The sequence below is a fragment of the Esox lucius genome, chromosome 14 (genome assembly GCF_011004845.1).
Source record: "Esox lucius isolate fEsoLuc1 chromosome 14, fEsoLuc1.pri, whole genome shotgun sequence".
Classification (NCBI taxonomy): Eukaryota; Metazoa; Chordata; class Actinopteri; order Esociformes; family Esocidae; genus Esox; species Esox lucius.
Genome location: NC_047582.1, coordinates 13,444,666 through 13,561,286, shown reverse-complemented (window position 1 = coordinate 13,561,286; position 116,621 = coordinate 13,444,666). Strand labels below are relative to the sequence as shown.

Sequence of the window (116,621 nt, the reverse complement as noted above, 5' to 3'; positions counted from 1 at the left end):
CCGGAGACCTTACGGCCACAGCTCCGAGCGGCTGCTTCGACAATGGCGGTGGAGAACATGGTCCACTCGGACTCAATATCTCCAACCTCCCTCGGGATCCAGTCGAAGCTCTGCCGGAGGTGGGAGTTAAAGATCTCTCTGACAGGAGACTCGGCCAGACGTTCCCAGCAGACCCTTACAGTACGCTTGGGCCTGCCGAGTCTGTCCAGCTTCCTCCCCCGCCATCGGATCCAACTCACCACCAGGTGGTGATCAGTTGACAGCTCCGCCCCTCTCTTCACCCGAGTGTCCAAGACATACGGCCGCAGGTCAGATGAGACGACAACAAAGTCAATCATCGACCTGCGGCCTAGGGTGTCCTGGTGCCACGTGCACTGATGGACACCCTTATGCTTGAACATGGTGTTCGTTATGGACAAACTGTGACTAGCACAGAAGTCCAATAACTGAACACCACTCGGGTTCAGATCAGGGGGGCCGTTCCTCCCAATCACGCCCCTCCAGGTGTCACTGTCGTTGCCCACGTGGGCGTTGAAGTCCCCTAGTAGAACAATAGAGTCCCCAGTCGGAGCACTTTCCAGCACCCCTCCCAGAGACTCCAAGGACGTCGGGTACTCTGCACTGCCGTTCGGCCCGTAGGCACAAACAACAGTGAGAGACCTATCCCCGACCCGTAGGCGCAGGGAAACGACCCTCTCGTTCACCGGGGTAAACTCCAACACATGGCGGCAGAGCTGGGGAGCTATGAGCAAACCCACACCAGCCCGCCGCCTCTCACCATGGGCAACTCCAGAGTGGTGAAGAGTCCATCCTCTCTCAAGGAGTGTGGTTCCAGAGCCCAAGCCGTGCGTAGAGGTGATCCCGACTACCTCTAATCGGAACCTCTCAACCTCACGCACTAACTCAGGCTCCTTCCCCGCCAGCGAGGTGACATTCCACGTCCCTAGAGCCAGTTTCCGTGTCCAGAGATCGGGTTGTCTAGGCCCCTGCCTTCGACTGCTGCCCGATCCTCTTTGCACCGGCCCCTTATGGTCCCTCCTGTGGGTGGTGAGCCCACGGGAGGGGCATTCATGATTCCTAAAAATAAATTCAAATGTTGATTTGTCAGACCACAAGACAGTTTTCCACTTCACCTCAGTCCATCTTAAATGAGCTTGGGCCCAGAGGACGTGGCAGTGTTTCTGGATCTTTTTTTTATATTGTTTCTTCTTTGGTAGAGTTTTAACTTACATTTTTGGATGCAACGACGTATTGTGTTCACAGACAATGGTTTTCAGAACTGTTCCTGAACCCATGCAGCGATGTCCACTACAGAATCGTGTCTGTTTTTAATGCGGTGCCACCTGAGGGCCCAAAGATCACAGCCATCCAGTATAAGTATTTAATGATATTATGTACCGTTCAGTGGATATAAAACATCTACTCACCCCTGTTAAAATGCCAGGTTCTTGTGATGTAAAAGAACGAGACAAAGATAAATCATGTCAGAACGTTTTCCACTTTTTATGTGACCCATTACTTAGACAAGTCAGTTGAAAAACAAACTGAAATCTTTGAGGGGAAATATAAAAACCTTTTATAAACTTTTAAATTGTTGCACTATTTGCCCAGTGTGATGAACCACTATTGATTAACCCTATTCTCACTTCTGACAGACCCATTCTCTCTGGAATGATCTTTAATGCCCAGACATGTTACTGACCTTTTGCAAATTGACCTAATTAGTTGTATGATATTCCATCAGGTTTAGTCTTCTAGCATTACACAACTTTTTTTTGCCTCTGTCCGAATTTTTTTGAAACGTGTTGCTGGCATCAAATTCCAAGTGGGCATATATTTTTTAAGAAACAATAAAATGTCTCAGTTTCAACATTTGATATGTTGTCTTTTTTACTATTTCATATTGAAAATAGGGTTTTAATGATTTGCACATCTTTGCATTCATTTACATTTTATGCAGCATCCCAATTCTTTGGGAAACAAGGTTGTATAACATTTTTATGAAGCTTTTAAAATGAACACACACACACTCACATTGTGGGCAAACACTTTTTTTAAATCTCACAGACCCACTCCTGAGGTTATGATCATATAAACTTCAGTACCCTATGTGACTCTGCAGTGTTCACCCAGAGATGTGTACTACAGAGCTTTAGTGTCAGCTGAGCCTTTCTAATCCTCAGAGTCATTATTCTGATTGTTAAAAAGAAGCCAGATAGTCTACAGTACCACAGCACTGTGAGTCTCAGTCGTGGAGTCATGGCGTCGTCTCTTTTCTCTGCTGGCCCACTGGAACATACAGGGCTGCCCTAAATCGACTGGCAGATTCATTTTGGGTGTCTGCCAAGATGAGGTGAGACTTTGAAGCTTTTGAATTGGGAAATGTTTGTGTGAGAAGCCTTCTTTGAATATTCTGGGATTTCCTAGCAGATAAGCTGCTTTCCATTAGCCCCACTCTCAAAGCCTGTTCTCCCAGACAGACCTAAATGTCCTTTTCCTCAAAACACTTTCACAATGTGCAGTGTAAACAAACACACACATTTGTTTATCTATCCTTGTGGGGACCTAAACTAATATGCTGAAAAACATGTTCCCTATCGGCTAACTTGAACCTAGATAACATTTATGCATAAACAACAAACAGAAAGGGGCTATTGTTCTATATAACTGCACTATTGTCTCAAAAACATTTATATTGTTCTGTATCACAGTACCATTGTAATCTCTAACTGTTCTATTGTTCTGTATCACAGTACCATTGTAATCTCTAATTGTTCTATTGTTCTGTGTCACAGTTCTATTGTGCTCTATCACCATTCGGTTGCTCTTTATCACAGTACCATTGTTCTTTAAACATTTCTATTGTTCTGCATCACAGTTCAATTGTTCTTTATCACAGTACCATTGTTATCCATCACAGTTCTGTTGTTCTCTATAACAGTACTATTGTTCTATAATTATTTTCATAGTTCTTGTCTATGTTTTTCATTTTATTTGTTTGAGATCATTAAACACAATGTTCTACTCCGACAACTGAGGGAGACATAATTGATATGTATAAATGAAAATAATGCTCATGACACCAATAATAAGATGAGGGTTATGATAAACACCAGATGGCAGTCACAGTTCCTGGACATTGTAATGAATCAGGGCCAGAAGCAGGGCTCAGGCCCTCAGCCTTCCAGCCCTCAACCACAAAAGCTTGCAGATGGGGAGTTGACATCCATGTTTATAAACCCAAGTTGTCCCAATATTAACCAGTTCCAGTTTACAGAAGATATTACGACGTAGTGAAATATGAAAATATCTGGATTGTTGTTATAAAAGCTGTACTGTTTGCGCATAATATTAAGAATTATGAACAGTCCCACTGAATGTTCTGTGTGTGACAATCAAAAACCTTGTCTCTTTTGTCAGGTTGCTCATTTTATTTTTCTCACACCATTATATATTCTCCACAACCTAAACAAAAGACCTTTGAAAGCATTATCTCTCTGAAAATATACTCTTCTTTTTTTCTCAAACATGTACATTGCTACACAAAACAGGGAGATTGAGAAACAGATCATTTTAATATCAGTTGGAGCTTGGGGATATGGAAGGATGGATATCATACCACACCAAGTGATCCTGAGCCAGATGGTTAGGACACATTCATAGACATTCTTTTAACTTAGGAAAACAATCATACTGTACATTGCAGATTTACTCTTGCTTTGGTTTTACATTTAGTCTGTACATACAGTGTTGATATGAGTCTGTAAAGCACTTTTTGGGGTAAGACAGACTGTTAGGGAGTTAGACTACAGTAGCCCCTGACTCCATAGTATATAAGCTGTTCAATAGATTGTGCCCCTCTACACACCCATTTGCAGTCTTTTCATTTTACCGCCTTATATTGCTCATTTTCCAAGTATATATCCACATTTTCAAAGTGATAGAATTTTAAAGTACAAAGTAATGAAAAAAATTTAACTATATTATATTATTTTCAACAAAGATGAATTGATTATATCTTTACATCCCAGTGTTCATCTTCAGTAGAAGCACCTTTGATAGCCATTGCTGCTGTTAATTTTTAGCACAGTCAAGAAAACATCCATTGTTCTTGTCAAATTGTTCAAGCTCAGTAAATTTGTTTAGGAATCATTGAAAGATGACACTTTTCTAATTTGGTCTCAGGCCTGAAACTGAATCTCTCAGTAAACATCAGTACCTTTTTCAAAGACATTATAGTTTGTCTTTGGCATAAATATTTATGTAACTGTCTCAGTGAAGAGAAATCCATACAAGCATCAGATTTCCAGTTTTCTTGTTGTCTTGCAGTATTACCTAACAGCCTTGTTGCAAACAAATCATTGTCCTTCATCCTGGGATACAAATATAATTTAGATGGGACTCTCTCATATATATGGCCTTGGTTGAAGGGTGGTCCAGCACTGCTTCTGGTACACATATACTGTGGCAGCATGGGTTTGAATGCAAACCACAATTCCTTCAGCAAAAAAATAAAATGAAATAAAATAATATCTTATATTATATATATATATAGAATATTACTCCATATTATCTCAATAATGGCTGTCAAAGATGATTCCACCAAAAATGATTTCTAGGGTGTGATGAAGACATACGCAGTCAATACATTCTGTTTTCATTTCTTTGTAATTTTTCTTTCACTTAAAAGATGTGCAGTGGGTTATATAGATCTCCATTTAATAGGTTAATTTTAATTTAATTTTAAGGCAGCAGAATGTGAAGACGGTGCAACTTCACAGCGACTGCATCTCTGTCTGAAGTCACGGATAATTAGATTAAGAAACACAGACAACTGACTGACTACCACGTGGAATGTTGCAAACTACAAGTAACATAAAGCACTGCTTTTATGAGCGCCGTGACAGTGTGGGGTCAGATCATTAAAATAAACGACCATATCAGCTCACTGTTCCCTCATCGTGGTTTTTACTGGCTTCGTTTCAACAGTCTTCTCTCAGTGTCTGTGTATCCCTCAAGACTCCATGGGACCCTCATAAGCCTGTCTCCCCAGACTTGCCTGGTAACCTCCCCCCTGTGGGGGGGACCTGAGCTGGACTGTGCTCCCCCAGGATGGCGGCGATCAGAGCCTCTGGAGCTGAGACCCCACTGCCGGGGGACAAAGGGCTGCGGGGGGTGAGCGGGCTGATGGGAGAAGTCAGGGTGTCCTGCGGTGAGACCAGGCGCTCCTTCTTAGCAACCGAGCAGGGCAGGCGGCTGCTTTGGAGCCCGTCTAGAGAACGAGGGTGCAGGCTGAGTCCCTGCAGGGAGGGGATGGGGGTGTTGGGGTGAGCAGGGCTACGGCTGCGGCGGTGGCGCCGTTTGCTTTTTCCCGGGCTTGGGCTTCGGGAGCTGGCTGGGGCCAGCAGGACCAACGTGCTGTCGTCCTCTGAGCTGACGTCGGAGCTGTCCCCGGCCTCACCGCAGGCTGTGGAGGCCATCGGGCTGCGCGCAGGGACACGGATCTATGGGAGACAGGCGACGGTTCGACAGGAGTAGGTGAGAAGGGTTGGGAGGGCACACGATGAGGAGAAAAGGAGGTGACCCAGTAGAACTACATGAAAGACAGCCATTGCTTTCCTCTCTGTTCATCGAATGAAGGAGAACAGCAGAAAAGGTCCTGACCTGAAAGGGTGATGTCACTCCAATGATAGTGTTCATGTTGTTGCTGTAGAAACCCAGAATGTATTCCCCGGCTTCCCGGGGTAAATCCTCCTCTGCAAATGTCACCTGAGGAGAAACGTGGAACAGAGTGAATAGAAAGATATTTCACACCTTATGGGATATCTGAGGTTGATGTAGTGTGTGTTTTTCAGGCCTTGCATCGTACCTGGGACCCGTGATCTACCTTGGCCCACAAATATGCTACATAGTCCTTGTAATGTTTGAACCCAACCTGTAAAGACAACCCAGAGACTGGTTTGAAATGGGACACAGACACTGGGACACAATAGAACCGATATAACCTAGTTATGCTGTGAGAGATACCAAATCTCTCTTACTGGAGGTTGACCGGTTACCTTGTATATTGCAACCCAGTCCCATGAGCTGCGCTGGAAGCTGGACCTCACAGTGAATCTGACTGTGGCGTCAGAAACTTTGGTCCACTCCTTCTCATAGTCCAAGGTAACAAGGGGAAGGTCCACTTTAAATGGGAACTGGGGTGAGGGCATGAGAGACATGTTTGAGTCATACAATTTCAGAGGGCGTCAGGTGTCCCAATGAGATGGACTTACATGTAATGAGAAGACAGCAGAGACAGGCTTGTGATCGCTACAGGTGTATCCCATGTGACTGCGGTAAGACTGTTGCACCACTTTGGTTGCCCCACCCAGCCACGATGTCAGGCCGCGTTGCAGAGCGGCATTGTGGGTTGGAACAGGGGAGCCCGTACAGCGCAGACGCCACAGGATTCGGTCTGTCCACGCTGGCTTTCGCTTTTTACTGCTGTAAGTGCGACCGAAAGAGAGAGGGACTAGTTGTAGACAGAGGTCAGTTAGTTAAAAGAAATGTTATCATACCAATAACTAGTCTGATATGTCGTCTCAGGAGTTTAGGCCTATCTATGGCCAGGGAACGTATATGCTGTGTGTATAAACGTTAGAAGAAAGTTGTACACAGCCAGGTGTTTAATGCATTTACCCAGGGCCAACTCAGTCATGACTCCCATGGTCGGCCAGTACAAGATCAGTACTTGTTCAAAATGGTGACCCAAAATATGAATACAGTACATAGGAGTACATATGAGTAAGCTACAAAGATTAATCTTTAACTAACATAAAAAATGAGAATACCCATCATCCTGATTGTTCAGACCTGTCTTCTTATCCATGCTGAGCCCAGACATTTGGGCTGGTTGGTTCTCCCCCCTGGAGTTCCAATGTGGAAGTGTGTGCTGGTAGTGCTTTGTCTAACTGCTAATGCTAACGTACAGATATCATAACAGATGTCTAATGTTTCTGCACAAAGAAGACAATTCATCCAACCCAACATGTATTGTTCTACATACAGTTACATACCTGGTGTCGTATGTGTGGGTTCCAACATCAAACTTATATGTGGGGGGGAATTTGAGAGGGCCTTCTAAGAAGCCATCTAAGATGGACTCACTGTTTTTGGCTATGTTGAGCTGTAAAACAAACATGTGGGAATAAAAAGAGAGAGAGGAACAGAGAGATAGAGTGATGAAAGTTGACCACTTGACCTGATGAGACTGCATAAGTGAATATTTTTGGCCTATAGTTTTTGTGGTGCTATGGCTCTGTTGGTATTGGATGGTCGTTGGTTCCAAAGATAACAGGAGATAACGGGTCTTCCGGAAAATTCCATTTGGACTCTTCTCCATGTCAAATGAATATATCCTACAGCTTTCTCACCTGGTCTCTCTCCCAGAGCAAAGGGAGCTTATTGCTGTCAATAGCACTCTTAACCACATGAATGTCATAATCCTCGATGCGGAAGTTAAGATCCCCAAACCAGAAGACCACGCTAGGGGAAGAACACAGGCGCATCATCAACCAATCAGAGCACAGAATTAGTACCATGAGTATTTCCTGATCACATGGCATAACCATATGACCTCAGCATCCCTCCCCCCTTGACCCACTCATGATCCAGAACGCCAGAAGCGGTCACGCCCTCAAACTGCTGTTGCTGCAGGATGCTCTCGAAGTCCTCCATTCGCTGCTCGAGGTTCCGCATGTGAGCCGGCAGGTGGCAGTTGAGGAAACACACCGGATGGCCGAACAACATCATTCTGGCACTTACGCCCCCTTTATTACCCTGGGGAGGGAAGAGAGATACGCACTGTGAACAAGTAACACACTGATGGATGAACAATGGACGCTATCCGAGCCTCTGGACGGAAACAACCGCTGGGACGAGGATGAAGGGACAAGTAGCATTTCGGTATCATCAGCAACTGAGAGCCAGACATTCCTGCAACACTGACCTCACAGAGTAGAACCGCTGACATCAACACGCCAAAGAAGGTCACCCACATAAAACTGTGACACGCACAAACCTTTTCCTCCCTATTTATGGCATTTTATATTTTTCTGGAATCAGAAAGCTATTTGTGAAGGTGAACAAGGGTTTTAGTACTCCGCATTTAAACAAGCTACTATTCTGGAGCAGAGGTTGCCAGGGGTAACACTCACCCAGTAGCCCCCGAGACCCGTGCGGGTTTTTTCTGTCTGCACCTCCCGCAGGAATGGAAGATGGCAGAATTTAGAAAACACCAACAACAGGACCCCCTGCATACGCTGAGAAGCCACCTGCAGCGGTGCAGACAGAGACACAGAGAGATAAAGACAGATCGACCTTGAACAGACAAAACCTGTATTAAATAAAGATGCATTTTCGGATGCGATTGTCACAGTGTACTCTGTCATGAGTGTGGAGAGTAACTATAACCATAGAGATTAAATCAGTGACCTGCACATCACAGAGAGTTAACTCCTTACTGACCAACACATATCCAAAACGACTGAGCGTGTCCATGCAGAGCTCACTCCACTGGTCAGTGAAGAGAGCATCCTTCAGCCGCTTGTTCAGCATGGAGTTCACTTCCTGTAGCCTGCGTGGGGTGGTGGGGGACAAACAGCTAAACATGGTGGTAGAGGTCAAGGCCGTGAATAGAGGTAAGATGGAGGAGACATTCAGCACTGTCTTCCTGGCACTGTTGCGTTGTGATTGGACCAGAAGCTCACCCAATGATAAACATGTCTATGCTCCCATCTCCAGCATGCGGCCCAAACAGAGAGGTGATGTCATCAGGGGGAACAGCAGAGCCCACATTCCATGTCACAATGTGCACCCTGTTAGACGACAACAGAGAAGTGGTGGGAAGGCACACCTTATGTTATCGCTAGTGACGTAAACCCCTACATTATAAGTAGTTAAAAAACTATCCCTTCTTTTATTGATAAGTATGTGGAAACCGATATAAGGACTAGTTATATAAACACAGACATTATCAGTAGTTACGTAAATGCTACATAACTGTTCGGTAACATTGTAATTATGATGTAATAATGTAGAACTAAAGTTGAATCCATACTTTACACCTACTTGACTCAAAATGTCAAGTGCCCAATGAACATGTCATAGCCGAAGCCCTTGACCCTATGGTGCAAATGAAAACTTCACACTGCACCTACGGGAACAATCCAATCTAATATCAGTACCAGAGCTTTTAGTTACTCTGAAGGAACAGAAAGAGAAAAAAAGGGCAAGAGAAAGAAAGGACTGCCATGGACCTCTGAGAAGTTAATTTGTAGCCTGTATCCAGTTTGTTCAGGTCTGACTGCTTTCCCTGAGATATGTGGTATTTCATTAATGTAACACACTGACGCACATCCAACCATCATATTCCAAACCAGTTCTACATATCATAGAAGATGACTTCTGTCAAGCTGGTTTCCCATTCCAAGGGGAGAGAACTGTCTTCATGGAACCTGGCAACAAGGTGCCAGAACAACAACCTTTCTCTCAACGTCTGTAAGACTAAAGAGATGATCATGGACTTCAGGAAGCAGCAGAGGGGGGGTCATGCCCCCATACACATCAATGGAGCTGAAGCGGAGAGTCTCCAAATTCAAGTTTCTCAGTTTGTTCATCAAGGATGACCTCACTTGGTCCAGACAAGCAAACTCGTCAGTGAAAACTGCCCAAACATGTACATTCCAGATGCTCTGATGCCCTATTAGTCAATTTAATGGACATTAGGATATTTAAAATCAAAGCTAGTTTACATTTTCTTTTTACATCTACATTACCGCCATACTTGCCATTTCTACAATATCCAATACTACTACCAATATTGCTGCTAATCTACAGTACTCATTTTAGACTGCTGCTATGTACAGTGTTATGTACATGATCGCATTATCCTCTTGATACATTTAAAGCTGTGTACATTTTCTTCATAATTATCACTACATAATTGTAGTGTGCTATGCCACCATTCATAAGCTTATTGCACTTATATGTATCTAATATTTCAATAACTATCAATTGCTGCTAGGTCACACTGTTATGTATATTACTGCCATACATGGCATATCTAAACGTTCGACAATACTACCCAGACTGCTGCTCTATCAAAATACTTCCCAGATTGCTGCCAGTTTACAGTATTATTTTTTATACTGTAGTGTACATTGTTGTGAATTGTGGCTTTATTTTATTATTATTTTCTATCTAGATATATTTTTGCTTTTTAACTCTAACTACGTAGTTTGTTGGGTGCCATGTAATTACAATGTCATTGTACAGGATGATGCTGTGTTGTTCGGTGCATTTGACAAATAAACCTTGAACGGAGACAACATGTTACTACTGTATGTCGTCATAGAAGGAAGCTCAGAACATGTCATATACAGTGGTCACGCTATTGAAACAGAACTGAAACATGTGCAATCTGTCTCACCTGAACCCGTCATCCGTTTCACCTTCAGTCCTGTCAGTAAATATGTAGCCTGTATCCAGTTTGTTCAGGTCTGACTGCTTTCTCTGAGATATGTGGTATTTCATTAATGTAACACACTGGCGCACATCCAACCATCATACTCCAAACCAGTTCTACATATCATAGAAGATGACTTCTGTCAAGCTGGTTTCCCATTCCAAGGGGGGAAAGAGAACTGTCTTCATGGAACCTGGTAACAAGGTGCCAGGACAACAACCTTTCTCTCAACGTCTGTAAGACTAAAGAGATGATCATGGACTTCAGGAAGCAGCAGAGGGGGGGTCATGCCCCATACACATCGATGGAGCTGAAGCGGAGAGTCTCCGAATTCAAGTTTCTCAGTTTGTTCATCAAGGATGACCTCACTTGGTCCAGACAAGCAAACTCGTCAGTGAAAACTGCCCAAAAATGTACATTCCAGATGCTCTGATGCCCTATTAGGCCATTTAATGGACACTAGGATATTTAAAAACAATTCTAGTTTACATTTTCTTTTTACATCTACATTACCGCCATACTTGCCATTTCTACAATATCCAATACTACTACCAATATTGCTGCTAATCTACAGTACTCTTTTTACACTGCTGCTATGTACAGTGTTATGTACATGATCGCATTATCCTCTTGATATATTTAAAGCTGTGTACATTTTCTTCATAATTATCACTACATAATTGTAGTGTGCTATTCCACCATTCATAAGCTTATTGCACTTATATGTATCTAATATTTCAATAACTATCAGTTGCTGCTAGGTCACACTGTTATGTATATTACTGCCATACATGGCATATCTAAACGTTCGACAATACTACCCAGACTGCTGCTCTATCAAAATACTTCCCAGATTGCTGCCAGTTTACAGTATTCTTTTTTATACTGTAGTGTACATTGTTGTGAATTGTAGCTTTATTTTATTATTATTTTCTATCTAGATATATTTTTGCTTTTTAACTCTAACTACGTAGTTTGTTGGGTGCCATGTAATAACAATTTCATTGTGCAGGATGATGCTGTGTTGTTCGGTGCATTTGACAAATAAACCTTGAACGGAGACATCATGTTACTACTGTATGTCGTCATAGAAGGAAGCTCAGAACATGTCATATACAGTGGTCACGCTACTGAAACAGAACTGAAACATGTGCAATCTGTCTCACCTGAACCCGTCATCCGTTTCACCTTCAGTCCTGTCAGCCTGTGGCTGGTTCTCCATAGCGCCCCCTGGACAGCCAGTCCTCCGTGGACTGGCTCCCAACCCAGGTGTGGCGCTTGGTTTGGGGCTGAGGCTGGATGGTGGGGTGAGGCTGGGCTGGGGCAGGCTGGGCTGGGGCAGGCTGGGCTGGGGCAGGCTGGGCTGGGGAATGAGGTACGGCTGAGGGCTGTGAGGACTCTGAGGGCTGCGGGTCAACTGGGGCGAATCGGTGGGGGACTGGGACAGGCAGATCGGGCTGTGTGGTCCCGGGATGCGATTTGGTATAGAGGCCTTCTCCTTCATGTCAGCCTCGGAACATCTGGAGGAGCCCAGCGGGGTGGGTCTGGGACGGCTGATATTAAATGGAACTGCAGGCTGTGTCTGCTCGGGCTTCACTTGGTCTGGCATGTCACGAAACCCAGAGACCTGACCCGTACCCGGTCCTGGGAATTTTCCCGACCCCCCAATGGGACTAGTGATAGTGGTGTCCCGGGCTGTAGTTCCTGGAAAAGCATTTTGCCCAGGTTGTCCAGAGGCTCTTGCTGGTACTGTGCTGCTTTGTTTCTCCTGCAATTGATCCATCGACCTGATTAATATGCACAAACCACAGGGAAGGAATGGGAGAGGAATGTACAGTCTGCTATAGAGTTTAAAAAAAATAAAATCATGTTATTTCACATGAACCTGATAAAGAATAGACAGAACAATGACATTTATATAGAGATATATCATCTATTCACTTGCATATAAATTGGGTGTTAATTGATTAAACGTTTAACCAGGTCACTTGAGCCTAAGGCCTCATGTTATTATTTTTGTGATCAGTCTGTCTGTCTTTGATTCTTCCACATTTGACTGCTGAGAAAGAGAGACTGATGAACAATAAGGTGTGTGTGTGTCAAGGACAGCAAGCATCTTCTTATGTGTCCTCTTGCTCCAGCGCCACTACTGTTCCCATGATCAGTACAATGAGTGGTTGTTGTTTTTATCTCATATGGAGGACAGAAGAACCTATGGCTTGTCCTGGACTCTCTTGGGAGAATGTGACAAAAACACACTACCATCACGCCACCAATATTTCCTAAGTGTATTGTGGGGCGGATCCCAGAGGGCTGTGAAACATTGGTGGAAGATTGGGGAAGGGTCCGCCCAGAGATTTGCATAATGGGAAGGCCTAATATCATTTTATAACCATACTGTATAAAAGTGTCCGACGCTTGGAAGCCGGTTGTTCTGTAGACCAACAAGGGTCGGTTGCACTGCAGACCAGCACGGCTTTATTACCTTAATAAAGTCCACTATTGAAACAACTACGTTTTTTGAGCTTTTTGCTGGGAAAAAGGGGAGGATTCTCAACAACACTGCCACGCCGGGCGTGTGACTGATACATCACTGTAGAAGGAGAGGCGTGGCCTTCTGTTTGTTTGTCCTTCACAACACCCTCCCACGTCCTCCCCCTGGCCACAGACTGTCTCCACCTATCACAGAGCTTTCTAGCTCTATTGGCATGGAGCCAGAGGTGGGTAGAGGGAGCTGGCTTGCACTGAGCACCTGTTCACCTCCTTCCCCCCTGCCCCCAGACATCAACACCGTACACAACCCCAGGCAGTCAGTGGGGACCCAACTTTCTACCCCAGCCCGGTCTACGTTCCTGTTGCTTAGCAACACATTTCAGTCCCCCAACCCCCTTTCCATCCGGTTACTTCCTGCCCCACACTCCATTTTCAACCGCTGTGACGGTCTAACCCTCAGCAATACAGAGCTGCGTCCCTCTACTACACTGTAACACACACATATCGGGGCAAGAGACAGCATCAGACTGTGGGAGAGGGAATCTTACAAGCCTCTGCAGCAGCAGTGCAAAAACATTTGGGGTCACAGATGGTAACGCAAAATTGAGTGGGGTCACATAGTCCCAGTGACACAAAGGACAGCTCAGTTACTAGACACATTGTTTGTCCGTTGGTCTGAAGAAATGAAATACTCCCATGATTTATGTATTCGCCTCAGAGTGGCTCTGCACATGTTACGTCTTAAATGAGTAATGTTAGTCTGCACATAATACATTGTTTGTGAGCACAGGTGTGTCAATGTTTGTAAAACGCGACCAAAAATACTGTTGTTAATGGCGGTATATAGGCTGTTCAGATAAGGAGTTATGTAGGTGGACTATTGAACTACAGATTATACAGATTCTACTCATGTCACACTTCAACTATTATATTACATAGAGGCTAACATCCCTTGATACAAGTCTCCTCAGCTATGCACTGCACGGGCACACACATTTCTCTGAACTACGCAAGATAATAAAAACAACAATGTGTGATCATCAATCAACATACATAAGAAATCACATAATGACATGCCGTGAGGTTGCGCCCACTCCCGGGGCAACTTACCTTTCATCTGCAAGGTGAAATGCTTCGCCAGAGAATTGGTCTCAAACTATCGCAAGGTAGGGCATGGTGCAATATATTAATCCCAATTTAAGTGATATGTTCAAATATATATATTGTACTGTAATAGTCAAAATGACACCCTTTTCGTAAACGGCTTCTAAGACACTGCTGAAATACAGCCTTCTCGTGGATCCCGGTACGCAAGTTTAGTGTCCTACAACATATAAAAACGGTCGCCTATGTACCTGATATCCAGACAGTAAACACATCATCGTTGAAATGTTAGTTACAGTGTCTACATGCCAGAGCGTCTCCGGGAGATGAAGACCGTCCAGTTAACGGACTGCTTCGGGCGCCTGGTTCCTGCTACCTGCTGTTTGATCCGTGCAACTGTTTTTTCTAAGGGAGGAACACACAGCACACTCAGTCATGAGGCTGTCTGATTAAGTCTTAGTCAGAGACCGAAATAAATGCACGCAAAAATAATGTTAACCTCCAAATCCATCCAAAGTTATGCCCAGGTTAGGCCTAAATTAACCGGGCATCTGTCGTGCCTGTGACGTACAAATTAATCCGCGAGTTAGCCGAACACCGGCATGCCGAGAATTAAAATGTCAAGCTATAGGATACCTTAATGCACAGCACAGTCGGGTAAAGATTTCGTTACTGAACACTGCGCAGGAGCGCCCAGCGCTGGTGCCCCTCGTGACCACTTTATTCGTCCGAGCGCATTTAAAGCAATACTTTGAAAAGTAGGCCTAGCTAAAATCACTCTGACAGGATCCGCATAGATTACATAATTGAACCGTTATGTACGTGAACAATGATGGCAGCGTAAAATGTAGGCTAAATGGCATGGATCAGATGGATGTCCCCGGACTGGTTAAAAAAAAAAAAAAAAAAGAGCAAAAGAATGCCATCTGTCAATCACGTATGTTAACACTGGGGTGTCAAGACAACACCCCAGTGCGTCAGAGGTGCAAACGATTCAATTTTATGGTGAAATCTAGGAACAACGTCAACAAATATAAATGCAAAAATATATAAAAAAGAGACACAGTGCAGTCTGTCTGAATAATAGACTAGAGGCATTATTTACCTACCAGAGCAGTAGACAGTGTAACTGTTTACCAATCAACCCATACGCAAAAATTATATATTGGAATATTCCTCAGTAAAACGGAAACAGATTTACATATATTGGTTAAACGTATTTATAATATACATTTAAAAATAATAAGTAAAACAGTAAATACACCCCATTACTTTCACTATCCTGATTGACATGTGAAGTCTCCTCCTATTGGCATATTTCAAGGAATCAAGTCACTGGATAGTCTTCTAGTATAAATAACACATTGGAAAAGTCTGTTGGATTCTTTACATAGTACACTATAGAAGGTCTGGGCAGGGCAGACAGGGTACCAACTCCTATTAAAAAGCATTTCCTTACCATACCTTTAAATATACACTCACCTAAAGGATTATTAGGAACACCATACTAATACTGTGTTTGACCCCGTTTCACCTTCAGAACTGCCTTAATTCTACGTGGCATTGATTCAACAAGGTGCTGAAAGCATTCTTTAGAAATGTTGGCCCATATTGATAGGATAGCATCTTGCAGTTGATGGAGATTTGTGGGATGCACATCCAGGGCACGAAGCTCCCGTTCCACCACATCCTAAAGATGCTCTATTGGGTTGAGATCTGGTGACTGTGGGGGCCATTTCAGTACAGTGAACTCATTGTCATGTTCAAGAAACCAATTTGAAATGATTCGAGCTTTGTGACATGGTGCATAATCCTGCTGGAAGTAGCCATCAGAGGATGGGTACATGGTGGTCATAAAGGGATGGACATGGTCAGAAACAATGCTCAGGTAGGCCGTGGCATTTAAACGATGCCCAATTGGCACTAAGGGGCCTAAAGTGTGCCAAGAAAACATCCCCCACACAATTACACCACCACCACCAGCCTGCACAGTGGTAACAAGGCATGATGGATCCATGTTCTCATTCTGTTTACGCCAAATTCTGACTCTACCATCTGAATGTCTCAACGGAAATCGAGACTCATCAGACCAGGCAACATTCTTACAGTCTTCAACTGTCCAATTTTGGTGGGCTCGTGCAAATTGTAGCCTCTTTTTCCTATTTGTAGTGGAGATGAGTGGTACCCGGTGGGGTCTTCTGCTGTTGTAGCCCATCCGCCTCAAGGTTGTGCGTGTTGTGGCTTCACAAATGCTTTGCTGCATACCTCGGTTTTAACAAGTGGTTATTTCAGTCAAAGTTGCTCTTCTATCAGCTTGAATCAGTCGGCCCATTCTCCTCTGACCTCTAGCATCAACAATGCATTTTCGCCCACAGGACTGCCGCATACTGGATGTTTTTCCCTTTTCACACCATTCTTTGTTAACCCTAGAAATGGTTGTGCATGAAAATCCCAGTAACTGAGCAGATTGTGAAATACTCAGACCGGCCCGTCTGGCACCAACAACCATGCCACGCTCAAAATTGCTTAAATCACCTTTCTTTCCCATTCTGACATTCAGTTTGGAGTTCAGGAGATTGTCTTGACCAGGACCACACCCCTAAATGCATTGAAGCAACTGCCATGTGATTGGTTGATTAGATAATTGCATTAATGAGAAATTGAACAGGTGTTCCTAATAATCCTTTAGGTGAATGTATAAACATACAGCTCTGGAAAAAAAATAAAAGAACACTGCACTTTTTCGTTCCTTTCCAAAACTGTTGAAAAGGAAAGTTCTGAGTGATGAACAGAAGCTCAATTTGCAGTGGTATCCTAATTTTAACCCTTTTGTTCCTCAGTTTATCCTTCCTTTTCGACTTTTTTGGAAAGCAAAGAAAAAGGTGCAGTGGTCTCTTTTTTCCAGAGTTGTATATATGGAAACGTAAATGCTCCTAAAACTGTAATATTTCAATAAATGTTCATACATGTATTTGAATATATGTACATATAAGTATATATTTCGATGTCTGACATTTAAATATATTTAAATACACAGACATTTTGTAACAATGTTCCAATATTTTACTTCCATATAAAATGATAAGAAATATTTCATATAATAAAATAACGATTCATATAGAAGAGCAACAGACCATGTTAATTTACCTATCATAGCAGTAGTGATGGGCATTCCAAATCACTACAGTCAACTAAATCATTCAATATAGTTATTTTAAAGATTCAGATCCTTTGAATTACTCACTACTGAATTTATCTTTTTGTCCAATTCCATCTCTATCTCATGATGGCAGTTTGTCTTCTGCAAGAGCACTCGTTTTTAATACACTGCTCTAAAAAGGAAAACACGGGTCTCGTGGAAAAAATTTTTTTTCTTTACTGTACATTGTGGAATTTCTTGAGTACAAAATGACATAACAATAGTAAATGAAGCCAAAATCACCAACCGATTGAAAGCTGGATTCAAACCCACATTGAAAATCAAAATAAACTATTAAAATCTCAGGCTGTTCCAACTTGCGTGAATTTCATCACAGCAACTCATAATGTGACTCAGTAATGTGTATGCACTCTAGACACATCGTGGCATGCTCCTGATGAGACAACGGATGGTGTCCTGTGGGATCTCCTCCCAGACCTGGATCAGGACAGTGGCGCTATTTAGTGGCATCGGATGCACCGATACATAACGTCCCAGAGGTTCTCAATTGGATTCAGGTCTGGGGAACGTGAGGGCCAGTCAATGACATCAATGTCTTCGTCATCCAGAAACGTCTTACACACTCTGACTACATGAGCCCAAGCATTGTTCCGCACCTGGAGGAACCCAGGGCCCACTGCACCAGTGTAAGGTCTGACGATGGGTCTGAAGATTTCATCCCAGTACCTAACAGCTGTCAGGGTACTGTTGGCTAGCACCTGGAGGTCTGTGTAACCCTTCAAGTATATGCCTTTCCAGACCATCACTGATCCACCGCCAAACTGGTTATGCTGGATGACATTGCAGGCAGCATAACATTCACCATGGCATCTCCAGACTCTTTCACGTCCGTCCATGCTTTTGAGACTGTACTGAGAGACACAGCAAACCTTCTTGCGATGACACGTATGGATGTGCCATTCTGGAGCTGGAATACCTATACAACCTGAATGGTTACCAGAGAGGAATCAGTCAGGAAGGATAAGGAGAGAGCAATTGTCTATGGCCACCAGCTGCAAAACAATTCCCTTTTGGGTGGTTGTCTTGCTGTTGCCTCTCCAGTGCACCTGTTGTCACTTTCATTTGCATCAAAACAGGTGACATTGATTATTACATCATAACGATTCATACTTGTTTCCTGCAGAGCAGGAGGCACGTCTTACCTCTGGAACACCACAGGTTCAGGATTGGATAAAGTTGTAGTTGTGGTTGAAGCTGTAACTGAGGTTATTGTTGTAGCTGTGGCGGTTGGGGTCGAGGATGTGGAGGAGGCTGTGGCGGTTGGGGTCGTGGATGTGGAGGAGGCTGTGGCGGTTGGGGTCGTGGATGTGGAGGAGGCTGTGGCGATTGGGGTCGTGGATGTGGAGGAGGCTGTGGCGGTTGGGGTCGTGGATGTGGAGGAGGCTGTGGCGGTTGGGGTCGTGGATGTGGAGGAGGCTGTGGCGGTTGGGGTCGAGGATGTGGAGGAGGCTGTGGCGGTTGGGGTCGTGGATGTGGAGGAGGCTGTGGCGATTGGGGTCGTGGATGTGGAGGAGGCTGTGGCGGTTGGGGTCGTGGATGTGGAGGAGGCTGTGGCGGTTGGGGTCGTGGATGTGGAGGAGGCTGTGGCGGTTGGGGTCGTGGATGTGGAGGAGGCTGTGGCGGTTGGGGTCGAGGATGTGGAGGAGGCTGTGGCGGTTGGGGTCGTGGATGTGGAGGAGGCTGTGGCGATTGGGGTCGTGGATGTGGAGGAGGCTGTGGCGGTTGGGGTCGTGGATGTGGAGGAGGCTGTGGCGGTTGGGGTCGAGGATGTGGAGGAGGCTGTGGCGGTTGGGGTCGAGGATGTGGAGGAGGCTGTGGCGATTGGGGTCGTGGATGTGGAGGAGGCTGTGGCGGTTGGGGTCGTGGATGTGGAGGAGGCTGTGGCGGTTGGGGTCGTGGATGTGGAGGAGGCTGTGGCGGTTGGGGTCGTGGATGTGGAGGAGGCTGTGGCGGTTGGGGTCGTGGATGTGGAGGAGGCTGTGGCGATTGGGGTCGTGGATGTGGAGGAGGCTGTGGCGATTGGGGTCGTGGATGTGGAGGAGGCTGTGGCGGTTGGGGTCGTGGATGTGGAGGAGGCTGTGGCGGTTGGGGTCGTGGATGTGGAGGAGGCTGTGGCGGTTGGGGTCGTGGATGGGGAGGAGGCTGTGGTGATTGGGGTCGTTTAACTGTCAATCCTTATGCATGTCTATCAGAAACTGGTAACTATCAGAGAAGTAGACTATGTTAAACTGTTCAACTATCAGAGTAATAGTCTCGGCATGTTAAACTGTCTATCAGATTTGTAGAATGGACAAGTTAAAATGTTTATCTGTTAAATTAGTAGACTAGACATGTTAAACTGTTTAACATTCAGACTAGTAGATGAGGCATGTTAAACCGTTTAACTAACTTTCAGAGTAGTTATCTAGGCATAATAAACTGTTTTACTGTCTATCAGAGTAGTAGGCTCTGCATGTTAAACTTTACATTCATATAGGCTACTGTTTGGTGAGCTAGAAGTGTAGTGAGCCACACTGTATTTATTTAGGCCACCTAATGTGACATAGTGACCTGGAGGTTGAAATCCCCGAAAACTATTTAGAACAGGCCTAAAAATAAAAAGACCTAAGTACTGGCACTTTGTTATTAGGATTACAGAATGTCCCTGAGCACAGTGGTCCTACGTAGATGACAATAAACCAGTTTTACCACCACAGCTTTTATTATCCAAAGATGCCAGTAGTGAAATTTGATACAACAGAGTTCAAGGATATTTGCAATATTATGACAGTGACCAAATACGGGAGGGATTTGGCAACTATCCTCTTTCTGGACAAAAATGGTATGGGTAACCCGTAATAGAAATGTAGACAAGGCCCACTCTAAAATGTGATCACAACAAAACACATGTTCACATTTTAAATCACAACATTGTTTTACATTTAACCTTGTATATTTTTAACCCAGACGTAGCCTACTTACAAAAATTAATTGTAATCAGGGCACAACGCCATCAAAAGCAATTTGGAGATTTTCAATGGCCCCGATTGAGATTAATGCAGATGTGTAATCTCAGTGGAATGTACTTCTGTGCCAGCTGTCCTCTCAAAACATACACAGATAAGCGTAAGCACACACAACATTAAGAGACTCACAGGTCATTTAAATCCCATGTGCTCACAACCCGCCACAGCAAACAGCAAATCTCCCTATGGCAGGTGTCCACCACGCGTGTTTAGTATGTTTTGTGAAACCTCTTTCCTTCTAGAGTTTCTTTTTAGTTTTAACAAGGCCTTTTTGCACCAGGCATCGGTAGAACTCCTGAATGTACGTGTACACACACTTCCAGTCAGGCTCATGCATCCTCAGTAAGTCTTCAGTGTCCAGCAGAGGGGGGCAATCCGCTAGCCTCCTGCAGCCAAAAAAAAGAGGAGGGAAACAGGCCTGAGCAATCACAGTCGATAACCAAAGTCCCCAGGCAGCGTCCACTAGCAGCTGACCTAGACAACACAGGGAGAATTTTTTTTTCACGCAGCATGTTTGTCAAATTCAATCAATCACTGCACAGCCCCTGGGGGCCCCTGTGCATACAGTCGCTAGTACAAGTCTACACGCCCTTTGAAAAGTCTTCACTTTTTGCTGCCCTATAATTTAATTACGTTATTTTTCCCCCAAAGACCTACATAACCCACACATTTTTTTTTTTTTTATGTTTGCGGCCATTAGAACCTAGTTTTAAAAAGCAAAGCAATTTTTTGCCCGTTAAAATAACATCACATTGATCAGAAATACAGTGTAGACATTGTTAATGTTGTAAAGGACTATTGTGGCTGGAAATGGCTGATTTGTAATGGAATATCTACGTAGGCATAGAGGCCCATTATCAGACACATTATTATCATTATTGTGTTTGCTAATCCAGGTTTATCATTTTAAAAACCTAATTAATCATTAGAAAACCCTTTTGCAATTATGTTAGCACAGCTGAATATTGTTGTGCTGATTAAAGAAGCAATAAAACAATCCAACTTCTGGGATGTGCTTTAGCAAGCATGGGGTAAAATCTCTTCACATTACCTCAAGAAACTGACAAGTAGAATACTGCAAGGATCTAATTGCTGCAAATGGAGGATTCTTTAACGAAAGCGACGTTTGAAGGACACAATTAATATTTCAGTTAAAAATCATTATTTCTAACCTTGTCAATTTCCTATTCATTTTGCTATATGTCCTACTTAAACTCTTTTCATCTATGTTTTCATTGAAAACAAGGACATTTCTAAGTGACCCCAAACTTTTGAACGGTAGTGTACATATTCAGATGCCTCATACATTTCCCCATTTCATTGCATTACACAGTATGATTGAAATTGATTTAATTTAAACGCTTGTTTAAATGGATTTATGCAAACTATTATATAATGACATACTGAAAATATTTATTTATTTTAATAATTAAGATAAATTAATAACTAAAATATGATTGTCACATAAAATAGTATCAAATGTCAAATGTTTAGAATCAAATGTCTCTTAACAAATCACATAAATTACAAGTGAAATAATGGGCATTAACATGTATTTACTCAGGGTGAATACCTATCTAATGAAAGTATATTATTGCTTACATTCTATTACTGGTATTAAAGAAATGTTGATGTTATAAATATTTTTTGTGCATTGTTGACAAAATCACTATTAAATAAAATGTAATCACACGTTGTAATGCAACAGAATGTGAAAAGGTTGACAGGGGTAAATACTTCTGAAGTTGACTGTATTGATTGCATCTGTTTTCACACCCCAGAGTTAATGTGGTGGAGGCACCTTTGACAGCCATTACAGATGTGTATGGATTTGAATAATATTCATCTTTCAATCAACTTTGCAAATCTCTTACAAAATTTTTATAAAATAGTTGACGCTCATAATGCCATTATACATAGCAGTGTCTGGAAGCAAATTAAGGGTAATTTCAACTACAAACCCATGTTTGTCCTACTCCACAAATTAAGTCTTACTCCACAAATTAAGTCTTACTCCACATAATAAGTCCTATTCCAGATAGTAAGAAACCCTCCTTTACCCCCTCCTTTAACCTTGATAATACTGTTTGGTGGTAGAGAGACCTGGGGACTGATACCATAGGGTATCTTTGTATGAAAGGAGCCTTTGCCTCCTTTCATCTGCCGAGAAATACCAACAAGAATAACCTATACAGAAATATTTTTCACATGCCTACTGATTAAAGAATTTGTTAGAAAACTATCCTCCTTTCCTTGAAACCCCTAAGCCTGTTCTCTTGATAGATACTTCAAAATGGACCCCACCTCAAGCAAATGTACATCTTATAAATTTGTCACATTTCACGTCAACCCAACCTCAACAGAGGCCCTCAGGGCAAAATAGGAGGCACTGATATTTCCACAGAAGACTAGGATGAAAACTTGTAGTACATTCACACCTGTTCAATCAACATCACACTATTCTTATCAGATTCTAAATTCTACCCACTAGACTATTATAGCAGTCTATATACTTTTAGAAAAGTCACAGGAGTCAGGATAGAGACGGCATCACCCAGACACGTGCAACACATGGAAAGTGTTTCTTGTGTGTTTAAAAAATTTGTGCAATTGTCCCAGAGAAAAATGGAATGGTATCTTGTTTTTTAGTTCATGTTTATTTAGTTGGAATAAATGGAGACATCTGTGTAGATCTTTAGTATAAGTCATCAAAATGTGAATACAATGCAAGGGTTGCTGAAGCTCTGAAAGGCCCTATATAAGGGAATACAATGTGTTTTGTTAAAGTACATATGTGTGTTTGCATGTTCATTTATCATCTCCCGTATAAGAAACTCACTCAGCAGTGCTGAAGGCCAGCTCAAAGTTCTCCTTGCGTGCGTTGGGGTTGAGAATAGAGTATTCAAACGCGTCTGGGAAGAACCTGTGCACCAGGGCGCAGAACGCTATGCCATCGCTCCAACTGGAGGAGAAGTTCTGAATATTTACTCCCTGAATGGAGCAAGGACAGAGGGAACAAAGAAAAGAGGACAAGAAAAGAGAGAGTGTGGATTTTACAAGGCCAGTGTTATAGTAAACTAAGGTAATATATGGTGGGTACACTCAAGAACTTGTTGTACACGGAGAGATGAGACCTATGCTTACCTCATATGGCTCCGTTTTGGCTCTGCACCAGTCCAGTAACATCTGCTTGACATTTTTCATGTTGGGTGATGTGACGACAGAGGCACAGTGATGGGCTGGTGCCATTGCTGGTTTGGCCCTGCTGGAAAGAGAGAATAAACCTTTATTAACACAGTCCTGGTATCAGCAGGCTTTTAGACATCCCGAATGGATCAGTCACACCTGAAGCATGGCAAGCTCTCGGCGCAATGACATACCTGCCAGTATTCTTAGTCAAAGAGCTGGTGGTTGATGCAGAGAATTGGTTGGGAGCTGTGGAGAAACAGAAGGGCTCAAACCCAGAAAGCCAGCAAGTGAAGTTGAGTAAGTAAAACATTAATCGCTCACATTTCCATTTTGATTTGAAAGATTGAAGTGTCTGTGTGAGACTGTGTGTTTGCGCATTTATGTGGGAGACTGTTTGCATGTGATTTTGGTCTATATGTACATGTGGGGTCACACACACAAAGATTGTAAAACCTAACAAATTAGTCCCCAAAGGGATTTTGCCTGGTCCCTAGGAAACTGGGAATAATATGTAACTTTTTGGTTTAAGCATTACGTTTAGTTTAGGTTATTAAGTTTAGGTTGGGGACAGGTAAATTTTTATTGGGCAAGGGGTGACAGACATAAATGGGGGAGGGTGTGGGAAGTATTGTTTTTGGCAGACCGCATAAGCGGAGCCGGTCAACAAGAGCGTGCGTCAGTGAGTGAGTCAGTGAGCGACCGACCGACCAACCGAATCTGGTTTAATAGCGTAAGGGTTAGAGAAGCGGCTGTGCAAACGATAGGTCTTGCTTTCAATTCTCGTCACAGTCAAAGCAAATGATGTACTAGGATTTGTTCTGGATTGACAAAAACTTTGCCGGCTACAACGTTCAGTAGATTTGTTATAGTAAGGCTAAACTAAAACTGTTTTACAATGGTTATACAATATTGCGACTATTTCTGGTGGAAGTACGCATATGTGCATGCTTTTTGAGGTAATATAGGCTTCATCAAAACCCCTTGGGCAGTAAAAGAGGAAGGTTTTCCACAATACTCTCGTCTTTTCACTTGACGAAAAAGTCCGTTATCATTACCTATATTGATAGTTATTGTATCAATGTCATTCATGAATAAAGAAAAAAGTATTTTTTTGTGGCATGAAATGAAATAGCTTTGGCAGTGTAATGTTCAGTCTCGCTAGAAATTGCTAAATTCTTATGACTATTCAAAGTATTAAGTTAAAAGATATCAGTAAGCCTGTTATTGGCTAATAAGATGTTAAAATGGCCGGTGGCAAAAGCCATACAGTTCATAGATGCTATTTGTGGTGGAGGTAAACTTAAAAAGAAACGTTAGTCAGTTTAAAACAATACTTAATTGTGCCTAGCGAAATATTCAACTTGGCGTGATATTATCAATGATCTAATGTCGCGATGCTATACCGACACAAGGCAAACATATATCCCTCTTGCATAGTGGTTAAAGACACTACCTTTCATGTGGGAAACCTGGGTTCAAATCCAGTGAGGAAACAACTTATATCACTTTTAGTTGCTGGTTTCTTTTCTGGTTGTTCTCGGGGTGGATGTGTGTTTTTGGGAGGGCAGAGAGAAATGAAGTACAACTTGTTTTTTGGAGGTTGTTTTTTAAAATGAATTCCATCCTTCCATTGCCCTGTTTTATGGTACTTCCATAGATTGGAAAGATAATGAACATTTAAATAGAAATACGCAGATGTGTGTTTCCAAGTAGAATAGGAATCACGTCAGCTCTATTTTTGGAATTTTTATCATTCAAGAATGCTTTGCTACTGCATTCGTCTCACGCCCCAAAAACACTGTTTTCATCAACATGCTTTAAACAACATGCATGTTTTCCACATATTTAAAGCTATCTTTTTTTTCTAACCTTTACATGCATTCTTTGTTGAAATTTATTTTTGTTTGAACCCTTGCGACATGACCAAGCCATATGCAGAACATTAGAAATCATCTATGATAATAAACATTTCTGATAACATTCCTTAAGTTCAATGTAGCTAACTAGTAAAGTGCTTCACATTTATCGCTTGCTTGCTCACAAAATGGCACTAAATGGCTACTCATCTACCCATCTAAGTGTCAGGACATTTCCCAGTGTGAACACTTATCTAGAAGTACAGTAGCCACATGGCTTAGAATGCTGTAAAGAAAATTGTTTGCATGCGTTGTGGAGCTATTCTATTAACTTGACAATTTTTACTGTGCTCGTAATATTTAGAAGAGTGGAAATATTTTTTTTACAGCATTTTTTTGAGGAGAATGGTAAGTTTTTTCAGAGAGAGATTCATCCAGAAGAGAAGTGTGATACATACAGTGGGACTTCTGTTGGCTGCTGGTCTGCCCTCCTCTGTTCATTCCCATCTGTCCTGTGCCTGCATTTTTCAAAGCCTGCTGTCTCAGGTCATCCTGCCTTGACCCCCGCTCTTTCTCTCGCTTCTCTTTAGAGAAGTAGAGTTGAGGAAAAGAGCATTTTAGTGCAGAAATTGAAAAGCAAACGGGCATTCAAAGAGATTGCCAATAGTGGTACTGGAAGTATTACAAGAGATGTGCGATGAGCAGGCAAATACGTGAACACATTCCATTTGAAGCCCATTGAAGCTCTTTCTGATCCTACCTCTCTTCTTCTTGAGGAGGTCCCTCAACGCAGCGCGGATCATTCGCCTTTCATCAAAATCCACAGCCTTATCCAACTGTCAGAGACGAACACGCTTAGAAAGCAACAGACGAGAAGGCCAAGGCCAAACTCATCCCAAATACAGTACATCTCTGAACGGCTTCAGTCTCACCATATTATTCAGGACTTCTTCATCCTCAACAGCAGCTAGCTGCTGACTGGTCAGTTTGCCGGCCAGGGGCTCACCAGGGGTCATCTCCGATGTCTCCGTCACAGACACAGCACTCGCCTCCATGTCCAGTATTCTGTCAGGGACTTCCCAATAAGGTGAAGAATGGAGATACGGGGGCTCCAATTGCAAACTTCCCAACAAAAATATTTACATTCCCAGAGAGTATGACATCATCAGGTTGACTATGAGCTATCATTAATGGATCCGTGGCAGGCAGCAGTCTCATGTCCGTGGCCCTACACATAAGCTGGAAGATCCTCCTCAACCATCGTCATTTTCTCCTGAACCAAAGGGGCATTTTAAGAAAAGGCAGACTGACAGAGCAGGGCAGATTTACGAGCAGAACAGAGTTTGTCTGTACGGTATTTATGTAGATGTGTCGGGACGAAAAGGATGGACCCTCCTATATCTACATTAATCAGTACAACTATACTGTATACTAGGTCCATAATAACCTTCATAAAGCTAACTGGGTTGGGCAGCATCAGCCTTTACGTTTCAACACAGATGTGCAGACAGTTCTCACAATGTAAACACATAACGTCTGTTGGATGTCCAGCAATCTGAATATAAACAGTGAGCGTGTACACACTGAAATAAGACATGCTGCTCTAGAGCAGAGATCTGTTTGTGTTAACTTTAAAGTGGACCTTCTTATTCTCTCAGCCACCGGTCTAGAGCAGTAAAAGCCATGTACAAATATAGTAATGTAGCTCGCTCATTTTAACACTAATCATCCATCATTTACAGAAGTACAATGAAAGAGGAAAATAGATGGATAAAGACAGACAGACATAGCAATTATGGCTACATACATTAATTATAAACATTAACTATCACTACATACTTTAGACACAGGAATTATTACTGCATACAGTATCTATAGACACAGTAACTAATGCAACATACAGCAATTATAGACACTATCACTGCATACAGTAACTAAAGAAACAGTAACTATAGCTACATACAGTAATTACAGAGTAACTATCGTGACATACAGTAGCGATAGACACAGTAACTATACATACAGTATAGTTTTTTGTTTTTTTTTATCAACTCATAATGAAAGATAAAGTTTGATAAAGGAATGGACACTAGAAGAGACAGCCAGAGAGTGGTGATGTTGTGGACATACCTGTGCTCAGGGTTTTCTCTGGAGGGCAGGTAATGGAGATGTGTGTCCCACTGATGCGCTCAGTACCAGTCCCACTTTCCTCTTCCTGACACTGAAAACAGGGCAGTACTCAGCCCAACAGCACCACACCCTCTGCCTTGGGGTTGGACCACGATGGATGTTTGGGGGAAGAGAGGGGTACTGCTGAGCACTCCATCCACATACTGGATTTTTATACTGCCAGTCCCCCCCCCCTCTCGATCCTTCAACACTCCACAATTGAGTGATGGTGGGTGAAAATAGTATTCGACCATGTTGAACATTTCAGTTGGGGGGGGGGGGTACACTCACTGTTTGGAGAAACACATATTACACATATGATTTCAGAGGAAGAAAAAGGGTTAAAAAAAGAGCTGGAGGGGAAACTAAAACACTGCCTTATTCAGGCAAAGAAGTCAAAGAGTCGATCAGCAACATCTAAGAGAGCCAAGATAGCCCTGTATGGGAAAACCAAACCCCCCCCCCCCCCACACCTAAACACACACACACACACACCTAGAAGAGGATGGACACAGCACAGCCAATATATTCTCATTTACAACCTTATTTACAAGGTTGAGAGGGAAGTTAAGGTCAAACCTGTAACTAGAGAAATGGCTCCACCATGTGGTAACCTCAAGCAAATACCCCACCAACCATACAACACCACACCACACCAAGTTCAACTGTCTCTTTACTTACTGTCTAGACATTCTATTGTCCTTATTGTTAAGGTCAAATAAGACAGGAGACAAACATTTTTGAACTAGTATATTTGAGCCAGCCTTCCATGATTGTAAAATACATAAATATAATAAAATAATTATTTACATTTAACTTTTGCTGACATTAAAAACAGTATATACACAGAGTCATACCCCCATAAAGGCAGAATCTCTTCTCATCAGTGCAATATGCGTTTTGCCCTTATATTCTGTCACAGACAACACCTGTGTGAACAAGCAGCCAGCCTAGCCAAGCCCAGATTTGTCAGTTTAAAAAATTCAACCCAGCTATCAACCCACCCATTGAAAAGTCCCTTATTAGTCAGAAGTTACTAAACCAAACTTGCCTTTAGATCAATAGGCTATTTACAGATACCAGTTGCAAACCCCTGGCTTTAGGTAGACAGCTAGCTGCTTGATCACAATCTGCAAATGTACTGAAGCCATGTTTTATTTCGAGGTATTTAACTAACATCAATAACAAGGTCCTCTCAATAGAACTGTAAAATAAAAACGGCCAGCATTCATTTTGTCTTTATTTAAATGACTCATTTACTCAAGACTGGCAACAAATCGTTCTGTCTATTGCTGTAAATATGGCAACATGTTCCAGAGTCTTTACAGAAGTGAAACCATAAAGTCAAAAATGAGAAGCTTATATTTATCCTGTTCCATGTAATAGGGTGTAGGTGTGAAATGAGAACAGTTCAAAACTTTCTGCCAAACCTGAAGGTTCATTGACTGGGAAGGAATTTTAGAAACATGCTCTTTCTACACTCTTAGTGCTGGCCTGGGTTTTAGACTTCTACAAGACTTTGCATTACAGAACCAACATTATTTGCTGACCCAACTTCCTGTTACCAAGTGACCTTGGTCATACAGCATTTCAGTGCCACGTTTGAACACAGCACATGCAAATTTTAATTGCATTTCAGACTCTGATTACGGTTTATTCCGGTACAAGCTGATGTCTGTTTAGCAGTAGATGCTACAAACAATAAAAACCTCCTCTTAGCCCATTCTAGGATACAGAGGTTTTGCTTATCCAATTTAAAAGGGGATATAAAAAAAAAACAGCATCATAAATATTTCACGCAATGAAATGAGGTACAAAAACAGCATCCGGCCAGAGGTCAGTTTTAAAAAGAGACTAAATGTGAAGGTTCAAAGCAGAGCCACCCCTCCAGTGGAAACATGAGACCTGGCAGGGAAGACATTTCTGTTCAGGCCTGGAGTGGCGGTAAGGGAGCCATGAAGGGAACAAGATCCTTTTTATGACCTCCCTCATTAGGAGAGCGTACTAAAGATGTGTGGGACTCCTTAGAGAGCGGATGGGCCTAATAATAGAGGTTTGCCGCTGTGACAACAGGCCGAAGGATATTAAACTGATTATAATAGGTTATTTTTATTACATGGCAACTGAAGGGAAACTCAAAGAGGCATGGAGCAGGACAAAGTGCCATCCCTCACATCTGTGCTTTAAAATGCAATAGACCATGGCTGTCAAACCCAGTTCCTGTAGGTTCTCTCTCCAACTGTAATTTAGCACATCATTCTAATAATCAGCTGGATAAACAGCTAAAATCATGTTAGTCACAAATGGGGTAGAAGAGAAGACCTACAAGACAGTAGGTCTCCAGGAACTGGGAAGGGGAACTCTGCAGTAGATGAACAGTTGGGTTGTCTATGCGCCATTCCTAAACACCAGAAATGATATGCAGACCCTTTCAGCTTGAAATCCCTTCCCATTGTAAACGTCATATAGACAAAAAGTACAGCACTATTACAAACGTAGCACCCTCAGTTTAAGACTCCCCACACATAAAGCTGCCAGAAAAATTGTTTCCCACTGATACAAGACCAGGGGGAGGTTAGGTAAAGTAGCATGTTGGTTTAAATGTACATGTGCCCATCCACAGGAGGACGGTACCTAGTCCTTCCTGCCCAACCATCCCATTGAGTTGAGCGGTAAAAAGGTTCACAGTGGAGTAAGTGTGTGACAGTGCGCCATGCCACATGAGATCGGTTAATGAGCTAATGCATGCATATACCAGTATTTGCGCATGTATAGGTGTTAGAACAGTACAAACTCAACTGTCAGATTCATAAAGGCAACTTTTTCATTCTTTTTTTTCTCATCAGCTGACCTCGACCGACTTGTGTTCCATGAGGCAAAATAAATACATTGGCACAGTGATGAGGTAAAAATGACCCAACCAAACATGCTCTATCATTCATGTCGTCGTCAACTATGACCTTGAGATCTCCCAAACCTCAGAAACACCCGGTTTAAACGCAGAGGAAAGGGCTACTGTAAGCAGTCCAACTACTACTCTTGCCCTCCTTGTTCATTCTCAGTCTATCTTGTCCTCTCGCTTGTCGTGCGTGCCTGCCCTCTCCTGAATGTCTCGGGGGGGCGCTCGTGACGGGCCGGCAGGGTCTACCACCTTCGTTCGGCTGAGCTCCCTCGCTTTCGCTCGCCGGGTGCCCAGGTAGTCGGAAATGAACTCACAGTTCTGGTAGATCAGCATGCCGGAGAGTGTGAGAGCCACGCCGGCATAGCTGAGCGCTGACATTTCATTTCCGAACAGCAGCTGGGAGAGCAGCAGGTTGCCCACCACGCTCAGGTTGCCCAGAATGTGCAGGGTGACGGCGGAGGTCAGGGTGATGACGCAGCTGCTGGCCAGGTTATACAGAACAGAACCCAGACAGCTGAGCAGGATGAAGAGCCACAGGTTGGGGTCGTAGTGCATCGGGGACTCGAGCCCAGCCCAGTTCTCCAGGACCAGGGCGGCTACAGCCAGGATGCAGAAACTGGGGATGGACATCAGGTAGAGCAGGAATACTGAGTTGATCTTCTCTTCCTGGAGCAAGATACCTGAGTGGGGTCCACAAAGAAAACCATATGATTTTAACCTACATATGGAGAAGCTGTATGCTCACATCTACATATGGAGAAGCTGTATGCTCACAAATAAGGATAAGGTCAAAAACAAAGTAAACAATAAATATTATGATGCCACTTAACAGTTCTAGGTGCGGAGATTTAATATGCAAAAGACAGAAAGAAAAAAAACATTTGAAAACTACTGGGGAAATATGTTAGGGCTTTCTCATATGAATGTCAACATGAGGAAAAAAGATCGGTAGGAAAAGGGATGGTGGTAAAATGAGCAACATTGAGACATCAGTAATACCCCACAGACATATTCACCATGGCCATCTGAAGTTTTGATTCGTTCAATGAGGGAAATCTCCATCTTCCCACTGCGGTTTCTTAAACCGTCGCATTTAGTTCTTAAACTTTGTTTAGTTGCTTGGACTGCTAGCTCAGCGTTTTTTATGGGTGGTGTCTTAATACTGTCCTGAACCTACTCTGCGTTGATTCCCAGGACCTTTTCCAAGATGCTTTGTGAATACAATCCCAAGATTTATTGGAGGAACTTGATAGATGTTTTACCATTACAGATTTGGATTTCAAGTCTCAAAAAGACTCGGTCATTGAGCATGCCATGGCTTCTAAAAACAACAAATATTGTTTGCTTTGCCTCTGGCCGCTGTCCCCTAGTGTTAGTAATGCCACTGGGGTGTTAATGAAACGTTCTACACATCTTGTAAAGATGAGGGGTGCCTGGAACAGGAAATAAAATAAACATTTGGTGAAGAAGAATTCTGATATCCGTAACAGCCATAAAGGAGAGGACGTGATGGATAATAATATAATAATATTATTTTCCCATTTTCTTCTGGGGCTTATTAGTTAAACCTAATCTGTAGGAAGATTAGTGTTTATCAAAAGTCTGTGAACAATCGGTGAATAGTGTATTTTTCTAATGAACACCTTAAAACATACTGACTAAAAGATACACGTAGAGAGCGCTACTCCACATTCATGTAATTGTGATGTGTTCTATGTGTTATAGACTGTAATTGCGTGGACACCTTGGGAATAATGCTGTAGCAAAACTACAACACATGCACCACAGAAATGACTCATACAAATTAAACAAGTCAGAAATTTAGGAAGGGAGGTTGAAAATAGCATGTTGAAACTTGACACCATTCAACTCCATTTGCCTTTCTGAATAGAGATTGAGTAGTGAGGAAATCCAGACCAAATATTCCAATGGAGACAAACACCAGCAGGCTAATGATCCGTACTGCTCTGCACAGCAATAAACTGACAAAACAAGCAGGGTAATGAACAAGTTACTGGTCAAATAATGTACAGTAATTGGGATGGAACATATAATTTAAGGCTGACTTGAGAAATTAGAACAGTACAATCACTGTCCCTTTTGTTGTAGAATAAAAGTCTGCATTCCTTTACATTTAACAGTTTTCATAACTTTGTGAGAAGTCTGTATTTCTATGGACAGTGAGCACATTAGCAATATACTGCTGCTGTACTTCAAGACTGACTATTTTTGGGGGAAACCAGTAGTCAGACTGCTAATCCAACCAGAGACATTCCTGTGTCAAATGTTTCTTCAATGAATGTAGCTAGGACACTGGCCAGATGATTGTGGCGAGGATATCACTCAGGCTTACATAACATTGCAGCTGACACAAATTCCCGGGGGAAAAGAGAACTCCATGATTCCTTCTATATTGTTCGTATCTGGATGGACTCTGTTTTATTTAAGAGGTTAAATGGGCAGTAACAAAGTTGCAGAACTAAATCCAGTGGGAGTACTTTTCCACATAACTAAATTGAGTGCTAGGTCTGTTTAAGTGACCCAACCTGTTTACCAGTAATATAACTAGTCATATTAAAGACCTTTTTACTGAGTCAGCCCTGTCAGTATTTGTTTGGTCTCCTTGGTGACACACAACCTTAGGTGAGACTTTGAGGAGTGGTTCAGAGCACCAGAAAAAAATATAAAATATATAGAGATATACGCCCATATAGCCTTACTCACAACAGTTCCATGTGATTACAAATGTCAGTCACCATCATAAATGCAAATTAACTATCACAAAGGAAATCTAAAGATAGTAGATTTGACTTCACTTACTTTGCTGGATGGTTTTGACACCTCTCAACATTGTTGCGGCAAATACGAAGAAGCAGCCGGTCTGGTCGTACTGAACCTCGCCCATAATGCTAAACGAGGCTCCCAGACAAATCGGCATCATGGCGGTGTATTTGAGGATGTGGTGTTGCTTGCCCAGTATCAGGGTTGATATCGCCAGGGTGAAGATTGGCGTGGTGGTGTAGATCATTTGGGCAAATGACAGCTGTACATAGTTCAGACCCACGTTGCCAAAGGCGATGCTGGCACAAAATGTCAAGCTCAATAGAAACACCTTGCATTTGGCACCGGTGGTAAGGTCCTTCTGCCTGTCAACCCCATCTTTGTGCTTGAACATTCGCAGTTTAATTATCCCATAGTCCACCACTATCGCAGTGAACATGTGCAGGGCCGAAAGCAGCAAGGGGTACCTGAAGTTGTACACGGCAAAAATCCATTTGTTAACACTGGAAATGGTCGTTCCCGTCACAAGCCATATAATGACTGCAGACAGAAGGTGCAGCATCTCCGCCAGCGGCCTTTTCCCCGTCTTGCACCCGGTCGCCTCACATTTAGAGAGGCCATCGGTGCTAATCATGTTCGTTTCATCCTCGTTTCTGTAAGGTCAAACAGAAATTTACTTGCAACACCATTACAACTCAATGCCATGTTGCATCCTCTCGCAATGGCCAGATAAAGGTATGTTAACTAGCTGTAAATGTATCTGATCGTATTTATTTAATTTAATCTGCTTTAATCCAAAATACAGCTAACCTTCCTTAGTTTATATGCTTCTGTACTTTTTAGGACTATTTTACTGACTATTCATAGCTGGTGTTGTTATCCAGCTGGTGTAAACAAGGTTGTTCCTCTCCCACGGTGAGACACGTGTTACTGTTTTGCATAATTATAGATAGGCTAGCCAGAGCTAGCTAGCTAGCTGTTGCCTAGGCAAGTGCACAGTGACCGGTAGGAGATTTTTTTGTTTCATTTGAAAACAGCGGACTATCCTCCTTTACGGATGTCTATGCCTGATTACAATTTAAAATACTAAAATGATTACACAAGTTTACAAAGAAATTCTGCATTCAGCTGGCAACAATTGTCCTACCGTTGTTAGCCATGAATGACGTCGAAATTCGCCAGTCCGGAAAGCAAACCACCGCTCTGGTAGCAGCTGCAGTGCCAGATAGAAGCTTCCTTCATGCGAGAGGTCTCGTGATTCCCAGTACAACTATGACGATTCGTTTCACCCATTCAACAGCTACATGTACAATAAAAAGAGTAATGATTTACTTAACTGACCGTGGGTCATTACGATGTCCTGTAAATATATTATTTCCGTCGAATGACGACACACTGAAAAGATGGGGTCGTGCAAGTAATTACATATGAATATTATGCGCGGAGCATCATGTCCACATAATGTTTTCCTTTTCAGTTTCGCTCTGTATCATTCAGCATAAACAAAATCATGACGTTCTATCAAACGAAGTTATAACCATATAACCCATACTGCAATGAATGACAAAATTGAAATTACTTCAATGTTCCTTGCCCGCTCTACATATGCAAATGTAACATCACACACGACAGCCTAATAACGTTAACGAATATTGGTAATAATTGTAGTTACTTTTACCTCTCTCGTTGTATATCTTAGTTTTGGTAACAACACAAAACCATCCTAGGCAGACAGACGGCTGGCAGGCCGCCTCGTTATCGTCCGATCAGCTGTGCCGATCACGTCACTGCAACCCTCTCTTCACCGGGACAGGAAAAGATGACCTCTCCTAGGTCAAGAGGCAAGCGCTACAATATGATTCTACTGCGTATGGCCGTATGGTTGCTTGTCTATATAGAAATAGAACTCACCTAGAGACCTGACAACCGCTCTCCGACAGCAGAATGAAACACGCTGAACCCGACAGAGAAAGAATAAAAACATACAACACCTCTGAAGGCGTTTTTGTTTTTAATGTCGGCACACCGCACTAATGACCCAATTACAAATAATTACACAACCTTAAACAACGCTCAATACAGGGCGTACACAATGAACAAATGTTCACGGACTCTGACTGCGACAATAGCAATGCAAACATCGCACGTAAATATAACACGTGGGACGGAAACAGTGAGAGATTGTTCTCTCTCACCACAACGCTCCCACTCGACCCAAGCATATAGCCTACAGCTTCATTGAAAATAGGGAGACACCGTGCCTTGGTTTGGAACATAAGGTGTGGCTGTTGATGCAGACTACAGTGTATTTCTAGATATGCACCAGTAATATCTAGATGGAATGTTTCATGTATAGGCCTATGTATTATGCCACTCTTTAGCAGTGCACATATATATATATTTCATAAGAATACATACAGTATTATTATATTCTCTAAGGTAATCTGTTCAGTTTTACATGGTAAAGTAGGTTACGTAAATAAGAGAAAATGGACAGGATTACACGTCTGCAGTCAGACAGTTACAGGAGCTGGTCAAAATAACGGAAACAACACCTAGAAAAGGACTAACTATGACGTAAATAAATCACAAACGCAGCTGCAGAGGTCACATTAGGTTGATTGTCAATTAGCCATACATATACATAACGTCTGCTCGTTGCCACTTCAGACAATCATGATTTTTCTTTTACTGTAAATGAATATTGCATTAACACGTCAAGTATTTCAAGTTAACTAATTGTATTTTGACACAATGTACAGATTTCAAATCTTCCAAAACAATCATATTTAGATGTGTAGACTTTTTGTAATTCATTAAATAGAGGAAACATTTCATCAAACAAGTTATGTGGTGTGTGTATCCAATCCTTATAAGGCTTTGCTGTTCCATCCAATCAGATCAAATGCATTTCATATATCCTCTTGGCTTTGTCTTGAGGGCCCTGTTTATCCCAAATTATCAATTGGAATTCCCCTGATCATCTGGGATTACATGTCTATAAATGAAATGAGTTGACAAATAATTGACTTGAATGGGGACTCCTGTTCATGGCTTATTTATTCCTCTGACATGCACTGTGAAATGTGGGACGTTAGTCATGTATGTCTTTCTAAATTATGTCAGATACATTGAATCTGCCACAGGTGGAAAAGGCTCAGAATACTTATATACATGAGGTTTTCCATTTTTTATATTTAGAATAAGTTAGCTCAAATTTCTAAAAACATGACACCTTGTCATTATGGTGTACTGTGTGTAGATTGGTAGCAGCTAATATGGAAGTGATTATAAATTAAGACAAAACAACATAATGTGGAGAAACTGAATGGTTCTGAATATTGTCCAAAGCCACAATATTAAAATGACACTAACTGTTTAAAAGACCACAACAGGACAGTTTGTGTGTTTATTTAAGCTTAGACAGTATATTTTCAAGGACCTAGGGCACAATAGTTGAATTCACATGTCATTTTGTGAATTAATTAAAGAAACCATTTGATAATTAATGCTTGATTAGAATTAGGAAACAGTGTGTGAGCTCACTAAATCATGCATTAGCTACATCTGGTGCCACAAAACACACTTCAGTTCACTGATGCCCAAATGCCTGCAGTCAGACACAGAAGAGGTGTAATAATTAGTACACACCCCATCTGCACCGTGAAACCGTAAACAACGCATGTATAGTATCATTTATATGATTTCTTAATAATTCATGATTTGAAAGAAAATATGACTTTGAAAATCTCATTAAATCTAATGCTTTGCCCATTCACAATGCATGTATGACCACTTCAGAAATCAAAACATTTAAACAAAACTGACATATTGCAAATGATCTAAATTGTGGATATCTTGTCTAAGCTTTCTGCCTGGCCTCTCTATAACACCTGTATTTACATGCACTACAGAAAAGGACAGTTTGTTACAAACTTGGGTAGTGTTTATTTCCTGCATAAAAGAAAACACTGGCATTGCATCATTTATATACAGTATAAATATGGATGTTACATATAAATATGTAAAGTATACTGAAAACCCAGAAGCAGACAGCCATGGCGTTTCTGGTTACTGTGCTTATATGTGCAGCTTTTTGATAACCATTTTATAAAATCTTGGGGGAGCTTTATCTACTGACATTGCTACTGGCCAGTTAGTTGTTCTTGGCAGGCCAGTCACGTTGCCAGCCAGTTCAAAGCGCAAAAGCATATCCTAGCCTCAAAACCCCTATATTTAATAAACAGTGCTTTCATAAAATATTCAGACCGCATCACTTTTTACACAATTGGTTTTTATAGACTTCATTTATAATTGATTGAATCATGTGTTTTGCCATCAATCTGATCATAATACTCAATAATGCCAAAATGAAAATAAGTTTAAAAAAATCTTCCAATTCATTGAAAACAAAAACTGATGTTTATGTGCACAAGTATTAACACCCTTTATCAGGTTCAGTGGGGTTCGGGTGCAGGCTTTGGCTAGGCCACTCAAAGACATTTACCTACTTTTTCTGGAGCCACTCCACATGTTCAATAAATGGAATTTGTTGGTGGACTCCAATTAAGTTCTAGAGCCAAATCAATGACGATAAAAGGACACAGGATACATCTGAGCTAAATTTTGAGTGTCACGGGAAAGGTTCAGAATGCTTATACATGAGATATTCCAGTTTTTCATTTTCTATAAATTGACACAAATGTGTAAAAAAAAAATTGCTGTTATCATTATGGGCAGAATACAAACTGGGCAGTGGGTACACTATAAGTGTGTAGACTAATACAAAAAAAAAAAGAATGATATATTAATTCCACACCACAAGAAAAGGTGAAGGGGTCAGAGTACTTTTCAAAGGCACTGTACAATAAACACACTTATGGCAGATATCACCTTATTACAAGATCAATGGGGCACTAGGCACCACCAGGCATACCACCACAAATTAATACTGGTCTCACTGCAGTAGCTTCACTCTCGTCTTCTCAGTCTCTCTCACACACACGCACGCACGCACGCATTTGTCTTCTATCCTCGTATGCCTAAACTTGAAGTAGCACTAACACCTAACCTATATGCCTATACCGAAAAGTCACACCAATCCTAAAACTGTGTCTAATCAAATGCTAACCCAAACACAAAATGTTCCCTATGGTGGACTTGCCCAAAAAACTTTTAGGGACCAATCTTTCAGATTTTGCTATCTTTGTGGTGCCTTCGTGTGCCCATGAGGGTAGATCACACAGTGAGGGTATGCTTGGAAAACATACAGGTGTTTGATAGTGCACGTCTGATTAGAGAACTACATCAGGAAGCGGGGACAGGAACTGGATGTATATTTCAGTACTTGAAGTTTGGCTTTTTTTTTTTTTTTACTTCTTTTTTTTTTTTTTAACTACAGGGCTCCAACTCCCTGAAACACAAACTCCCACACACGGACAGAGAGTCGTCTACATCTCCGCGTGTCTGCAGCCTCTGGGCCCTCCCCCCTGTCTGTCCGTCAGCCCTCAGCTCTCCCAGTGATGACGACACGGTCTCAGGGGAAGATCCTCAGAAGATCTCAGGACATTGACTCCAGTCCTGTCTGTCTTTGGCCTCCCAGTATCCTCCTCTGTACACGTATGTGCTGTCCCCCGTTGCGTCATCGGTCCTCCTCTCAAACCACAGGGGCTGGAAGCCCTCAACGTCTTGGCCTGAGGAGTCCGAGACAGAAACCCACACAGACGTTCAGTACGGGTGAGATCTTTCTGAAATAGGGTCCCCCCTCTTTCCACCAACCCACCACTAGGTTTTTTTGCATACACATTGCAACAATGTCACTGGTTAGAGGGAATCCAAAAGCAGGAATCAGCAGCTGAAACAATAAGAATGCGTTGTCCCTGCCACTGTTTCTGTAAAACGCTGATGGTTGGGTCAATGTAAAAGCACGGCACAGAAATAAACCATTTATATCAAAATGGAACCATGTTTTGAGGCTATAGTGCATCGTTTTTTTGTGGTTACTTTGTTTGCAAACATTGGAGTAAAAGATGTGTTGGGTAAAACAGCTCAACTAAGCTCAGTAGGCATTTCTGAGTAATATTTCTCAAGAATATATTAATATATATTATTCAGATCAAAAAATGTATGTAACAACTCAAAATGTCCCCTTTAAATATGTAAAGAGATTTATTTTGTGAACAATTAATTCAATAGATAAGCAAATGCTTAAAGAAAAACACACTGAGAAAAAGGTAATGGTTGGCCTGGTTAGGTCATTATCTCACACAAGCAGGCCTTTTCCAAAACTTCCTTCCAAGTAACAGCTCATGAAAAGCATTAAAACACGCATTGAAAACTGCCTGAATCCCTGGTGAACCACATTCAACCTGTCCTGAGGACTGATCTGCATGTCTCACCTTCTGACACCAGAGGTAAACTGTGGCTATTGGACATAGGCCTTCTGTGGGGTAAAATATCCTCAAAAACATTTATCAAACCGTATAATCCCTAAGAAATCACACCAATTAATTTACTTTATGTGTCTAACATATAACCTAGCTCTAATGAAAGAGAATCAATGCTTTTTGATGACATCCTAAATGGATCAAACAGTGCTTAGCAGGGGAACAAGCCCTGTGGGGCTGGAATGGAGCGTTAGTCATTTAGAGTGCAAAGCGGTTTAAACAGTTTGCTTTATCAACATTCTATATCTCTGCATACCTTTTGTAGGGAAAAATATGGAGCACACATGGACAGATTTATAGAGGAATGGAAACATAGATTTTGTGTGTCCAGAAATTTGATCCAAGTTGGTGGAAGGTGAAACATTGGTAGTGAATGGGTGTCTGTTGTGAACAGACACTGTACTTCAGTAGGTGTTGTGTGAGCAGAGCAAGTAGGACCTTGGAGGGCCCAGTCCAGACACTTTCAGACACCCAAGCACTACCAACATTTCACCTTCCACCAACCTCTTCAGAAACTTAGGGGGGCTGGCAGATCTCTGGTTGCCTGTATCGCCAGGAGCCACCCTCAGGCTGGGTTGGAACTGCCGCCGAGACTCCTTAGAGTACAAACTCCGCCTGTGGAGCTCCAAAGGCACACAGTTCTTTCCTAACGTCTCCCGTAAAGCTTCGACTCCTGTCCTCACCTTCTTCCAGGGCCTGTGCGGCCTGTGCCTCCCTCTTCCTTCTCTCCAGCCTCTGTTGTTCCTCCAGGCGCTGTTTGTGGCCGTTGGCCTCGTCCCAAAGTCCCGCCTCCATCAGGCGTTGGTCAGGCCTCAGGCGGCTGTCGGTTGGGGCTACACCCTCCTCAGGCTCATTTAGGGTCAAGGCCAGGGAAGAGAAGAAATGCATGTTTTCAGCGTTTTCCCTGAGAAGTAAAGGCGAAAAGACACAGAGGTGTGACAGGATGGACAAAGAGGGATAGGAGTGCTAGGCAGAGAGGTGGGAGTAAGAGGTACAGTCATTGCAATGATCTGTATAGGTTTGACTGCATTACGCGCTGACTTCATTACAAGCAGGCAAGCTGATCTTACGGAAGTGGGTATTTCTTCCACAGCACTTTGGGCTGGAGGGTCTGGTAGACGGTCTTCTGTTTGCCCTCTGACCCACCACATCCCCGGCTGCTCTCCACTATCTTGGAGCTCTCCATCTTGTCGTCCCAGGTACCAGACAGGATATAGTGGGCTGTGCCTTCGCTGTCTGCAACCACACCTGTCACCTGAAGACGACAACAGATGGGGAAGACTTTGAGGTTGGGAAGGACTGTAGACATTTTCTACACCAGCTGTGTCGAATGGTGTGCATGCAACACAGATGCAGAGGGGGAAAGGGCAAACCATGAACATACCTTGCGTGGGAGGTCTCTGGAAAAGTAACTGTAAGGGACAAACTTCAGGTGGCAGGTGTCCTTTGTCCTGTGGTTGACTATTTCAATGTCACCAGACTGCAGAGAAAAAAACTGACTATTCATCCAAAGCCTAACATTGAACATTTTTCTTGGGGAATTAGCTTTGGCTTTATCTACATAATTCCTCCAAACATTCTTCAGGTTTTAGTGTTAGCAATATATCAAAATAATAGATGTCATTACTCATGATGAAGTGTTAGGAGCATGGAAATCAGAGCAGGACAGAGATGCATGGAGGAAAATGGGAGAAAGACTGTGTTTTTGGCTAGATCATGCAGAAATAATGAAAGAGCTCAGACTGAGGGCCTCAGATGGCACCGCAGTCTTATCGTAGCACTAAGCTGACCACTAAAGTCTTGGTTTGAGCACGATGATGATGAGCGGCTAGGAAGCCCCATGGGAAATGCAAATTGTCCAGTGTCGTCCAGGGAGTGGGGAGGCATTGTCAGCAGGGATTTCCAACCCAGGACTGCCTTTGGTGCCTGCAATCTAATCGAGGTTGTCATGTGAGTAAGCGAGACCTCACGTGTTGACCCTTAACTGACCATTGTTTCAGAACCTGTTTGTATAGCCTTGCTATACCTGCAACATTGTTTGCAATCTTGTGAACACTATAACTGTGAAACAGGGATGGAACACACATATACAAAGACACATCAAATATGTGACTCAATCACCTGGTCGATCCACAGTTTGCCTACGATGATGTTGTGCACCGTGGAGGTGACTTTGCCCCAAACATAGCGATTCCCACTGGAGTGGAACTGCAGGTGAATGCAACCTAGACACAATGACACCGCTACAATAATCAGCATATCACATTATCATTAAAAAAGAACTCAAAAAGAGACACTTTTCAGGACATTTTTAATATGAACATCCACCACAATATAAAAGAAATCCTGAAGCCATGAACACTTACAACTACATTGAGGTGGGTGTTTTTAATTAAGAAATAATTAAAATAGCTATTTGACATGCTTCTGCGTGTAACAATTATTTTTCCCTTTTAGATTTGGTTGTTTTCTGAATATTTTTGAATTAATTTAATCAAAATGTACTTCAATGTACATTAAATTAAAATGTAATTAAATTACTGAACCAACATTTGTATACTTATTTATTTCATGAAAAAAGTTATACAACTGCCATTTACTGGCAATGACTGCAACCAAATGCTTCTTTTAGTGGTTGATCAGTCTCTCACGTCGTCGTAATCCTGGCCTACTCTGCAAGGCTGCTTTAACTCAGCATAGTTCATCCAGAACAAACTGGAATATTGAATTGTGCTCTCCATCAGAGAATTCTGAAATCGGTAAGATGAAGTGGACCTGAACGGAGATCTGAGAACTGTTGCAGAACTTATAAAAAGCAGCTCATGAGCGATAACGCTGAAATGTCGCTGAACTGATATAGCTGTTGTGACAACCATTTATTGAGCATAAAGGGGTAATCACAATTACTTTACATAATTTTCTTCATAAAATAAATGAAAAAAACAGTGTGTTATTTGTTGACTCATGTTATCTTAATTTACAACTGGGTTTTGGATGAAGAGCAGAAAACATCCTTTATCACACAGGGCTCACCTAACGGCATGATAGAAATGTATTTCCCTCTGAACTTGCTGTCGATGGTGATCTCCTGCCACAGGGTCCAGCCCCGCTGTGATGTCACGTGGTGGGCGGCGGCCGGGGGGTGGTGACTGACCTGAGAGAGGAGGACCATGTCACACGTAGCGCGCGTGGGGGGGGCTGCGTCCGACATTACTCGGTGCGTTTCAGTGAGAGTGTCTGCGCGTGTTCTGGTGCTTGGGCGTGTATTGCGTCTAACCTGCTCGCAGATGGAGCGGTAGCCAAAGTCGTCCAGCCGGTCGAGCTCGTAGGTCTCCCCCAGCAGGGGGTTGAAGGGCTTGGCCGTGCGGTGGACGGTGGTGGAGTAGGAGGACACGGAGAAGGCCGCCACCAGGCACAGCTGCTCCAGGGACGACTCGCAGCGCGCCGCCCGGTCCAGCAGCTCGCTGTACTCCAGGTCCTCGGTCAGCCGCTGCAGCATGGACAGGGGCTCGTTGAAGTTCACCTGAGGTGGCACGTACAGAGTTAGAAACGGCGCCTCGCACCCTCACTGCGGACACAAAGGCGTTAGAACCAGAAACCGGGGGTTTAGTCTCTTACTGGCATGGGGATCTTGGACAGCTCCTTGCCGATGCAGTTCTTCATGATGCTCCACAGGTTGAGGGAGTAGTTGGGCTTGTCGGGGATGCGGCTGCGTCGGACCCGGCGTTGCTGCACGTCGTTACAGCCGGAGTCCTGTCAAACAAGGGAGTCAGGTAGCATGAGGTGGGACAGACCTGGACACGTCCTGTTGCAGCCTGACGCAGTCTGTCAGACACTAATGGGGCAGAATAGGGGACTGGGGACAGGAGGCCAGGGACTGGTGACTGGGGACAGGAGGCTGGGGACATGGGACAGGAGACTGGCGACAGGAGGCCAGGGACTGGAGGCCGGGGACTGGAGTCTGGGGACAGGGGACTGGAGGCTGGGGGCTGGAGTCTGGGGACTGGAGGCTGGGGACAGGAGGCTGGGGGAGTGGCTAGCATACGTCTTCACACTCACATTATCAGCGTGGCTCCAGTCATTACTGGGTAATCCTCCACTCATGACACTCTGGTTGCTCCCTGAGCGTCTGAAACACACACACACTATGACTACCACATACACACAACACAGCACAGTCAATTCAATCCAGCGAAGAAAAACAAGCACAGACGAATGCCACTAGCGTCATTACACCGCAGAGCTCTGAAGAAACTACTCGCTCCCATAATGCAGAGAAAAGCCCCTGCCTCTCCCACGGCTGTTGTTATGGTACATAACCAGGGTTTGACCAGCCGGCTTCCTCCCGGTGAGGCTGACTGACCTGTGCTGGGTGTGGCAAGCGGCGGTCACCGTGATGAAGGCAGGGGAGTCCTCCATGGCGTCAAAGAACTCTGCATCCTCGTTCTCATCGCTGGCGTCTCCCTCCTGCGTCCGTTCACCCCCGTCTGCCGGGCGGCGCGGGATAAAACATGGTTTGAGATCGGACAGTGCTTCCCTTGGTCTAGGTGGGATTTTCTAACCTGTGTGCATGTGTGCTGGGATGAATTACATTCTGAACGACGAAGCAGATACATTACACGGTTTCATACAGGGTCCGCTGTGACTGCAATATCACAGAGGGCTGTTTCTAGTCAGATTCTGACCAATAACAACCTGCCCCAAACTACCATTACAGAGCTCAAACTATTAGCGCTTCATCAACAGTCGCACTATCAAATATGAGAGCAGACAGCTAGTGTGGGTGTCTGACCTGGGTGTGTGCTGGGAGACTCTCTCCAGGCCCTCTCCAGGCTGTTATGCTGCTTGGCTAGCTGTTCAATGGTCTCCTCCAGGTGGTGGCGCTGTTCTCTCTCATACTGCAGGGCCCTCTGCCACCTCCGGCTGTGTGTCTCTGCTAGGTCCAGGAAGTCCCGACACGCCTGCATCCACGGATGGGACAGTACGTCAACAACACAGCCCTCCAACACGAGTGCACGCACGCACACACACACGTGCACACACACTGAAAAGGAGTAATCACTTTGACCAATCTTCTGTGTGCATCAAACAAGGAATTAAGAGAACTACTAGCATTTGTCGACCTGAAAGCTTCCTTGTGGCGACTGGCAGCCAGTAGGTCCAGGGTTCGGTCCTTACTTTGATCATAGCATTGGAGGTGATGCGGAAGAGGGTGGCACGCTCGTTGACGGTCTTGAGTCTGTCACTCCCGTCTGCGGCCGGGCGCAGGTCCTCAAGCTCGCTGAGGGATCGCTGCAGGGCGGCACCGTGCTTGCCGATGAGCTCGTTGCAGGTGCTCAAGTCATCCAGCTTACTGGCCAGGGTCTTCAAAGCCCCCTGGGTCAGGAGTCGGTCCGGCTGGGGCACAAGGCTCTCGTCCCCAGAGTCATCTGAAAATCAGACGGGAAAGCAGGGTCACAGGGAGCCGCCCCCCCCCCCCGGCTTACCACACGCTAAGGTGTTCGCCTGCGAAGCCGCACTCACTAAAGAGTATTTCTAGACTGATTCAGTTTGTCAGTGGAAGACATTACTTCTTGTCGTACCCACAGGCAGTCACACTTTCCATTATGTACCAAGAACATGAGGCAGAGACACTATGAGCACAGAGACAACACCACCCATTCTCACCCATGGAGGGAGGGAGGGATAGGGAGGACATGTATGGGCATAGCATGAGGGAGGGGGATGGAAGACAGAAAGAGAGATTAACTCTACACACCCTGTCATTGGCCTACCTCACCCCCAACCCCCACCACCACCTCTACTTCCTCCACCACTACCACCTTCTCCTCCAGCAACACCTCCTCCTCCTCCACCACCACCTCCTCCTCACCTACGCCAGTAGAAAGCTGTGAATGAAAGGTCCATGGTTGCCACGGAAACACAGGCACAATCAGTTGCAGGGCTGGGTTATTTTTAGCAGCAGAAGGAGGAAAGAAAGATGACGCACTTCACTTCCCTCATCTCCTTCCTGTGTTGGCATGAATTCTTTTTTTAAACCTATATTTAACCAGGAAAGGCTCACTGAGATTAAACATCTCTTTACCAAGAGTGTCCAGGCCAAAATAGGCAGCAGCAATCTAAACATATACAGGTACTCTAATAATAAGAAAAAGAAATTCACAATAATTATTTACAATCATATAAACAGCGAATTAAAAACAAGAATGGGACCATCTGTCACAGGCAGCCAAAAGGGCAATCAGAGGAAACAAGTGAAACAGACATACCTGGCGAGGGAAAGCTCACTATGTCAACATAGCGGTGGAACAGACAGCCTGTGGGAAAGAGAGAGAGGGACAAAGGCGGAACAGACACCCTCTCAGTGGGAGAGCAGCAGTGTAACAGACATCTCCGAGCTGTGGGAGTCTGGAGTCCTGTGTCTGAGCCACAGCCAGTAACCTAAAAGCTCCTCAAGTCTGTGGTCCAGCATTCTAAGTCAGAGCAAACACTGAATCAAGTACACCACTGTTTGAGCAAAAACTCTCTTCTCTGTCTTTCACCACATTCCTGACAAACAAAGCATAAAGATCACCTGTGGGAAAAAGGCTGATGGCAGGGTTGGGTGACACCTGGTTCTTCTCTAGGTTTCTTTCTAGGTTCATGCCTTTCTAGGGTGTTCTTCCAGCCACTGCGTTTCTACATCTGCATTTGCTTCTGGGTTTTAGGCTCTAACCACTTCTTACAATAAAGATTATATTGGAAACTTTATACAACCATGAAATTGAAATTAAATAGCTGAAATGCAGATTGCAGAAACTGCAGATCTGTTTGATGATGCCAAATCCATAATGCCCCTTTTTCATGAGCCGGTTCCACCTTCCCTCATACATACATCACACATGTTAGAAATCGGCGGTTTCGTATAGTGGTCAAATAATGTAGAACCCGTATCAAATCGAGGGAGAAGTTTGTTCACGTTTATTGGAAAAATTGCAGCACAGATGTCATTCAGTGAACGTTTCATTACCTTCTCACTGCAATGTTGGTTACCAGCTAGCCTATACATTAAGGGCGTTTCTAACTAAGACCATGTCTTTAGAAGTCAACCCCCCATGCCATATGGCCATCGTAAACATTCCTACAGAGAGATGTCTGTTACAGAGAGATAATCTAAACAGAGAGGTTTCTGTTGTTCTCATCATCTAGACACATGCACCTTCAATGAAACGTACATTCATATGGGAATTATCAATACTCAGATTCTACACACATATACAGTTCAGGTTCCTAATCTCCCAACCAGGTTGTCTGGATCTAGGCCAGTGTCAGGCACAGCAGTGAGCACCTCCCATGCTTGATATAAAAGAAAAAAACGATCATGAAAAACTAGACCAGTGAGCTCATGGGGGTCCAAAATTAAAATGATTTTCAGGCATCCGCAGTGGTCCCCATGACCCATATAAAGACCAGTGAGGGAGACAGACAGGACCAGGGAAGGAGACAGACAGGACCAGGGAGACAGGACCAAGGAGAGAGACAGGAGAACACAGAGGACGTCCCTCCCACTTGCAGAGTGACAGCTACTCTGCATGGTGTTGCTATGACACTACATAGAAAACACCAGCGTCTACACGGTCACCAGGATGTGTGTATGAAGAGCTGTTAAGACACTGAGTCATAGCCGCAGTACCCCAGGGCACGAAGAGAGGCTGTGCATTGCAAATGGTTAGGTAGACATCATTACATCTGCCATGTGTGGGAGTCAGAGGAAAAATGTCAGTAGGTCATGTTGGGGACAGCACTAACTCACACTGACTACTGTAACAAGATGTTTCACAACTACATACAGATGATGGAGGGAACAACCCAGGAGAAATGAGGAGACTGCATCTGTGACCTGATACTAGGATCCAATCAGACCATGACAGATGATGTTCATCACAGCCTAGTGCAACATCGATCACCTACAGTCTAATTGCTGAATTATGGTATTATGGTCATCCATTATTAGAATCACACAGTGGCTGTCAAAAGAATTCACCCCCCTTGGACATTCAAACATTCTGTGTTATAACATAAGGTCAAAATGCATTAAATGCAAAAAAGCCCTTCACATATTCAAATGGAGAAAAAAAAATATAATTTGATTGATTGCATAAGACTTCACCCCTTGCTAGGACACATGAATGAGCTGTGGTTCAACCAGCTGTCTTTAGAAGTCGCATAATGTGTTGAATGGAGTCCACCTGTGGGCATGCAGGTGTATCACATGATTGCATGTTAAATACATCTGTCTCTGGGACGTCCCACAGTTGGCTAGTACAATTCCTCACAAAATTGAGCTTTCTGGCCTCAACACTAGGTGCTATGTTTGGCGCAAGCCCAATACTGCACATCATCCTAAGGTTACCATCCCTACATTGAAGCATGGTGGTGGCAGCATCATGCTATGGGGATGCTTCTCTGCATCAGGGACTGGAAAACCTAAGACAGAAAGCAACATGGATGCAGCAAATTACAGAGAAATCCAGAAAGAAAACCTGCTGAAGTCAGCAATAGACCTGGGACATGGGAGAAGCCTCAGATTTCAAAATGACCCCAAAACACAGCCAAAGCCACACTGGAGTGTTGATTGAGAATGTAGAAATTGTTAAAAATTGCTGTTTACCAAAAGTTTCTGATCCAACATGACAGAGCTCGAGAAATGTGGAAAAGTCCAAGGGGAGTGAAGACTTTAGAGAGTGACTGTAGATGCAAAAACATATACAGCCAAACACACAACCCAGTCTCTGAGACACACACATGAACAACTTCAGGAAACCCCAATCAAATCATCAGTCAGAACATTAAGAAATAAAGTTCCTTAATGGTGCCAGGAAATTACGGGAAAGAACATGAGTGTAAAACAACCACAAGAATGTAGTTAACGAACATATGGAACCACCACAGTCACTAAACTGTATTGTGTCTGAGCCACGGGCAAAACTACGCAGATGGACTCAGACCCTTCAAATCCTGTTCACTGACTGACCACATATTTCATGGCTACATGGGTTAGTTTGGCAGCACTGATAGTAGCCACTTGGCCAAACTGTAATGTTGTCTTCTTAACCAACATGTCAAACAGGAAAACAAAGAAACAGAGGTCATTTTGCACATGTAAAACACTTATTAGCACAATCTGTCACATTTATCCTTTTACATCAGGTGCAAAAAGAGAGCTTTGAGTAAGCACTGCCACCATGGTGAAAATAACATAAAATACCAAAACACAATGTTGCAGATACGACATCTGTCCTATTTCCCAGCTGCTAATGAACTAAATTAGGGCCTCAATAAGATATTCTGATCATCAGCCTTCTGCAATACTACTGAACAATCTGCCACAGTTCTTTGTCACACACTACTAAAGTCCCATCTATATTAAAGGCAAGTTGCCAACCCAACCGACGGTCACTGAAGGTGTATTAGCATGAGGACAAAGAAAAAACACCTTACAGCACAACACAGGGAATAACTCCATGTCTCTCTGTCTCTACAACAACTACACCCACATAAACCCGCCCTTTCCAAAACAGCCTGTCTGACAATATATATCTCCACAATATAAATAATCCACGAACTAAATACTCACAGAAGAAACCTCAATCTTTGTCTTCTGACATTGCAGACGGAGATTATATTGCCTCAATGAAAATATGAACCAACCCTCTCTCTCCCGCTCTCCCTCAAAGTGGGAGGGGGAAACGATATTCTGGAAGGTCACTTCATTCAGCTCGGGCTGTCATCTTATTTAGAAAAAAGGGTAAAGGAGGGAGGGACTGATGGAAAGAGAAAGCCAGTGTGAAAGATGATGGAAATCAGACGTACAGTGTGGGAAAGTGAGAAGGATGGTCACAGTTACTGGTCACAATTACAAGCTGTACAGCTGCAGCATCCTTGGCAGTTAACCCTAACTCCCCAATGCCCACTGAGTATAAACCAGATCCCCACACCAAACCACCAGGCCGTGAAAACTCGGAATTACACTGTTCAATCAAATCAATTTATTCTCAAGGACACTAGGGTACTGTGCCCCTTTGGCAATGCAATGAAGTGAAAGGCCACATAAGACCTTCTCAGAATGACTGTTAGTTGACTGTCTTCATAGGATTTTCAATTAAATGACTGTTAGTTGACTGTCTTTACAGGATTTTCAATTAAATGACTGTTAGTAGACTGTCTTCATAGGATTCTCAATTAAATGACTGTTAGTAGACTGTCTTCACAGGATTTTCAATTAAATGTAATGAACTTCCACGAGAGGTCACACCATTAATTATACAGAGAAACGGGGAATGCCTTTCCCAACACCTACATTCATTGAGAAAGTGCACCACCTTGTGGATGACCGCATGAATAAGACTATTAAGCTTGACAGGATGACCGACACGGTCCCATTTGTTTACCAGCAGTCCTTGAAATGTTTGACTTTCCCTTTTGGGCCAGATCATGACCATCTGAAAATAATAGCCCAACTGCTGTTTATCTGATTTAGGGATGAGCTCTAGACCTGCAGTTCTTGAGTGGTTTTGCCACTGGAACAACAACTAGTGCATGAGCAAATTGTCATATGGCCTGTTTTTTGTTTGTGTTGCTGGAACACTATCCCCAACCACCCCAAAACAAATGCATTATTAACACTCAATGTTGCAATTACACTAAACCAGGCATTTCCAATATTTTGGGGCAAAGTAATGTGCAGTGTTGTTGCATATACAGTGGATATAAAAAGTATACACACCCCTGTTAAAATGCCAGGTTCTTGTGATGTAAAAGAATGAGACAAAGATAAATCATGTCAGAACTTTTTCCACCTTTAATGTGACCTATAACGTGAACAATTCATGTGAACATGTGAACAATGCACCTTTTGATTTTATTACAACACTCAGTCTTTTCTGGTAGGAGTCTATTAGCATGGCACATCTTGACTTGGCAATATTTGCCCACTCTTCTTTGCAAAAGCGCTCCAAATCTGTCAGACTGCGAGGACATTTCCTGTGCACAGCCCTATTCAGATCACCCCACAGATGTTCAATTGGATTCAGGTCTGGGCTCTGGCTGGGCCATTCCAAAACATTAATCTTCTTCTGGTGAAGCAATTTTTTTGTGTATTTGGATGAAATTCCTCTTCATCTTCAGCTTTCTAACGGACGCCTGAAGGTTTTGTGCCAAAATTGGCAGGTATTTGGAACTGTTCATAATTCCCTCCACCCTGACTAAGCTGAAGAAAAACAGCCCCAAAGCATGATGCAGCCACCACCATGCTTCACTGTGGGTATGGTGTTCTTTGGGTGGTTGTTTTTGCGCCAAACATACCTTTTGGAATTATGGCCAAAATGTTCAACCTTGGTTTCATCAGACCACAACACATTTTCCCATGTGCTTTTGGGAGATGTGATGTTTGTTTTTGCAAACTTCAGCCAGGCTTGGATGTTTTTCTTTGTAAGAAAAGTCTTCCGTCTTGCCACCCTACCCCATTCATATGAAGAATACATGAGATTCTTGTCACATGTAGAACACAGCCAGTCCTTGCCAGAAATTCCTGCAGTTCCTTTAATGTTGCTGTAGGCCTCTTGGAAACCTCCCTGACCAGTTTTCTTCTCGTCTTTTCATCATTTTTGGAGGGATATCCAGTTCTTGGTAATGTCTCTGTTGTGCCATATTTTCTCCACTTGACGATGACTGTCTTCACTGTGTTCCATGGTATATCTAATGTTTTGGAAATTATTTTGTACCCTTCTCCTGACTGATATCTTTCACCAATGAGATCTCTCTGATGCTTTGGAAGCCTCATGCGGACCATGGCTTTTGCTCTGAGATGCAACTAAGAAAATGTCAGGAAAACCCTACTAGAACAGCTGAACTTAATTTTTTATTAATCAGAGTCACTTTAAATGATGGCAGGTGTGTAGTGACTTATATTTAACATAAGTTTGAAAGTGATTGGTTAATTCTGAACACAGCCACATTCCCAGGTATAAGAGGATGTGCACACTTATGCAACCAGGTTATTGTAAGGTTTTTATTTTTCCCCCTCGAAGATTTCAGCTTGTTTTTCAATTGAATTGTTGACATTATAGGTCACATTAAAGGTGGAAAAAGTTCTGACATGTTTTATCTTTGTTTCATTCTTTAACATCACAAAACCTAGCATTTTAACAGGGGTATGTAGACTTTTTATATCCACTGTGCAAGTTTGCCCAGAAAATGCTGCCCTCATCAATCTGGCACCATAGGCATTCACGTAATCCTGACTATTTGCTGAGCTAAACCTATCAACTCGGCTCAAACCAGCTTGCAGTCACAAATGCACTTTCAAAGCATGGATTTTAACCTAACAACCTCCTGAACTGGAGGCATTTCTCCAGTCAGCCATTTCTCCCTGTAAGCTCCTTGAACATTCCATCGTCAGTCATCTTTCAGAGCTAGATCCAGCAGATATTGGCTTGCTAAGGGTCACCAGCGTTCATGAATGCTGACTGTGGGTCGGTCAAATACCTCAGTACAGTATTCGACACAGTCAGCTGGGCCTGTCAGATAGGTTTATTTTTTTAGACTATGTTGTCACAACCTGCAGCTGAGCAACAACAAAAAAGGCTAAATTAGGACCAGAATGGTACTGCCTGTGCCCTCTCCCTTTTCAACAAAGAACCCACTAGTAAACAGCAGCACGCAGGAATGCTTTGTTGGTTACTGGACATCCTCCCTTTCAATGAGAAGCCAAAAGGTCAAATATTTCCATAAATCTCAGCGTTTACTGAACAGCGGGCTTAGATTATGTCTATGTAGTCTTTACTCACTTAACTGAAATCATTGCACTCCACCCAAATGTGACATCACCCTCCGGCTCTCACCTGACTGGAGCAACATGTTGGTGATGTTGGTCTTCGCCTGCTGGAGAGCGGCGTGCCAGCGCTGACTCTCTCCGTCCGAGGTGGCCTTCAGGTGGTAGCTCCGCCCTCCACTGGTCAGCACCAGGTGGCAGGCGTCACCCACCTCGATGTGTGCCGTCGACAGCGTGATGGTGCCGCGGCAGGTGTGGGCCATCTCTGCCTGAGTCCTGTGCATGAGACACACACACACACATACAGAAGCAGGAGAGAAGAGACTGCTGACTAAATATTGTTCTATAAAGACAGAAAATGATAGAAAACACTGCATGCCTACACACACGCACACACACACACACGTCCATGTTTACAATTTAAAAAGGATCACCTGCTCCCACACAACTATACGACGTTAGAGATTGAGACACAGTCTGTAAGCTGAAACAAATGGCTCTTTAACCATGACATTGAAAAGTCCTCACGCAGGCAGACAACACCCACATAAAATATAGTGAGGGATCTTTAATGTTATTGGGCTGTTTTCTTTCACTGGTCCTGGGGTGCTACTGAAGATAAATGGCATCACAAACTCTACCAAGAAACAGGACATTCAAGTAAGTGTGACCCCAAGTACACATCAACATTTACAGTAATGGAATGTAATGGAAGTAATGGAAAATGTACCAACAAACCAACATTTTGCCATTGTCATATTGGGACTTGAGTCCCACTGAAAACCTGTGGTTTGAATTTGAGAATGCAGTCCATTAGGGCAAACTGAGATTCCTTACAAAGTGTTTTGAAATCACAAAAAGATAGCTAAAGGATCAGTACCATTATACTTGAAATGAAACTGAAAACAAGGGTGCCATTCATTTAAGGGTACTACATCATTTTAATTATTTAATAATGCATTTTGCCCATCTTTAAGGTGACAGTATGTCTGAAAAAGATAAAATGGCAACTTTGGAGTGAAACATCAAACATACCAAAAATGTTTGTCTTACAATTTTATCACTAATCCATGCCTCTGAGCTTTTCAGTTACTCTGTCCTCTATTGTGAATGATAAAACAGCGCAGCAAGGCAGTCATGATTTCCCATCAGACAGTAGAGGCCAGGGAAATTGCTGATGCACAATTGTGCCCACACAGACAAACCCAGCCCCTCCTTCCCAATACACACACAGGGCTTTTACTTTCAAGGTGAGGACCCTCAATTTTTTTCTTTAAAAACTATTTTATTTAACCCTAACCTCAATAACCAAAATGTATGCCTAACCCTAACATCTAAACCTTACCCTAATGCCTAAACTTAACCCTAAATGTAAACCTCCATTGTTAAAGTGAAGACCGGTCAAATGTTCTCACTTCCCATGATCTTCCTTGTTTGACCTCAGTCAGATAAAACCGGAAGTCAACTCACGGCTCATTTACAGCACATTACACTGTCTTACTGGCATCAATTACTATTGGCTGGTTTAATGGAAGTATGCCAAACTGCTGTAAAGACCATTTCAAAAAGATCCACGCGACTTTAAAGCATCAGATTCATTTGCTAAACACCCTGAACATCTCACACGTGGACAAGAACATTGTTCAATGAAGCACAGAACAAGTAATTATTCAAATACAAATACTAGGCCTAAAGTGGACGTGGGAAAACTCAACTCTATAGCTACATGGGCTTCACTAATGTCGGAATTATTACATACTGTGATCAAATATTTACTCATTTAGAGTCAGGTAAGATTTTTTTTTAATTGTCCATGCAACTGACCTATACCATTTATGCCATGTCACGGACAAGACTCTAGAATCGCATTCCCCTGGGATGATGCATATCCTATTACAAAGCTTAACAATGACTACAGACATGTTTTTGTGAGAAATATTTGCTTAGTTATAAAGCTATAGTCTTATTAATCACACATGACAAGCAGGTTTTTAGACTGTAAACGGCATCATTTAGCAAAAATAGTCGCGCGATGTTTGAAACTGCACTTGAAATCGTTAGCATTTACGTAGAGCTAGCTAAAGTAGTCTGATTTGACATCAACGTTTACTGCTAGCAATTACCTGTAATATGAGAGAAGGCCGTTGCTAAGGACAAACCACCGGCGTTGATAGCCCTTCAAATAGTTAGTCCATTTATACAGCCATCCTTTGTAGGTGTCAGGCACCGCAGGTTGCCCCAATGAAGAAGGGGAAGGCAAACTCTTCACAGGTTCACTCATTTGCCCCGTTGCACAGTCAACTACACTGTACGGTAGATAAGTCCGAGGAATCAACTGTGTATGCTAGTGTAGCGTTAGCTAGCTCTGGAGGGGACGGTAGCTTGCCTATAAACGACCGACACCGCACCTGCATCACCCATCAAGAAAAGCAGACGAGGTTTACGCAGTGTAACGGCTATTAGTAGTTTTCTTACTACGCGGAGGGGACTACCACCGGATTGGGGAGCGTGTTTAGCTAGCTCTATTGACTCCCTGAGCCTCAGCACTACCGGTCCTGATGAGAGTGGAGGGAAGAGACGTGACGTAGTAGATGCTGCTTGGCAAAGTTAACACTACTAGTGAAAAATGACGTTTCAACACAAATTAAGCTACGACCCAGGACAGAAGACGTTTCTGCAGAAGTAAGCCCACTGATACAAATAATTACTACCACCCTCAGGACGGCATTATAGTTCTATAAAGCATGTCGTCATTGGGTAGGAAGAATCTATTCGTACAACTTCGCCTATGCGGTAAATCTCGGAAATGCTATGGTAACCTCAGGACCAGTGATTAATTTGAGCCGGCACCTCTCCGATTGACCTTTTTCCACAGATCCGGTCTGCGGCGCATGACCTGTCTTTCTCCATCACTGTATTGGCACTCTGAAAATTATGCTAAAAGCCGAATTCATGAAGTCGCCTATTCCAGCAGCCTCTTGCAGCCTCAGCACTGCCTGACAATATTGAGAGTTTCAGCGGTTTGTTGTCCGCTATTTGCGCTACAGATTATTCGTGTCGATTTCGCAACCCGATCAATGTCTCTCGCGCGCTCCCATTGTGTTGGACATCCCGATTTACAAATTAAGCACCGCTTAAAACACTTGGCATAAGATAACATTCAGTCCATGAGACTTCAATAAATACCACAATATTCCATTACATCAACAGTAAAGTGTCATACTTAAGACTAGATTTTCAACATTTTTAATTCAACATTGTCAGGGAGGGCAGAATAGGTAAATATCTGAAATAACAAAAGGTTTCCCAAATACAATCTCCCACAATTTCTGTACATGAGACAGCATGCATTTGTCACCCATTCACAAAGTTTTAGACGAAAAAATATTGGTAAAAAATTAAAAGGTCAAAGTCCAACTATAGAGCAACCACAAATGTCCACATTTAACCATTCATAAATAAGGAGTAACAAGTTTAAAATGTCCTTTTAAAAAATAAATCCTGTAAGATATGGGAATTTATGCAAGTGTTGTATCCTTCAGTAGGGACGATCTCTCCGGTCCTGGCGATGGTCTCCCCTGGAGAGAATACATTTTTATTAACATTGACTAATAAATTCAGACAGCTTTTGTAAGCTTTCCACTTAGGAAGTAGGCTACTTTCTAAAGTAGTATGCTACCGTATAACAGACAGGAGAGCTGTATTTTGATACTGAAACCCTGAGTCAGCTCCTTTCTGCCAATATCCTTGACAAGTTCTGACCAGCTACTGTATATTTTACATGAGCAGAACTTTCCGAAAAGCTTAATCAAACCCAAATGAAGCTGCGATTGCAGCTATGGAACATTTTGTTGAATAAATTGAACTAACATCCATTGAACTAAACCAGATTTGGTGAAAAGATTTGCTCATTCTAGATTGTGTTAAGTTACATTTCTGAGAAATGTATCCTTGTCAACATTAGTACATCAAGTAGCAGAGCTTTGGTGAAATTCCCCTTTAACTTTGTGGGTGTTTAAATGTAAGTGAAAGCATGCTTTGGGGGGTGGCTTGTTTTTGTTTGATGTGAACTAGCTGAAGGTGTAGAGGGTTCTACACTCACTTCATTTCCATCATCTTGCCGGGGGGTCCCATACCCCTCCTGCCTCGGCCACCCATGTCATCCATGGGAGGGCCACCAGGTCCGCCACGGCCCCTGCCTCCGAAGCCTCCCCTTTCCATGCCACCACGTCCTCTGAAGCCGCCCCCACGGTCACCACCCCTACCTCCACGGAAGCCAAGTGGACCTCCAGGTCCTCCTGGCCCTCCACGGTCCATCCCCCCACGCCCACGCATGCCTGGACCACCCCTCCCACGGTCACCTCCTATGAACAGGGCAGAAGAACTCTTAAGTAAATCATTTTTAACCTCCAGAGTGCATAACACCCTTAACATAGGTGTCATGAAAGCATTTACCTGGAGGGGGGAACGGAGGGGGGCCAAAGCCTTCTGGTTTAGGTGCTTTGCACTGGTTACACTCCATTCTCCAGGCAAAGTTCTGGTTTCCACAGCCCCTACAATAATAAGCCTCAATAAGAACTACTCCAAATCACAAGGAAAGGCACTGTCAAAGACAACATGGAGAATTCCCTCCTTTTGTACTCACGCATTAGGGCACTCCCAGTCTCCGGCTCTCTGCTGCATGTTGCCTCCTGAGGGACCACCTCTGCCCATGCCACGAGGACCACCCCTGGGCATAAATCCTCCACGGTCCCCACCACGGCCCATTGGGCCACCTCGACCCATCATCCCAGGCCCTGAGAATATCAAATCATGATTCAAAAGGTGTTCAAAATATTAGGAAGAGCAAGCTCTTCACTAGGCCACCAAGGAAGTCCCTGAGCCGAGTTTTATTAATCACCAATGAATGCAGAGCACATGGTAACATCTGAGATGCCTATGAAGTACAGGGCTCCCCTAAGATTGTCAGTACAAACCTCCACGGTTCATCATGCCTCCCCGGTCTCCCCTCATGGGCATGCCCCCACGCATCATCCCCATCATGGGTTTACGGCGAGCCATCGACACCTTCAGCTTTTTCCCTTGGAAGTCTTTGCCTAGGTAGGTTTACAAGAGCATATTTAAAACCAACATGAACTGAAAGACATTCATATACGAATGCATACGAAATCTTATCGACGGGCCGTCAGACAGCCACTTCGTAAGAGCAAAACTCACCATCAAACCACTCCACTGCAGCTTTGGCACATGGTGGCTCGTCATAGGACAGAGTACAATCTCCCTTTGGTTTCCCTGAGTCTTTGTCTGTGTAGATGTTGATAGCAGGCAGCCCTGTGCGCTTGTTGATCTGAAAGATAGAGACCAGATAAATGACCCAATTCATAAATGCAACCTTCTTCCAAAAAGACTAGTTCTTTTCTGAATGTAACCACAAAGTGCTCCACAGTCAAGTACCAACCCTTATTATTCCACTGTGCTTGAAGAAGTCAGCAACTTCAGGCAGCGTGGCATTCTCCGTCAGGCCAGTGATGTAAATGGTGCTGTTCTCAGAGTCATCCTGCTCCTCTGGGCGTCCTGTGGTCAGTAAGGGCTATTTAATACACATTGCTGTTATGATCTGATGTAAACAAACATGTTCCTGGGTTTGAGTCCCACTTACCCATGTCTGAGGCTGGTCCTGTTAGCCATCCACAAGAGAGAGAAGACAAGAGAAAACCAACATTAATAAACATGTCTGACCCAACACATGCTGAAGGTTGACTTTGCCCAGGCACACATGCTCCTCTGAGCATACCCTTGTGTACAAAAAATAAAAAGGTGTTGCAACCCAAATTAGATTCCTGCAACCCAGTGTTATAAAGTGGGTTAAAAACCAATGAACACACAAAACACCAAAGGCTGAAAATTTACCTCATTAAAATGTTATAACCACATCACTAAAAATTCAAAATGTATGGAGAACCTAATGGCTCGGGGCTGTATACCATAATCAGTGGGAACACTAAATCATTGTATTTTTTCTTTGAAGTAATTGACTGCACACTAGAGATTGAAAAATTGAAAATACCCTCAAAGCAGTGCGTTTGTGAGTAAAACCCAAATGAACCAGCAAATGTTTTCGCTTTGTTTTTCCACAAAAAAATACACATAGCAACAAAAACAGGAATGTATAAATGTGTTAGGAGGTCTGGTGTATTGTCTTATAATTCTCAAACTTACCACCAGGCTTAATGAAGCCACCTCTGTCTCCAGCGATGCTGGGGGAATAAGCGGAGATATGAAGACGATTTCCCTTAAACAGCCACTTCTGTACCACATGGGGATAGGGAGACTGGGCACATGTCCGACTAGCTCTTATTTGAAAACGGCCAAAAGAAACTAAGGTATCCCTCAAGTCCCACACACCAAAAACACTGAAGATTAAACAGGGGCAGGGATCTATACAATGTGTGATCTATGGGGTCCCTTGCAAAACACAAAATTATTTTAACTCGGAAGTGGCATTACTTTATAGTAGCATTAATGTTGCGTATAATGGGATGGCCTCAATCTTTATTACCGCCGGCCTACAGATTTACATAAACATTTGAATTGTTTCAGATGCAGCTCAAGACCAGAGACCTAAATCTCAAAAGGACGATACAACCATAATTTGTTTAGCAACTTCAGGATTAGATGTCAGTCAATATTAAATAAATTACATTTCCCTGCACAAGGTCACAACACGTATGCTAGGCATCGTTCTGCTGATATTAATGAAAGTATTTACAATTAAGAGCTGTACCTGAGACAATTGTGTTACAAGTAGTATTTTACATGCAGCAATTTCAAGTAAAAACATTTTACACAAGTAGATAAAAAAACGCTACTATTCAAGTTCATTAATTACATTTTCAGTTTAAAAAAAAAAAACTAAAACGTTTCCCATTCTTGAAGACATTGACATATTTGGACACTTCGTTGACACCAGCGATTATGCCCCTCTTTCAAAAGGCTGCCGGCCCAGACTCAGAACTGAGTAGTGGCACTGTAAAAGTATTGATGTGTTTACATGGCTCGCACTTTGTTACCTGTAGCTATAAATGCGACAAAGCATGTTAAAGAAAAAGCACTTCAGCAATACATTTGAAGTTATACCATTAACATGTATTTGTTTCTTACCTTTGTAAGCAAGGTGAATGCAAAGTAATTGTGAATACCGTGATTAGTTATTTCTGAAGTCAACACTATGCCAAATTTTACTCAGCTTTTCAACTGTCAACATAATCATTACAACGACAGCAGTAAAACAATAAGATATTTTCTTGAAATGACAAATCAATGCATTTACCTTTTTGAAACAAATATTTTTTTTAAATATACAAACCCAAATTTTCAAAGCAGTGTAGCTTTGGATCAGATCACTTAGTATCTACTCATATCAATATCTAACAGCAATGTAAGTATACTATATGTATGCAGGATTCTATGTTTAGTTACATACACCAAAAGTAGTAACGAAGTTAACCTAAAAACCTTTAAAATGATAAACTGCTAAACCTAGCTGGGGTTAATGCAGAAACCCTTAAAATATTTCAAAGAAATACTAACCAGGGACCCGGAAGCTTTATCATTAAATATAACCCTTTTATAGTCCCATTAGAATATTATGTCATTGGACAGCCTATAGATGACCATACCCTCATTCAAATGTGACCAGAAGTGCCCTTATTTCAGAAATATAACATGACATGTTGCATAAATATGCTGGGGGGAAAGAAAATACAGCTCACGGAGCATCCCAAAAGCAGCTACATCTCCACCATGGTCCCATCAACTCAGCCACAACATCCCAAATTACTTTGGCTTTTGTGCTACTGTGGTTTATCAAAAATAAATTCTAGAGAAATTCTGGGAGATTCAGTGGGATGTATCTAGGGGACCAGAGTAGAGATATGCTGATGGACTTCAGCAGAAGCATACCTTCTTACCTTTGGCCATACAGAGGGAGGGCTGAGAGCAGCAACCAGAGGCATCATACATCTCTACTAAAAAGGGTGTAACCAAGGACGCTACTATACTTTTATGTGGTCATCCACCCAAAAACCACACTTTCCTATAATTTACATTGTCAAATGAGAAATGTGCCATTTTTAGTTGATTTTGTCTATTTTTTCAGATATGATATGGAGGATGATAAATTAAGACAGTCCTTAAGAAACTGCATCTTTCACAGAACAAAACCACATTAGTTATGTCAATATATGCATGGAAGGAGCAGAACTGGAGAATTATAGAACACTGAACTAGGGTGACAAAACATGACCAGCGGTCTCTTTTTAATGATGTTCTCATGAGGAGAGACACACGTGTCAGTCCTGCAGACAGACTAACCTTAATCCTGGACTAAAATAAAAAACGAAGGGCCGGTTTCAGAGACAGATTAAGCCTAGTCTAAGATAAAATAAATGTAGTTCAATAGAAAACTCCATTGAGCTTGTTTTTTATTCCCAATCTGTCTGCAAAACCAGCCCAATAAGTATTAGTCCAGGACTAGGCATAATCTGTGTACAGGAAACCAGGCCCAGGTTTTTCAGAGGAACCTAATTTTAAGACACCAGCTACCCATCTTTTTTGGAGCCGTTTTTAAACATCCCTGAGACTGATACAGGCTGGGCCTTCCATTCGCGTTTAGGAGCCAGAACATACCCCACATTACTTCATACATACCCCAGCATTGAATTACTCATGACTTACAAGTGATAATGCTATTGATAGTGTTACGTAAGTGGAAACACTTAACAAGAATGTGACGTGCAGTGATGATGAAGTACTGAATCAAAAGGCATTCAATATTACAGATGTCGCTTGTTATTTTCTGCCACAAAAAACTTGAACGGGACCACATGAACAAAATTCATAGCATGTCATGATTTCTATAAATATTTTTGCAATAGGAATCCACAGATTCTGTTGCTGTTTGGACAGGCTTCCTAGGTCTTTTGATATCTTATGGGGTAAAAAAACATCCGCGTAAAACAAAAATCATAACGTCAAGTAGTTGGTTGCATAACTCTTTAAACCACCCCATAAAATTTACTAGTTTCTAGTGTAAAGATGTTTAAATTAAGTTGCTATCGCAACATGCAAGGGATAATGCGAGGTGAGAGAAGGAAAATAAAAAGTCACGGATGAAAATCCGCCCAGGCACAGTACTTTCAGGAAATAAAATATATTTTGACGATATAGACGGACGTGTTTTTGATAAGCATGCCCCATACCATCTCATGGTGAGAATGATGGCAACCCACTGATAGAAAACAGTTTTCCCCAAATTATACAGGGTTTTCAGGATTAGTGTTTCTAGGGGTGGATTAACCCTTTAAAAATGTCCAAATGCAGTACATATCTGTACGTCTTTCTGCCGAGCTTAAGCTGTGGTGGCGCGCAGCTCTCAGCCCCGTGCAGGTCTCACTATCCCTGCAGGAGAGAAAGGTTGGATGGAGTGGAAGGACGGTAGAGCACTTACCCCATGCCTCCTCTGCCCATTCCACCTCTCATGCCGCCACCGCCACGCATCATCCCGCCACGGTCAAACCCCCCACGGCCACGGCCCCGGCTCTCCCCCCCCATGCCTCGGCCCTCACCATGGCCCCCGTATCCACCGGGTTCCGGCCCGGAGTAGCCCCCGCCGTTGGAATGGTCCTGCCTGTAGCTGCCTGTTGAGAGAGCAGACGGTTACAAGGCCACCAGGACGACAGGCCAGCGGAAAAAGCCATAGGCAAGACGTTTTGTAATCACCCTGCGAACCATAGCTGCCTCCTGGCCCACCCTGTTGTCCATACTGGCTTGAAGGAGGCTGACCGTAAGACCCTCCTGACGGCGGAGCGTAGCTGGAGGGGGGGGCCTGTGTCTGGGGAAGAGGCGCCTGGTATCCACTACCTTGCTGGCTGTAACCACCTGGTTGGCTCTGATATCCCCCGCTCTGAGGGGGCTGGGAGTACGCACCCTGCTGGGGCGTCTGGGAGTACGAGTTCTGCTCATAGCTGGGGGGCGGCTGGCTACTGGTGCTGTAGCTGTGGGGAGAAGACACACAAAGCACACAAATGGGGATTCCAGCTCATCATTCTCAAATTAGTGAGCACCATTCAGACAGCACCAAGCACACCAACAAAGAGCCAGCATGCCCTCTTCGCAGCCAGGAAAATGTCAAATACCTTGGCGGCGCCCCGGCAGCTGGCTGCTGCCCGTATCCTGGGTACGAGGCCTGGGCTGCATAGCCACTCTGAGTCCCATAAGAGCCCTGGCTGGTGGTGGTGGTGGTGGAGGCGGCGGCAGCAGCAGGGGCAGCATCGTACCCTCCAGCTCCATAGCCCTGAGCGGGCTGGCTGTAACCCTGAGGGGCTGCAGGAGCTGCAGCAGTAGTAGCACCATACCCAGCTGAGGAGAGACAACACTATGTTAAAACATTTGTTCATGTTGTGTTTCCACCCTACCGGACAAAAAACAAAAGATATGGATCTAGTTAATGCTTTGGTTCTGTACTCTGCTGATTTGTCACCACTAGCTAGCAATGGAGAAGAATTTACAACGCATTTAGAATTCTAACACCGGAAATCTACAGTATACTTGATGTTACAGTGATGGCTGCTGTATTCAGTTTTTAGTTACATTACTAATTATGTTCGGGGAAACAGAATAAATGCAGATGTTCTCACTTGCAGCTGGTGGCTGTTGACTGTATGAAGACCCATAGCTCTGTTGGGAGTATCCACTTGAAGAGCTACTGCCTTGGGCATAGGTGGAGTCAGCCGGCTGGCTGTATGACCCATACCCCTGCTGCTGACCGTAAGCCGGCTAAAGAAAAACAGATTTAGTCCACGGCCAATTCCATTACAGTCAGATGTGTGAGCTATAAATGGTGAGGGCTGTGAAATGTGGTTTAGGTCAGAACAAAGGGAGCATACCTGAGTGTTTTGTCCATAGGCAGCCTGAGCAGGCTGGGCCACATAAGAGCCATATCTAGAAAAATACAACATTCATAAGCAACTCCGTCGCACTGCCGCCAACATAAAAACAGTTAATATAAAATAAGCCATTAGTCGCGCAAGAACACTTACCCCTGTTGGCCTCCCGCCTGACCATAGGCACTGTAGTCTGCAAAAGAGTATAAACCGTGAGCTCGTTCTACATTGACGTAATTTCGCACTCAAACCAGGGGGCTTAAAAGTAACGTGAATACATGATAAAATTGGCCCCCGTGGGCGTTACAAGCGCAATGCACTACCAACTGAGCTAGACCGGATCATTTAGTTGCTTTTATTGATCCCATGAATTACCTATACTCAAACTTGTTAGGCGCACACGTGCTGCTTTTTAGAAACGATCTGCGTAGTAGATTCACACTTTAGAGGTAAAGCAGTTTCAACTGGCGAAATATTAACTAGTTGGCAAGAAAAACGAAATATAATGCCCTTATGTATTGCCCTAAACGTGTTACTGTGCAACTTGGAATAGTAATTTATGCTAACGAAGCTAATGATACTAGCTAGCTACATACAGACACCAGCAGTGTACTGTAAATGTTAAGCGCACATGTGCGGTTTTTTAGAAAAGGGCTGCGTAGTAAAGCCCTACACCGTGCTACGATAATTTTCACTTTAGTGGCAAAGCAGTTTCAAACAGCTGGATAAATACTAGGTAGCTAGTAAGCAAGAAAAACAATAAAACATTCAGCATTCACAAATACGCGCCTCCTATACACCAACCCGCAACGGTCATTCATACGAAAATGAGTAAGGCTAACAATCTTAGCATCTAAGCTAACTACCGGCATAGAGACCTCGGTCGATAGCTATGAGAAACAGCAGCTTCATGAGGATTTAGGGGAACATAACTCCCAATCTAATGCAAACCCATTTACAATACACATCAATATTTCAATGCAAAATGTATTATTTTGCAGAAGGCCAACTTACGTAAAGTAGCATTAAAAAGCTATAGCTAGGTAGCAAAGGAACCCCTCCCCCAACACAAAGCAGACGTTAGCAACAAGCAAGCGACTTGATTTACACTGTACATACTACTAACCTGTTATTGTTAAATGCCTAAAACCTGAAGCAGGAATACAAATTTATGGACTAAACTAGGTCAAATAATTCACAAGGCTTCAATTTCTTACCGGCCGCTGACGCCATTTCGTGTATGTGAACGGTCCGGTGTCTTCCAAAAAAAATAAGTGTCTTCTCTCTACGCAAGCGCGTAGCTGCCTCCTGCTCTGGGCTGACTAGAGTGGACAGGACTCAGGTTTGTATATGGGATGTTCTTGAGTCCTTTTCTCGTCTTCTTCTCAAAACCCATTGGATGACAGAGATTAGAGGCGGTGACCTCTGTTTATGAGAAATACAGTAATTAAGGAGAGCGGACGAGAGGAGCATAGACGTCTTCCATGCATCAATCTGGGACAACTATCATTTACACAAGATATTGTTCAAGTTAACAACCTGTAATAGAAATATTCTATTTCTGCTATATTTACTTAAATACATTTATATGATACAGATGATGTAATACAGTGAACTCGACAGTAGCCCACGTTTTGTTTGTTATAAAAAGAAATTATTGAGTGCAGACTATCAACTCTAAACTGAGGGTATTTACATTCATTAACTGTTACCATGTAGGAAGTACAGCCCGTTATATACATAGTCCTCAATTTTATGGACTGAAGTGGAATAAATAAACATCCTCTTAAAGCACATCATACGTAGCACTTGGTTACCAATCGTTTGCATTCAATGGCTGCCTGAAGTCGGCTACCAATAGACAACAACAGAAGTTGGGTATCTTCCCTGATGATGCTCTGTCAGGCCTGTCATTCTGGTACTTATGGTAATTTTTTTTCCAGAATTCTGTATGTTCTTTTAGGATTGTTTAGGCCATCCTGTTTTTGAGGCTAACAAGTGTTTCTACATAACTAAAACAACACAACTTGTGTTAATGTACAAATATTTGGACTGCACTGTAGATATGTTTGTGTGCATGGTATTTAATGTTGGCTCATTATGTGTGCCAATGTAAAAATAATACACTCATGATAAATTTCAATACCAAAATGATTAATGCCTTAAAAAAAAATAAACATTGTGCATGAATCATCCCTCAATTCAGCCAAAATGAAAGTGCAAATTGCTAGTTAGTGAAAATCAAACTGGCTAATAAAACAGTGCCTGGCACTCTTGTTTAGAATAAATTGGATCATCCCAATCTGGGGTGTGTGGTAGGGTGGATTTCATTGCCGCCCTCTTGGGGCTCCTTGTGGTATGTCAAGCCATGTAAATGAAGGAGTGGTAATTAGCCAGAGAATGTACCCCCTTCCAAGAGCAACCCCCTCAGGTGTTACATCTAGTCTCAATTTCATCACCAGGGACATTGGTTTGGTGCAGCTGGTTTGGGACATCTTACATGCTACCTCTCTGTCTGGTATTGAATCCAAACACTACCAGTTAAGTCTATCATTACAAACCATGCTCACCATACCGAGCTTAGAGTTTAAAGTCATAATGTTATCTTAATTAGTTTCTATAAAGGTCTATTTGAATTCAGGCCACATTGATTAATCTGTTACCAATTTTGTTTGATGCTACTAATGTGACATTTGCTCAATCTGTATTTGCAGTGAACTTATTGACCCTGACTCATCTTTAGAGTTTGCATTACTAGATAACCTAAAGATCCTTTATACATAAAGCAAACTGCACAATTAAATCATTACTAGCACTTATATAACAATATATACAACAATAGTCACAATGACAACAATAACAGCAACAGTAAATGTAGTATATACAGCATGCATAAACATTTACACTGGGTGTGTCTGATTGTTTCGGTGAGGGAGTGTCATAATTACAGCAACTAATTATATCCAGTAGAGCAGAGCCGGTGGTCTAATGGCTTGTGGGTAGAAACTGTCTCTGAGCCTCTTAGTAATAGACCCTATGCTCCAGCAGTCCTTGTCTGACTGACAGTAGGGAAATGAACAATGTGTGGCTGTAGTAGTCATAAAGACATGAGCAATAGTCATGAAGACATTATCTTGGTTGAGCACTGGCATTATGGTCTTTTTCAAGCAAGTGTAAACCTAGGACAGGGACAGACTGAAAATAAAGCCAGCTGATTGGCTCCAACGCTGAAGATATGACTGGGGGTTGGCATCTGGACTGGTGGGTTTCTGACTGTTCACTCTTTTTAGATGGTCCCTGTTATCAGCCATTGGAAAGCTATAGCACCCGGTCATCCTGGCTCATTGTTGTCAACCTTGAAATGAGCATAGAATGAGCTTTTAACATACCATGGTGTTATGGGTTTGGCATTGCATGGCTGAGATTAAGTGTGTAGATCTAAATTTCAAATTAATGTTTGCCTTTGCAAGATCTGTATATTGGGTCAGCTATATGTTGAGTCAGCTATGCTCACATACAGTGGGAAGAACAAGTATTTGATACACTGCAGGTTTTCCCACTTACAAAGCATGTAGAAGTCATTTTTATCATAGGTACTCTTCAACTGTGAGTGATGGAATCTTAAACAAATATCCAGAAAATCAGATTTTTTGGTAATTAATTTGCATTTTATTGCATGACATAAGCATTCAATACATCAGAAAAGCAGAACTTAATATTTGGTACAGAAACCTTTGTTTGCAATTACGGAGATAATAAGTTTCCTGTAGTTCTTGACCAGGTTTGCACACACTGCAGAAGGGATTTTGGCCCACTCCTCCATACAGACCTTCTCCAGATCCTTCAGGTTTCGGGACTGTCGCTGTGCAATACAGACTTTCAGCTCCCTCCAAAGATTTTCTATTGGGTTCAGGTCTGGAGACTGGCTAGGACACTCCAGCACCTTGAGATGCTTCTTATGGAGCCTCTCCTTAGTTTCCCTGGCTGTGTGTTTCGGGTCGTTGTCATGCTGGAAGACCCAGCCACGACCCATCTTCAATGCTCTTACTGAGGGAAGGAGGTTGTTGGCCAAGATCTTGCGATACATGGCCCCATCCATCCTCCCCTCAATACGGTGCAGTCGTCCTGTCCCCTTTGCAGAAAAGCACCCCCAAAGAATGATATTTCTACCTCCATGCTTCACGGTTGGGATGGTGTTCTTGGGGTTGTACTCATCCTTCTTCCTCCAAACACGGCAAGTGGAGTTAAGAACAAAAAGCTCTCTTTTTGTCTCATCAGACCCCATGACCTTCTCCCATTCCTCCTCTGGATCATCCAGATGGTCATTGGCAAACTTCAGACGGGCCTGGACATGCGCTGACTTGAGCAGGGGGACCTTGCGTGTGCTGCAGGATTTTAATCCATGACAACGTAGTGTATTACTAATGGTTTTCTTTGAGAATGTGGTCCCATCTCTCTTCAGGTCATTGACCAGGTCCTGCCGTGTAGTTCTGGGCTGATCCCTCACCTTCCTCATGATCATTGATGCCCCATGAGGTGAGATCTTGCATGGAGCCCCAGACCGAGGGAGATCGACCGTCTTCTTGAACTTCTTCCATTTTCTAATAATTGCACCAACAGTTGTTGCCTTCTCACCAAGCTGCTTGCTTATTGTCCTGTAGCCCATCCCAGCCTTGTGCAGGTCTACAATTTTATCCCTGATGTCCTTACACAGCTCTCTGGTCTTGGCCATTGTGGAGAGGTGGGAGTCTGTTTGATTGAGTGTGTGGACAGGTGTCTTTTATACAGGTAACGAGTTCAAACAGGTGCAGTAAATACAGGTAATGAATGGAGAAAAGGAGGGCTTCTTAAAGAAAAATGAGCAGGTCTGTGAGAGATGGAATTCTTACTGGTTGGTAGGTGATCAAATACTTATGTCATGCAATAAAATGCAAATTAGTTATTTAAAAAAATCATACAATGTGGTTTTCTGGATTTTTGTTTTAGATTCCATCTCTCACAGTTGAAGTGCACCTATGATAAAAATTACAGACCTCTACATACTTTGTAAGTAGGAAAACCTGCAAAATCGGCAGTGTATCAAATACTTGTTCTCCCCACTGCCGATGCCTTGCAATTGTACATTGAGTACACATTTTTGTGAAAATGCTGACTTTTATTGTACAATCATTTCTGCATTGTTCTTTGAAAAGTGCTCTGTGACAATGTCCTTTGAATAAATGACAACATCCGTTGCAAAAAGAAATTTCGCTGTTGCCTTTTATCCTTCCCAGAATGACACATGGAGTCTTCTATAGCAATACAGGAGGAAACATCATAATCTACAAGTATACAAATCCTCATACAGTACTATGCCCAAAGATGTCATCACATGGATAAGCACTGAAAATCTGCACAATTAGCAGCTTGAGTTTTCACCCTTTTCATTATTGGACATAATGTTATGGCACTAGAAATTTGGATATTTTATATGAAATCTTGTCTTTTATGCATTACTTATAACCTTTTGTTCTATTCTTTAAAGATCTCTCTAATAAATGAGTCTCGCATAATAAATTAACAATAAAAAAAACACTATCATTTCCTACAAAAGCAAACAAAAAGGCTCAAATCAACAAAATTGGCATGAAGTGGCCATTACATAAGATACAACAATGACTGCAGAACAAACTACATATCAATAGACCTAGATGAAGAGTTTTGAATCCCACTGAATTCAAGAATTGAGGTTAGTTGGGTATGGACACATTGATGATATAAGGCAGTCAGTGCAGCCAAGTGTCCAGAGTCGCATGCTGAAAAGCACTGCTAGGTAATCCCACCACTGCTCTGCAGTTTCTTATCTTCATCAGTGGGCCATCTTGCTCTAACTCAGAGCATCCATCCAAGTACATGTTCCCTTACTAAAATCCAGTCAATCTGGTCATAGCTGGTCAGAGTAATCCATCCTGCTCAAACACTGAGGGCAAGGTGGCGAAGTCGAAGGGGGTAAACTTGATACCTGTCCCATGATAAAACTTATTCTGGAACTCCACCCTAGGAAGAGAAAGCAGCGACATACGTATATAACCAGGGTGAATTGAAGTGTGAACAAGAGAATTATTAAAAGAGAGTCGAAGACGAGAGTCAATCATTGTCCAGGGTACAACACCCCTGGGGGATGAGAAGGTATGTAACAGTGGATGAGTGATTAACAGGCTGAATGAATGAGTCAGTTAATCACATCACACAGAAGTATACAAACTGGCTCACCAGTGAAGCCGGAGGGCGTGGAGGAAGGCTGACAGTCCTTCCATGACCAGCAGGATGCACACGGTCAGTACAGCGAACATGCTGAACACTGGCACCAGAAACAGCACCCCCAGTCTGGAGGTCACCCTCAGGCCCAGACGCATCACCATGGCCCACAGCACCTCCGAAAGCTCTGACAAACGCACAAACACACACAGATGCACGCCCATTACCAAGCACACGTCTGGATCAATATGTAAACGAAGAGGCGGTTGAAAAGAATTGCCCCCCTGTGGCCTTTTAAAAGGAGTGGAGAGTATGATACTTACGAGCATGGGCCAGACTGAGAGCCCAGAGGCGCAGGTAGGAGGCCGTGTTGGAAATGCAGCCCAGGCAGTACTCTATGGTGTGGATGGCCTGGTGCAGGAACACATCCCCGAAGTCAAACTGAAAGGTGGGGAAACACGTTGATCAGAAACACAACGGTCCTGTCTGAAATCCAACTGATTTGTAGTTACATTTGAATGAGACGCACTGACCGCCTTAGGCTTGCTATCTCTGCTTGCCATGAGGTCATCCAATCCCTCCTCCTCATCGTCATCGTAAGCTGGTGCTTGTGACGTATCATCCTCACTCACTCGACGAACTCTCTCATAACCCTAAAATTCAGACAACCGAAGGTGAAATCTGCATGCCTTTTATTCTTTACTGAAAACAAACGAGTGAGAAACTCATACATCCCTTTGAACCATACTCACTCTGCGCAGTCTCAAGCCTTTTCCTCCACGGTGTAGCCAGTAGAGGTAAAACGGTTTTCCTAACAGCAGCACAGGCACAGACAGCAGAGCCACCACTACCAAGAAGACCTGTAGCACATTCTGTGGAGCGAATCACAAAAGGTAAAACGCCAGACTACATGGACAGAGACATCAGAGGCATTCAGAGATTCAGACAGTTCCTAAGAATACAATTGCTGGAATCATCAAGACCCTTTGAATACGGTTCCAGGAATCATCAAGACCCTTTCTCCAGCACCCACCTGCCCTGGGTAGAGAGCGGTGTTGTCCCCTCCCTGCATGAGGAACATGTTAATGAAGTGGATGAGGATGCTGGGGGCCAGACGGGAGTCACGTGCACCAAATGCCAGCCACTTATACAAGATCATAAAGACCAAATAGCCAAAGAGACACAGCAAGAACAGCAACTCAGGGAGGAACAGCAGATAGACGTTGAACCTCTGCTTGAAGTGCCTGGAAAAATGAAAGACGTAACGGGAGGTAAGAATGGATTTATATGTAGAGAAACTTCCTGAGATATTTACTTTGTTGTATTCCACAGTAGCTTTGTTTATCATCATTTTTTTATCTTTAATTTACTAGGTAAGTTGACTGATAACACATTCTCATTTCCAGCAACACAAGATGGTTGAAGACACTGAGCACCACCCCAGAGTAGTGATTACTACGGCTAACTCACAAATGGTTGAAGACACTGAGCACCACCCCAGAGTAGTGATTACTAGGGCCAACTCACAGATGGTTGAAGACACTCAGCACCACCCCAGAGTAGTGATTACTACAGCCAACTCACAGATGGTTGAAGACACTCAGCACCACACCAAAGCTCATGTGCACAACCCCGATGATGACCGACATCTTCATCTTGTAAGAGTTCAGGAAGGACAGACGATTTACTGCCATGTTCCAAATCTGTGGTTGAGATACAAAGCATAAGATGAACATAACATCTGGCGATGTCAATCATCTGGATTTGGACTCAGTGAAAGGCCTCATGTGAGATTGTGAGTTGGTGCATATAGCATCTGAGAGGACAGCTTTTCATCTGTATTAACTGTGCATTTATACTCACAGGATCGATTCCAAAGGGGTATGGCCCAATGAAAACACCACTGACATTGGGATCAAGGGTGAGCAAAGCATTCGTTTGGAGAGTTTCATTTCTGGAGAAAAAGAATATTGGTGAATATGAGTACAAGAACTTGTTACAACAAATGTAAAAACTACATGTTCATATCTACAGGTATACTGACAAACTATTCAAGGCATCCTGCTTTTGAATGTTTTTGTGTGTTCGGTTTGATGACTCACGACCATTGCTGATCTGTGAACATAGCTCTAACACTCCAGCCTGAGCCAAATATGTTGAGTGACTTGGAGAAGCAGTCATTGTAGATGAGCCCAGTGTAGACAGAGAACAGGCCCATCATGAGAATGATATACCGTCCCTCAAAGAACATTGTCCAGATCTGAGGACAACAGACAAAACCAAACCAACATTGAAATACAAAATCAAGACAACTTTGATCAATCAAATCTCACTCAAAACTCTTACCTCATTATCAGAGCGCTTGCGCTTGTGGGTCTTCTCTGTCAACACCATCCACAGGGCAAAGCATGCCATGACCACACCATGACCAAGGTCCCCAAACATGACCGCAAACAGGAAGGGGAATGTAATGATGGTGTAAGGAGCTGTCAAGCAGACATAAACATCATCACCATGGATACGTTTGCTAGCTAACTGGTATTCCTCTGTAACTGTGCTCTACTTGCAGTCTGTATTACATGTGGTTGCCAGGCCTACTGTAATAGTGCTCACCTAAGCTTGTTTAAAATGTGTCTAAATGGTTCCACAATACCCTTGTCTTAGTATCTGTACTCACCTGGGCTAGCCTCCCTGTAGTCTCCAACCCCATAAGCCTCTACAATACTCTGAAAGCCTGAGGTGAACTTGTTGGTTCTTAAGAGTGTAGGCGGAGTGTCGTTGCTTGGAATGCGGTTTACAAAGGATGGTACAGTGGCATCACCTTTTCTCTGAGGGAAAATTGTATTAAATACATAAACTAGTGTCGAAACAAACTATTGAATTTATATGACCGTTGCATTCTGGACAGCTTTCCTTACCGAGCCTTCTTCCAACGCACCCCGTAGGTTCATCAGGTCACTGACTGGGCACCACACCTCAGCAATGAGACACTTGTTGGTGACGTCAAAGCTACACAGGTTGAGGATGTGATAAATGGCCTTCATCTTCTTCACCTGCACTACCCAGGTGAAGGCAGACTCTGAGGCCTTCTGTAACACCTGTCTCAGGTACTCCTCGGTGCGGTGGAGGACCTGGTGGATCCATGGGACATTTACAAGGATTTGCATATTCAAGTATTTTCATAGAGTCTACCTGTGTCTATGCAAATGGGAATGTGGAGAAATGTCCTTTAAATATGAACTAGCCACAACCAATCTACATATTTTATACCTTCAAATAGATTACAGTCAGACAGACGTATAGATAATGCCTTGACAATACACTCTCAGTGCCAAACATACATTGTTCAATTCCTGGATGCGTGTCCTCAGGCTGTCCATGACATCGGCTCTCTCCTCATCATTCTCAGGGTGGGGGTAAAGATGACAGTGGTAACTGAAAGAAGAAGACACCAAGACATCACTGTCACAGCTCAATAAGAGACCCAGGATTGGGAGGCAAAGCATTGTTTGCCTGGACAATAGCATGGTTTGCAAAAGCATAGTTACCAATCACAAATCTTTTGAACCTTCTGTCCAATCTGGTCTCCCCAAAATGAGATAAGGAACACCACATTTGTGCTGATCTCACCCTGTAAGGTACACACAACGCAAATGTGTCCTTTACATGGATTTCATCTGGAGGTAGAGATTCCCAAAATCCACACTATTCTACTTACGGTGTCCAAATCAGCGAGGCTCTCACCCAGCTCTGCGTAGCTGAGGATGGTGTAGCCCTTACAAACCCTCCACAACATGCGCTCAAAGGCCTCCACCTTCACCCTGTGGATTAGACCTGACACAAACCTACATCCAAGAGTAAGACTTTACCACTCAAGACGTAACGGTTGCTCAAGCTGATTCACACAGTGATTAGCTACACATTACATGAGAGTATGTTATACATGTTTGCCTCACCCCAGCTTGGCTCCCAGTCTCTGCATACTAGTGCAGCCAGCAGAGTCTGACTCAATGGATTGGAACTCTTCATACTGGGGGCCAATGGCCTCATGCTGCATACAAGAAAAGGTCAGGTTGGTATAATCAACACACAACACCAGTGGGCTAGAATTTAGTTTTCATGGGACACGATTTATAAAGCAGTATTTACGTAGTGTAGTCTACAGTCAACAAGCTAAAAGCCATGAATTTTAAGCTGTGAAATCACATGACCAAGCAACACTGTTTTTATATTTCGTAGTCAGTTGATACTCATGCGTGTGGTTTGTATGTAAGTGGTATGGCCGTGGTCTCTGCTTCATCCTTCCTGACTCCCGGTCATAGGAACATGCACATGGAGAGAGGCTATCACTGTCAACAGACACTTGTGTCTGGGAGAGCAACAGAGCAGAGGGTGAGTCTGGTCGGACTAGGGGTGAATTAGACGGCACAAGGCCGTTGCCATGGTGTTTATAGTGGAAGTCAAAGCTGCGTAAAATAGACATGATGGACACGAACCCGTGAGCGGCTGTGCACAAAGGCGCGTGTGATCCTCAGCATGTGCGTGTACTCGATCAACTCCAAAAGATTACGTTGCAGCTTCTCCTTGTTCCGGGCCACCTCGCCGAGCTCCACCTCTAGCCTCTGCAGCTGCTCCTGGGGGACCATGTCACAGACCACACACGCTCAACTCACCTTGACCACAGCAATCATGTGGGAATCCGTTCCCCTCAACCACTTGATGACTGCTACACTGCGGTACATTTACCAATTGATTCATCCTAAACACTCAATGGCATTGCGTCCAACTGCATCACTCGGTTTTAAATAACAAACAGCATTGCAGACATACCATGATCTCAAGGACATGTTTGGGGGGAGGGGCTACTGGGCAGATTTCATCATCTTCGGGTACAGAAATCTTAGCCTTTCGGATCTCCCTTAAAAGGTACCCTATAACAAAAAGACAAATCTGTTCTAATCTGTTTACAGTCCAACTCTGATCAAAACATAAGAGCTTTTGCTAAAATTGTCTGTGCAAGAACAACAAAGATCTATATCTAGAAGAAAGTATTTTATAAATGATAAGAATAGGCTACATAGTCTCTCCGTTGTCATCCCTGTATTTAGAATATCATTATTTAATCCCACTGCATTGCTGTTATCAAAAAATATATCAATATAAAGGGATGACCAGAGCCTGACTAAAAGATTCAAGTCAAAGATTTCATAAGGTAGAAGTCCTCCTGTAAGTAGTTCTGAACTGCCTATTCTGATACACTTCAAGAATACAGGCCCTGGTCTAGGCTTCACTTCAGTGTCCTCACCCAGAATTCTCTCCATCTCCTCGCATCTCTTGATTTCGCTGACAAAGCGGCGCTGGAAAGGGTTGACAGTGGGGTTAAGCTGAAACCAGAAAAACACACTGATCCCGTGACTCTGCAGGTGGTTAAATGTTCACTTCCAACATCTCAATAATTTGACACAACAAACCTGATGATCAAGGTAAATGGGCAACAGACTTTTGGTACCTCTAAAGGGATATCCAATTATGTACCTCCAAGCCAGTTCTCATTTTGTTCTTTGCAATCCTTTAATCAGGGACTTATTAAACCTGGGACACCAGGTGGGTGTAATTTAATGAGGTAGAACAGAAAACCAGCAGGCACTGTCCCTTGTAGGGTAAGAGTTGAATATGCCTGCCCTAAATGATATAAACCATATAGGGTACGTATATATAGAGACCTCTACCAAAACTACCAGCAGGAAAGTACAGGATTAATAACCGGAATCAGTTACCCAAAAGTCAAAGGCTTTTAATCCGTTTGTGCTAGTTGTTTGACAAATAATCGATAATCTATTAGCACATTAACTGGATTGATAGACACACGTAAGACTAATTCTGGACGCACTGTTATTTTCAAGGTCCAATTAAACAGACGCAGGCAGGCACTTCAGCTTGTGTCCAACAGATCCAAGCTAAAGGGACAGGTTTGGTCCAGCCTATAATTGACAACTAACAGGTAGCAGGCCCAACTGATATACACAGATTAGGACTACTGATAACATTGCATTACAAGGCTCGACAGACAGTTGGAATACTTACATCCCGAAACTCCACCAGACCCATTTCTCCAAGCTCACTTATGCAATCGTATGCAGAACCTGACTGCAGAAACAACTGCGCCAAGCACATCTCCTCACTTCGGAATACCGACCCCATCTTATCTGCCACCGGCGTCTTGCTGACGAAATGCCTCCTCTGGCCTATTAATTTACTCTACAACTGTAGCAGTACACTTTGCATCCAATAAATCATACGCGAAATCACAACTGCCCCGGTTTTTATTATGCCACGCTTCGCAATAACGTTTACAAAAAGGAATACATCGTAGACTATCGATATGAGCTCGCTGAATATGGCAAAATGAATCTGCCGGTTAACAGAAGCCGGATAATTTCATCGATAATAGCACTCCAGCTCTTACAACATAGGTCCCGATGTCCCGAAAATCGCAACAAAACAACACCCTTACATTGCTTGCACCTATTTCATCGAGCGAGTCAGATAATACGCGTCATCCTGTACCTTTAATAGCCGTCGCTATCACGACGAGTCAACTATCACCGTTGCAATGTTAGGCGATGTTCAGGATTTTTGACGCAGAATATAAAATACAAAATATATTACAATCATACCTAAAGACAATATCCAACATTTTACTTATAAATAAAAAATGCACACTGAAAGCCGTGTGTATTTCAACTCAACCTTTTGTTGAACCGTAATAAGCTACGTTGGCTGCTACAGCCAGAGATTGAACCGCCAGGTTGCCAGATAATTTTCTTTGGTCCCGCAGTACATTTTACGTTCTGCAATTCTCAGAAGTGTTTAACCGTAGGTTGCACAGACCCACATATATACACTCAAACAATAACATATATTTTAATAGCGAAATCACCAATGAGATAAGATAATATACATCATAAAAAGGGTCGTAGTATAACAGAATAGACACAGCTGTGCCTAGTCGTTAATATGTGTATTTTCTGTAACATTTTGAAATATAATTATAATTGTATTCCTAATTCAATACGCAATTTCGTTTTTTTCTGTATTTCTGCAAATCAAATGTGATCAAAATATAGATAAACAGCCAATCTGGCAACTAGGCTATCCTTATTCAGTCCCATCATTCAAAATCTGAGGGTCCTTTGTGTGTTCGCCTGCACATAGATTTCAAATTATGGCGAACTAGGGTGACCAGACGTCCCGTTTTTCCCGGGACAGTCCCGTATTTCAGTCCGTTTTCAGTTGTCCCGACTTATCCAGTTTTTTTATTGGTCCGACCTACTGCCTCTTCGAATATGATAAGTTTTCATAATTTGTCTTATATTTCCTTATTCTTTACGGACTATAATCCAATCACATTTTAGTTCTCACGAGCTGCCAAACCCAAGCACCTTGTATGCGCGAAATCCAACATAGCTGTAACAACCATCCAAGAAGGCAATATTATTTGTTCGAGTTAATTTTGCATTAAATTGCACAGCTTTCTATGACTCTGAGAAGGACTGGCTCATGCGAAAACTACAACAGGCCACCCAATCAAACTGGCAAAAATGTGTAGGCATAAATCTATACGTTATTACAGTTGGTTGCTGTGTACACCTGAAACGTGGGCTGTGTTAATCTTAATGTGTTCATATTATCCGGAGTGCAAACACTATTTTATTGTTGTTTCAATCCAATTCATTAATTTGTCCCGTATGCAATATTTTGTTATAGGATAGCTTTTACTGTTCAAACTGTTCATGTTTGCCATAGAGACGCAGTGTTATTCTGAGTTAAACGCTCTTTTGTTGCCTCAATCCAATTCATTCGGTACTGGACAACACAATTTGATGTACAGTAAAAAAGTAGGCCCGACTTTGTTGTGCAATGTGTGTAGGTGGTGGGTGTGTGCTTGAAATGACTGCCCCGTATTTCACCCTATTGAATCAGGTCACCCTATGCCGAACTCTGTCTTGTTATAAAAGCAAATCATATCTTTTTCCACACACTGATATTTTTCATTATTATTATTCCCATGCTTCTTCTTACCAATCGGCCTTCAACCGTATTTCTATATTTCTATTCTTTGTTGTCATCTTGCAACTGAATGACTATGGCTCCGAAAATTATAATTGGGTCTCTGTTGACCTGGTTAAAAAGGTTCTTTCTCCATAATACAAATAGCTTCCAAACAAGGTAATGTTCCTGTAAATGTCTTTTGTCCTTTTTTGGCAGGCGTTATGACAGTCACATATGCAAGTGCAAACTAATATAAATCCTTATGACAGTGTAAGGGTAAACTGTTTACTAAATAGTGGTATTAGATGTTTTTAGCTTCCATTTTAAATAATGTTTACACATATTGTTTCAATATTTGCAGGCAGAAATATTATTTTAGCTTGAAAAGAATTGCTTGCTATCTGCACTTGAGTTGAAAAGAAATTGACACATAACATAAATACTGAAGAGATAGAACCTGATGTAAGAGATGGTGTGCCAGTCTACAGCTAAGAAATACAAAACACAGTACAGAATTATAAGAACTATGGCATTCACTGAGTTAAAACAACCACAAAAAAAGCAAAGCCAGGTTTATGTAAGAAATTGGAAACCAATACCCTGCATGCACAGGGCCTGAGCTACTAAATAACCAACTGTTCAACATCTCTGAAGTCCCAGTCTGTCACCTGAGGCTCTGGGCCAATCTATTAAGCTCCTGTGACAGGGCGGTGACAGTGTCCAGGATCTTCTGTTTGTCTCGCTCTTCCAACCGGGCCCCACAGCGCTGGGCAAACCTATCCGGGTGCCAAACGGCCTGCTGGCGCCGAAGCAGTTTACGGAACACCGGCACATCTTTTCTGTCAGCACCGTGCAGCATCACATTCACCATCTCATTCACTGAGCCCTTTGGAGCCGGCCAGGGAATGTCGCAATAACCCAGTTTTGTGGTGGCTGTTGATGCTGTGTCTTTGCTGAAGGTGGCCACACATCGCTCCTCATAGCGGCGCTTCTTGCTCAGGTGTGTTTCCTCTGCTTTCTGTGCGGCACGTGCCAGGTACTCTTCATGCTCCCTCTGTAGCTTCTCATGCATCTCCCTGTTGGCTCGCTCCTCCTCCTCTGTCTTCTTCTTCCTCTTTCCATGAGAGCCTGACGATGCCAGTCTTTGAGCATTTGCATTTTGTTTATTTATATACTCCTGCCTAATTCTATCTGCCCAGTCTTGAAAGTCCTCCTCATCCGTATCCTCAAATAAATAATCTGCTGTAAAACAAAAACAAAATATTATGACAAAGGAACAATGATTTAAATCAGATGAGATTATTCAAGAGTGAAATCTTGACAACTTACCATCGTATTGTCCAAAGGTTTCAAAGAACTCATCCTGGCATTCCCCAAAGAGCTTCTCTTGCCACTCTTGCTCATCGTCTTTATTTTCTGAAATGTGGCTATTCGGTACAGCCTTTGGGAGAGAAGTAGATACATTGCTCAGGGATGTTACGTTGCGCACACAATGCAACCATAAAATAATGTTCAAGTTTTTTTTGTTTATCATTACACAATAACAATAGTATAAAGGAAACATTGTCTACATAGTGCCTTCAGAATCTCTATGTACACCACATAATAATGCTAACCAGAAAGTGACTGGCTATGTGTACTAAAAAGAGAAACATGCTCAGAAAAATTGTTCTCCAAGCAAGGTGCTGGAGTCTCATTAATGCCTGATGGACTTATGGAGCCAAGACATCCTCTATCTCAGGATGTTTTCTCAGCAACTTCTCACAACTGTTCCTTCGGTCCAGGCAGAAGGCACAGCAGAAGGTAATGGTGATGCCGTTTTCTAAGACCAGATTGGTCTCTAGCCAACAAGTAACGGGTCTAATGTCACAGGCAGTGAGACAGTTTGAGTACAGGGACAATGGTGGTCTAACTGAAATATGTGGGGCCTTTGTACTAAAGCTATGAAAGATTGAAAATATCAGTAAAGACATTCATCAGTTGGTAACACTGTCATTTACTAGTACTACCAATACAAACATACATCGTAGACATGCATACCTTCTGGTACTTTATCCCTTGTAGTAGGTCCTGAGGTGTAATTCCTGCATTATTTGGTGAGACCATGGCCTCTGGGCATCTCCTTTTAAGGGGCACCACGAGGTCATCATATACTACATGGGAATAACAATGTTAGAATTCATCTTTAATTATTCTAGCAGCGGAACATATTTAGCAATCCAGCCATACTGGCAGTCTCTCACCTATTTTCCCATTTATCAGAGCCTGTTCAGCAGCTATGTGTAGCGGAGTGTCCCCTTTCTTGTCTTTTTGTAGGACGTCTGCTCCATGCTTCAGCAAAAGCAGAAGAATGACATCATGACCCAGTGAACAGGCCACGTGCAGCGGGGTCCTGCGTTTTTTTCCCTGGGAGAAATTTATGTCCAAGTCGGAGTGTTTCCGCAAGTAGGACTTTAGCTTCGTGTAACTACCCTCTTCCACGTATCTAATGGTCTTTTTCTGTTTACGATTCATCAGGACGTATTTCTGTATGGTTACTTTTAATATACTGCAGTGACAGCAAACATTTGGTAATTTAACGAATTAATCGATATACCTAGCTACAGGCTAGCGAACTTAGCATGTTGCTTAGTCTACTAGTTTGCTAACTACCTAGGTGTCCCAAAAACCCAATAGCTGTCTAGTTACCGTTAACTTGTTATGAAATAAAAGGTCTGTCTTAATCCTATCGGTGCTTGTTATGGTGGCAAGCGCGAAGCCAACGAATCGAGGTTTCAATCGAAATTACACCCCACTGAACCCCTTTTGCTCCAAACGAAAGGGTGGAGGCTCGCATCCGAGCAACAATATCACGTGATTGGTGACGTTTGAAGCCTTGGACCTCACGCAACCGTCTGATAGGCCTTGTGGAAAAGGGGAAGGAACATAAAATATACAGATAGTAAGGTCCCGGAAGCTGTAGTAGAGCGGTGATCACTGAGGTTTTTAGATTGTCATTTGAAAAAAAAACACAGACGGTAAGGAAATAGGTGCGCGAAGAGATCAATCATAAATTATATGGGCATGTACTGTACCTTTAGGTTTTTGGGAGTGGTTTTTGATGCTAGGTTGACCTGGGCCGGTCACATTTATAGTAAAGTATAAAATGGTATTAAATGTGATATATGGGTTTAGCTGCACTTGATGGGGGGGGGGGGGGGGGGGGGGGGCAGTTGCTTCAATGCATTTAGGGGTGTGGTCCTGGTCAAGACAATCTCCTGAACTCCAAACTGAATGTCAGAATGGGAAAGAAAGGTTATTTAAGCAATTTTGAGCGTGGCATGGTTGTTGGTGCCAGACGGGCCGGTCTGAGTATTTCACAATCTGCTCAGTTACTGGGATTTTCACGCACAACCATTTCTAGGGTTTACAAAGAATGGTGTGAAAAGGGAAAAACATCCAGTATGCGGCATTCCTGTGGGCGAAAATGCCTTGTTGATGCTAGAGGTCAGAGGAGAATGGGCCTACTGATTCCAGCTGATAGAAGAGCAACTTTGACTGAAATAACCACTTGTTACAACCGAGGTATGCAGCAAAGTATTTGTGAAGCCACAACACGCACAACCTTGAGGCGGATGGGCTACAACAGCAGAAGACCCCACCGGGTACCACTCATCTCCACTACAAATAGGAAAAAGAGGCTACAATTTGCACGAGCCCACCAAAATTGGACAGTTGAAGACTGTAAGAATGTTGCCTGGTCTGATGAGTCTCGATTTCTGTTGAGACATTCAGATGGTAGAATCAGAATTTGGCGTAAACGGAATGAGAACATGGATCCATCATGCCTTGTTACCACTGTGCAGGCTGGTGGTGGTGGTGTAATTGTGTGGGGGATGTTTTCTTGGCACACTTTAGGCCCCTTAGTGCCAATTGGGCATCGTTTAAATGCCACAGCCTACCTGAGCATTGTTTCTGACCATGTCCATCCCTTTATGACCACCATGTACCCATCCTCTGATGGCTACTTCCAGCAGGATAATGCACCATGTCACAAAGCTTGAATCCTTTCAAATTGGTTTCTTGAACATTATAATGAGTTCACTGTACTGAAATGGCCCCACAGTCACCAGATCTAAACCCAATAGAGCATCTTTGGGATGTGGTGGAACGGGAACTTTGTGCCCTGGATGTGCATCCCACAAATCTCCATCAACTGCAAGATGCTATCCTATCAATATGGGCCAACATTTCTAAAGAATGCTTTCAGCACCTTGTTGAATCACTGCCATGTAGAATTAAGGCAGTTCTGAAGGTGAAAGGGGATCGAACACAGTATTAGTATGGTGTTCCTAATAATCCTTTAGGTGAGTGTATATATGTATGTATATTTGTTGCACTAATTCAATTTGTTCTAGACTATGGATGTATCGTTTATAGGGCTGCAGAGAAAACTACACTGGCCAAATTGGATGTTGTGCACTTAGAATATGTAGTGGGGCATTTCAGACCTTTGCAGTGGCATTGCAGGCAGAGATGGGTGAGATGCCCCTGTAGTTAAGAATAGCTGGAGGACAACTGTTGGGCAAACTAACTGGGACATATAGGTCTCACCCCACGAGGGCAGTTATGCTGGTATGTTGGGAGCATGAGAGGGTTAAAAGTATGTTTTAGGACATTGTTTATGAGGTTCTAGAACTTCACTCACAGGTTTGTCAGATGGAGATGAGGGAGTTAAATGTGTCGAGAGAGAGAGAGAGAGAGAGAGAGAGAGAGAGAGAGAGAGAGAGAGAGAGAGAGAGAGAGAGAGATGAGAGAGAGAGAGAGAGAGAGAGAGAGAGAGAGAGAGAGAGAGAGAGAGAGAGAGAGAGAGAGAGAGAGAGAGAGAGAGAGAGAGAGAGAGAGAGAGAGAGAGAGAGAGAGAGAGAGAGAGAGAGAGAGAGAGAGAGAGAGAGAGAGAGAGAGAGAGAGAGAGAGAGAGAGAGAGAGAGAGAGAGACTGTGTGTATATTCATCACAACTCAAAAAAAGAAAAATAAGATTTGTAAATGTGAAAAAATATCTTGTGAATAAAAACATTATCTGTAAATATGTAAACATGATTCACAAATATAAATAACATTTGTGAATATGTAAACATACACACGCATACACATCTCCCTCCAGCGTGTCCTAGGTCTTCCCCGGGGTCTCCTCCCGGTGAGGGAGGAGACCTTCCCAGGAAGGCGTTCCGGAGGCATCCGAAACAGATGCCCAAGCCACCTCAGCTCATTTCGGCCGCCTGTATCCGGGATCTTGTCCTTTTGGTCATGACCCAAAGCTCATGACCATAGGTGAGAGTAGGAACGTAGATTGACTGGTAAATCGAGAGCTTTGCCTTGCGGCTCAGCTCTTTCTTCACCACGACAGATCGATACATCGACCGCATTACTGCAGAAGCTGCACCGATCAATCTGTCAATCTCCCGTTCCATCCTTCCCTCACTCGTGAACAGGACCCCTAGATACTTAAACTCCTCCACTTGAGGCAGGCACTCTCCACCAACCTGAAGTGGGCAAGCCACCCTTTTCCGACTGAGGACCATGGCCTCAGATTTGGAGGTACTGATTCTCATCCCCACCGCTTCACACTCGGCTGCAAACCGTCCCAGTGCATGCTGAAGGTCCTGGTTTGAAGGGGCCAACACGACAACATCATCCGCAAAGAGCAGAGACGAAATCGTGTGGTCCCCAAACCTGACACCCTCCGGCCCCTGGCTGCGCCTAGAAATTCTGTTGAGGGCAGCCCTGCCAGAGTCCAACATGCACTGGGAACAAGTCTGACTTACTGCCGGCAATGCGGACCAAGCTCCTGTTTCGGTTGTACAGGGACCTGACAGCCCTTAGCAAAGGACCCAGGACCCCATATTCCCGAAGCACTCTCCACAGGATGCCACGAGGGACACAGTCGAATGCCTTCTCCAAATCCACAAAACACATGTGGATTGGTTGGGCAAACTCCCATGAACCCTCCAACACCCTGTAGAGGGTATAGAGCTGGTCCAGTGTTCCACGGCCCGGACGAAAACCACACTGTTCCTCCTGAATCCGAGGTTCTACTATCGGCCGTATTCTCCTCTCCAGAACCCTGGCATAGACTTTCCCGGGGAGGCTGAGAAGTGTGATCCCCCTATAGTTGGAACACACCCTCCGGTCCCCCTTCTTAAAAAGAGGGACCACCACCCCGGTCTGCCATCCCAAAGGCACTGTCCCAGACCGGAGGGTCGCAAATAAAAAACAAATCTGTTAAACATTTACAACTGTTGTTTAACATTTACAGGTGTTGAATTACATTTACAAACCTTAAGTTTATTTACAGATTGTGAATTTTATATTTACAGATTTTTTAGACATATTTTCTTTCGGTCGACAAGTTCTCGTGTGCCTGGTTTCAGCGGGCTTGCTTGGTGGGATTTCTGGAATATCCGGACTGGAGCCTGGTCGATTAGAGTCTATAGGTAGCTAGGACACGTTTTTCCTGAAATGTAAGTATAACGTTTATTTATATAACAATATTTGACTGCATCACCAATGGGTAATACAACGCCGAGAGTGTTTTCGACTTCTTAAGCATTTAGTTATGTCAGCCTACATCTGGTTGTCTAGCTAGCCACCTAGTAGGCTACTGTAGCTTAAACTCAAGTAATGAAGGTATCTAAACTAGGGTTGCCACCCGTCCTGTATAATAAATAAAAAATAAAATTCACGGTCCCTTACATAATCAATACGGGACGCGATTTGTTTCGTGCACACCCTGCTTTAAGCTTGGATTGATACGAAGAATAATAAAACCAAAATAGTTTAATGAAACATAGTTGAGAAGTATTTAATCAGAATGACAGACGACGTTCAGTCTGTCACTGAACGTTATGGTTGCCCTGGTTACGGAGACTCAGACGCACGGTAACATCAGCAGTGCGGTTCTCCTAGATAAACAAGTTGAGAGTTCTGTAAGCAGAAGATACGACACTTCGCACGCACTAGTTGTGTGTGTTTGTGTGAGAGAAATGTAACCAATATCCCTCTTGGTGGAAAGCCAAGTCACTTTTATTTATATAGCACATTTAAAAACCACAGGGTTTGGATTAACATCTGCCTCAAAACAGGTATATGTGCAGGCGCTAGAACAAACGTTTTGGACGGCCTTTTGATTGCCATGGACGGCTACATTTGTCCTACTTATCAACATAGAATAGTAGGTAAAGCACGATGGACTGAAAGCAAATAATCTTTGCATGCATGGCTTTCTGAGGCTATATACTAGCAAAATACACAGCTGTCAATCAAATTTGAAAGCTTTAGTAACTGCTGTAGTTACACATTTTTTGTAGCATAGTGATCACATCACGTAAAGCACATCTTCGATTGCATTTTCAGATGAAGGCAAGAGAGCTACCCAACATTCCTAACAGCAGATGAAGGCAAGAGAGCTAGCCTATATTCCCAACCTTAATTTGTGAAGTACAGTATTGGGAAGTATCTTACCCAAACGTCTTTGGGGGCCAAATAATTCTTGCTGGGAGGCAATGCCCCTGTGTCACCGGGTCTGTATACATGATTAAAGGAATAATACATAAAAGGCAACAATACATAATATAATACAATAGTACATATAATACATAGAGGGACAGACTAAAATGGAAAACACTTAAGACAACTAAAATTATGTAAAATCAAAGTAATACAATAAGAAGTTAAGAGAAATTGAATAAAACCAACAACAGTTAAAACAGTAAGAGGAAGTTAAAAATAAGTAAAGAGTTGACTTGACAAAAACCAAGGGACAACCTCAGACTGAACTAAAGGCAAGAGAAGAAGGTGGTTCTTTAAATTTGATTAAAAATTGTAATGGTGGAACGGGACTTAATGGGGGATAGGAAACTATTCCAGAGCATGGGAGCAGCATCAGACAAAACTAGGCTACCCTATCCTTCCTGGAGAGTGGGTTCTTGCTTCTTCCAAATATACCAAATAGTTTATTGCCCATGTCTATGATCTGATGTTTTAATCCTTAATATAATTGATGTTCTTTACTCTTATTTACTCTATTTCCATTACATTCATGTTCACAGTAGTAGATTACTTTGAAAATGATGCATAAAATAACAAATTGGTGCATAGAAATTCACCAGAATGCAGGGAATGAAGCATGTGACACTCTCATTGGGGAGAACCCCCAGACCCTGCTTCGTTTCTGTCCCCCGGGTTTGGGGCCGCTGGCAAGGTGTCCCTTATTTTCCCACATTGAAGATGGCAACCCTAATCTAACCCCACGGCGCGACTGATAAGATAACGATATGTTGTTGACTTGCACAGCTGCATTTGGTTAATTCCGTGTGAGTCTTGTACATCTAGCTAGTGTTAGTGGTTATACAATTGTGCTCAGAAGTTTGCATACCCTGGCAGAAATTGTGCAATTTTGACATTGATTTAGAAAATATGACTGATCATGCAAAGAAAATCTATTTTATTTCAGGATAGTGATCATATGAAGCTATTTATTATCACATAGTTGTTTGGCTCCTTTTTAAACCATTATGATAACAGAAATCACCCAAATGGCCCTGATCAAAAGCTGACATACCCTTTAATATTTGGCCTTATTCCAGAAACAAAAGGTGACACACACAGGTTAAAATGGCAATTAAAGATTAGTTTCCCACAGCTGTGGCTTTTTAAATTGCTATTTGTGTCAAAAAAGGTGAAGGTCCTGGAGTAGCCATCACAGTCTCCTGACATTAATATCATTGAGGCACTCTGGGGAGATCTCAAACGTGCAGTTCATGCAAGACGAACAAAGACTTTGCATGACCTGGAGGCATTTTGCCAAGGCAAATGGGCAGCTATACCACCTGCAAGAATTTGGGGCCTCATAGACAACTATTACAAAAGACTGCACACTGTCATTGATGCTAAAGGGGGCAATACACAGTATTAAGAACTAAGGGTATGCAGACTTAAACAGGGGTAAATCAGTTTTGTTATTTTTTGCCATGTTTTGTTTTATGATTGTGCCATTCTGTTATGACCTACAGTTGAATATGAATCCCATAAGAAATAAAGATAAATGTGTTTTGCCTGCTTACTCATGTTTAAAAATAAATAAATAAGTACATATATTACCAATTCTCCAAGGCTATGCAAACTTTTTAGCACTACTGTAATTGCTCATTGACAGTAGTGAATGGAGGATGACATCAGGCTTTCTCAAAGCTAAGTTTATATTTTTGGATACATTTCTTTAAGAAACATTTCTTTAGACAAAAGTGAATCTTATGACTATAAAACGTATACCAATATATTTATTGTAACAAGGATACTCCAGTATGTAACTACTAATTTGCATTCATGGGGATTGTAATGTTGCGGTGCGTTGCGGGAGCAAGGAACCAGGTTGCAGGCAGAGGTAGTAGGTGTAGTCTCTTTTAATTGAAACAAAGTAACACCAAGCACAAAAACCAACGAAAGTAAATGGCTGACTTCAGCAGCAAAACGATTTAAACACAGGTTTCCAAGACCTACATATAACAGCAAACACGACAAGAACAATGTTCCACACTGTGGGGAGCAGAGGGGAAACATTTAAACACATACTGATGAGCAAACAGGGACCTGGTGTGAACGATGATGAAGACATGTGACACAAAACAAGTCCAGGATGCATTCGTGGAGTAATGGGAACTGGAGATGTACGGGACGGTGGCACTGATTCTCACCTCACCGTGACAGGGATTTAATAGATACAGTGTATTTTGTACAATCATACTGACAACATGATGTCAAACAAAGGTTCATAACAAAAAATTATAATAATAAAAGCAATATTAATAACTATACAGTATATTTTATGTTATGGTCTCCTCTCTGAGAAATAATCCTTAGTTTCTTATGACTTGGAGAAATATTCATTTATAAGTTCAATGACGGGCCATAATTTGGTAGTGGTGGCAAAGAGGATGGTCGTTAAAACACGTTGCTGAAAAAAGCAGGATGGAGAAGCAGGGTAATGTCACATGATTGATGGATCTTTTTTGTGCAATTAAGGACTGTATCAAATAAATGGTAAGAACACTGAGATTCAGGTACTGTAGAGGTCAGCAGAGATCACTACAGTATAGTTCATGCATTTAGTAACTTAAACACTTTGAATATTAGGGTATTAAAAATACTGCAAAGGAACTGAAGAGTGTTCACGTATTTCCTTGAGGTTTGGTGTGAGGGACATGGAAGGACATTGTGAGGGGACATTTACACAAGCTACAGTAGGAGGGAAACAAAGAGAAATACAAACACGTTATATTAAGGGTTACTGTTGATAAAAAGATCCAATATTCCAGTTTATTTTAAACTTAAAGCATTTTGGGAACCCTTCTCAAATAACCTGTGAGAGCCAGTTATCTAGTCAGTAGCGTTGTTGGGTTAATTACCTTCATTACTTGAGTTAAGCTACAGTAGCCTACTAGCTGGCTAGCTAGACAACCAGATGTAGGCTAACTAACTGTTAGTCTAACTAACTGTGTCCTAGCTACCTATAGACTCCAATCTACCAGGCTCCCATCCGGATATTCCATAAGTCCCACCAAGGGAGCCCTTTGACTGAAACCACGCACACGAGAACTTGTCGACCGAAGGAAAATATGTCTAAAAGATTTGTAAATAAAAAATTCAGAATCCGTAAATAAACTTAAGATTTGTAAATGTAATTCAACACCTGTAAATGTTTAACAACAGTTGTAAATGTTTTACATATTTGTGTTTTATTTGTGAAATATATTTTTACATATTTTCAATTTATATTTGTGAAACATGATTACATATTTACAGATAATGTTTTTATTTACAAAATATTTTTTGACATTTACAAATCCTATTTTTATTTGTGAGTAGTGATTAATATACGCACAGATTTTCTAGATATATTTGGCGGTTTTGTGGTTCCCAACCTTTTTCTCTTACCTTTTTCCCATATTGACAAAATGTACACTTTCAATGTCCCTAATATATTTACTAATACTTTTGTTGGTCGGGTAAGATCTATGAGTTATTTTGAAGAGTTTCTTTCACTTTGTTTGGGAGTATATATTTGAATAAGTCCATCCTGTAGACCAGGGGTGTCGAACCAATTCCACGGAGGGCCGAGTGTCTGCAGGTTTTTGGTTTATCCAATAAATTGTTTGCCAGTTCAGACCTAAAAACAACCAGGTTGGGGTAGAAACTAACCAATTAGTGACCTAATTAGTCAATCAAGTACAAGGTGAGAGTGAAAACCTGCAGACACTCGGCCCTCCGTGGAACCGGTTTGACACCACTGCTGTAGACCATACAGCACATTGTATATTCCACCGACATTGAGACATCTAGATTATTTCCTCTTTCCATCTTGAAAATCAAAATTGAGGTCAACATGGCCTGCTCAGCATTTTTGTACATGCAGATCATGATAGGATGTGTATGAAAGCCATTTGATTTTCTCCAAAGTCACAATTCTATTGACAAACACTGTAATAAAAGGAAAAGAGGACAGTTTTTAGCAGTCTGACATGATCTGCTAAAACCATAACGGTGAATTGGGGAAGAGGAAACACCAATTATCTTCTGGAACATACTTTGTTAAACCAGCTGGTTGTAGCAGGCACTACAATATATCACGTCATTACAGTCCTACTCTTATCAATTCAATAGCACATGTATTTAATCTAGTCAACATGGACCATCAAGTCCATGAAGCTAGAGCTAATTGACGAAATGGGAAGTCTGTTTAAAGGTAGCAATATTATTGCTGAGACTCGCTACTGATTTTTTTTACCATTATTTTACCACGAAAGGTTAAGAACATACTCTTATTTCTGGTTAACCAACATACTTCGTATTTTGGTTAAACGTCTTACAGAACAACAGATTTAAAGTTGTGATGAGACCTCAGAAGCTTACACATAAATGGTAATTAGGTTGTTGTTTTTCATAATGAGACTACATAACAGAGCAATTAATGGAAATTGTGCAGTTATAACATTTTTATGGAGTAAAGTCTTGTTCCATAAAAGGGATGCCATCAGCACAAGTGAAGCACAAAATCACCAAAGGCACATCAGGTATAAAACTGTATAGCAAGAGTGATATTTTAGTGCCATTTACACCACAATTATTTGACTATTATATTATTATATGAGTAGCTGATCGATAGCAGGCCTGCTTTGTCACTGCTTAACAAAGAAAATCTATTGGTGCCTCATCCAATAATATTTTCTTAGAATTTGTTAAAAAGTGTTTTTTATATATATTAAATATTAAAATGCTTTGTCCTGCTTATGTGTTTTTTTGGGTGTGATCAATGCATTGACTGTATGTAGCCGGGTCAAAGAACAAGCTAGTGTCTATGCGCACACTGTAATCCTATATGTTTATCCTATTTGATTGGCATGTAATTTACAATGAGCCTGGAAGTTTTTTTTTCAGAAAGATGGTTCAATTCAAGGAGTTCTCTGAACATCTCTAGCTTCTCTTCACCAGAGGAGGGAGTCCCAGAGTAATATTTCATTATTTAGTAGGCCCGGTTGCAGGATAATGTGACCGAGGGGCAGATCAAATCAGTAAGTCGGCAAATTTTATGAGCACTGAAATTGTATTGAATTCTGAAGAAACTTAAAGGTTAAATGCAGCGACCATTAAATGGTTTTGAGGACATAGTGGCGTAACATTTGTAGCTTCATTTAAGCTCAACTGGATTTGTGTTATTGCTAGACATTTTTTGTTATTATTACAGTCACAGAAGTCAGTGCACACTATCAGTGAGAACAGACGTTTTATTTTAATTTAGAGTACAATTGACTATATCAATGTCCTGTAAAGCAATGTCCTTCAAAGTGACAGTTCATGAGTAGCCCAATAAAATAATGGACATTCCTTGATAGTTAAGAAGCGGGTTGTCAAATTTGAGTAAAAACTGACAAAAAACATTGTAGCACAAACATACATTTGTGCCCTGCAAGCTATGTTGTTTCTAGGTATTTGTTTCAGATGGGCTGTAATTCTGAATTAAATCACTAAGGGGTGGTATACTGCTGTGGTATGGCATTAACTCGAGTTACCACACATTCAATCTTAATACCTTGCACTGATTATTCAGAGTTCAAACCATTCTTCCATCAAATAGATGATCAAATAAATGTGTGAGTCTATCTGCTGTTAGCCTGATGGAAGAGGTGATCCAGAAGCTAGTGGGTTGCCAGAGTTCGAATCCTGCGTTTAACTGGAAAAACAATTGTGGAAAGATTTGCTGACAACCTGAGGGTTGCTGGAATTGAATCCTAGAGGCCATTGTCTGCTGTTGTTCCCTTGAACACAGTCAATCCTAATCCGGCTTTAGTCGTCAGGCATAGAGTCCTACATCCTTATGTCCTCTGACAGTGTCTGGTTTGGGTCAGTGGGCATGCTGCTGTGATGAACATACATGACTCCAGGGTATGGAAACGTGCATTAAAAAACAATCACCGCAAACCATCCACATCGTTCACCCTATACTAGTATTTTCCTCAGGTCAGTCAGGCTGTACAAATCAATCAGTAACCTAAAGATCCTACCACCTGAACAGTTTCTTTCACTGTGTTGTCCAATAGAGTCCCATATACTCACCACATCAAGGCCCCATGAAACTGTAAACTAAATAGCTGCACTATACAGGCCTCAGACTGTTAATCCCCCAGCATTTAGAAGAACTATGCTACTGTAAATACGTACATCAGCATACAACCCTGATCTTTAGTGATATGTGCTCAACCATGTGTGTCAACTGTGTAGGTTTAGAGTATTCTATGTCATAAAGGTCTATATTTCCTACGACTAGCGACACCATTACACCAAGCGACATTCTGAGTATGTATAAATGTACATAGCAAATTCAAAGGAGTTTCTAAGCGAGGCGGTTAACCCCCGACAGCACTGGCTCCACGGGACCCCGAACCCTGTTGACTGTTTGTGTCTTTAAGAGGGATTAGGGGGGAACATAAGTCACTTTTCAGTTGGACCTCGTGTACAGTTAACAAATGAAGTGACGCTAACCTTCTAAATGATCCTACATCTCTACTTAAGGAGGCAAGGGATAGAGCCTCTCCATTTGCATTTCTGTCACTGATTCATGTTGATTGACAATAATCTTAGCTATAAGTTACATTTAAATAAGTATGTTAACCAAGTGAATTAGTAGGTTAACTTTGTGCATTTATATATTTGGTCTGATTATTGCGAGTCTGCTGTTCCTCATTTCCTCTCCATTGGGGTTGATGCTCTGCCATAAATCTGTTCTGGAGGTCCTTATTCAGCTTACCACCTGTCAGGAAGAGGAGGCTGTGTGGGCTATGAGATAGCATCTGTGTGCAAGTGTGTGTGTTTATAGGTGGGATGGTGGGTGGATAGTTGTTGTTGATCCAGGCACCAACACTGATGGTGCCTGCAAAAACAGATCAACAGGACCCAAATGTGGAAATGTGCAACAGCTATTTCGTTTTTTACGTGTATGTAGAATTCTATAGAGAATTAATTAGTTTTAAAGCAATTGCCCATTTTTATTTGCTTTAAATATAGCTTAACTGAAATGTTTATAAAAGCACATTAAGAACTTACCTTGTGATCAAATATGGATTAAATCAGCAGAGGTAACTAGTTCCAAACACTGTTTTACTTATCTCGAGATCTGTGTAGCTATCGATCCCTGAGATGCAGTAATGTTATGCTCAGAGGGCTTGAATGAGTCCAGCTGAACTGGCTCTGTGTTGGGGTTGATAACAGGGGCTTCATTTAGGCCTCTGGTCGGTCTGAGGGAGAGTGAGGACTTCTGAGCGGCGAGAGGAATCCCTCACAATGGAGGGGATAGAGAAAGACATGAACGAGGACTTTGTGCCCCGGAGAAGAGGATCCGTTAGGGATAATTCAGTTCCTCGCAGCCGTAGATCCGGAGTGGTCCCCCACTCACAACCCCCTTCTGTCGAAAATGACGTGACTCACTTAACGATGCCCCTCTTGTGTGGAAGCCTTTGAATTGTCAGGGAGAGGGCTCCGCTCTGTCACCTCAGGTGTTTGGGTCACATGCCCATGTCTCCGCAGAGTGGGCTGAAAAGCGTCAGATAGGCTGGGTGAAGATGCCTCCTTCGGTTTCTTACTGTCTATTCCAGCTCTGTAGCGGATTATCATTCCGTTGCCTCAGAGCAATCAGGTCCCATCACCACCACTGAACTGCTCCTGCTACAAGCTGAACTCCCGTGGGGTCAGATGATGCATGTGTCTTAGCTATTCTGCTGAAAGACAGGATATCCCTGGACAGGAACCTTACCTTGCCCAGTATTTTGTCTTTCCTGCCTGGCCTGCTGACTCTATCCTGTCCATTGAGGTCCATCTACCTCCATAGTTGGGGAGGGGGAGAGTTAAGGCGGGCAGCAGGAAAGCAGGGGTCCTCTAAGACGCTCCAGGGGTCATCTCCTCATCCCGCCACAGCAAGGCAAAGCCTCATCCCAGGTCCAGTTTCTGGATATCTTCTACCCATTGTTCAGACAGGGGAGAACCGTGCTCACACTTCCTCTGGTTCTTTTTTTGCCTGACCTGGTTTCTTCTGCTCTGATTTATGACTGCTGAAAATGTAAGACAACAGGCCTGACAACATGCCTGTTTAAACAGCATTATCCCATCAAGATTTTGGCTGGAGTCCCTCTCAGCAGGTGGAGGGATTTCTGGAGGCCTGCTGTGAGGGAGAAGTGTTGGGCTGAAATGGCCCATCATGACCTGGGGTTTGGAGAGCGTTGTGTCATTTTTACCATTCTTGCCAATAAGGACGTCAAGGCGGTTTCCACACCTAGCATGCAAACCACCTACAACCATTGTAAAACAAACACCCAACAAACAACACACAGGATTAAACTTCTATTTCTTCCGCAGTGTTTTGTAGTTGGTAAACATTCCTGTTGCTTACTTGGGTGTGGCAACACCTTCCTACAGTCTGTCAGGGCTGTTTCCACATGTCCACTGACGTTGGTCATTAGCAAGGCAAAGGACAGGAAAACTGGCACCCAACTCTGTATGTTGTCTGAGGTTTTTCTATGTTTTATGACACTTTATTAAGTGTGAGGTTGTTTTTGCAATGTGTGTTTTTGCCCTAATGTGTATTCCATTGCAAATGTCTGCAAGTACTTCGCTAAAGAAGTGGTTTTCAAATTCGTGTATTCTACTGGTGTTGATATTAGCACTAAGATGTCTATTTGAAATGTTTTAGGTCGAAGTAACATCAATGCTTTCCTTCACCAGCAGGAGCTCCTTTGTTTTATTGATGGCTCAGTGAGGCATCAACAGTGTGTTTCTCTTGCAACAAGAGAAGTGGTCCACATTGAGAAGATGAAAGACCAGTGACACCATTGCCTCTGCAGACCAGCATATGCATGCCTTGATCAATAGTTTCAATATGCTGTATCATAGTGTTAATTTTCTCCCCTGACGGAAAGAAAAGAAACAAAATCCATACCGGCTCCACAACTGAATATAAGTCTGTTTGCCAGAAGCAAAGATATGTCAATACAAGACTAAGATGTTGGCGAAAGTTCGGCCCTAATTTTCAGTCCTTTGAGTTGCTTGTGTCCGTTCAGTTGTTTTGTCAACTTGTTTGTTGAAGTACATTAAGTCTATTGTTTCATGCAAAGTCAATTAAGAGAAGCAAACAAGAGGGGTTTTGAATGGAGAATCTTCATGGCAAGGCTCCTGCATAAATATAGGTCCACACGAATCTCACACACTTTTATTACATAGGAATGTGGATTAGAAATGTATTGTGAAATCTATTTTTTTTAAAGTACTCCATGCCGTGCCATCCATGTCATCTCACACCAGCCTGAACCCTGATGGTGTCCACAGGCCAGGCAGACACCAAACTCTTTTTACTATGGCTGGACACTCTAAACTTGCTCAAAAGGGGGACCTATGTTGTCCAGCCCATGCAAAGTTCAGATCATTAAATCTGTGTATTATGATCAAATTACCTCCATAAAACTTGAAAACCTTTAAGCATAATATGTTCAGATTGCATTTCACACTTTTCTTTGACCCCACAACCATGGGCAGACAGGGGACACTGGGTCATGTTTTTAGACAGTGAGCATGACTGGGGACTGATATGGACCTAGCTGCTTGTAAGGTCGACAAGGTGGCTTATAAAATCTCCTCTATGACTGAAGGCCTAAACATGCAATATCCTCTACAGTCTGTCAAACAATCGATTGGTTTGTAGATTCTACAGTGGATATAAAAAGTCTACACACCCCTGTTAAAATGCCAGGTTTTTGAGATGTAAAAGAATGAGACAAAGATAAATCATGCCAGAACCTTTTCCACTTTTAATGTGACCTATAATGTGAACAATTCAATTGAAAAACAAACTGAAATCTTTGAGGGGGAAAAATGAAAAATAAAAACCTTACAATAACAAACATGCTGATCATCCCAGGCCGAGGAATTTCAACAAGTTGGTATAAATGACATAGAGCATGTTCTGTGTGGTGGACCAGGCGCATGTTGGGAACAGTTTGTCCAGTGTCTGTACATTTAGACAATTATAAATGAACAACTGCCGGACAAATAACTAAATACGTTTTCCTGGGCAACACTTTGACAGACTTTTGCTTTAGGTTCTTGCTCCTCCAAGACAAATCTCTCTTATTTGTCAATGTTGTCTCACAGGAGGAGTGGTGTCTGTGGTGACCCAGGATTAGCAGTCCACTACTCCCATCCCCCTGCTGTCACTGATTAAACCCTGGAAAAAAGCTCATTAGAGCCAAATCAGTTAATCGTGGCGATGGTCTCTAACAGTATTTACATTATCATTATTGGCTCAAACTCGCCTTAGTGAGAAACATGCCAACAATCAAACTTTGAATCGATAATGGCGCATCACAATGTCGTCACAAATAGACAGTTGTTCTAATAGAAGTAACTATTTGTTTCTTGATGAAGGACAGATGTGGTAGCAGAGTTGTAATAGTTGAAGTAAATGTAAAAATGTATTATCTCCGAGAAATAATACGTTTCCAATTGCAGGTTTTTATGGCCAACACATTTCAAGAACGTTTAGATTCTGAGGGGGAAAACTGCTGTAAAGGAGCAAGGAAAGAAACAAGCTGGAGTTGTAAATAGAAGTGGAACATGAATTTCCCATAGACATAGCTTTGACTTTGGTATAACTGCACACAATGAGACGGGAGTCTGCCGCCCTCCTGTGTGCTAACAGGAAAAGACTATGACCATACTGTATTGTGTTTGCATGACATTGTAACAAACAACAGAATGACACAAGAGCACATTTTTGTTCAAAAGTAAACTTTTTTTTATTACAAATAACAAACATAAAAGCATTATAGAGCATGTATTCTCATCCTTGTCTAATAAAGACCAGTTCATTCATGTCTTCCCCAATTTAAATTCAATAAAAGGACTCATGTCTACACAAACACACAAACACACACACTCACACACTCACACATACACACCAGAATTTAATCTGTCAGAGCAGCCTCGTTGACAACATTTGTCAGCTGCCATCTGTCCATCTGGGAGCCCCTCCAATTTCACCCCCTTCAACACCATTTCCTTTACTGGCTTTAATGAGGCAGATAAGAGAGCATCTCCCCTTTTCCAGAGAAAGGCGTCTCACCTCTTTCCAATGAGCAAGTGCTTACAAAACAAAACAAGAACATTGTACAAATGCATTAATAATAGACTCCTCCAGTGTAACAAGCCAGCACCATGGGACCCCAAACCCGAGTCCTCAGGAGACCAGGGGGAACAATCTAAACATCTTTTGACCCTTTGAAATACATTCAACACTTTCCAAAATGTCTGGGGTCTGGTTTCCATCACCCTGGCCGGGAGCTTGGTCCCCTTTATCAAGCAGTTCGAGGGGTTTGTACAAACCTCCCAATCACTATGAGTGAGCTCAGAGGACATCAGTGAACGTGATTACAGTCAGAAGACTGACTCGGCGTCAGTTCCTTCAGTCAGTTGGTCCACAGTAAGGCGCGACTGGATGTTGACATCCACAAATATTTTCTGGACAGGTACTGGTATCATGAACCTCAGAAGTCAGAGGTTCACCTGCAGTGTTCAGGTGACAGCGGGGGCAGTTTAGGACAGGGCGTCTGCGGACACACTCCCTCCGCTCCGTGTCCGTCTCCTGTGCCCTGACCCAGGCATAAACGTCACACCTTGGTGGCCAGCGACTGGGCCTCCGTCTTCTGGGAGGACAGGGAGCAGGCCGGGCTTGCGTGCATGGCCTTCTTCAGGTTGAGCAGGCAGAGGCACTGGGAGCGGAAGCGCAGGTCGAAGAAGGCATACAGGAAGGGGTTCAGGCAGCTGTTGACATAGGCCAGGCAGGTGGCGTACGGGTGGGCCAGCAGCAGGAAGCGGAGGAAGACACAGGTGTTCGGGGCCAGGTTCAGGTAGGAGAGGGCGTCGGCACTCTTCAGCACGTGGAAGGGCGTCCAGCAAGCGGCGAACACCACCACCAGTGTGGTGATGATCTTCAGCAGGCGCCGCTTCCTCTGGTCCTCCTTGCGCAGGCTGTTGAAGTGACGCGTCACCGTGCAGCCGATGAAGCAGTAGCACACCATCATGGCCAGGAAGGGCAGCAGGAAGCCCAGGGCCGAGGACGAGATGCTGAGCCCGGCGATCCAAATGGACTCCAGGTGTTTGTTGTACAAGTCGGACCGATTGCCCATGTGGAAATCCATGGCCGTCACTGGACTGTCCCCGCCCACCACCAGGCTAAAATCCATGGCACAGGAGACCCGGCTGGTGCTCATGTCCTTCTTGGTAGTGCGGAAGATGAGCGTGGGGGCGGCCAGCAGGCCGGACAGGAGCCAGATGGCCATCAGGGAGGCCTGCATGTGGCTTCGGGTGCGGAGCTGGCTGCTGGACAGAGAGTGGACGATGGCCAGGTAGCGGTCAAAGCTCATGGCGGTGAGGCAGAAGACGCTGGCGTACATGTTGAGGAGGACCACGTAGCTGCTGATCTTGCAAAGGGCCACGCCAAAGGGCCAGTGGTAGCCCAGGGCCGTGTACACCGCCCACAAGGGAAGAGTCAACACGAAGGTCAGGTCAGCCATGGCCAGGTTACCGATGTAGATGTCAGCCGTCCGTCGCTTGGCCTGAGCCCTCCACACAGTGAAGATGACCACGCCGTTGCCAGAGAGGCCCAGGATGAAGATGAGCATGTAGAGGACCGGGATGACTGAGTAGGATGGTGTCCATTCAGAGTAGTCACACATGGTGCTGTTGTCCAGGTAATCGTCATACTCGTACTCATAGTCAGAGTCAGAGCCGTCAATGCTTGTCAACGGTTCCATCCTGTCTTCTCAGAGTATCCTTTATTTCTCTTCTTTAAAGGTTTGTCTTCTTTTCTAAGGAAAAACTATGTTTTTCTAATGGATCGATAAAGTGTAAGAATTAATTAGACATTTCAAATCCGTCAAAAGTGGTTCAGAAGAAGCATGAGTTCCTGTATGGTGAAGGTTGACTTTAGGTCTGGTGTAAGAGCGCTGGGCAGGCAGCCTTTTTAAAACCCGGCAGTTCTGAACACACCCCTTTGTCCAGGTCCCCTCCTCCCAGACCGATCCCCCCTCCAAAAACCGGTAAGCAGGACTGCATTTAAAAGCGAAAACGTAATAAGAATACAAACAAAATCATTGAAATATCATTATTATAGCTTTCATTAAGCAAACTTTTAAGAAAAGTTGTATACTTGAGCCTAACAGTGTCAGCGCATTTCGTAGATATGTCCTTAACTAGCCTTCAGAAGTCAACTGCCCGTCTTCAAATACTACAGATAAATGTTTTAAATTTTATATGGACATGTCGTTTTCCTTTTGGGCAAGTCGAGGCTAGCCCATGTCTAAATTGGACAATTACAAATATGAAATGACAGCATTCAAGTCGAAATTACTCCCTATCTGGCAATTAGTGTTGTCTGCACCCAAATAAGAATAACGCATTTGCATGTCAATGGTGATCGCCCCATTGCAAAGGACTGCTTGTTCAAACATGTTCTCTTGTGTCATGTACATAGCTCATACAGTATCCCACATAATGTATTTGGCAGAATAAGCAGTTATCATGGTCGAGCAAATAAACATTATTGAAGAAAATGTGCGCATTAAATGTGACACATATTCTATTTTGTTTTACATTGGAATTTGGCTACTGCATGAAAACGAAAACGGTCTTAGCCCATGTCTTATCATAGCTAATAAATGTTTATCTTGCTGTTATCTAAACGTTCAGGGCCGCTTTTATGGACCAAGATGTGGCCTAGTCCTGAACTAAAAATCTTAATTGAGCTTAACTTGTGTCCGCAAAACCTGCTCTTCAGTATTGGATTCTGAGTTTTATTAGAAAAAAGTCGCCCGCTGCCCAAATTACGCAATATTTCAATTGTCTGCCTTATGTTTATCCTAAAAGCAAGATTATAATCAATATTTGCACACACACACACACACACACACACACATACATATATATTCAGACACACATGTATATGTCGCTGGAACTCTACTGGAGGAATGGAACACCATTCATCTAAAATACCTAATTTGATGTTTTTTATGATGGGTAGAGTGCTGTTTAAAAACAGTTTTTATGGACTGTACATTATAGTTTGGACCATGTTTATATGGACTGTATACTGTATTATAGTTGAGACCAGGTTTATATGGACTTTTATTGTAGTTGAGACCAGATATATGTGGACTGTATTTTATAATTGAGACCAGATATATGTGGACTGTATATTATAGTTGAGACCAGATATGGACTGTATATTATAGTTGAGACCAGATATATTTGGACGGTATATTATAGTTGAGACCAGGTTTATATGGACTATTTTATAGTTGAGACCACATTTATGTGGACTGTATATTATAGTTGAGACCACATTTATGTGGATGGTATATTATAGTTGAGACCTGATATATATGGACTGTATATTATAGTTGAGACCAGATATATATGGACGGTATATTATAGTTGAGACCAGATATATATGGATGGTATATTATAGTTGAGACCAGATATATATGGACGGTATATTATAGTTGAGACCAGATTTATGTGGACAGTATATTATAGTTGAGACCAGATATATATGGACGGTATATTATAGTTGAGACCAGATTTATGTGGACGGTATATTATAGTTGAGACCAGGTTTATATGGACTTTTATTATAGTTGAGACCAGACATATGTGGACTGTATTTTATAGTTGAGACCAGATATATGTGGACTGTATACTATAGTTGAGACCAGATATATATGGACTGTATATTATAGTTGAGACCAGATATATTTGGACAGTATATTATAGTTGAGACCAGGTTTATATGGACTGTATATTATAGTTAAGACCACATTTATGTGGACGGTATATTATAGTTGAGACCTTATATATATGGACTGTATATTATAGTTGAGACCAGATATATATGGACGGTATATTATAGTTAAGACCACATTTATGTGGACGGTATATTATAGTTGAGACCTGATATATATGGACTGTATATTATAGTTGAGACCAGATATATATGGACGGTATATTATAGTTGAGACCAGATATATATGGACGGTATATTATAGTTGAGACCAGATTTATGTGGACGGTATATTATAGTTGAGACCAGATATATATGGACGGTATATTATAGTTGAGACCAGATTAATGTGGACGGTATATTATAGTTGAGACCAGATATATATGGACGGTATATTATAGCTGAGACCAGATATATATGGACGGTATATTATAGCTGAGACCAGATATATATGGACGGTATATTATAGTTCTTATTTCCACTATTTCTGTCCAAATTGTTAAATTGGCGAGAATCATCAGTTGATCATCAGTAGATAGTAGATGAATCAGATCTTGTCCCTGTATATTCATGCTAAATGATCCCAGGTGGGAGGTCTCAGTCTCCACCCTTCTCCGTCTCTCAGCAGCGTAGCAGCAGTGGCGCCTGGGTCCCGATCGTCTCAGACACAACTATCACTCAGCAATCTGCTCAGTCGTTTACTCCCAACCCCTTTTCACATCTCCCCACAACTCTCTCCATCCCCCAACCCCTCTCTATCCTTCTCTCTCTCCACCACCCTGCCTCTCTCCTCCTAGCTCTCCTCTGACAATGGGCAAGAACCAGGATGTGTGGAAGTCTCTAGTGCCTGGCTGCGCAAGTCTTCAAATGCCACTGAACCTAAATTGGGCAGTGTGTTTTTGTTACATGTTTTGATAGTTTGTGTGGTGATTAATCTGATGTGAATTGTGTTTGTCCCTCCACTCTGACTACCATCTCCTCTCTCTTTGAGCGGTTTCTTTTGTGAGACATTTGGCAGCTTGGAGCAGGAAAGGAGCAGAGTGCTGTCAAAGTGAGCTTCCTCTGTTGTAATGGTTCTCTATTTCTGTGTTTGGTCTGATTTTGAGCAGCACTACAGAAGCGCTGGGAGGATATACTGGCCAGGGTCTTGACATCTACAGCTAAATAAAAGATGACCTCATCCCATTAATACCCACCCACCACCCTGCACCAAAGGCTTTATCAACTCCCATAGAGCAGATAGGCTAATTTGACAGTGGCCCAAGATAAGAAACAGATGGCTAATTCTGACGATGGACATGACTGAAAACTTCCCATGTTCCATTATAATGCTGTTGACCCATGTTGCCCTGACAGATTCATAATGTCCAAAGGAATTACAACTTTTCATTGTGTCAGTCTGTATGACTTCAGTTCAGTTTCCTGCAACATTCCATTGGTGTTTTGAACCTGGATTGACCACCTGTTTTTGGATTGATTGTTTTTGCTACTGTGTGCTGTTTATTTAGCTTTAGATCTTCTCCTGTGTGGCCTTTTGCAGTGAACCACACACAGGCCAAAATAGAACTGTGTTGACATGTATGTTCTGCTACTAACCGCATCTAATGTCATGTTATTTATCTCAAGTCATATTATTTATCTCAAGTCATGTTAGTTATCTCAAGTCATGTTATCTATCTCAAGGCATGTTATTTATCTTGTGTCATTTATCTCATATCAGGATATCTATGTCTTATCATGTTATCTAACACACACACACATCCACGCACACACACGCACACACAGACAGACAGACATAGGGTCTACATCTGTCTGCATGGCAGCTGAGAGACCCTTTGATCCTGTTTCTTCATATGACCTTGTGTGTTAAAATGTGTTTATGAGCCAAAGCTCTGCTGTGTCTTTTACACCAAATGAGCAGGAGGTGATGTGGCCGGCGTGTGTTGCGATGTGTGTATGCTGTGGTGCGTTGCGATGTGTGTGTGTGTGTGTGTGTGTGTGTGTGTGAGACAGTGGGGGAGTGACGGTCAGCCAGTTGTTTGATGTGTGTGTGCTAAGCTGTCAGAGACCACATGTGATGGCCTCCTGTAACTGATAGCTTACCCTGCCCGGCTGGCCCACACGGGCCAGTCACTGGTACCACAGCTGGAGACATTACATATCTGTCAGAAGTATATTTAGTCGGTACAAACACACACGCAGTGAGAGAGTCAACATCCAAGTCACCCCAGTGAAGTACCGTCAACATCACATTTAGATTTAAAATATAATATGAAATAGATTATAGGTTATAGACAGTCTCCAGAACGAACACCCCTTCCCGGTTGGAGAGCGTGAACATTTGGGCACCTTTATGGTCCATCCCACTGTCTTCTCCACCTCCCTTCAACAAGGTGATTGACACCAGCCTGCTAAGCACTGGGGCCACCACAATGGACGAGGTTACACCTCCCACAAACCCCCCAGCCCAGTCCCCGGTCCAGACTCTAATTAGACCACTCCTGGGAGAGGCAGACCCCATGATGTAGGACTGCATGTCTGCACAATCGTACTGCATTGGATTGGACTGCATTTTTACCATTGGTTACACACATTTCTCAACACTGAGTTCACTTTTTCAAAACTCTTAACACATTTAGCACAACAGCAGTCTATGTGCATTCCACTGAGGATCATTGGTTATCGCTTATTTTCTCACTCACACTCAACCACCAGCAAATTGCTGTATCTTTTGCACCTGTTAACATACTCTTTTCAAAACTATTATATTTAAGTTCAAAGCATAACACAAAATGTTTTATTGCAATTTGCTACATTTCTACAGTAATTCCCTTATTCCCTTATTTCTACAGTAATTCCAATTTTTTTGTTTGTCAAATTAATTTCAATCCAAACAATAGAGGGAAATTTTTAGAATGCTTTTCTAAGTAATCATGGAACCAGCCCTGTCCACATAATCAAATGTCCCTTCTAGATACAATGAATGCTGGATGCCTGGAGATATCTGAAAAATATTGACTGGAATGAATCAGTCTTACAAAGAGTTTGTTTTACAAGGTGTCTCGCAAGAGAGGACTTAAAGTGTGATGTGGATGACAACTTGTGGCCAAATGCAGAAGACAGGGTGGACTAGTATAGCTACATACGTGTGACAAATGAAAAGAAAAACCTAAATGAGTAAGTGGAGGAACATGATGAATGCAGACGCTTCCATACAAGTGTACTACATGATACAATTAAGCAATTGACATCCTATCATACTCTGTGGCAGGTGTTAAAATGCTGAGCAGGCCCAGTTGACCTTGATTTTGTATCAAAGTGGCAAAAGAAAAGGATCTAAGGGACTTTGGAAGAGGGTTCATTTTTGGGGTACCGATTGCACTGAATGGTTGGATGAGAATGAATATTATGTGAATCATGTGTTATGGCCCTTGCAATTTAACACCTATTTAACACGCTCTCCACCACCATTATCAAAACACCATATGAGGGAATTTATTTTGGAAGATTAGTGTTCCATTCTTCCAGCAGTGTTCTAGGGACTTCAGTGTTCCAGGGACTTTAACAGGTATAATCTGTGCCAACGTGTACTGAAGCTGTTCTTCTGGCCCAACACCAGGCTGCATGTTTGTAAAGAGGACTGTGTGAAGAGTTTTGAGAAAGTGAACTCAGTAATGGGAAATGTGTGTAACCAGCTGTAAAAAGTTGCAATACAGGTGGTGCAGCCTTTGACAATGTTTTCATTAACATTGCTTAACTGTATTGATGCAAATTAATGTTGCAGACTTAACATTTATGTTCCATTCCAGAGAAACAAAGGGAGCTGTCAAGGGTCTCCAAGCAATTTCTTTGCTTTATCCGTTTGCTCTGTCATGTTCTCATGTTCATGTTTACCAATCATCAATTACACACTTCCAATTTGGATTTAACAAAAATGATTAACTACACATTTATTCTACACATGCAAATGATGTCAGCGTCATGTCAGGTCTGGCCCCATCATGTTTAATGTCCGCAAGGAACATGAGATTTGTAGGAGAAACACTCCAGAACATGTACACATTGTTCTGTTAGGGGAAGAACCCAGAAGATGGTCAAAGAGACTGGATCTAAAGTGCTGTGAATTACTGACCACAAAACAGGCCGCTTTAGAAAGTTCGCCTCTTTAGGAGAGTTTCCCTTTTGTGGTTTTCATTAAAAATGCAAACAGTATATTGAAAATAATTGTGTGTACTTTCTATATGTACTTCTCCCTGTAGATGAAGAGCCCGACCGATGTCCTAGATGTTGCCCTTTTGAGGCTCATCTAATTCTTTTTTCTTTGCATCTCTTCCTCTAAAACAACATAGAAAAGTCATTGTACTGGACAGAGAGGATTTCCATTTCAACTTTCTCTGGCAGGACTTTAGAGTGAGTCCTGTACATCACACAGGAAGCCAAGTGTTTAAGCCCCCTCACACCCCAAACACACGCATGCAGCAGGCTGACCCACACATACCCAGACCTCGGATTTTCCTCCTGATGAAACAGAACCGGTGATTAGAAATCTGCATGATTGGGCCTTTCCCCCAGCCAATTAGAGGAGGTGAAAGGTGGGAGGTCCTGCCTGTTGGGAAGGCAGCACGAAGGCAGCATTATGTTTACTTAAATATCCCTTATCTGCCCCCATCAGAGGGCCTGGAATACTCACAGGAGAGAAGGGACCTGAAGTCTGTCCCTTTGTTAAGAGAACTGTGCCCATACTGAATATTTCCTCCTTTTGGTTTTATGGCATTCCATTTTAAAAAGCAACATTCATGTGAAGGAAGTCCACTGTCAATGGGTGCATAGTTTATTTGAGAGAAACTGAAGTATTCTAATGGTGTCCAGAGGGTTATGGTGGGAGGGACAGTTTAGTGATTCTAAGTGAAATCTGTCCTCTGTAAAATACTGTACTGTCATGTACTGTCCAAACTTCTGAAATATAGATGTCTATGATTGGTTTTGCTAAATATAGAATGGTAAAAAAAAGATATATATATATAAATAAATAAATAAAGGCTAGTCTGGACAAGAGCAAAAATCAGTGTCATTGAATGCTGAAATTAAGGACAAACCATAAAAGAGCAAAAAAGAGAACATAGATTAAAAAAAAAAATCCTGTTCATAATATTTAGTGGAATTATACACAGATAAACCAAACAATACAATACCACATAATGACAAAGTGAAAACACGCTTTTAGAAATTGGTGTAGATTATGGAAAATAAACATTTGAAATATCTTATGTACATAATAATGTAGGCCTTTCATTCAGTACTTAGTAGAAGTGCCTTTGACAGTGATCCCAGCTTTGAGACTTCTTGGTTATAGCTCTATCAGCTCTGCAAACAGTGGCGTCCGTTAGCCCTGTATCTTTTATGAATAGCCCCGGATCTCAAATGGAACAAAAATTATAATAATAAAAAAATTGCCCCTGATCTATTCATCTATATTTCCCATCGTGCATTATGACAATGTAGACGTGTAGGCCGCTAGCGCATACATCAAACTTTTCTTATGTACATTCAAAACCCTGTACTTTCTCTCCCGGGCGGGGCGGGGGGGTTGGCTAAGCCCCGAATGTATTGTGATCCTAGCGACGCCTCTGAGGAAGACTCTTGGGGATGCTATATAATTTCACAATAATGGAGCCCACTGTGCTTAATGGGAAATTTCTATAAAACTATAGCAATTTTTATCATCTTCATCTATGCCTTGACAAAATTCTACATGGTGAAGTGTGAGACCTTAAATAGCCAAGTGTCTGCCTTTCCTAATCACCTCCACTGAACTGAAATTTCCAAAGATGGACTCAAGTTCTTAAGACTCTCTCAAATGATGATAAAAGGACAGAAGATGCATCTGAATTTATTTTGGAGTGTCAATGGGTCATTTGCCATTGTCAAAATTATGTATCAGTTCAGTACTCAATTATGAATAAAGTCTATAACACAACAAAGTTTGGAGAAAGTGAACTGGGTATGGATACTTTCTAAACGGGTTGGGCTCAGTACAGACAAAGCCAGCCAAACCCCTTTCTATGTCCGGAAACAAAATAAGACCCTTACAGAGTGTATCCACGTCAACTATAGTGTTTCTTCACCTCTGTTTGTGGGCCTCTTCACTACAATGGCCGCCAAGTCCACATACATCATCCTCTTTTAATGCAGTTGTTTTCGTTATAAAGATGGACTGTGAAATATAAATATTTAGAGCATACGCGTGCACATGAGGGGAAATCCCGATCCATTGTTTTCTCTTTGGTTAAAAATAGTGCTTACTGCTCAGGGTCGGTGGTGAGAATACATCAACCATTCTATGAAGCTGGGGCACCAACTTGTCTCCTACGCGAGAAGAGAGAGTTTAGGCCCGACCGGGAAGAGGATAGAGACATTCAGAGCTATGTATAAAAACAATGGGGAAAGAGCAGCAGATACCTAAACCAGCTGGTCACCAGGTCTGTTAGCGCTGACACAACCGGGTGCAGCCGTGTCAAAGGTTCAACAGGGACTTCCTGTTTGGCACTGGATGTGGGCCCGTGCTTCAGGTCGCAACCTCTGTTTGGGTGAATGAGGTGTTGTTGTTGGGGTCAGGGGAGCACCCTTCGTGATATCATATGTCCCACAACCCTGTGATTGATCCATGGCAGTGGGGGTTGGAGGTAGCAGGGGAGGATGGGCAAGCTAGGGAGAAAGGAGAAAGTTGAATTATAAGAGTGCATTTTCCATCTCACTCATCCCTAGATTCCCATATGTTCTGTATAATTGGTTCAAATGTGTTCAGGAGGTGATAGAGATGTGGACCGGTGATCCCTGACCCCTGCAGTCTGTAAAAACAACAACAGACCTGGAATAAAATCAGTGCCAGTGTCTTCCCCTTCCTGCTTCACTACCTCCGTCTCTTGGGTCTAGGAGCTTAGCAGTTCCCACCATCTGAACTGGTGGGCAGTGGAAAGGGAAGAATTCCAAAAGTTTAACAAACTGTGATGAATATTTTAAATGTGCGGTGAGATTAGTGGTCCTCTGGTGTGTTATCCTTCCTATGTAACAGGAGAATGGTCAAAGAGGTTTTATGGCTTTTTTGTGGCAGGTCTAGGTTTCAAGGCATTTCTGTAACACAAGCCTTCGATTTTTTTTTTTTTTACAAAGCTCCAAGAATGAACACACATGCGCAGACACACACACACACACACACACACACACACACACAGTAATAGACTGTTTGTATGTAACACCCATGACCACACCGGTTGGAAACAATAAGCTATTGTACCTTTGGACCAAAGACCCTGCCACCCATATGGTTTTCTAGTCAGTCTGAATTCAACCAGAGCAGTGAGGTCACTTCTTTACCACTCACGTTCAGGTTCTCTTACCAATTCAACACCTACAAATACCTTCATTATCATGTTTTTGCAGAATTGTTTTCTGCACAGCAGGAAATTTAAATGTGCATTCCATTTAAGGGTTAAAAAATTACAATTATTTATTTCTGCCTAACAATTTACATTTCGTGCTGCTGCAGGATTTTCTTCCTGTTATGAGAGAGTGACTCAAAGTTAAGATATAGCATATGTATCTGCCGTCCATACATGTACACACAGGAAAAGGATAATCACTGTTAAATGTGATTATCTTATAGATGAAGGCATACAGTGGGGAAAACAAGTATTTGATAACCTGCAAAATCGGCAGTGTTTCCCACTTACAAAGCATGTAGAGGTCTGTAATTTTTATCAACTGTGAGTGACGGAATCTAAAACAAAGATCCAGAAAATCCCATTGTATACATTTTTAGTAATTAATTTGCAATTTATTGCATGACATAAGTATTTGATACATCAGAATAGAATAACTTAATATTTGGTACAGAAATCTTTGTTTGCAATTACAGAGATCATACGTTTCCTGTAGTTCTTGACCAGGTTTGCACACACAGCAGCAGGGATTTTGGCCCACTCCTCCATACAGACCTTCTCCAGATCCTTCAGGTTTCGGGACTGTCGCTGGGCTATACAGACTTTCAGCTCCCTCAAAATATTGAGATGCTTCTTACGGAGCCACTCTGTGGCTGGAAGACCCAGCCACGACCCAGTCGTCCTGTCCCCTTTGCAGAAAAGCATTCACAAAGAATGATGTTTCCACCTCCATGCTTCTTGGTTGGGATGGTGTTCTTGGGGTTGTACTCATCCTTCTTCTTCCTCCAAACACGGTGAGTGGAGTTTAGACCAAAAAGCTCTATTTTTCTCTCATCAGCAGGGGGATCTTGTGTGCGCTGCAGGATTTTAATCCATGAAAGCGTAGTGTGTTACTAATGGTTTTCTTTGAGACTGTAGTCCCAGCTCTCTTCAAGTCATTGACCAGGTCCTGCCGTGTAGTTCTGGGCTGATCCCTCACCTTCCTCATAATCATTGATGCCCCACAAGGTGAGATCTTGCATGGAGCCCCAGACCGAGGGAGATTGACCGTCATCTTGAACTTCTTCCATTTTCTAAGAACTGCGCCATCAGTTGTTGCCTTCTCACCAAGCTGCTTGCTTATTGTCCTGTAGCCCATCCCAGCCTTGTGCAGGTCTACAATTTTATCCCTGATGTTCTTACACAGCTCTCTGGTCTTGGCTATTGTGGAGAGGTTGGAGTCTGTTTGATTGAATGTGTGGACAGGTGTCTTTTATATAGGTAACAAGTTCAAACAGGTGCAGTTAATACAGGTAATGAGTGGAGAACAGGAGGGCTTCTTAAAGAAAAATTAACAGGTCTGTGCGAGCCGGAATTCTTACTGGTTGGTAGGTGATCAAATACTTATGTCATGCAATAAAATGCTAATTAATTATTTAAAAATCATACAATGTGATTTTCTGGAAAAATGACAGACCTCTACATGCTTTGTAAGTAGGAAAACCTGTAAAATTGGCAGTGTATCAAATACTTGAGGAAACCTCGCCACTGATATGTCTCTCTTTATGTCATTCTTATCACTGATGCTGCTGTTCAATGTCACCCAAAGCAGCACCAGTCTGCCTGTGTGTCCCAGACATTATATTAGATCCCAGCTTTATCAGTACAAATGTTCCAAAGCACAAGTACACACTCACACAGCCCATACTCCCGTCTGCGTGTATCCTGAGCCCCTAGTTTCCTTACTAGGGGAGAGGACTTGATGGACAGGAAGAGAGGAGACACTGCGGATGTGACACAACAATGCCAGGAAGTGAGTCCAGATCAAATACCGATTAGCCCCAAACACTCAGACAGATAAACACCAAACAAACTTCTCCAAAGAAAAATCAACAAAACACACTCTCCACCCTCTAATTAAACTCCAAATACTGAACAGACCTAAACATAACATGCAGCCCCAGAAGAAAAGATTCATTAAGGTAAAGAATTTAGAAAATCTTTAAGTCTGTATCCCTGGTTTCCTGAAGCAGAAAAGTTCCTGTAAAACAGTGGTTCACAAATATGGTCCTCAAGTACCCCCAACAGTTCACATTTTCATTGTAGCCCCAGCCAAGCACAGCTGATTCAACTTGTCAACTAATTATCAGGCTCTCATTGAGTTGAATTAGGTGTGCTGTTGGGGGTACTCAAAGACCGGAGCTGGGAACCACTGTTGTAAAACATACAGCATGATGGGGATACATGGTCTCAACATGTCCACATCTGAACTCACTATTCAACCATTCCTATTAAGGTCAACAAGAGGTTGAGCCTGCCTGGAAGCCCCGCCTTCCCGGTGACATCACAGCTCTGCCCAATCACAGCTCTGCCCATCAGTAGCCACCCCAAGTTTCATAATTTCATTTTTCAGGGAACAAAGGTTTCAGACATAAATTAAAGTTCCTTATCATTTGGTCACTTCAGTACTACAGATTTGGGGTCATGCAATCACACCCCAATCCAGCCAGGCAGAACACTAAACCAGGTGGTCCAAGGCAGTCCGTCTAAGGTCATTTGACTGCAGAGACACACGGTTCGCAAAGCAGAATACGCAGGCTACCAAATCACCCACCTGCCCCAGCCGACAGCATGCCAAGCACCAGGCTGAGATGGGAATATCCCAAGCCTCTGGTGCAAAATATCTTCAAGCACATTGAAATAGCCCAGTGGTAAACTTGCCGCATCCACAACAGTTCTAGAGGATTGATGACCACCCACAGGAGGGACCATAAGGGGCCGGTGCGAAGAGGATCGGGCGGCAATCGAAGGCAGGGGCCTAGACAACCCGATCTCTGGACACGGAAACTGGCTCTAGGGACGTGGAATGTCACCTCGCTGGCGGGGAAGGAGCCTGAGTTGGTGCGTGAGGTTGAGAGGTTCCGATTAGAGGTAATCGGGATCACCTCTACACACGGCTTGGGCTCTGGAACCACACTCCTTGAGAGAGGATGGACTCTTCACCACTCTGGAGTTGCCCATGGTGAGAGGCGGCGGGCTGGTGTGGGTTTGCTCATAGCTCCCCAGCTCTGCCGCCATGTGTTGGAGTTTACCCCGGTGAACGAGAGGGTCGTTTCCCTGCGCCTACGGGTCGGGGATAGGTCTCTCACTGTTGTTTGTGCCTACGGGCCGAACGGCAGTGCAGAGTACCCGACCTTCTTGGAGTCTCTGGGAGGGGTGCTGGAAAGTGCTCCGACTGGGGACTCTATTGTTCTACTGGGGGACTTCAACGCCCACGTGGGCAACGACAGTGACACCTGGAGGGGCGTGATTGGGAGGAACGGCCCCCCTGATCTGAACCCGAGTGGTGTTCAGTTATTGGACTTCTGTGGTAGTCACAGTTTGTCCATAACGAACACCATGTTCAAGCATAAGGGTGTCCATCAGTGCACGTGGCACCAGGACACCCTAGGCCGCAGGTCGATGATCGACTTTGTTGTCGTCTCATCTGACCTGCGGCCGTATGTCTTGGACACTCGGGTGAAGAGAGGGGCGGAGCTGTCAACTGATCACCACCTGGTGGTGAGTTGGATCCGATGGCGGGGGAGGAAGCTGGACAGACTCGGCAGGCCCAAGCGTACTGTAAGGGTCTGCTGGGAACGTCTGGCCGAGTCTCCTGTCAGAGAGATCTTTAACTCCCACCTCCGGCAGAGTTTCGACTGGATCCCGAGGGAGGTTGGAGATATTGAGTCCGAGTGGACCATGTTCTCCACCGCCATTGTCGAAGCGGCCGCTCGGAGCTGTGGCCGTAAGGTCTCCGGTGCCTGTCGAGGCGGCAATCCCCGAACCCGGTGGTGGACACCGGAAGTAAGGGATGCCGTCAAGCTGAAGAAGGAGTCCTATCAGGCCTGGTTGGCTTGTGGGACTCCTGAGGCAGCTGACGGGTACCGACAGGCCAAGCGGGCTGCAGCCTGGAGGCAAAAACTCGGGCCTGGGAGGAGTTCGGTGAGGCCATGGAGAAGGACTATCGGCTGGCCTCGAAGAGATTCTGGCAAACCATCCGGCGCCTCAGGAGAGGGAAACAGTGCCCTACCAACGCTGTTTACAGTAGAGGTGGGCAGCTGTTGACCTCAACTGAGGATGTCGTCGGGCGGTGGAAGGAGTACTTCGAGGATCTCCTCAATCCCGCTGACACGTCTTCCATTGAGGAAGCAGAGGATGAGGGCTCAGAGGTGGACTCGTCCATCACCCGGGCTGAAGTCACTGAGGTGGTCAAGAAACTCCTCGGTGGCAAGGCACCGGGGGTGGATGAGATCCGCCCTGAGTACCTCAAGTCTCTGGATGTTGTGGGGCTGTCTTGGTTGACACGCCTGTGCAACATCGCGTGGCGGTCGGGGACAGTGCCTCTGGGATGGCAGACCGGGGTGGTGGTCCCTCTTTTTAAGAAGGGGGACCGGAGGGTGTGTTCCAACTATAGGGGGATCACACTTCTCAGCCTCCCCGGGAAAGTCTATGCCAGGGTTCTGGAGAGGAGAATACGGCCGATAGTAGAACCTCGGATTCAGGAGGAACAGTGTGGTTTTCGTCCGGGCCGTGGAACACTGGACCAGCTCTATACCCTCTACGGGGTGTTGGAGGGTTCATGGGAGTTTGCCCAACCAATCCACATGTGTTTTGTGGATTTGGAGAAAGCATTCGACTGTGTCCCTCGCGGCATCTTGTGGAGGGTGCTTGGGGAATATGGGGTCCTGGGTCCTTTGCTAAGGGCTGTCAGGTCCCTGTACAACCGAAGCAGGAGCTTGGTCCGCATTGCCGGCAGTAAGTCAGACTTGTTCCCAGTGCATGTTGGACTCCGGCAGGGCTGCCCTTTGTCACCGGTTCTGTTCGTAATTTTTATGGACAGAATTTCTAGGCGCAGCCAGGGGCCGGAGGGTGTCAGGTTTGGGGACCACACAATTTCGTCTCTGCTCTTTGCAGATGATGTTGTCGTGTTGGCCCCTTCTAACCAGGACCTTCAGCATGCACTGGGACGGTTTGCAGCCGAGTGTGAAGCGGTGGGGATGAAAATCCGTACCTCCAAATCTGAGGCCATGGTCCTCAGTCGGAAAAGGGTGGCTTGCCCACTTCAGGTTGGTGGAGAGTGCCTGCCTCAAGTGGAGGAGTTTAAGTATCTAGGGGTCTTGTTCACGAGTGAGGGAAGGATGGAACGGGAGATTGACAGACGGATCGGTGCAGCTTCTGCAGTAATGCAGTCGATGTATCGGTCTGTCGTGGTGAAGAAAGAGCTGAGCCGCAAGGCGAAGCTCTCGATTTACCAGTCAATCTACGTTCCTACTCTCACCTATGGTCATGAGCTTTGGGTCATGACCGAAAGGACAAGATCCCGGATACAGGCGGCCGAAATGAGCTTTCTCCGCAGGGTGGCCGGGCGATCCCTTAGAGATAGGGTGAGAAGCTCGGTCACCCGGGAGGAGCTCAGAGTAGAGCCGCTGCTCCTCCACATCGAGAGGGGTCAGCTGAGGTGGCTTGGGCATCTTTGCCTCAAATGCCTCCGGAACGCCTTCCTGGGAAGGTGTTCCGGTCCCGTCCCACCGGGAAGAGACCCCGGGGAAGACCTAGGACACGCTGGAGGGACTATGTCTCCCGGCTGGCCTGGGAACGCCTCGGTGTCCCCCCGGAAGAGCTAGAGGAAGTGTCTGGGGAGAGGGAAGTCTGGGCATCCCTGCTTAGACTGCTGCCCCCGCGACCCGGCCCCGGATAAGCGGGAGAAGATGGATGGATGGATGGATCAACCTCAACATGGCAAGTGCAAAAATGTGAAGTGTGACACCTGTTTAGTGATGAACAGCAGCACTGATGAGGATCAGTGTGTTGAACGTCAAGCCAGGCTTGTACCAACTGGAAGGACGGGTTTTGTGTCATTGGCCTTGAAGACTCCAAAAAAATACCTTCAGATATGCATCTGAGCTTTCAGTATTGCCACATGACAGATGAAGGCCATATTGTTCAACCGTACTATATATTAAAAAACAATCCCCTTACAAATATCTTACACAAACTACATTCAGTAATCAAACATTAAGTCAAAAATCACCCCTCTGAGGAAACCAAACATCATGTACTTTTGATCAAAATCCGGCCAATGAAGACACCTGGACAGCAAATAGATAAACACATGGATGTATTTATACCATGCTGCATTCTAGTTTTTCTCGATTGCTTACAAACTTTGGTCAATACTAAAACCACAATAACAAAACTCTTCACACAGTGTGCATTACCAACATGCATTATTGCAAAACAGTTAATCTCACCCCCAAAACGCACTAAAACCACCAAAACACTTCATGTCTCAAAACAAGCTTGTTCCACCAAAACACTGGCAACAATTCTCACTCAGAAACACACACTGTCACTCATAACAGACTGACCTAAAAACACTAACAACAGGGATCATACATAAATGACGAAGTTTTATCTTGTAAGTTTTTTTTAATTATTTTTCACATAAATCAGTATTTGATCATAGAACAAGAAAAACACCTCACTTTAATGACATTACTAAAGTATATGGAACAAGAATGAATCACAAAGAAAAATCCTTTATTTTTTCGACATCTTTGCATATAGGACATTTAATGACATGATAAAATAATAAGTTCAAACAAAAAAACAACGAATTTACACAAATTCCAGAGCTGTAACAAAAACAAACAAACATTAACAAGTACAGTATAATCACTAGCCTCTGTGTATTGTAGGGGCCAATGAGTGGTTTGTGTAACAGCAAACCATCATTGGACAGTGCTGCACACATTGTGATTTTAGCACCTCTCTGGTCTGGGACATCCATGGTGGCTCTCTATCCAATCACATTTCTTCCCCTGCAGTGTGTTTTGGCCAGGTTGAAACCAGCTTCATCCACAAAGATGAATTTATGTGCAGTTTGACTGGCTTCCATCTCAATTACTCTCTAAAAAAACTGTAAATCCATAGTTTTACAGTACTTTACATTATGTGTAAATGTGTAAATACCCTGTTGGGTTATTGAACAGACATCTTGCCTGGATATATTGATACCAGAGTTCTTTCACACATTCACTGTTTCTCTCAAAGGGCACAGTGTACAACACTTGGGTCAGTTTTCATTTGAAACAACAATCAACTGTGTTTGGATTGATTAAATATTCTAACATAATTAACTTTTTCTGACAAATATCAAATATGTTCTTTCTATTTCAATTTGGTTACTGCAGAAATGCACACCAGTTGCCATTATTCTGTTTTTAATGTGTTTTTAACCATTTTGAGAACAGTGTGGAAGCATTTGAGAAGACGTGCTGTGAATATATTGTTTTGTAGTTGGTTGTGTTTGAATGAGAAAAAAGTTCATGTATTTTGGGGAATTTAATGCATTTTGTGTGAAAGCAATGAGATATTATTCACAGTTTGGTTTGCATACACTTCGGTTTTGCTGACTGTGTGAAGAGTTTTGTTACTGTAACTTCTGTATTATTCGATGCTTATAAGCAATTGGGAAAAACTGTAAACAGATGCACACACACACACTTTCAAACAATGATGATCTGTGAAGCTACAGTAGCAGATACATAGACATTGGGAACTTACTGTTATCAAGGGTGCACAATTAAAGGCACATCCACTTCCTGTCCTTAGTTTACTATAAAAGCATCTGTTTGGCCCCTGACCCATGCTACCCTGAACCAGCTTCCTGTCCCACACGCGCAGGAGGAGACTGCTTGGTCCATTAAAGCTGTTTTAATGGATTGGGGAACTTCATTCCAACTGGTGGCGGCTTTGAGTCTCAACTGCTTGGTTTGGGTCAATCAAATTTTGAATAACACATTTTAGTAATGTGGCTCACTCAGTGGGAGGGCTTCCTTTAATATATAACGTTGTGCTCATTTCAATATCTCAGTCATTGGCTGCTGCTTCACACTCAGTGTTTTGCACTTTGCCTCGTTTGCAATAACCCGGTGATCCTGACAAAAAAAAAGTGAGATAAATGCACAAGTGTCAGATGTCGCCTGACCGATTAAACTATCAGGACAAAAAGAAGAGTGTTGTCCTGACCTTTGCCCATGAACGGTAGCTTGTCTCTGCACCCTTTTGTGAGAAGCAAGACATCAGGCTGATAAGGGCTTGACTAACTCGGATAATGAGAGAGGGAGACCTGCAGTAACCAAAAATCTTTTGAGGAGCTTTAGGTCTCATTAAGCCGGACTAATCCCCCAGACAGTCACATATGTCCCTATGAGGCTCTTCACACCACCATAAATACAGTGGATATAAGAACTCTACACACCCCTTTTAAAATGCCAGGTTCTTATGATGTAAAAGAACGAGACAAAGATAAATCATGTCATAACTTTCTCCACCTTTAATGTGACCAATTACATGAACAATTCAATTGAAAAACAAACGGAAATCTATGAGGGGGAAATATAAAAAATACAAAACTCACAATAACCTGATTGCATAAGTGTGCACACCCTACACTAATACTTCGTTGAAGCACTTTTTGATTTTATTAAAGTACCCAGTCTTTTTGGGTAGGACCATGGCACATCTTGACGTGGCAATATTTGCCCACTCTTCTTTGCAAAAGCGCTCCAAATCTGTCAGATTGCAGAACATCTCCTGTGCACAGCCCTCTTCAGATCACCCCACAGATGTTCAATTGGATTCAGGTCTGGGCTCTGGCTGGGCCATTCCAAAATGTGAATCTTGTTCTGGTGAAGCCATGCTTTTGTGGATTTGGATGTTTGCTTTGGGTCGTTGTTGGGCTGAAAGGTGAACTTCCTTTTCATCTCCAGCTTTCTAACGGACGCCTGAAGGTTTTGTGCCAAAATTGCCTGGTATTTGGAATTGTTCATAATTCCCTCCACCCTGACTAAGGGCCCAGTTCCAGCTGAAGAAAAACTGCCCCAAAGCATGATACTGCCACAACCATTCTTCACTGTGGGTATGGTGTCCTTTGGGTGATGTGCAGTGTTGTTTTTGCGCCAAACATACCTTTTGGAATTATGGCCAAAAAGTTCAACCTTGGTTTCATCAGACCATAACACATTTTTCC

General features: G+C 43.0%; 8 protein-coding genes and 1 long non-coding RNA gene across 13 annotated transcripts; all 9 read right to left on the bottom strand.

Annotated features, from left to right (window-relative positions):
• Positions 1–3,409: 3,409 nt before the first annotated feature.
• LOC105014853 (phosphatidylinositol 4,5-bisphosphate 5-phosphatase A) lies at positions 3,410–14,940 on the bottom strand. 3 transcript variants are annotated; one of them, XM_010877502.5, is made up of 13 exons: positions 14,111–14,940; positions 11,674–12,294; positions 8,751–8,858; positions 8,509–8,617; positions 8,199–8,315; positions 7,646–7,821; positions 7,416–7,527; positions 7,059–7,168; positions 6,276–6,486; positions 6,060–6,197; positions 5,870–5,935; positions 5,665–5,769; positions 3,410–5,504 (listed from the first exon to the last, which is right to left on the bottom strand). In XM_010877502.5, the coding sequence occupies exons 2-13, from the start codon at positions 12,288–12,290 to the stop codon at positions 5,034–5,036; spliced, it is 2,340 nt and encodes a 779-aa protein (XP_010875804.2). In that variant the 5' UTR covers positions 12,291–12,294; positions 14,111–14,940; the 3' UTR covers positions 3,410–5,033. The 3 variants fall into 3 exon arrangements, with proteins under 3 accessions (XP_010875804.2, XP_010875805.2, XP_028981138.2); XM_010877503.5 differs by having other exon boundaries at positions 11,674–12,275; XM_029125305.2 differs by lacking the exons at positions 11,674–12,294; positions 14,111–14,940 and adding an exon at positions 10,472–10,766.
• A 5,063-nt stretch (positions 14,941–20,003) lies between these two features.
• smtna (smoothelin a) lies at positions 20,004–27,609 on the bottom strand. Its single transcript, XM_010877504.5, has 8 exons — positions 27,505–27,609; positions 26,307–26,449; positions 26,135–26,210; positions 25,833–25,958; positions 23,710–23,764; positions 23,474–23,594; positions 23,169–23,320; positions 20,004–20,715 (listed from the first exon to the last, which is right to left on the bottom strand). The coding sequence occupies exons 2-8, from the start codon at positions 26,427–26,429 to the stop codon at positions 20,568–20,570; spliced, it is 801 nt and encodes a 266-aa protein (XP_010875806.1). The 5' UTR covers positions 26,430–26,449; positions 27,505–27,609; the 3' UTR covers positions 20,004–20,567.
• Positions 27,610–28,291: 682 nt separating this feature from the next.
• Positions 28,292–34,996, bottom strand: slc35e4 (solute carrier family 35 member E4). Its single transcript, XM_013137124.3, has 4 exons — positions 34,905–34,996; positions 34,374–34,526; positions 33,266–33,879; positions 28,292–31,125 (listed from the first exon to the last, which is right to left on the bottom strand). The coding sequence occupies exons 3-4, from the start codon at positions 33,858–33,860 to the stop codon at positions 30,602–30,604; spliced, it is 1,119 nt and encodes a 372-aa protein (XP_012992578.1). The 5' UTR covers positions 33,861–33,879; positions 34,374–34,526; positions 34,905–34,996; the 3' UTR covers positions 28,292–30,601.
• Positions 34,997–36,621: 1,625 nt separating this feature from the next.
• Positions 36,622–55,255, bottom strand: LOC105014858 (oxysterol-binding protein 2). The gene is made up of 14 exons (XM_010877507.5): positions 54,607–55,255; positions 52,554–52,759; positions 44,851–45,101; positions 44,465–44,633; positions 44,036–44,159; positions 43,732–43,801; positions 43,291–43,425; positions 42,950–43,195; positions 42,706–42,826; positions 41,794–41,897; positions 41,057–41,152; positions 40,743–40,927; positions 40,356–40,576; positions 36,622–38,919 (listed from the first exon to the last, which is right to left on the bottom strand). Exons 1-14 carry the CDS (start codon positions 54,762–54,764, stop codon positions 38,777–38,779), a joined length of 2,229 nt encoding a protein of 742 aa, XP_010875809.2. The 5' UTR covers positions 54,765–55,255; the 3' UTR covers positions 36,622–38,776.
• LOC105014857 lies at positions 45,569–50,432 on the bottom strand. Its single transcript, XR_828342.5, has 3 exons — positions 49,289–50,432; positions 45,942–45,989; positions 45,569–45,711 (listed from the first exon to the last, which is right to left on the bottom strand). It is a non-coding gene; the product is annotated as an uncharacterized LOC105014857 (long non-coding RNA).
• Positions 55,256–55,956: 701 nt separating the features above from the next.
• Positions 55,957–64,775, bottom strand: ewsr1a (EWS RNA-binding protein 1a). The gene is made up of 16 exons (XM_010877508.5): positions 64,644–64,775; positions 63,583–63,619; positions 63,430–63,484; positions 63,181–63,319; positions 62,680–62,902; positions 62,264–62,538; positions 61,992–62,181; positions 58,703–58,740; positions 58,143–58,160; positions 57,942–58,057; positions 57,701–57,830; positions 57,460–57,579; positions 57,129–57,279; positions 56,939–57,036; positions 56,586–56,847; positions 55,957–56,061 (listed from the first exon to the last, which is right to left on the bottom strand). The coding sequence occupies exons 1-16, from the start codon at positions 64,657–64,659 to the stop codon at positions 56,022–56,024; spliced, it is 1,908 nt and encodes a 635-aa protein (XP_010875810.1). The 5' UTR covers positions 64,660–64,775; the 3' UTR covers positions 55,957–56,021.
• A 3,701-nt stretch (positions 64,776–68,476) lies between these two features.
• On the bottom strand, positions 68,477–77,893 carry atp6v0a2a (ATPase H+ transporting V0 subunit a2a). 2 transcript variants are annotated; one of them, XM_010877511.5, is made up of 20 exons: positions 75,748–77,893; positions 74,969–75,047; positions 74,494–74,594; positions 74,160–74,297; positions 73,620–73,714; positions 73,382–73,508; positions 73,212–73,294; positions 73,005–73,098; positions 72,582–72,794; positions 72,341–72,491; positions 72,010–72,149; positions 71,766–71,923; positions 71,527–71,617; positions 71,248–71,366; positions 70,697–70,907; positions 70,416–70,535; positions 70,197–70,316; positions 69,987–70,104; positions 69,679–69,850; positions 68,477–69,462 (listed from the first exon to the last, which is right to left on the bottom strand). In XM_010877511.5, the coding sequence occupies exons 1-20, from the start codon at positions 75,862–75,864 to the stop codon at positions 69,360–69,362; spliced, it is 2,550 nt and encodes an 849-aa protein (XP_010875813.1). In that variant the 5' UTR covers positions 75,865–77,893; the 3' UTR covers positions 68,477–69,359. The 2 variants fall into 2 exon arrangements, with proteins under 2 accessions (XP_010875813.1, XP_010875814.1); XM_010877512.4 differs by lacking the exon at positions 75,748–77,893 and adding an exon at positions 75,135–75,247 and having other exon boundaries at positions 68,478–69,462.
• A 93-nt stretch (positions 77,894–77,986) lies between these two features.
• nfkbil1 (nuclear factor of kappa light polypeptide gene enhancer in B-cells inhibitor-like 1) lies at positions 77,987–80,574 on the bottom strand. 2 transcript variants are annotated; one of them, XM_010877510.5, is made up of 4 exons: positions 79,959–80,574; positions 79,756–79,868; positions 79,045–79,156; positions 77,987–78,954 (listed from the first exon to the last, which is right to left on the bottom strand). In XM_010877510.5, the coding sequence occupies exons 1-4, from the start codon at positions 80,227–80,229 to the stop codon at positions 78,380–78,382; spliced, it is 1,071 nt and encodes a 356-aa protein (XP_010875812.2). In that variant the 5' UTR covers positions 80,230–80,574; the 3' UTR covers positions 77,987–78,379. The 2 variants fall into 2 exon arrangements, with proteins under 2 accessions (XP_010875812.2, XP_010875811.2); XM_010877509.5 differs by having other exon boundaries at positions 77,987–78,957; positions 79,959–80,570.
• Positions 80,575–96,096: 15,522 nt separating this feature from the next.
• Positions 96,097–98,282, bottom strand: aplnrb (apelin receptor b). The gene has a single exon (XM_010877513.5). It carries the CDS (start codon positions 98,101–98,103, stop codon positions 96,958–96,960), a length of 1,146 nt encoding a protein of 381 aa, XP_010875815.1. The 5' UTR covers positions 98,104–98,282; the 3' UTR covers positions 96,097–96,957.
• Between the last annotated feature and the right edge of the window lie 18,339 nt (positions 98,283–116,621).

What these genes read in the sequence shown, in the direction of transcription:
- LOC105014853 (XM_010877502.5), bottom strand. Translation starts at nt 12,290, where the DNA reads ATGGATCAATTGCAGGAGAAACAAAGCAGCACAGTACCAGCAAGAGCC. An exon ending in ACTGGGTTGCAATATACAAG is followed by an intron (nt 5,936 to 6,059) that starts GTAACCGGTCAA and finishes TTGTCTTTACAG; the next exon opens with GTTGGGTTCAAACATTACAA. An exon ending in GAGTGACATCACCCTTTCAG is followed by an intron (nt 5,505 to 5,664) that starts GTCAGGACCTTT and finishes TGTCTCCCATAG; the next exon opens with ATCCGTGTCCCTGCGCGCAG.
- smtna (XM_010877504.5), bottom strand. Translation starts at nt 26,429, where the DNA reads ATGGAGGCGAGTGCTGTGTCTGTGACGGAGACATCGGAGATGACCCCT. An exon ending in AAGAAGTCCTGAATAATATG is followed by an intron (nt 26,211 to 26,306) that starts GTGAGACTGAAG and finishes CGTCTCTGACAG; the next exon opens with TTGGATAAGGCTGTGGATTT. An exon ending in CTGGCCTTCAGCACTGCTGA is followed by an intron (nt 20,716 to 23,168) that starts GTGAGTTTCTTA and finishes TTTTGGCTGCAG; the next exon opens with GAGGCTAGCGGATTGCCCCC.
- slc35e4 (XM_013137124.3), bottom strand. Translation starts at nt 33,860, where the DNA reads ATGATTAGCACCGATGGCCTCTCTAAATGTGAGGCGACCGGGTGCAAG. An exon ending in TGTCAAAACCATCCAGCAAA is followed by an intron (nt 31,126 to 33,265) that starts GTAAGTGAAGTC and finishes GACCCCACTCAG; the next exon opens with GTATCTTGCTCCAGGAAGAG.
- LOC105014858 (XM_010877507.5), bottom strand. Translation starts at nt 54,764, where the DNA reads ATGAGTGAACCTGTGAAGAGTTTGCCTTCCCCTTCTTCATTGGGGCAA. An exon ending in GTCTCCCAGCACACACCCAG is followed by an intron (nt 44,160 to 44,464) that starts GTCAGACACCCA and finishes GCCGCCCGGCAG; the next exon opens with ACGGGGGTGAACGGACGCAG. An exon ending in GCAAACTGTGGATCGACCAG is followed by an intron (nt 41,153 to 41,793) that starts GTGATTGAGTCA and finishes TTTTCTCTGCAG; the next exon opens with TCTGGTGACATTGAAATAGT.
- ewsr1a (XM_010877508.5), bottom strand. An exon ending in TCAACAGCCACCAGCTGCAA is followed by an intron (nt 62,903 to 63,180) that starts GTGAGAACATCT and finishes GTCTCTCCTCAG; the next exon opens with CTGGGTATGGTGCTACTACT. An exon ending in ATGGGCAGAGGAGGCATGGG is followed by an intron (nt 58,741 to 61,991) that starts GTAAGTGCTCTA and finishes TTATTCCCCCAG; the next exon opens with CATCGCTGGAGACAGAGGTG.
- atp6v0a2a (XM_010877511.5), bottom strand. Translation starts at nt 75,864, where the DNA reads ATGGGGTCGGTATTCCGAAGTGAGGAGATGTGCTTGGCGCAGTTGTTT. An exon ending in GTCTGGTGGAGTTTCGGGAT is followed by an intron (nt 75,048 to 75,747) that starts GTAAGTATTCCA and finishes TTCTGGTTTCAG; the next exon opens with CTTAACCCCACTGTCAACCC. An exon ending in AACATGTCCTTGAGATCATG is followed by an intron (nt 74,298 to 74,493) that starts GTATGTCTGCAA and finishes ATGGTCCCCCAG; the next exon opens with GAGCAGCTGCAGAGGCTAGA.
- nfkbil1 (XM_010877509.5), bottom strand. Translation starts at nt 80,229, where the DNA reads ATGAATCGTAAACAGAAAAAGACCATTAGATACGTGGAAGAGGGTAGT. An exon ending in TCTGATAAATGGGAAAATAG is followed by an intron (nt 79,869 to 79,958) that starts GTGAGAGACTGC and finishes ATTCCCATGTAG; the next exon opens with TATATGATGACCTCGTGGTG. An exon ending in AACCTTTGGACAATACGATG is followed by an intron (nt 78,958 to 79,044) that starts GTAAGTTGTCAA and finishes TTTGTTTTACAG; the next exon opens with CAGATTATTTATTTGAGGAT.
- aplnrb (XM_010877513.5), bottom strand. Translation starts at nt 98,103, where the DNA reads ATGGAACCGTTGACAAGCATTGACGGCTCTGACTCTGACTATGAGTAC.